The following is a 144179-nucleotide window of genomic DNA, read 5'->3' as shown; positions in this document are numbered from 1 at the left end:
CTGGTGCGAAAGCATGGCCAAGGACGTGAACAAAACCCCCGTCCTTGATGACGAGGAAATGAAGTTGTTAGTCGAGTGTGCTAACGCACAGCTTGTGCACCGGTCTTATGGGAACATTATGCTGCGGTTGAGAAGGATATCCGTGCACTGGCTATGGGAGAACATGCGTCCAGCCATAATCGCGCCGAATGGCAAGGGTAGGAATAGTATAAATGCATATGAATATTTAACCACTAGCGTATACATACATGGTTTAATATTGCGCAAATGCTTGCAGAGATGAAGATGAAGAAAGTGCTTACCGCAGAGGAGATTGCGGCCATCTCCTTCCGCAAGCAAAATGTTAACGAGCCGCTTGAGCAGGAGAAGACTGGCGAGAACGAGTTGGAAGCACCTGCCACCTCGGGCAACAAGCGCAAGGCTTCCGAAGCCACCCAGACCAAGCAGAAGAAGAAGAAGCTAACTCCTAAACAAAAGGAGGACATGCGGAATGACAATTTTATCCCCGTCGATCCACCATCCGCAGATCTTCCTCCTCCTATCACCGGTAAGCATCTCTTTTCTCTCGTAAACACCATACGATTAACTTCACGTGCTAACAAGTTACTGATATGCAGAGCATATTGAGGAGACGCAGCAGGTGCCGCCGCATGCAAATCTGGAACTGGAGGCTACCGCCACGTCCAGGGACAGGGCGATACACCTTGACTCTGATTCTACGCCAGTCCCACCGCCCAATAGCTTCCGATTGGCAAACCTGGCGCAGTTCACCCAGTCCTCCACCGAGAATGCCGCAGAGCTGTCTGCGTTAACAAATCTTTCCTGCTGAGTTCCGCAATCAGCTAGCCGCGCTGCCCTTTCACCAAGCGCTCAATGCCTTCGTCCAGAAATGCCTTGTGTTCTTTGGTATGTTTGCGGATCAGGCCCGCCGCTCCACTAATTTGTATCAGGTGGCCGTGCGGAAAGAAACAGAGTTGGGACTACTGCAATCGGGCATTGACCAGGTCAAGAAAGACAGGGATGCCGCGAAAGAAGCGCGCAAGGCGGTGGAGGTGACTGCGGCGGAGACCAAGGCCACGCTGATTGAGGAAAGGAAAAAGAACTGTGAGCTGGTGGGGGCGGTTGACCAGGCTAAGGGGGAGACGGAGCGCCTGCGGATGGAACTGGAAAGGGTGCGCAGGGAGATGGATGATGCGGTGACTGGCTGCGAGCTAGTGGAGGCAAACTTGTCAAAGCTTCGTACCTCCCTTCCCGTAATCGCGCAGAAGGTAATGGACTCGGGACCCGTCACCGAAAAGTTCAACGCCTATGTCGATGCGGTGAAAGAGCATGAAAATAGCAAGGTCATGCTTGAGGTGATCAAAGGCTGCGACCTTACGCTACCGTACTCTGAGGTTGTGCGAAAACATTTGAAAGAGGGTACAGCTGAGGCGCTCCTAGAAGCAGAGCAGGCCATCCAGTCCATCCCGATCCCCCTAATAGACGCGTTCGATGCGGATCCCAATATGCCCATTGATGGGTTTCTCAAGGAGAATTTTTAGATTTTGCTTGTAATCATTTGCGCCGTAAGTCCTATGCTTAGGCAGGCAATTGTAAATACATTATTTGCGCCCTAAGTCCCGTGTTGGGCAGGCATGTTAAACAATGACTGTAATAACCTTAGTTGTACTATATGATATTATTTTGTGCATGCGTTGTGTATTAATTGTTTATATATCGCGAATCAAAACAAATGGTGGACCGCATGCCTATGCGCATAGTTAACCAAAACTCATGAGCATACGCAGGTTCTGCGTAAAAATAAACCAATATTTTAGCAATTTTACCTTTAACAATTTAGACTCAAAAGCTACTGTGTTATTGCTTTGTCATGTGCTAGAGGTGCACTTTAGCTGTATGGTAAGTAACGCAACTAAAAACAAACCAATGCTTTTATACTTGAGAGTTCCTCAAGCAAACCAATGCGAGAGTAATTACGCACAAGTAAACCAATGCTTGTAGTTTTAAGTCAACTTGGCAGCCATCTAGTCTGCGTGGCGCTTGGCTAGGGGAAAGCCAATTCCTTTCGCCTGCTGTTAATATCTAGCCTTGTAACCAAACAGGCTTCTGCCGCACGGGGGCTAGAGGACACCCCTTAAGTAGGCAGGAAACGCATACAAAAAAGAGAGGAATACACATCAAAAGTATGCGCGAGTAAATATTTAATTGGCATTAATAATGCTTACAACCGCGACACATCCAAACGGACGAAAAATACAAAGAAAAAATAATGTGCTAAAATAAATAGGAGTGATCAGGTCCATCCAGCTACATATAACATTTTTTCAACAATGTCGCATGCCAAGTGCGTTTCACGGATTTTCCATCTAATGTCTCGAGATGGTATGCCCTGGTGTTGCTTGCTTTTGCTACCCTATATGGACCTTCCCAACGGGGGCCCAATTTCCCAGTATCCTCCGCATGACTTGCGTCGTTCTGACGCCAAACTAAGTCCCCGCACTTATAAGAGCGCGAACGCACACGCTGATTGTAGTACTTTGCAATTTTCTGCTTATTATTGGCTTCGTTTACCACCGCAGAGAATCTGCGTTCTTCAAGCAAATTAAGATTTTCCCGCAAAGCTTCTGAGTTATTTTCCTAGCCAAAATTCTGTATACGGAACGTTGGTACCCCAATTTCTACGGGTACAACAGCTTCTGACCCATAGACCAAACTGAAAGGAGTCTCACCAGTGCTCGCTTTGGGTGTTGTTCTATGCGCCCACAAAAATTTTGGCAGTTCATCCACCCAACCAATGCGACCATGACCCAATCTAACTTTGATTCCGGCCACTATATCCCGATTAGTGACTTCGCACTGGCCATTCGCCTGCGGATGCGCAACGGAAGTAAAATTTTGCTTAATATTAAGCTCCACGCACCAACTACAAAAAGGATCCCCCGCAAACTGTGTACCGTTATCACTAACGATTTCGTTTGGTATGCCGAATCGACAAACAATGTCTTCCCATACAAAATTTCGCACCATCTTTCCTGAAATTGCTGCCAGCGATCGCGCTTCAACCCACTTAGTGAAATAGTCAATTGCAACAATCAAGAATTTGATGTTTCCTGCGTGTGCAGAGTATGCGTAAGATACTGACGTAAATAGCATATGGTACAAAATAAATGATAATATTACCTCGGCCTTTTGGAAATGGTCCGACTATGTCAATTGCCCATTTGCAGAATGGCCATGGTGAGGAGACTGGTATCATAGGATGCGCAGGTGCCCTGCTGATAGGTGCATGTATTTGGCAAGATTCGCATTGCTTAACTATTCGCGCGGTATCTGCGTACATAGTGGGACAATAATAACCTAGCCACATAATTTTTGACACAATAGACCTGTGCCCCGAATGAAGAGCGCATGCACCCTTATGCACCTCGCGTATAACCTCCTCTGCCTCTTTCGGACCAATACACCTTAAGTGCGGTTCTAAATAATTTTTTCGATATAGGACGTCGCCCTCAAGGGCATACAGTGGTGCCTTGGTGCAGACCTTCTTTGCATCAACGAAATCCGCAGGTGATGTGCCGTCCCGCAGGAAAGCAATAATAGGTGTCATCCATGTTGAGCTGGACTCCTCAACAGGTGCTACCAAAGGCATCATAACAATTGATTTCGCATGCAGTTCTTCTATAAGAACTTTCTTTCCCAGATGATCAAAGGCCAAAGCCGCCAATTTGCTAAGCGCATCCGCCTTCTTATTTTGCCCCTGCATGACGTGAAGATTTGAAAAGCCTCAAACTGGTCAGCGAGGTTATGAACAAACGATAAATACTGCTGCATGGCTATTCATGCGCTTCTAAGTCTCCGCTGATTTGACTGCATACCAGCTTTGAATCCACATAAGCGTGCAGAATTTTGACATTTAATTTATGCGCGATACGCATACCTGCTAACAAAACCTCATATTCTGCTTCGTTATTCATAACAGCAAAATTAAACCGCAGCGCATATGTATGCTCTTCACCATCTGATCCAGTTAAAATTACGCCTGCACCCGCGCCAGCTGCACTGCAGGCACCATCGGTGTATAATTCCCATGGTGACAAAGATGGCACAGGCGTGTCCTGATGCGCTGCCGATGCTTCAACATCCACAGGTAACTCCGCTAGGTAATCCGCAAGTATTTGACCCTTAACCGCACTGCGCGAAGAAAAATTTATTTCATGTTCTCCGAACTCAACTGCCCATTTAGCCATTCGGCCAGAAATCTCAGGCTTGTATAACACCTGAAAGAAAAATGATTGCGTTAGTCAATCCGGTAACCCCGGACATTGCCGCAAATTAGGCATGTACCAACCTGCTTGATCGGTTGATCAGTTAGAACCATGATTGGATGTGCTTGAAAGTACCGGTGCAAACGCCGCACCGTGTGAACTAGCGCATATATTAGCTTTTCAATTGGTGAATAGTTTACTTCGCTTGATGTCAGCGTCTTGCTTACGAAGTAGACCGGCATTTGCGTCTGAGAAAACCTCAGCGTTATATTTCTGCGAAATAAATAATGCATGTAAACAAGTGGATTACCTTTCCGCGATCTACGATAAGAACCGAGCTGATAGCCTCTTTCGATGCCGCAAGGTACAGCGTAAGCGTTTCTCCTAATACTGGCGCGGTGAGTGTTGGTAATTCAGCGAGCACCTTCTTCATCTCCTGAAAGGCTGATTCTACTTCCTGAGTCCATACGAAGTCTTTTTTCTTTAAACAATTCTTCAAAGTATTGAAGAATGGCAATTGGCGCTCTGTGGCCTTCGACAAAAACTGCATGATCGCCGCAAGCTTCCCGGTTAGACTCTGCACGTCTTTCTTTGTCTTCGGAGATGGCAAACTATCAATGGCTTCAATCTTTTTGGGATTTGCCTTAATTCCACGCGCTGTCACCACATGACCTAGAAACTTGCCTTCCTCTTCCCCAAAACTACATTTGAGCGGGTTAAGCTTCATGTTGATCCTGCGCAGAGACGCAAATGTTTCTAGGATGTCTGCGAGCCTTTCTTCTTCGGTGTTACTTTTAATCACCAAGTCATCGACATATGCTTCAAGGTTTCTGCCAATTTGGTGCTTGAAGGCTGCGTCAATTACGCGCTGATAGGTTGCGCCTGCGTTTTTTAATCCGAAGGGCATCTTCGTATAACAATAGATACCCTGCGGTGTATGAAAAGCAGTTTTGTCTTCATCTTCCGTAGCCATTAAGATTTGGTGATAACCCTTGTATGCATCTAGAAAACACTTGTACCGAAAACCTGATAATGATTCCACTTTCCAGTCTATCTCCGGGAGAGGGTAGTTGTCCTTAGGACATGCTTTATTAATGTCTTTAAAATCAACGCACATCCGCCAATTACCGTCAGCCTTTTTGACTAACACAGGATTAGCAACCCATGTCTGATACCGCACTTCACGCAGAATGTTTGCTTTGACAAGGTTATCTACTTCTGCGCACAACCAATCACTGCGCTCAAGAGCCATATGCTGCTTCTTTTGTCTAACGGGCGTGAGTGACGGATTAACATTCAATTTATGTTCCGCAATATCTCGCGGAACCACAGTCATGTTTGATTCATGCCACGCGAAAACATCTGTGTTAGCGGATAATATTCCATGCAATTTGGCCTTTGTTTCGGCTGACAAGCCTGCGCCGATTTTAATTCGCTTATCCGGATATAAATGGTTTGCTATGACCGTACTGCTTGCGAGTTGTTCTACCATGCTGGGAATGTTTACAGGCACAACTGAACCACACAACTCGGTTATTTGATGTGACGCAATTGTGGCAACCCCTCCATTCGTAGGAAACTTAATCAAACCATGCACCACCGATGGTATAATGTTAAAACGTCGTATGAAATTTCTCCCAATCAGCGCGTTGTACCGCGAGGTTGAACGTACCACATAAAAGTCAACCAACTCATGTCTGACCAACTGCGGATTCTTATCATCTACGAGCTCTATTATTAGCTCTATCCGGCCTTGCGGCCATGAGCTTTCTCCGAAGAACCCAGATAACGTAATATCAGACTGGCGTAGATGCGTTTTAACTTCTGCAGGGAGGAAACGATAGCAATGCTCGTACATAATGTCAACGCCACTCCCGGTGTCAACATGCATGCGTTTAATTTGTACTCCTCAAGTAGGGATGCGACACTTGATGATAATGGGCTCGTTAACTGTGTCGATTGACATTACAGGAGGAAACGTGATTGGGAGAAGTTCCCAGTCATGATGATCATTGTACTTTCTCCGCTGGCTAACTTTCTCTGCGTCAACCATATTATTGGTTAAGTCGGCGTTTTTTGTTTTATCAACTTTTTGCCATGCGAAAGTTTTAGCCTTCGACCCTTCCTCTGCAGATTTTCCCTTGTCCTTCTTAGGTGGTTTTAGGTGATCCAATTTACCTGCGCGTAGTGCCTCGAGCACTCGTTCCATCAAGTTTTTACACCGATTAGTGTCATGACCATAATCATCATGGAATTCACAATACTTTGTTTTATCCCGCTTACCAAATTCTGTAAGCGGAGTTGGAACCGCAAAGGTCGCGCACACTGGTTCGGTTGCCAAAATTTCCTTTGGTGTTTTAGACAAACTTTTTAGCAGCGCATAGTTCTGATTATTGATGCAGCGCTGGTTATGTAGTGACCCGAACTTTTCCATGTTTATATATATATTAAATGAAATTGTTATTTACATGATTAAGTGTTTCCAACATGTTAAGCAATCAAACTTGTTAAGACTTGATTAATTGAAATAGGTTTCATATAGACAATTGACCACCCAAGTTGACCGGTGATTCACGAACGTTAAAACTTGTAAAAACTATACGATGACATATATATGGTTATATATATAGTTAACATGATTTTATTATAAGTATGTATCTCATTAGGTATTTTAACAATGAGTTATATACATAAAAATGAGACTATTAATTTAAGAAACTCGAAAACGATATATATAACGATTATCGTTATAACAACGTCTTACTAGGTACATATGAATCATATTAAGATATTGATACACTTGGTTAATTATGTTAAATGATAAGTAAATATATTATTAAGTGTATTAACAATGAAATACATATGTAAAAATAAGACTACTAACTTAATGATTTCGAAACAAGACATATATGTAACGATTATCGTTGTACCGATATTTAACTGTATATATATCATACTAAGATATATTATATATCATAATATCATGATAATATAACAATTTAACATCTCATTTGTTATAATAAACAATGGGTTAACAACATTAAACAAGATCGTTAACCTAAAGGTTTCAAAACAACGTTTACATGTAACGACTAACGATGACTTAGCGACTCAGTTAAAATGTATATACATGTAGTGTTTTAATATGTATTCATACACTTTTGAAAGACTTCAAGACACTTATCAAAATACTTCTACTTAACAAAAATGCTTACAATTACATCCTCGTTCAGTTTCATCAACAATTCTACTCGTATGCACCCGTATTCGTACTCGTACAATACACAGCTTTTAGATGTATGTACTATTGGTATATACACTCCAATGATCAGCTCTTAGCAGCCCATATGAGTCACCTAACACATGTGGGAACCATCATTTGGCAACTAGCATGAAATATCTCATAAAATTACAAAAATATGAGTAATCATTCATGACTTATTTACATGAAAACAAAATTACATATCCTTTATATCTAATCCATACACCAACCACCAAAAACACCTACAAACACTTTCATTCTTCAATTTTCTTCATCTAATTGATCTCTCTCAAGTTCTATCTTCAAGTTCTAAGTGTTCTTCATAAATTCCAAAAGTTCTAGTTTCATAAAATCAAGAATACTTCCAAGATTGCAAGTTTACTTCCAAGTTTTCTAAATCCATTCCAAGTAATCATCGAAGATCAAGAAACCTTTGTTACTTACAGTAGGTTATCTTTCTAATACAAGGTAATAATCATATTCAAACTTTAATTCAATTTCTATAACTATAACAATCTTATTTCGAGTGGAAATCTTACTTGAAATTGTTTTCGTGTCATGATTCTGCTTCAAGAACTTTCAAGCCATCCAAGGATCCTTTGAAGCTAGATCTATTTTTCTCATTTTCAGTAGGTTTATCCAAGGAACTTGAGGTAGTAATGATGTTCATAACATCATTCGATTCATACATATAAAGCTATCTTATTCGAAGGTTTAAACTTATAATCACTAGAACATAGTTTAGTTAATTCTAAACTTGTTCGCAAATAAAAGTTAATCCTTCTAACTTGACTTTTAAAATCAACTAAACACATGTTCTATATCTATATTATATGCTAACTTAATGATTTAAAACCTGGAAACACGAAAAACACCGTAAAACCGGATTTACGCCGTCGTAGTAACACCGCGGGCTGTTTTGGGTTAGTTAATTAAAAACTATGATAAACTTTGATTTAAAAGTTGTTATTCTGGGAAAATGATTTTTATTATGAACATGAAACTATATCCAAAAATTATGGTAAAACTCAAAGTGAAAGTATGTTTTCTAAAATGGTCATCTAGACGTCGTTCTTTCGACTGAAATGACTACCTTTACAAAAACGACTTGTAACTTATTTTTTCCGACTATAAATCTATACTTTTTCTGTTTAGATTCATAAAATAGAGTTCAATATGAAACCATAGCAATTTGATTCACTCAAAACGGATTTAAAATGAAGAAGTTATGGGTAAAACAAGATTGGATAATTTTTCTCATTTTAGCTACGTGAAAATTGGTAACAAATCTATTCCAACCACAACTTAATCAACTTGTATTGTATATTATGTAATCTTGAGATACCATAGACACGTATACAATGTTTCGACCTATCATGTCGACACATCTATATATATTTTGGAACAACCATAGACACTCTATATGTGAATGTTGGAGTTAGCTATACAGGGTTGAGGTTGATTCCAAAATATATATAGTTTGAGTTGTGATCAATACTAAGATACGTATACACTGGGTTGTGGATTGATTCAAGATAATATTTATCGATTTATTTCTGTACATCTAACTGTGGACAACTAGTTGTAGGTTACTAACGAGGACAGCTGACTTAATAAACTTAAAACATCAAAATATATTAAAAGTGTTGTAAATATATTTTGAACATACTTTGATATATATGTATATATTGTTATAGGTTCGTGAATCAACCAATGGCCAAGTCTTACTTCCCGACGAAGTAAAAATCTGTGAAAGTGAGTTATAGTCCCACTTTTAAAATCTAATATTTTTGGGATGAGAATACATACAGGTTTTATAAATGATTTACAAAATAGACACAAGTACGTGAAACTACATTCTATGGTTGAATTATCGAAATCGAATATGCCCCTTTTTATTAAGTCTGGTAATCTAAGAATTAGGGAACAGACACCCTAATTGACGCGAATCCTAAAGATAGATCTATTGGGCCTAACAAACCCCATCCAAAGTACCGGATGCTTTAGTACTTCAAAATTTATATCATATCTGAAGGGTGTCCCGGAATGATGGAGATATTCTTATATATGCATCTTGTTAATGTCGGTTACCAGGTGTTCACCATATGAATGATTTGTATCTCTATGTATGGGATGTGTATTGAAATATGAAATCTTGTGGTCTATTGTTACGATTTGATATATATAGGTTAAACCTATAACTCACCAACATTTTTGTTGACGTTTAAAGCATGTTTATTCTCAGGTGAATACTAAGAGCTTCCGCTGTTGCATACTAAAATAAGGACAAGATTTGGAGTCCATGTTTATATGATATTGTGTAAAAACTGCATTCAAGAAACTGATTTCGATGTAACATATTTGTATTGTAAACCATTATGTAATGGTCGTGTGCAAACAGGATATTTTAGATTATCATTATTTGATAATCTACGTAAAGCTTTTTAAACCTTTATTTATGAAATAAAGGTTATGGTTCATTTTAAAAATGAATGCAGTCTTTGAAAAACGTCTCATATAGAGGTCAAAACCTCGCAACGAAATCAATTAATATGGAACGTTTTTAATCAATAAGAACGGGACATTTCAGTTGGTATCCGAGCGTTGGTCTTAGAGAACCAGAAAATTTGCATTAGTGTGTCTTATCGAGTTTGTTAGGATGCATTAGTGAGTCTGGACTTCGACCGTGTTTTCTTTAAAAATGATTGCTTAACATTTTTGTTGGAAACTATATATTATTAACATGTATATATTATGTGATATATTAATCTCTTAACATGTTTGATATTGTGTGATAGATGTCTAACTCTAGCACAAATCCCATTGACTCACCTAATAATAACGAAGAGTCGAATATATATTGGACTGATTCACAAGTTCCCGAAGAAGAACCGGAAGAAGAATCAGAACCGGAAGAAGAATCAGAACCGGAAGAGGAGGAACCGGAGGAGGAAATAGAACCGGTGGGGGAAATAATAAAACGGTTAAGTAAAATAAAATCCTCAACCAACCGACCAAGGTTAATTATGGTCAATGGTGTTTCCGTCAAGGAAGCAAAATATTGGGAGGATTACCAATTCTCCGATGAATCGGATTCCGACGAGAATTCCGATGATGTTATAGAAATTACACCAACTGAATTTAAAAAGGCAAAAGAAAATAATAAGGGAAAGGGCATAAAAATAGAGAAATCTAATTCCAACCCCGATGAACTTTATATGTATCGTCAACCCCCGAAGCCCTTAAGTTGTAACAATGACCTGGGAACCTCTAAACCACCAGGTTTTTCTAAACCGTTGTGGAAAACGACAGCTCGTATTAGGGGAACATCATATATCCCTAGAAACTTGGCAAAACGAACCAAAACCGAAGAAGAAGAAACGAGCGAGTCAGAATAAGATAGTTGTATTCGTGTGGTGTAATATATGTAATATAGTGTGCTTATGCTTTATGATATATGTAAAAATTGCTTGTATTAATAAGTATTTTTTTATGAATCTAACTCTTGTCTATTTTACAGTATAAAAACACAAAATGGATAGACAACCCAATATTTTAAGAGACCTACCCGGAGACATGATTGATGAAATCTTGTCTAGAGTCGGTCAAAATTCTTCGGCACAACTATTTACGGCGAAATCAGTTTGTAAGACATTCGAAGAAAGTTCCAAGAATGTCTTGGTTTATAAGAGACTTTCGTTTGAAAGATGGGGGATATCACATTGGGAAACCCATAAGTTACGATGTGTTTACATTGACGCATATATTGCGGGGAACCCAAATGCTATTTTACGCAACGGGTTAAGAAATTATTTTGACTCAATGTATCCGAATATAGGACTTCATGATTTAGAAAAAGCGGCTAACATGCAACATAAAGAAGCATGCTATGCTTACGGGTTAGTAATGTTCACTTCTCACCAAAGTGAGAAAAAGAACATCGGGCTACAACTATTAAACAAAACGTTCCCACAAGTGACGGAGTCGGTAATTGGGGTAAGAAATGAGGTTTTTAGGTTATTACGAGACTGTTGGTCATTACGTAACCCTCGTCCCTTTGACGACATTACAACACGCTGTCTTATCAACGGCCATAACGGTTATGTTCCACAAGACCAAGGATGGGAAGTAGTCCTAGTAAAACCAGAATGCATGACTTGTTTCTGGACGTATGAATTACGTGTCTTTATTGCCTTTGCTGAGCGACTTGTGTACTAGCTAGAATTATCTTCACAACTATCTTGTATCAAAGTTATTGTGTGCTATATTTCATGCTTTATGTAAAATAAGCGGTATTGTAAGTTTGTAAAATATTGTATAAAAGTTTGAACGCGAAATATTATTATAATCAGTTTTTCATATAGAATTGTAGTAGTTGAATTGTATATTAGCTACTAAGTATGAACTTAATGGGTAGGTACTACCCGAATTTAAATTTATAAAACGCTAATATGAAGAAAAAGCTTTTATAAATGAGTTCATATTATGCTACGAAATACTATTAACTACTCTTAATATTCTGTATGATTAACTTGTTCCATTTGACTATTTTGAAGGAAATGGCACCGACTACTCGACACACCGTGAATATGAATGAAGAGGAATTCCATAATTTTCTAGCTTCAAACATAGCCGCAGTACAGGCTGCGTTACATACCAACAATAACCTTGGATCTAGCAGTACAGGAAATCGTGTAGGATGCACCTACAAAGAATTCACTGCCTGCAAACCTTTGGAATTTGATGGAACCGAAGGACCGATCGGATTGAAACGGTGGACCGAGAAGGTCGAATCGGTGTTTGCCATAAGTAAGTGTACTGAAGAGGACAAAGTGAAGTACGCTACGCATACCTACACAGGTTCTGCGTTAACATGGTGGAATACCTATCTAGAGGAAGTGAGACAAGATGATGCGTACGCACTACCGTGGTCAGCATTCAAGCACTTGATGAACGAGAAGTACCGTCCCAGAACCGAGGTCAATAAGCTCAAGACAGAACTTAGAGGGTTACGAACCCAAGGATTTGATATTACCACGTACGAAAGACGATTCACAGAATTGTGCCTACTGTGTCCGGGAGCGTTCGAAGATGAGGAAGAGAAGATCGACGCGTTTGTGAAAGGATTACCGGAAAGAATCCAAGAAGATATAAGTTCACACGAGCCCGCCTCCATACAACAGGCATGTAGAATGGCTCATAAACTAGTGAACCAGATTGAGGAAAGAATTAAAGAACAGACGGCTGAAGAGGCCAATGTGAAGCAAGTCAAAAGAAAGTGGGAGGAAAACGGCGATAAGAATCACCAGTACAACAACAACAGCAATTACAATAATAATCGCAACAATTATCCCAACAATCGCAACATCAATCGCAACTACAACAAACGGCCCAACAACAACAACAACAACAACAACAACAACAACAACAGCAACTACAACAATCATCCCAACAACAATAACAACCGCAACAACAACAACAATCAGAAGCAGCTATGCCAAAGGTGTGAAAAGTATCACTCGGGGTTCTGCACCAAATTTTGCAACAAGTGTAAAAGAAATGGTCATAGCGCGGTGAAGTGTGAGGTCTACGGACCAGGGGTTAACAGAACAAAAGGAACAAATGGTGTCGGAACGAGTAATGGCGGAGCAAGTAGTGTCGGAGCAAGTTATGCCAATGTAGTTTGTTATAAATGTGGAAAACCGGGCCACATTATTAGAAATTGCCCGAACCAGGAGAACACGAATGGACAAGGCCGCGGAAGAGTTTTCAATATTAATGCGGCAGAGGCACAGGAAGACCTGGAGCTTGTTACGGGTACGTTTCTTATTGACAATAAATCTGCTTACGTTTTATTTGATTCGGGTGCGGATAGAAGCTATATGAGTAGAGATTTTTGTGCTAAATTAAGTTGTCCATTGACGCCGTTGGATAGTAAATTTTTACTCGAATTAGCAAACGGTAAATTAATTTCAGCATATAATATATGCCGGAATCGAGAAATTAAACTGGGTAGCGAAATATTTAAGATTGATTTGATACCAGTAGAGTTAGGGAGTTTTGATGTAATAGTTGGCATGGACTGGCTGAAGAAGGTGAAAGCAGAGATCGTATGTTATAAAAATGCAATTCGCATTATACGAGAAGGAGAACCCTTAATGGTGTATAGAGAAAAGGGCAACATGAAGCTACATCTTATTAGTAATTTGAAGTCACAAAAACTAATAAGAAAAGGTTGCTATGCTGTTCTAGCACACGTCGAGAAAGTACAAACTGAAGAAAAGAGCATCAATGATGTTCCCGTCGCAAAAGAATTTCCCGATGTATTTTCGAAAGAATTACCGGGACTACCTCCACATCGATCTGTTGAATTTCAAATAGATCTTGTACCAGGAGCTGCACCAATAGCTCGTGCTCCATATAGACTCGCACCCAGCGAGATGAAAGAACTACAAAGCCAACTGCAAGAACTATTAGAACGTGGTTTCATTCGACCAAGCACATCACCATGGGGAGCTCCTATTTTGTTTGTCAAGAAGAAGGATGGTACATTTAGGTTGTGTATTGACTACAGAGAGTTGAACAAACTTACCATCAAAAACCGTTATCCACTGCCGAGAATTGACGACTTATTTGATTAACTACAAGGCTCGTCGGTTTATTCAAAGATCGATTTACGTTCTGGATATCATCAAATGCGAGTAAAGGAGGATGATATTCCAAAAACTGCTTTTAGGACGCGTTATGGTCATTACGAGTTTATGGTTATGCCGTTTGGATTGACTAACGCACCAGCTGTGTTCATGGACCTTATGAACCGAGTGTGTGGGCCATATCTTGACAAGTTTGTCATTGTTTTCATCGATGACATACTTATTTACTCAAAGAATGATCAAGAGCACGAAGAACATTTGAAAAAAGTGCTAGAAGTATTGAGGAAAGAAAAACTGTACGCTAAGTTTTCAAAGTGTGCATTTTGGTTGGAAGAAGTTCAATTCCTCGGTCACATAGTGAACAAAGAAGGTATTAAGGTGGATCCGGCAAAGATAGAAACCGTTGAAAAGTGGGAAACCCCGAAAACTCCGAAACACATACGCCAGTTTTTAGGACTAGCTGGTTACTACAGAAGGTTCATCCAAGACTTTTCCAGAATAGCAAAACCCTTGACTGCATTAACGCATAAAGGGAAGAAATTTGAATGGAATGATGAACAAGAGAAAGCGTTTCAGTTATTGAAGAAAAAGCTAACTACGGCACCTATATTGTCATTGCCTGAAGGGAATGATGATTTTGTGATTTATTGTGACGCATCAAACAAGGTCTCGGTTGTGTATTAATGCAACGGACGAAGGTGATTGCTTATGCGTCTAGACAATTGAAGATTCAAGAGAAAAATTATATGACGCATGATTTGGAATTAGGCGCGGTTATTTTTGCATTAAAGACTTGGAGGCACTACTTATATGGGGTCAAAAGTATTATATATACCGACCACAAAAGTCTTCAACACATATTTAATCAGAAACAACTGAATATGAGGCAGCGTAGGTGGATTGAATTGTTGAATGATTACGACTTTGAGATTCGTTACCACCCGGGGAAGGCAAATGTGGTAGCCGACGCCTTGAGCAGAAAGGACAGAGAACCCATTCGAGTAAAATCTATGAATATAATGATTCACACTAACCTTACTACTCAAATAAAGGAGGCGCAACAAGGAGTTTTAAAAGAGGGAAATTTAAAGAATGAAATACCCAAAGGATCGGAGAAGCATCTTAATATTCGGGAAGACGGAACCCGGTATAGGGCTGAAAGAATTTGGGTACCAAAATTTGGAGATATGAGAGAAATGGTACTTAGAGAAGCTCATAAAACCAGATACTCAATACATCCTGGAACTGGGAAGATGTACAAGGATCTTAAGAAACATTTTTGGTGGCTAGGTATGAAAGCCGATATTGCTAAATATGTAGGAGAATGTTTGACGTGTTCTAAGGTCAAAGCTGAACATCAGAAACCATCAGGTCTACTACAACAACCTAAAATCCCGGAATGGAAATGGGAAAACATTACCATGGATTTCATTACTAAATTACCAAGGACTTCAAGTGGTTATGATACTATTTGGGTAATAGTTGATCGTCTCACCAAGTCAGCACACTTCCTGCCAATAAGAGAAGATGATAAGATGGAGAAGTTAGCACGACTGTATTTGAAGGAAGTCGTCTCCAGACATGGAATACCAATCTCTATTATCTCTGATAGGGATGGCAGATTTATTTCAAGATTTTGGCAGACATTACAGCAAGCATTGGGAACTCGTCTACACATGAGTACTGCCTATCATCCACAAACTGATGGGCAGAGCGAAAGGACGATACAAACGCTTGAAGACATGCTACGAGCTTGTGTTATTGATTTCGGAAACAGTTGGGATCGACATCTACCGTTAGCAGAATTTTCCTACAACAACAGCTACCATTCAAGCATTGAGATGGCGCCGTTTGAAGCACTTTATGGTAGAAAGTGCAGGTCTCCGATTTGTTGGAGTGAAGTGGGGGATAGACAGATTACGGGTCCGGAGATAATACAAGAAACTACCGAGAAAATCATCCAAATTCAACAAAGATTGAAAACCGCCCAGAGTCGACAAAAGAGCTACGCGGACAGTAAAAGAAAAGATATAGAGTTTGAAATTGGAGAAATGGTCATGCTTAAGGTTTCACCTTGGAAAGGCGTTGTTCGATTTGGTAAACAGGGGAAACTAAATCCAAGGTACATTGGACCATTCAAGATTATAGATCGTGTCGGACCAGTAGTTTACCAACTGGAGCTACCTCAACAACTCGCGGCTGTACATAACACTTTCCACATCTCAAATTTGAAGAAATGTTTTGCTAAAGAAGATCTCACTATTCCGTTGGACAAAATCCAAATCAATGAAAAACTTCAATTCATTGAAGAACCCGTCGAAATAATGGATCGTGAGGTTAAGAGACTTAAACAAAACAAGATACCGATTGTTAAGGTTCGATGGAATGCTCGTAGAGGACCCGAGTTCACCTGGGAGCGTGAAGATCAGATGAAGAAGAAATACCCACATTTATTTTCAGAAGATACGTCAACACCTCCAACTGCTTAAAATTTCAGGACGAAATTTATTTAACATCTCGATTGTAGTGACCCGAACTTTTCCATGTTTATATATATATTAAATGAAATTGTTATTTACATGATTAAGTGTTTCCAACATGTTAAGCAATCAAACTTGTTAAGACTTGATTAATTGAAATAGGTTTCATATAGACAATTGACCACCCAAGTTGACCGGTGATTCACGAACGTTAAAACTTGTAAAAACTATACGATGACATATATATGGTTATATATATAGTTAACATGATTTTATTATAAGTATGTATCTCATTAGGTATTTTAACAATGAGTTATTGATATTGCTCAATAACATCATATATATCTATCGCAATATCACTAAAAACGCTCTAGAATCGAAGATAATGAAGGTGTTCTACAAGCTATAGGCCAAGATGTACAAATTTGTATCGGAAGAATGATTTTCAAAGAATTTCGATGATTTATGACATTGGTTGATCCCGATACGAGTTAGAGTCAAGATAGCACTCTAAAATGATAAAACAAGGTTTCAGATATGTTAGACCTCGTCCAAATGAAAGGAAATTAAAAAGAAAACGAAACAGTCAAAATCAGCACAACAGGACGCCGTCCTGGAAGGTGGGACGCCGTCCTGTCTTTCGAATCGGGACGCCGTCTAGGGCATATGGGACGCCGTCTTGACCTTTGAAATGGGACGCCGTCCTGCCTTTTGGGACGACGTCCCGTAGTAGGTTTGGCCGACTTTTTGGCTTTTTACCTACTTTCTCCACTTTAAAACTTCAGTTTTTGAGGGACTGTTTCATCAGAATACGAACCAGAGAGTTTAGAGGCGATTTTCAGGAGCAAATTGGAGAACTCCAACCTCTTTGAAGAGGCTCAACATCAAGGCATCATCCATCAAAAACCTTTTTCATCCAAGAACTCTTGTTCTTGTAGGTTATTTACTTGTTCTCAGCAATGATTTCAGTTAATAATTTGATTGTATTATTGTCTGTTACCATGATTGTTGGCTAGTTTCTATAATGTTTGTCTAGATTAATAACCAAGGTATTGGATGTAATTTTATTGATTGAATGTATTATGCGTGATAGATTGAAGCTTGAATTAAGAACCATGCTTATTGTGGTTAAAATCATTTGTATCTAGTTAATTGATATGTTGTTGATAAAGAGAACTCTTGTTGATGTATCATATTGATTTACAATCAACTTGTCTTAGATTGATTGTTTGCTAAACCGGACCATGAAATGTCCCGTTCTTATTGATTAAAAACGTTCCATATTAATTGATTTCGTTGCGAGGTTTTGACCTCTATATGAGACGTTTTTCAAAGACTGCATTCATTTTTAAACAAACCATAACCTTTATTTCATCAATAAAGGTTTAAAAAGCTTTACGTAGATTATCAAATAATGATAATCTAAAATATCCTGTTTACACACGACCATTACATAATGGTTTACAATACAAATATGTTACAACAAAATAAGTTTCTTGAATGTAGTTTTTACACAATATCATACAAGCATGGACTCCAAATCTTGTCCTTATTTAAGTATGCGACAGCGGAAGCTCTTAATAATCACCTGAGAATAAACATGCTTAAAACGTCAACAAAAATGTTGGTGAGTTATAGGTTTAACCTATATATATCAAATCGTAACAATAGACCACAAGATTTCATATTTCAATACACATCCCATACATAGAGATAAAAATCATTCATATGGTGAACACCTGGTAACCGACAATAACAAGATGCATATATAAGAATATCCCCATCATTCCGGGACACCCTTCGGATATATGATATAAATTTCGAAGTACTAAAGCATTCGGTACTTTGGATGGGGTTTGTTAGGCCCAATAGATCTATCTTTAGGATTCGCGTCAATTAGGGTGTCTGTTCCCTAATTCTTAGATTACCAGACTTAATAAAAAGGGGCATATTCGATTTCGATAATTCAACCATAGAATGTAGTTTCACGTACTTGTGTCTATTTTGTAAATCATTTATAAAACCTGCATGTATTCTCATCCCAAAAATATTAGATTTTAAAAGTGGGACTATAACTCACTTTCACAGATTTTTACTTCGTCGGGAAGTAAGACTTGGCCACTGGTTGATTCACGAACCTATAACAATATATACATATATATCAAAGTATGTTCAAAATATATTTACAACACTTTTAATATATTTTGATGTTTTAAGTTTATTAAGTCAGCTGTCCTCGTTAGTAACCTACAACTAGTTGTCCACAGTTAGATGTACAGAAATAAATCGATAAATATTATCTTGAATCAATCCACGACCCAGTGTATACGTATCTCAGTATTGATCACAACTCAAACTATATATATTTTGGAATCAACCTCAACCCTGTATAGCTAACTCCAACATTCACATATAGAGTGTCTATGGTTGTTCCGAAATATATATAGATGTGTCGACATGATAGGTCGAAACATTGTATACGTGTCTATGGTATCTCAAGATTACATAATATATAATACAAGTTGATTAAGTTATGGTTGGAATAGATTTGTTACCAATTTTCACGTAGCTAAAATGAGAAAAATTATCCAATCTTGTTTTACCCATAACTTCTTCATTTTAAATCCGTTTTGAGTGAATCAAATTGCTATGGTTTCATATTGAACTCTATTTTATGAATCTAAACCAAAAAAGTATAGGTTTCTAGTCGGAAAAATAAGTTACAAGTCGTTTTTGTAAAGGTAGTCATTTCAGTCGAAAGAACGACGTCTAGATGACCATTTTAGAAAACATACTTCCACTTTGAGTTTAACCATAATTTTTGGATATAGTTTCATGTTCATAATAAAAATCATTTTCTCAGAATAACAACTTTTAAATCAAAGTTTATCATAGTTTTTAATTAACTAACCCAAAACAGCCCGCGGTGTTACTACGACGGCGTAAATCCGGTTTTACGGTGTTTTTCGTGTTTCCAGGTTTTAAATCATTAAGTTAGCATATCATATAGATATAGAACATGTGTTTAGTTGATTTTAAAAGTCAAGTTAGAAGGATTAACTTTTGTTTGCGAACAAGTTTAGAATTAACTAAACTATGTTCTAGTGATTACAAGTTTAAACCTTCGAATAAGATAGCTTTATATGTATGAATCGAATGATGTTATGAACATCATTACTACCTTAAGTTCCTTGGATGAACCTACTGGAAAAGAGAAAAATGGATCTAGCTTCAATGGATCCTTGGATGGCTCAAAGTTCTTGAAGCAAAATCATGACACGAAAACAAGTTCAAGTAAGATCATCACTTGAAATAAGATTGTTATAGTTATAGAAATTGAACCAAAGTTTGAATATGATTATTACCTTGTATTAGAATGATAACCTACTGTAAGAAACAAAGATTTCTTGAGGTTGGATGATCACCTTACAAGATTAGAAGTGAGCTAGCAAACTTGAAAGTATTCTTGATTTTATGAAACTAGAACTTTTGGAATTTATGAAGAACACTTAGAACTTGAAGATAGAACTTGAGAGAGTTCAATTAGATGAAGAAAATTGAAGAATGAAAGTGTTTGTAGGTGTTTTTGGTCGTTGGTGTATGGATTAGATATAAAGGATATGTAATTTTGTTTTCATGTAAATAAGTCATGAATGATTACTCATATTTTTGTAATCTTATGAGATATTTCATGCTAGTTGCCAAATGATGGTTCCCACATGTGTTAGGTGACTCACATGGGCTGCTAAGAGCTGATCATTGGAGTGTATATACCAATAGTACATACATCTAAAAGCTGTGTATTGTACGAGTACGAATACGGGTGCATACGAGTAGAATTGTTGATGAAACTGAACGAGAATGTAATTGTAAGCATTTTTGTTAAGTAGAAGTATTTTGATAAGTGTATTGAAGTCTTTCAAAAGTGTATAAATACATATTAAAACACTACATGTATATACATTTTAACTGAGTCGTTAAGTCATCGTTAGTCGTTACATGTAAGTGTTGTTTTGAAACCTTTAGGTTAACGATCTTGTTAAATGTTGTTAACCCAATGTTTATAATATCAAAAGAGATTTTAAATTATTATATTATCATGATATTATGATGTACGAATATCTCTTAATATGATATATATACATTAAATGTCGTTACAACGATAAACGTTACATATATGTCTCGTTTCAAAATCATTAAGTTAGTAGTCTTGTTTTTACATATGTAGTTCATTGTTAATATAATTAATGATATGTTTACTTATCATAATATCATGTTAACTATATATATAACCATATATATGTCATCATATAGTTTTTTTACAAGTTTTAACGTTCGTGAATTACCGGTCAACTTGGGTGGTCAATTGTCTATATGAAACCTATTTCAATTAATCAAGTCTTAACAAGTTTGATTGCTTAACATGTTGGAAACATTTAATCATGTAAACATCAATCTCAAATTAATATATATAAACATGGAAAAGTTCGGGTCACTACAGTACCTACCCGTTAAATAAATTTCATCCCGAAATTTTAAGCTGTTGAAGGTGTTGACGAATCTTCTGGAAATAGATGCGGGTATTTCTTCTTCATCTGATCTTCACGCTCCCAGGTGAACTCGGGTCCTCTACGAGCATTCCATCGAACCTTAACAATTGGTATCTTGTTTTGCTTAAGTCTTTTAACCTCACGATCCATTATTTCGACGGGTTCTTCGATGAATTGGAGTTTTTCGTTGATTTGGATTTCATCTAACGGAATAGTGAGATCTTCTTTAGCAAAACATTTCTTCAAATTCGAGACGTGGAAAGTGTTATGTACAGCCGCGAGTTGTTGAGGTAACTCAAGTCGGTAAGCTACTGGTCCGACACGATCAATAATCTTGAATGGTCCAATATACCTTGGATTTAATTTCCCTCGTTTACCAAATCGAACAACGCCTTTCCAAGGTGAAACTTTAAGCATGACCATCTCTCCAATTTCAAATTCTATATCTTTTCTTTTAATGTCAGCGTAGCTCTTTTGTCGACTTTGGGCGGTTTTCAACCGTTGTTGAATTTGGATGATCTTCTCGGTAGTTTCTTGTATAATCTCCGGACCCGTAATCTGTCTATCCCCCACCTCACTCCAACAAATCGGAGACCTGCACTTTCTACCATAAAGTGCTTCAAACGGCGCCATCTCAATGCTTGAATGGTAGCTGTTGTTGTAGGAAAATTCTGCTAACGGTAGATGTCGATCCCAACTGTTTCCGAAATCAATAACACATGCTCGTAGCATGTCTTCAAGCGTTTGTATCGTCCTTTCGCTCTGCCCATCAGTTTGTGGATGATAGGCAGTACTCATGTCTAGACGAGTTCCTAATGCTTGCTGTAATGTCTGCCAGAATCTTGAAATAAATCTGCCATCCCTATCAGAGATAATAGAGATTGGTATTCCATGTCTGGAGACGACTTCCTTCAAATACAGTCGTGCTAACTTCTCCATCTTGTCATCTTCTCTTATTGGTAGGAAGTGTGCTGATTTGGTGAGACGATCAACTATTACCCAAATAGTATCAAAACCACTTGCAGTCCTTGGCAATTTAGTGATGAAATCCATGGTAATGTTTTCCCATTTCCATTCCGGGATTTCGGGTTGTTGAAGTAGACCTGATGGTTTCTGATGCTCAGCTTTGACCTTAGAACACGTCAAACATTCTCCTACGTATTTAGCAACATCGGCTTTCATACCCGGCCACCAAAAATGTTTCTTGAGATCCTTGTACATCTTCCCCGTTCCAGGATGTATTGAGTATCTGGTTTTATGAGCTTCTCTAAGTACCATTTCTCTCATATCTCCAAATTTTGGTACCCAAATCCTTTCAGCCCTATACCGGGTTCCGTCTTCCCGAATATTAAGATGCTTCTCCGATCCTTTGGGTATTTCATCCTTTAAATTTCCCTCTTTTAAAACTCCTTGTTGCGCCTCCTTTATTTGAGTAGTAATGTTATTATGAATCATTATATTCATAGATTTTACTCGAATGGGTTCTCTATCCTTCCTGCTCAAGGCATCGGCTACCACATTTGCCTTCCCCGGGTGGTAACGAATCTCAAAATCGTAATCATTCAATAATTCAATCCACCTACGCTGTCTCATATTCAGTTGTTTCTGATTAAATATGTGTTGAAGACTTTTGTGGTCGGTATATATAATACTTTTGACCCCATATAAGTAGTGCCTCCAAGTCTTTAATGCAAAAACAACCGCGCCTAATTCCAAATCATGCGTCGTATAATTTTGTTCGTGAATCTTCAATTGTCTAGACGCATAAGCAATCACCTTCGTTCGTTGCATTAATACACAACCGAGACCTTGCTTTGATGCGTCACAATAAATCACAAAATCATCATTCCCTTCAGGCAATGACAATATAGGTGCCGTAGTTAGCTTTTTCTTCAATAACTGAAACGCTTTCTCTTGTTCATCATTCCATTCAAATTTCTTCCCTTTATGCGTTAATGCAGTCAAGGGTTTTGCTATTCTGGAAAAGTCTTGGATGAACCTTCTGTAGTAACCAGCTAGTCCTAAAAACTGGCGTATGTGTTTCGGAGTTTTCGGGGTTTCCCACTTTTCAACAGTTTCTATCTTTGCCGGATCCACCTTAATACCTTCTTTGTTCACTATGTGACCGAGGAATTGAACTTCTTCCAACCAAAATGCACACTTTGAAAACTTAGCGTACAATTCTTCTTTCCTCAATACTTCTAACACCTTTCTCAAATGTTCACCGTGTTCTTGGTCATTCTTTGAGTAAATAAGTATGTCATCAATGAAAACAATGACAAACTTGTCAAGGTATGGTCCACACACTCGGTTCATAAGGTCCATGAACACAGCTGGTGCATTAGTTAAACCAAACGGCATGACCATAAACTCGTAATGACCGTAACGTGTTCTGAAAGCAGTCTTTGGAATATCATCTTCTTTCACCCGCATTTGATGATACCCGGAACGTAAGTCAATCTTTGAATAAACAGACGAGCCTTGTAGTTGATCAAATAAGTCGTCGATTCTCGGTAGTGGGTAGCGGTTCTTGATGGTAAGTTTGTTCAACTCTCGGTAGTCGATACACAACCTGAATGTACCATCTTTCTTCTTGACAAACAAAACAGGAGCTCCCCACGGTGATGTGCTTGGTCGAATGAAACCACGCTCTAAAAGTTCTTGTAATTGGCTTTGCAGTTCTTTCATCTCGCTGGGTGCGAGTCTGTAAGGAGCACGAGCTATTGGTGCAGCTCCTGGTACAAGATCTATTTGAAATTCAACGGATCGATGTGGGGGTAATCCCGGTAATTCTTTCGGAAATACATCGGGAAATTCTTTTGCAATGGGAACATCATTGATGCTCTTTTCTTAAGTTTGTACTTTCTCGACGTGTGCTAGAACAGCATAGCAACCTTTTCTTATTAGTTTTTGTGCCTTCAAATTACTAATAAGATGTAGCTTCGTGTTGCCCTTTTCTCCGTACACCATTAAGGGTTTTCCTTTTTCTCGTATAATGCGAATTGCATTTTTGTAACAAACGATCTCCGCTTTCACTTCTTTCAACCAGTCCATACCAATTATCACATCAAAACTCCCTAACTCTACTGGTATCAAATCAATCTTAAATGTTTAGCTAACCAGTTTAATTTCTCGATTCCGACATATATTATCTGCTGAAATTAATTTACCATTTGCTAATTCGAGTAAAAATTTACTATCCAAAGGCGTCAATGGACAACTTAATTTAGCACAAAAATCTCTACTCATATAGCTTCTATCCGCACCCGAATCAAATAAAACGTAAGCAGATTTATTGTCAATAAGAAACGTACCCGTAACAAGCTCCGGGTCTTCCTGTGCCTCTACCGCATTAATATTGAAAACTCTTCCACGGCCTTGTCCATTCGTGTTCTCCTGGTTCGGGCAATTTCTAATAATGTGGCCTGGTTTTCCACATTTATAACAAACTACATTGGCATAACTTGCTCCGACACTACTTGCTCCGCCATTACTCGTTCCGACACCATTTGTTCCTTTCGTTCTATTAACCCCTGGTCCGTAGACCTCACACTTCGCCGCGCTATGACCATTTCTTTTACACTTGTTGCAAAATTTGGTACAGAACCCCGAGTGATTCTTTTCACACCTTTGGCATAGTTGCTTCTGATTGTTGTTGTTGTTGCGGTTATTATTGTTGTTGGGATGATTGTTGTAGTTGCTGTTATTGTTGTTGTTGTTGTTGTTGTTGTTGGGCCATTTGTTGTAGTTGCGATTGATGTTGCGATTGTTGGGATAATTGTTGCGATTATTGTTGTAATTGCTGTTGTTGTTGTATTGGTGATTCTTATCACCGTTTTCCTCCCACTTTCTTTTGACTTGCTTCACATTGGCCTCTTCAGCAGTCTGTTCTTTAATTCTTTCTTCAATCTGGTTCACTAGTTTGTGAGCCATTCTACATGCCTGTTGTATGGAGGCGGGCTCGTGTGAACTTATATCTTCTTGGATTCTTTCCGGTAATCCTTTCACAAACGCGTCGATCTTCTCTTCCTCATCTTCGAATGCTCCCGGACACAATAGGCACAATTCTGTGAATCGTCTTTCGTACGTGGTAATATCAAATCCTTGGGTTCGTAACCCTCTAAGTTCTATCTTGAGCTTATTGACCTCGGTTCTGGGACGGTACTTCTCGTTCATCAAGTGCTTGAATGCTGACCACGGTAGTGCGTACGCATCATCTTGTCCCACTTGCTCTAGATAGGTATTCCACCATGTTAACGCAGAACCTGTGAAGGTATGCGTAGCGTACTTCACTTTGTCCTCTTCAGTACACTTACTTATGGCAAACACCGATTCAACCTTCTCGGTCCACCGTTTCAATCCGATCGGTCCTTCGGTTCCATCAAATTCCAAAGGTTTGCAGGCAGTGAATTCTTTGTAGGTGCATCCTACACGATTTCCTATACTGCTAGATCCAAGGTTATTGTTGGTATGTAGCGCAGCCTGTACTGCGGCTATGTTTGAAGCTAGAAAAGTACGGAATTCCTCTTCATTCATATTCACGGTGTGTCGAGTAGTCGGTGCCATTTCCTTCAAAATAGTTAAATGGAACAAGTTAATCATACAGAATATTAAGAGTAGTTAATAGTATTTCGTAGCATAATATGAACTCATTTATAAAAGCTTTTTCTTCATATTAGCGTTTTATAAGTTTAAATTCGGGTAGTACCTACCCGTTAAGTTCATACTTAGTAGCTAATATACAATTCAACTACTACAATTCTATATGAAAAACTGATTATAATAATATTTCGCGTTCAAACTTTTATACAATATTTTACAAACTTACAATACCGCTTATTTTACATAAAGCATGAAATATAGCACACAATAACTTTGATACAAGATAGTTGTGAAGACAATTCTAGCTAGTACACAAGTCGTTCAGCAAAGGCAATAAAGACACGTAATTCATACGTCCAGAAACAAGTCATGCATTCTGGTTTTACTAGGACTACTTCCCATCCTTGGTCTTGTGCAACATAACCGTTATGGTCGTTGATAAGACAGCGTGTTGTAACGTCATCAAAGGGACGAGGGTTACGTAATGTCCAACAGTCCCGTAATAATCTAAAAACCTCATTTCTTACCCCAATTACCGACTCCGTCACTTGTGGAAACGTTTTGTTTAATAGTTGTAGCCCGATGTTCTTGTTCTCACTTTGGTGAGAAGCGAACATTACTAATCCGTAAGCATAACATGCTTCTTTATGTTGCATGTTAGCCGCTTTTTCTAAATCACGAAGTCCAATATTCGGATATATTGAGTCAAAATAATTTCTTAACCCGTTGCGTAAAATAGCATTTGGGTTCCCCGCAATATATGCGTCAAAGTAAACACATCGTAACTTATGGGTTTCCCAATGTGATATCCCCCATCTTTCAAACGAAAGTCTCTTATAAACCAAGACATTCTTGGAACGTTCTTCGAATGTCTTACAAACTGATCTCGCCTTAAATAGTTGTGCCGAAGAATTCTGGCCGACTCTAGACAAGATTTCATCAATCATGTCTCCGGGTAGGTCTCTAAAAATATTGGGTTGTCTATCCATTTTGTGTTTTTAAACTGTAAAATAGACAAGAGTTAGATTCATAAAAAAAAATACTTATTAATACAAGCAATTTTTACATATATCATAAAGCATAAGAACACTATATTCCATATATTACACCACACGAATACAACTATCTTATTCCGACTCGCTCGTTTCTTCTTCTTCGGTTTTGGTTCGTTTTGCCAAGTTTCTAGGGATATATGATGTTCCCCTAATACGAGCCGTCGTTGTCCACATTGGTTTAGAAAAACCTGGTGGTTTAGAGGTTCCCGGGTCATTGTTACAACTTAAGGACTTCGGGGGTTGACGATACATATAAAGTTCATCGGGGTTGGAATTAGATTTCTCTATTTTTATGCCCTTTCCCTTATTATTTTCTTTTGCCTTTTTAAATTCAGTTGGGGTAATTTCTATAACATCATCGGAATTCTCGTCGGAATCCGATTCATCGGAGAATTGGTAATCCTCCCAATATTTTGCTTCCTTGGCGGAAACACCATTGACCATAATTAACTTTGGTCGGTTGGTTGAGGATTTTCTTTTACTTAACCGTTTTATTATTTTCCCCACCGGTTCTATTTCTTCATCCGGTTCCGATTCTTCTTCCGGTTCCGATTCTTCTTCCGGTTCCGACTCTTCTTCCGGTTCCTCTTCGGGAACTTGTGAATCAGTCCACAAATCATTCCAATTTACATTTGACTCTTCATTATTATTAGGTGAGTCAATGGGACTTGTTCTAGAGGTAGACATCTATCACATAATATCAAACACGTTAAGAGATTAATATATCACATAATATTCATATGTTAAAAATATATAGTTTCCAACAAAAATGTTAAGCAATCATTTTTAAAGAAAACACGGTCGAAGTCCAGACTCACTAATGCATCCTAACAAACTCGATAAGACACACTAATGCAAATTTTCTGGTTCTCTAAGACCAACGCTCTGATACCAACTGAAATGTCCCGTTCTTATTGATTAAAAACGTTCCATATTAATTGATTTCGTTGCGAGGTTTTGACCTCTATATGAGACGTTTTTCAAAGACTGCATTCATTTTTAAACAAACCATAACCTTTATTTCATCAATAAAGGTTTAAAAAGCTTTACGTAGATTATCAAATAATGATAATCTAAAATATCCTGTTTACACACGACCATTACATAATGGTTTACAATACAAATATGTTACAACAAAATAAGTTTCTTGAATGCAGTTTTTACACAATATCATACAAGCATGGACTCCAAATCTTGTCCTTATTTAAGTATGCGATAGCGGAAGCTCTTAATAATCACCTGAGAATAAACATGCTTAAAACGTCAACAAAAATGTTGGTGAGTTATAGGTTTAACCTATATATATCAAATCGTAACAATAGACCACAAGATTTCATATTTCAATACACATCCCATACATAGAGATAAAAATCATTCATATGGTGAACACCTGGTAACCGACAATAACAAGATGCATATATAAGAATATCCCCATCATTCCGGGACACCCTTCGGATATGATATAAATTTCGAAGTACTAAAGCATCCGGTACTTTGGATGGGGTTTGTTAGGCCCAATAGATCTATCTTTAGGATTCGCGTCAATTAGGGTGTCTGTTCCCTAATTCTTAGATTACCAGACTTAATAAAAAGGGGCATATTCGATTTCAATAATTCAACCATAGAATGTAGTTTCACGTACTTGTGTCTATTTTGTAAATCATTTATAAAACCTGCATGTATTCTCATCCCAAAAATATTAGATTTTAAAAGTGGGACTATAACTCACTTTCACAGATTTTTACTTCGTCGGGAAGTAAGACTTGGCCACTTGTTGATTCACGAACCTATAACAATATATACATATATATCAAAGTATGTTCAAAATATATTTACAACACTTTTAATATATTTTGATGTTTTAAGTTTATTAAGTCAGCTGTCCTCGTTAGTAACCTACAACTAGTTGTCCACAGTTAGATGTACAGAAATAAATCGATAAATATTATCTTGAATCAATCCACGACCCAGTGTATACGTATCTCAGTATTGATCACAACTCAAACTATATATATTTTGGAATCAACCTCAACCCTGTATAGCTAACTCCAACATTCACATATAGAGTGTCTATGGTTGTTCCGAAATATATATAGATGTGTCGACATGATAGGTCGAAACATTGTATACGTGTCTATGGTATCTCAAGATTACATAATATATAATACAAGTTGATTAAGTTATGGTTGGAATAGATTTGTTACCAATTTTCACGTAGCTAAAATGAGAAAAATTATCCAATCTTGTTTTACCCATAACTTCTTCATTTTAAATCCGTTTTGAGTGAATCAAATTGCTATGGTTTCATATTGAACTCTATTTTATGAATCTAAACCAAAAAAGTATAGGTTTCTAGTCGGAAAAATAAGTTACAAGTCGTTTTTGTAAAGGTAGTCATTTCAGTCGAAAGAACGACGTCTAGATGACCATTTTAGAAAACATACTTCCACTTTGAGTTTAACCATAATTTTTGGATATAGTTTCATGTTCATAATAAAAATCATTTTCTCAGAATAACAACTTTTAAATCAAAGTTTATCATAGTTTTTAATTAACTAACCCAAAACAGCCCGCGGTGTTACTACGACGGCGTAAATCCGGTTTTACGGTGTTTTTCGTGTTTCCAGGTTTTAAATCATTAAGTTAGCATATCATATAGATATAGAACATGTGTTTAGTTGATTTTAAAAGTCAAGTTAGAAGGATTAACTTTTGTTTGCGAACAAGTTTAGAATTAACTAAACTATGTTCTAGTGATTACAAGTTTAAACCTTCGAATAAGATAGCTTTATATGTATGAATCGAATGATGTTATGAACATCATTACTACCTTAAGTTCCTTGGATGAACCTACTGGAAAAGAGAAAAATGGATCTAGCTTCAATGGATCCTTGGATGGCTCAAAGTTCTTGAAGCAAAATCATGACAAGAAAACAAGTTCAAGTAAGATCATCACTTGAAATAAGATTGTTATAGTTATAGAAATTGAACCAAAGTTTGAATATGATTATTACCTTGTATTAGAATGATAACCTACTGTAAGAAACAAAGATTTCTTGAGGTTGGATGATCACCTTACAAGATTAGAAGTGAGCTAGCAAACTTGAAAGTATTCTTGATTTTATGAAACTAGAACTTTTGGAATTTATGAAGAACACTTAGAACTTGAAGATAGAACTTGAGAGAGTTCAATTAGATGAAGAAAATTGAAGAATGAAAGTGTTTGTAGGTGTTTTTGGTCGTTGGTGTATGGATTAGATATAAAGGATATGTAATTTTGTTTTCATGTAAATAAGTCATGAATGATTACTCATATTTTTGTAATCTTATGAGATATTTCATGCTAGTTGCCAAATGATGGTTCCCACATGTGTTAGGTGACTCACATGGGCTGCTAAGAGCTGATCATTGGAGTGTATATACCAATAGTACATACATCTAAAAGCTGTGTATTGTACGAGTACGAATACGGGTGCATACGAGTAGAATTGTTGATGAAACTGAACGAGAATGTAATTGTAAGCATTTTTGTTAAGTAGAAGTATTTTGATAAGTGTATTGAAGTCTTTCAAAAGTGTATAAATACATATTAAAACACTACATGTATATACATTTTAACTGAGTCGTTAAGTCATCGTTAGTCGTTACATGTAAGTGTTGTTTTGAAACCTTTAGGTTAACGATCTTGTTAAATGTTGTTAACCCAATGTTTATAATATCAAAAGAGATTTTAAATTATTATATTATCATGATATTATGATGTACGAATATCTCTTAATATGATATATATACATTAAATGTCGTTACAACGATAAACGTTACATATATGTCTCGTTTCAAAATCATTAAGTTAGTAGTCTTGTTTTTACATATGTAGTTCATTGTTAATATAATTAATGATATGTTTACTTATCATAATATCATGTTAACTATATATATAACCATATATATGTCATCATATAGTTTTTTTTACAAGTTTTAACGTTCGTGAATCACCGGTCAACTTGGGTGGTCAATTGTCTATATGAAACCTATTTCAATTAATCAAGTCTTAACAAGTTTGATTGCTTAACATGTTGGAAACATTTAATCATGTAAACATCAATCTCAAATTAATATATATAAACATGGAAAAGTTCGGGTCACTACAGACCAAGGGGGCAAACTAGATTAAAACGGTTAAACAAAATAGGAATGAATTGTGTAGAGCGAACGCAAAGACAATTGTTATTCAAGTCTTTGATCTTGTTGATCAACTAGTCACAAACAAAAAGGTCTAAGTAATAGGGAACCCTCGCTTAGTAATTCTAGTTTGAGTACTTGCTAAAGAGAACTCTTGGCGAGTCGATTTAGGTGATTAGCATGCTTATAGTTATTTGATTACAAATACAAGAACCATAGTGAAAAGGGAACCCTTGATCTTGTTATTGTATTTGCGTGTTTATCCGAGAGAACTCTTAGTGAACCTATTAGATAACTACACACATAATTATTCAATCAGGACTTAATATCTAAAAATACATCCAATACCGAGGGTAAAATATCTAGATAAACATTTCATCTCTTTGATTTAATTCAAAACTATCTTACTTGCTTTATTTGCATTTATTATCATTTCATAAACTTAAAAGACAAAAATATTGTTTTTACATTTAACCTTCTTTGATTTGGCTAAATCGTTAAATAGCCACCAAAACATAAAACTTGTACTTTTAACTTTCATTCACTTAGTTAATCATAATATAGTTTCTAATTCTAGTTTGACTGATATAACTGTCTTTGGAACGATACACGGAACTAAACCAGTTACTATACTACTACACGATCGGGTACACTGCCCGTTAGTGTGTAGCAATCTCTAAAACCGGTATTTTCCATACGATAATTCATATACCACTTTTCGCACATCAGTTATATACATAAAAATAAGACTATTAATTTAAGAAACTCGAAAATGATATATATAACGATTATCGTTATAACAACGTCTTACTAGAGACATATGAATCATATTAAGATATTGATACACTTGGTTAATTATGTTAAATGATAAGTAAATATATTATTAAGTGTATTAACAATGAAATAGATATGTAAAAATAAGACTACTAACTTAATGATTTCGAAACAAGACATATATGTAACGATTATCGTTGTACCGACATTTAACTGTATATATATCATACTAAGATATATTATATATCATAATATCATGATAATATAACAATTTAACATCTCATTTGTTATAATAAAGAATGGTTTAACAACATTCAACAAGATCGTTAACCTAAAGGTTTCAAAACAACGTTTATATGTAACGACTAACGATGACTTAACGACTCAGTTAAAATGTATATACATGTAGTGTTTTAATATGTATTCATACACTTTTGAAAGACTTCAAGACACTTATCAAAATACTTCTACTTAACAAAAATGCTTACAATTACATCCTCGTTCAGTTTCATCAACAATTCTACTCGTATGCACCCGTATTCGTACTCGTACAATACACAGCTTTTAGATGTATGTACTATTGGTATATACACTCCAATGATTAGCTCTTAGCAGCCCATGTGAGTCACCTAACACATGTGGGAACCATCATTTGGCAACTAGCATGAAATATCTCATAAAATTACAAAAATATGAGTAATCATTCATGACTTATTTACATGAAAACAAAATTACATATCCTTTATATCTAATCCATACACCAACGAACAAAAACACCTACAAACACTTTCATTCTTCAATTTTATTCATCTAATTAATCTCTCTCAAGTTCTATCTTCAAGTTCTAAGTGTTCTTCATAAATTCCAAAAGTTCTAGTTTCATAAAATCAAGAATACTTCCAAGATTGCAAGTTTACTTCCAAGTTTTCTAAATCCATTCCAATTAATCATCTAAGATCAAGAAACCTTTGTTACTTATAGTAGGTTATCTTTCTAATACAAGGTAATAATCATATTCAAACTTTAATTCAATTTCTATAACTATAACAATCTTATTTCGAGTGGAAATCTTACTTGAAATTGTTTTGGTGTCATGATTCTGCTTCAAGAACTTTCAAGCCATCCAAGGATCCTTTGAAGCTAGATCTATTTTTCTAATTTCTAGTAGGTTTATCCAAGGAACTTGAGGTAGTAATGATGTTCATAACATCATTCGATTCATACATATAAAGCTATCTTATTCGAAGGTTTAAACTTGTAATCACTAGAACATAGTTTAGTTAATTCTAAACTTGTTCGCAAATAAAAGTTAATCCTTCTAACTTGACTTTTAAAATCAACTAAACACATGTTCTATATCTATATGATATGCTAACTTAATGATTTAAAACCTGGAAACACGAGAAACACCGTAAAACCGGATTTACGCCGTCGTAGTAACACCGCAGGCTGTTTTGGGTTAGTTAATTAAAAACTATGATAAACTTTGATTTAAAAGTTGTTATTCTGGGAAAATAATTTTTATTATGAACATGAAACTATATCCAATAATTATGGTTAAACTCAAAGTGAAAGTATGTTTTCTAAAATGGTCATCTAGACGTCGTTCTTTCGACCGAAATGACTACCTTTACAAAAATGACTTGTAACTTATTTTTTCTGACTATAAACCTATACTTTTTCTGTTTAGATTCATAAAATAGAGTTCAATATGAAACCATAGCAATTTGATTCACTCAAAACGGATTTAAAATGAAGAAGTTATGGGTAAAACAAGATTGGATAATTTTTCTCATTTTAGCTACGTGAAAATTGGTAACAAATCTATTCCAACCATAACTTAATCAACTTGTATTGTATATTATGTAATCTTGAGATACCATAGACACGTATACAATGTTTCGACCTATCATGTCGACACATCTATATATATATTTCGGAACAACCATAGACACTCTATATGTGAATGTTGGAGTTAGCTATACAGGGTTGAGGTTGATTCCAAAATATATATAGTTTGAGTTGTGATCAATACTGAGATACATATACACTGGGTCGTGGATTGATTCAAGATAATATTTATCGATTTATTTCTGTACATCTAACTGTGGACAACTAGTTGTAGGTTACTAACGAGGACAGCTGACTTAATAAACTTAAAACATCAAAATATATTAAAAGTGTTGTAAATATATTTTGAACATACTTTGATATATATGTATATATAGTTATAGGTTCGTGAATCAACCAGTGGCCAAGTCTTACTTCCCAACGAAGTAAAAATCTGTGAAAGTGAGTTATAGTCCCACTTTTAAAATCTAATATTTTTGGGATGAGAATACATGCAGGTTTTATAAATGATTTACAAAATAGACACAAGTACGTGAAACTACATTCTATGGTTGAATTATCGAAATCGAATATGCCCCTTTTTATTAAGTCTGGTAATCTAAGAATTAGGGAACAGACACCCTAATTGACGTGAATCCTAAAGATAGATCTATTGGGCCTAACAAACCCCATCCAAAGTACCGGATGCTTTAGTACTTCGAAATTTATATCATATCCGAAGGGTGTCCCGGAATGATGGGGATATTCTTACATATGCATTTTGTTAATGTCGGTTACCAGGTGTTCACCATATGAATGATTTTTATCTCTATGTATGGGATGTGTATTGAAATATGAAATCTTGTGGTCTATTGTTACGATTTGATATATATAGGTTAAACCTATAACTCACCAACATTTTTGTTGACGTTTAAAGCATGTTTATTCTCATGTGAATACTAAGAGCTTCCGCTGTTGCATACTAAAATAAGGACAATATTTGGAGTCCATGTTTGTATGATATTGTGTAAAAACTGCATTCAAGAAACTGATTTCGATGTAACATATTTGTATTGTAAACCATTATGTAATGGTCGTGTGTAAACAGGATATTTTAGATTATCATTATTTGATAATCTACGTAAAGCTTTTTAAACCTTTATTTATGAAATAAAGGTTATGGTTTGTTTTAAAAATGAATGCAGTCTTTGAAAAACGTCTCATATAGAGGTCAAAACCTCGCAACGAAATCAATTAATATGGAACGTTTTTAATCAATAAGAACGGGACATTTCAGGTTACTGTTTCGATAATTGCCACTTGACTTCCCTTTATCATTTCTGACATGACCACCGCTAGGATACCTTCTGCGAGAGTTGTTACCACGATTTTGATCGCGCGAACGATCATCATCGTCTTTCCTCTCGTTGCGTGAGCTGGCTGTTAGGATATCATTATCCTCGCCACTCCGCATATTGTCATGACATTCAATAAGCGCTTCAGCATAAGTTGTTGGGACTGTATGGCGCAGACGCCTTACCAGTGTTGGATGATGTTCTGAGTTTATATCATGTATGAGTCCGGAAATCTGTTGCTCTGGCTTAAGATCTGGTATGCGCAGACACTCATTAGTATATCTTGTGAGAAATTCATCCAAAGATTCCTTGGATTTCTGCACAATATCATGACATTCGATATGAGTGCGTTTGCGTAGCCTCTGATTCTGATATTGTAGCAAGAACTTTGTCCGCAGATCCATGAACCCGGATATGCTACCTGATGGGAGCTTATTAAACCATTCGCGAGCAATGCCCTGTAGCGTCATGGGAAATATCTGACATGCGACCAGATCCACCCAGCCTTGGGTGCGCATTGCGCCCTCGAAATGCTGCAGGAAGTCATCCAGATCAGTAAAACCATTAAGTAATGCCTGCGCATCCGCAGGAGTCAAAAACTGAAAAATTGGACGCGGTGGTTGCCAAGGTTGCAACGGTGTAAACGATGAATTCTGCTGAACACTCTGCGTCTGCAGAGGGATTGAAACCGTGGTACTGTAAATAGGTACCTGGCCGCAGCATACCACGTGCGGGCCTACTGTTTCATCGCTAGTGCCTACCAAGATGACCCTTGGATCCACCGCGGTAAAATCCAACCGCGTGGTGGTGACTGGTGAGTTTGCCCTTGGCGGTGTAATCACATCTGGATATATTGGCTTATACCTCTGAAAAGGCTCGCCGAATACAGGCGGAGGATATGGAGCGTATCCCGCCCCCGTAGCCATAGCTTGCATCTGCTGATTACCAGACGGCGTGTTTTGATTATCTGTTTGAGTACGTTCCGATGATTCCCCGGAAGTCATGATACTGTTAAAGAAAAAATTCAAAAAATTTTGTGAATAATAAGCCTTATAATTCAAAACTTTAAAAGAAAAAACAAATAAACATATCTTGAATTAGTTCGACTCTCAATGAAAGCACCTCTTGATCATGCATATTTTGACCATAGGGTTAATATGCCTGTTCAATGCGTAAAGTGGGGTTTAAGGATCTTAGAACAAGGCTCTCCAGTCCGGCTACCGTGAATAACCATGGCCGACATGATGATGTCGGCGGGGGTGGCAAAGTGATTAAGTCCACCTTCGATAACGATCGTCGATCAGAAGGCCCCAAGTAAGGTCGTAGGTGCCAGTTAACGAGAAACTAACCTGTTAACCTTGAAAAGATGCTAGATGATGCTAGTTACGTAGGACGTGTAGCAGATGATGGTTACGTAACGTGATTGTGTCCTTAGAATGGTAATAAGGGTTTGTATATATAGGCAAACCCTAATTCTAGAATCATCTAAGATAATGATAATCTAGTCCATAACTAACTCCCCCGAATCACGGATATAATTATGGAAAAGATATTGGCTTGATGACCAAGTAACTGCCGTACCGGGAACAAAGGCATTCGATACATAACCGCATGCCGCATACCGCATTCAAGGTATATGCATTCGCATGCTATCAAGGGCCCGCATACGGATGGAATGCACATGCGGGTTGCGATATCATTAGGCCCCTTAAAATTTTTGGGGCCCTGTGCGGCTGCACACTTCGCACATGCACCGAAGACACCCCTGACTCTCTCCCACTCATATTTATTATTCAGTTTTTTTATATATATTCTAAATTAATTATTCACTTCTACAATAAATAAATAAAATTAATTAATATTCTTAGATAAAAAGTAACGAGTAAAACAGTAAATTTTTTAATGTAATGATAATAATCCTAAAACTATGTATTTTTTGTCTAGAGACAATTAATATGGTAAAAAGTGCATTTAAAAAAGCGACACGTTGACTACAAGTTTTGTAAAACCAATATAACCGGTGTTACCAACACTAGGTTTGCCACTTATACATAAAACCGGACTTTACAACACTGGTTAAGTCTTACGTGGACAATTTTTATGATGCTTATTGAAACCCGGTTTTTGGGAAGAGTGGGTTTGATCATTTTTTATGACACATTCCGAAACCGATTTTGAAAGGCGTGGGTTCACTTTTTAAATTTTAAAATATTTGAAGTTCGAGTTTTCATGCAAATACTTACGTGGTCAATTAAATTGTTAAGTTTTGACAAATGCATCAGGTTTTACAAATGCATCGGATTGTATATACTCCAAGTTTATGTAAAGGCTAGATTGCTAGTACTAAAATCTATTCTATATATAATAACAAAACCAAAAATAGATCATTTTTAGATAACAAAATTAATCTTAGACATCCATTAAATTAATCATCAACGATCTAGACCCTTAATTTTCTCCTAAACTTGCATATGACCTCATAATTCTAGCCTTGAATTGTTTGATTACTAAAATACCCTTCTAAAAATTATTTTTAGGGATTTTATCATATATCTCCTTCTTAAATTCTATAATCACATATTTACTCATTTAAATTGAATAATATCACAAATACCCATGTTAAACAATTAAATGAATCATATATACCCACTTAAAATACATAACACGCACATATACCCATTTTAATCAATTCATCATGTATATCCACTAAAAGCATATATTTTCACATACACCCATTTTTCAATCAATTAAATGAACACGATAAGTGAAGCATGATAGTGGACAATTTATTTAATGAATCAAAATCACACTCAAAGGTCGTTCAAAAACAATTTTAGGGCTTAGGACTTAGGTTTAGAGTTTTTAGGGGTTAGGTTAGGGTTTAAGGTGTATGGTTTAGGGTTTAGGGTTTAGATTTAGGGTATATGGTTTATATTTTAGGGCTTAGGGTTTAGGGTTATGGTTTAGAGTTTTCGGGGTTTAGCTAGGTTACGGTATAGATTTAGGGTGTTGGGATTAGAGGTTAGGTTTAGGGTTTAGATTTACTGGTTAGGGTTTAGGTTTGGGTTTAGGGTTTAGAGTTTTCGGAATTTAGGTTAGGGTTCAGGCTTTAGGGTGTAGGGTTTAGAGGTTAGGTTTAGGGTTTAGATTTACATTTAGGATTTAAGTTAGGGTTTAGGGTTTAGATTTAGAGTTTTGGGTTTAGATTTTAGGGTTTAGAGTTTAGGTTTAGTTGTTTTGGGTTTAGATTTAGGGTTTAGGTTAGGGTGAACTGTCTAATATTTTTAAACTAAAGGAGATGGATTTGGCAGGTTATCATTTTACTATTTATGTTAATGCTATATTTCACTTGATCATGTAGCTCGCTCAAATCATAGGTGTCAACATGTGCGAGCTCGATAACATGTTAAAACGAATAATGTATTGGTAAAGATTGAAATGTGTTCTGTTGGACTACATCGGTGGGCTGGATAACATATTAAAAACAGGTAATGAGTTATCATCCCCTTTTTCAATTTTAATTAAAATTGTATGGTATAGGTAGTAATTTATTGGTATTAATGGTACATGTTTGTTTTACATTTATGTTTTAGTATGTGAATTGAGTCTGATCTGATCAATAAAGATGTGTGACTAAGAGCTTTCTTCAGAGGTGGTTAGTTTGATTATAACATGTGTGTGTTTGTCATGTTATATATGCAGTAGCTTTGTTAGTAGCTTTGTTAAGAATTAGCATATAGTCAGTGATAATCATGGTGTTTTGAATGTCACTCAGGCCTCCTTCATCTTACATATTATGCAGGTAGTGAACTCCCTGGTTTCAACATAATAAGGTTTTTAAGTAGATCATTAAAAAGTATGTGTGACGCCCCGTACAAAACCATCGTGTACGGATCATCAACAACATGATCATTACAAGGTTAAACACTATATGCTGTTTGAAAACCAGTTTTGCATTCATAAAAGAAGATAGCGTTTACAAAAGATAACGTGACACAAAGGTCGTTACAAGTCATTATTTGAAAATAACATAAATTACGAATGCAAAAGAAAAGTTTCATGATTGAGACATCTCTGAGTAATGCAGCGGAATTCTAGCACAGCAGGACCTTAACAGCAAGTTTAAACACCAAGACAGCGAGTCTAAATAGCGGAAGCAACAAACCTCTAAGCACCTGAGAAAACATGCTTAAAAACGTCAACAATAATGTTGGTGAGTTATAATTTAAGTGTAACAGTAATGTAAGGTAGGCCACGAGATTTCAGTGTTTCAAAATAGTATGAAAAGTATATGTTCAACCGTGGGCACTTGGTAACTAACTTAACGTTTATAACCCCCTAAAAGTACACTTGGCGAGTGCGTATGTTTACGAAGTATTAAACACCCGTTAAATGCTAGCACGACTAGCTCGAGTGGGGATGTCAAACCCTATGGATCCATATCTAAGATTCGCGTTCACCGGTTCAAAAACCAATGACTAAACGTTACCGAGCTAAGGGGAAAGTTTATGCCGTTGTATAACTGATTTGCAAAACATGGTATATAAATTATCGTATGAAATAGTATGGAAAAATTACCGATTAGAGATTTCTACACACTAATGGGCAGTGTACCCGATCGTGTAGTAGTATAGTAAATGGTAAAATCCGTGTATCATTCTAAGGACAGTATCTAAATCAAATTAGGATTACAGACTAAATTGTGATTAACTAAGAAAATTACAAGTACAAGATATATTTTGGTTTGCCCTTTTACGATAGGCGAATCAAGTGATGAATAAGATTAAAAAAAAATAATATTTTTGGTATTTTATGTTTATGAAAACAGAAAGATAATTTTGATATCAAATTAGAGAAATATGCTCATCTAGACTTTTTACCCTTAATGTTGAATGTTATTTAGGATTAAGATCGGATTGATTGATTATGCACGAGAACTAATTAATTGGTTCACCAAGAGTAGTCTTGCGCAAACACTCAAACGGGATTACACGACGCAAGTGATGTTCTTGTCATCTAAGACCTCCTATTTGTAATCAACTAATTCAACTAGTTTGAAGACTTGAAGAATGTTCAAGTTAATGGTGTGTTGTACATGATCCACTCCTATATCAACTAAAGGTTTAACTTAGTTCATTCCCTTAGTCCGGTTAAATGCTCAATTTACCCAACCCAAATAATTAACTAAGTGTTATAATAAGATCCCTATAAACGTCACTAGATAAGGCAAATCACTAACACATGTCAATTGATGGAACTAGGTAGTTGAAAGTGTGTATAACAGATTCTAAGGAATTGGTCATTCTCCTAGACAATTACACATACTAATTAAGCTATTCCAAAGTGTCTACAAGAGTCGTTCTTACATTCTTATGTAAATTAACCATTTGAACTCAACTTATCCCTTTTGGTAAAAGACGGATAAACACATGTCACTACGTGTAAATCAATATATTAACTTAACAAGATGATGTTTCTTAATTAAATGAACATATCAACTAGTTGAATCGAAAGGATTAAACTTAACAAGAATGGTTCTTGTATTCAAACATCAAACTATCGTACATAATAACAATCAATCAATAGTAAACATTCAACATCTCGATTATTTATCTAGATGAACATAAGATGGACTAGCCAACAATCATGCTTGAAAACTTAAACACAACAGTAACAAAGATAGAATTCATTGTAAATACAAGATTAACCTTTTAGGAGTAATCTTGGATGAAGCTCTTGAATGATCTTGGATTCTTCAATGATTTGAGTGCTTAGATGCACTTTGATAAGCCCAAGAACTGCTTTGAATCGTATGTTTTCATCTCTGAACAGAAAGGAAACTGGTACTCTTGAAATGAAACTGGAAATGAAATTAAATAAGCTGAAAAGTTGGTGAAAAGCACTGTGCGCGGCGCGCACAGTAAGGGTGCGCTGAGCGCACTCTCACCTACTTAACTTTTTTCCTTTACAGCTCGACAACACACGTTCAAATCTTCTTTTCTGTTAAAAGTGCACGTATGGGTGCGCTGAGCGCACCACTGTGCGCGGCGTGCACCATCAAAAAGTGCGCTTGGCGCACTTTGGTTTTGGCCAAGAAACCTTCTGATCAAATTTATGCAATGTGCACTGAGCGCACCCTTTGTGGTGCACTGATCGTACTCTTCTATCTTTGGGTTTCTGGTCTTGTTTTCAATCTCTGAGCTGTTATCATACATAATCTTCATATTTCTTCAAGTTTACAATGATTCTAGACTATATTACAATACTATGAAATACAAACAGAATTACTATGTTTACATATGAAATAAATAACAATAGGACGCGATATTACGACTAAAGATATGACTAATTTGAGTAATATCAAAATCCCCCATACTTAACTCTTGCTTGTCCTCAAGCAAGTCTTGTTCTAATCATTCATATACAAAACACAAACATCAATGAATCACACGCATTATTTGAGGTACAAATTACACAAATCACACGAATCACGCAAAACACACACAAACTCACGCTATATGAAACCCATAAAACACAAATGGAATACACACTCATTTAGATACACACACAATTTATGAAACACACGCACACATTTGGATTATTTGGGAGAGACGAACTTTGGTGAAAGTTCTTTTAAAAGTGTGGATCCTTAGGGAAAATTGGATCTTTGAGAAAATGTTTTAAGATTTTGAAAATGTCAATGCTAGTTTTTAAACTAAACATGTTTTTCGGTTTTAACCTCAAATTCCGGTCGAGGGTAACTGAAAACCGAAGTCTCTGTCGGCGATTAGCAAGCTATCCGCCCCCATGATTGTAGTATCATGGAACTCTTAACCGGGCACCCTAAAAATGGTTTTACACAATATAGTTCATAAAATAGCATAAGTTTTAGAAGAAACTTATATCGTGTCCAAATATCATCGGTGAACCATGAGTTTGCACACCTCAATTTGTTATGGCATATGTATGTTGACCGCGGTCAAACATAGATGCGGTTGATCTTTACGGAGATCATCCATCTGGGGATTAGATTCATTAGTCTTAAAAGCTAATTTACAATGTGCCCCCCCCCCCCATTGTACGAGACAGATCCATCTCATGGTTAGGATAAGTCTGACCACCAAAAACCCTGTTTGATGCTGAGGTGAGGTGGATTTCCAGCCGATGATAGAGATTACTTTTCAAGTTTTTTCGTCAACCTATAGCTGTTCTGGACTACATCTTCTAACATAAGTTAGCAAGTGTGTCATTTTGGAAGACTTTACTTCCTTAAGGGATGAACTTGATTCATCCTTTTCGTTCAGTGACTTTTATTTCTTTTATTTCCAAGCCAAAAGTACTTTAATCGTTTTAACTTTGCAAAAATTTGTGATAATAATTCGAAAAGATTAGTAACATCCCCCACACTTGGCTTTTTCGCTAATACTTTTAGTTCTAAAATTTAAAATTTTTCTTAAAATGCGACAATAAGCCAAGTTGTATTGCATATCCGAGAGAATTACCTCCTCCCCCACACTTAAGATTAAGTAAGGCCCTCATTACTTAAAATCAGAAATAATTTAAAAATTCACGAGGGCATTAGTGTGAAAAGAGTTCGAAAAACCTTGGCATAAAGCCGGAGATCGTGAAATGTAGGTGAGCGATGGCGCTAAACTTAATGCCAGCATAAGAACATCGTTCATTCCTTGATCTCTATCACAAATTCCCAATTGATTGTACTTCGCTGAACTTAATGCCAGTATCACTAAACCTTAACAATAAGAAATAAACAAACACACAAAATAGAATAGATAAAAGTGGTGTATGTAACACAACCACCACAAATATCAAGCGTACAACATAAATATTCTAATTATTACACACCATTGTCTTAAAAGAAACAATTCTGAAAAATTACCAAATATTACCAAATAGGGAACATGAGCCCTCTAATTATCACCAAAGAAGTTACCAAAAGGCCAGCCGGAGTAGGTTCCCGAACCATCATTCCTAGGTCTTCCCTGCGGGTATTGCTCCTCAAAGCGTCTTTGAGTATCTTGCATGGCCGCATGTTTCTCATATAACGGAGGACTCGGAATTCGGTTTGGGGTGTTGTAATAGGTCGGATGTTGGTAGGAAGTAGCATAATATTCTTGTGGGTTTTGCATATATAAACCAACATTATGGCGAAGCCAATCGCCCCTGTAATTCCCCCACCTTTGGTCATATCTTACCGCCCTATTATGCTGCGTTGTTCTTCATGATATTGGTTAAATTGTTGCCTTTGTTCCTCATATTGGTTATCCCTGTGTTGATAACCTACCCTCATATCATGAAAACCGGAAATCACTTCCTCCAACTCTTCTTCCCTTGACCTTTGTGTCCGCCTACGCCTTTGCCTTTGAGCTTGTGATAACTCTTCTTCAGTTTCAGGTTCTTCCATGCGAACCTCTCCCTCCACATCATCTCTTCCAACACCGCTCCCACCTGCTTCATGATCATGGGCACGTGGTGGTTCATTTACCCTCGGGACAAATGGAATAAGCCTTTGATGATTATTGTAGCTCAAAAATTCTGCATTCAGATAATAAGTCTTGCTTAAAGGCTTCATTGTTGTACTGTTTGGAATCAACCGAGAGAAATCGACACCAAAATGCCTGGCAATCTGGGTGATGTAATGCCCACCAACAATCTTATTCAACCCTCTATCTCCCCGCGAATTGTCAAGATAATCCGCCAAAGTAGATGGAATGTCGACACTACTTTGGTTGTAGATTTTGTCTACAAGAAAAACATCTTGACGTGTTACCTTATTTGTGCCATGTTTTCTTGTATTAAACGTGCATGCAACTAGTCGATGAAGCATTCTTTTGTCTTTATCATTTATATCGGTGAACTTGCTTCAGCTAGAGGAGAATTGAGTGTCGCTCATATCGTTCCAAAATGGGCGTGGATCATAAGAATCGTCATAATACTCGGCTGACCGTAAGTAAGCATTGAGTTGGGCATCATCTAGTTCAATATACAGATCAAATAGTCGGGCAAACTCAATTTGACTAAGTGCCCGATCGATTCCACCTAAACGAAATCTCATGAATTTTTGATTTGTCGGGTCCATAATGAGATCAAAACGTAAAGATGCTATGAATTCTTTGCATAATTCCGGGTATATGACATCATTGAATCCCATAATTCTTTCCCATGCCCTGATTGTTATTAGCCTGCCAGTTAAAAGCCGATATTTAACCTCCAACATCCTCGACACTCTATCATATTCCCTTGCTTCTACCAATGGAGCCGGGTCGAAATACCAAGTGGCATCACATGATTTGTTTGCTACCTAATTATATGCAGTTGCGTAATCCGGATGGTCCCGGACATAAGCTAACCAAACCCGTGGATCATTTTGATCCGGTGATCCTTCAAGTGAAGATTTTCGTTCATTTGGTGGAGAATTTTGTTCATCTGAAGAATCTTGTTCTTCTCGGTATCGGTGGGAAGGTTCTTCTTGTTGTTGATTTTCCCTTGATCTAAAGTTGTACTGCACACATAAAACATACACCAAAACAAAAGAGGCGCATAGACAACAGTATGCATTAGTGTAAGTTCATCATAAATCAAGTATATGTTCAAAAATACATATAGCACATAATCATGTTAATCATTCATGTAAACATTTTCTCAAAAGATCCAAGATCAACATAACTAGTCTAGCGTTCTAGAAACCAAATTTGAACATGAACCTCATATCATTCTCGTCCCTTTGACAAACTATCACATTAGATACAAAGTAATGGAAACTTAACAATTTTTTTCAAGTATTTATATCAATTAAGAACCAAAATATGTTAGATTTCCAAAACATTAACCATGTCATGCTCAAAATGTGATACATACTTATGAAGTACACAAATTATCTCAAACATTCACAAACACTTAGCTAGGAACCAAATTCAAAGCCAAAATTCGGATTTAAATTCTACATAAACCCTAGAATCATGAATATATCCTAAAAACACAATGTAATATGATTTCAAGGCATACAAGGCAATTATAACAACCTAAAGCATGTTAATGTATAGAACAATTATCAATTCAAGAAAACCCACATAAATTTCTTAAGCAATCCGAAAAATTAAGCATGAAATCGAAGTATTGGAAAGAAAATTAAGTGGAATCATATGAACATACCCTAGGCATCTTGATTTAGGCTTTGATTTGAGAAGACTTGGTTAGATTTGGAAGAATTTAAATTAGGGTTTTGAAGTGGTTTAGAATAAGAGAGAAAAAGATCTGCAATTGTAGGTGAGGAATGGATGAAAATCGAGTGTGTGGTGTAAAAGAGGAGATAAAATCGTGGACCCCACAAAAATTTGAAGCTGATCCGACCAAAATTTAAGAGTGCGCAAGCGCACACTTTGGAGTGCGCGGCGTGCACTTGTGCTCCGAGCTCAAAATTCTTCTGACCAAGTTTTTACAAAGTGCGCTGAGCGCACATCTGAGGGGTATGCGGCGCGCACAGTTGTTTTTCAACTGTTTTTCGCGTTTGGTCAGTACAGGGAGGTTGGTAACAGATTGGTGAACGTAATGGCATTCAACAAAATTTAAAATCACTCAAAATCATGTAATTCACACAAAAACCTATTTTTAACATTTGTGAAAGTTTTAAAAACGAGTCGATTCACCCGACTCTCCCCCCAAACTTAGGTAGTTTTGGGGTTGAAAATGAGTTTTACCTCATCTTCAATGTTCATGGGTCCATCAACATATAGTTTGACCATGTGTCCGTTTACCTTAAACGTGTCACCCTTCGCATTCCGTAATTCCACCGTTCCATACGAAAAAACCTTGTTGACAACAAATGGTCCCATCCATTGGGACTTGAGTTTTCCAGGGAAAAGTTTAAATCGTGAGTTGAATAACAAAACGCGATCACCCTCTTTAAAATCTTTCGGATTCTTAAGACGGTTATCGTGCCAAACTTTGGTCTTTTCCTTGTATATGAGCGAGTTTTCATAGGCGTTATATCTCAACTCATCCAACTCATTTAGTTGGTTTAACCGAAGGTTTCCCGCGTCTTCAAGATCGAGATTACAAGTCTTAAGAGCCCAATGTGATTTGTGCTCTATCTCCAAAGGGAGATGACATGCCTTCCCATAGACTAGGCGGTAAGGTGTGGTTCCAATAGGAGTTTTGTAGGCGGTTCTAAATGCCCACAAAGCATCGTCAAGCCTCGTTGACCACACCTTAGGATTGGACCCAACCATTTTCTCAAGGATCCTTTTAAGTGCCCGATTCGTATTTTCAACTTGCCCACTTGTTTGTGGGTGATAAGATGTAGAAATTTTATGGGTTATCCCATATCGTTTTAACACCTTTTCTAATTGAGTGTTGCAAAAATAGGTACCACGATCACTAATTAAAGCCTTCTGGGTACCGAACCGGGCAAAAAGCTCTTTAAAAAAAGTTACAACAACTCGTGCATCATTTGTGGGGAGAGCCTTTGCCTCAGCCCATTTTGATACGTAGTCAACGGCAACGAGTATGTATTGGTTGGAATGAGATTTTGGGAATGGTCCCATGAAATCAATGCCCCAAATATCAAAAACCTCACAAACTTGGATTATGTTTTGAGGCATTTTGTCTCTTTGACTAATCTTTCCTGCCCTTTGGCAAGAATCGCATGATTTACATATACGGTGGGCATCTTTAAAGATGGTAGGCCAATAAAAACCGGCCTCATAGACTTTTCTCCTCGTGATTTGGGATCCGAAATGTCCACCAGTGGGACCAAGATGACATTGGAGAAGAATTTGATTGCATTCTTCCCCGTAGACACAGCGACGGATTATCCCATCGGGACACAGTTTGAAAAGATACGGGTTTTCCCAAAAATAGTATTTTAAGTCACTGAAAAATTTCTTTCATTTTCGATGTGACATACCGGTTTCTAGGAATCCACCCGCAAGATAGTTGGCTATGTCAACAAACCAAGGATCATCAATTTTCTCAATTTTCATGAGATTTTCGTCCGGAAAGTTATCTTGGATAACAGTCTCATGGAGAACTTCAAGATTCGGGTTCTCAAGGCGAGAAAGGTGATCGGCAGCTAGGTTTTCGGCCCCCTTTTTGTCTTTAATATCAATGTCGAATTCTTGCAAGTAAGACCCAACGTATTAATCGAGGTTTAGCATCTTGCTTAGCAAGAAAGTAATTTAATGCTGAATGGTCTGTATAGACAACCGTCTTTGCTAGTACCAAATAGGATCAGAATTTATCAAACGAAAAGACAATTGCTAGGAGTTCCTTCTCGGTGGTAGTGTAATTAAGTTGGGCTCCTTGCAATGTCTTACTAGCATAATAAATGGGCTGAAATGTTTTTCAATTCTTTGCCCCAAGACGGCACCAATAGCAAAGTCACTAGCATCACACATAAGTTCGAATGGAATTGACCAATTCGGCGATATGAGAATGGGTGATTGTGTGAGCTTTGCTTTAAGGAGGTTAAAGGCGTTAAGACACTCGTCCGTAAAGACAAATGGAGCGTCTTTCTCAAGAAGTTTGTTCATCGGGGTTGCAATTTTAGAAAAATCTTTAATGAACCGTCGATAAAAACCGGCGTGCCCCAGAAAAATTCTTACACCTTTCACATTTGTCGGTGGTGGTAATTTGGCTATGACTTCTACTTTAACTCTATCCACCTCCAATCCCGCACAAGAAATTTTATGACCTAATACAATGCCCTCTCTTACCATGAAATGACATTTTTCCCAGTTAAGCACAAGATTAGATTCTTCACACCTTATCAACATACGCTCAAGATTATTAAGATATGAGTCAAAAGAATCACCGAAGACTGAAAAGTCATCCATGAATACTTCCATAAAGTCTTTAATCATATCATGAAAAATAGCTACCATACACCTTTGAAAGGTAGCAGGAGCATTGCATAAGCCAAAGGGCATACGTCGATAGGAGAAAGTACCATAAGGGCATGTAAAGGTGGTTTTCTCTTGGTCCTCGGGTGCTATAGGGATATGAAAATATCCCGAGAAACCATCAAGAAAACAATAAAAGTTCTTTCCTGCCAACCTTTCCAACATTTGATCAATGTAAGGAAGGGGAAAATGGTCTTTTCGGGTAGCATCATTTAATTTTCTGTAATCAATAGATACCCTCCAACCCGTGACAGTCCTAGTGGAAATTAATTGATCTTTTTCGTTGGTTATAACGGTCATGCCACCCTTTTTGGGTACACATTGGACCGGACTCACCCAAGGACTATCCGAAATTGGGTAAATAAGACCCGCATCAAGGAGTTTGACAATCTCCTTTTTAACGACTTCTTGCATATTAGGGTTCAGTCGCCTTTATCTTTGTACACATGGCTTATAGTTATCTTCCATTAAAATCTTATGTGTACAATAAGAGGGACTTATACCCTTGATGTCATGAATTTTCCATGCTAGAGCCGGTTTATAGGCTTTTAACATGGAAACAAGTTTAGACTTCTCACTTACAGAGAGTTCGGATGAAATGATAACCGGGAGAGTAGAATCCTCTTGAAGGTAAGCATATTCCAAGTGACTTGGAAGTGGCTTCAGTTCCAAAACGGGAGGTTCTTCAATCGATGTTTTACATCGGTACTCATTTTTTAAATCCAACTTTCTGTATTCTTCATCATTTGGCTCATAACCGTTAGCCATCAAAGTGGTCAACATCTCCACTTCTTCCACTATGTTCTCTTCATCACCTTCTGCCAAAATGCATTCTCCCAAACCTTTCAATTCTGGAAATTCCTGCAACAACTCTGAATACGTGTCTACGGTTTGCAAATAATAACATTTATCATCAGTAGACTCGGGGTATTGCAAGGCATGGTCAACGGAAAAGGTAACCTTAATATCCTCAATGCTAAGGGTCAATTTTTTCCCGTGAACATCTATCATAGCTCTAGCGGTATTGAGGAAAGGTCGACCCAATATAAGAGGCACACGTATGTCCTCTTCCATGTCCAAAATTACAAAATCGGCCGGAAATACTAGGGTACCCACTTTTACTAACATATTCTCTAAAATTCCACGAGGGAATTTAACAGAGCGGTCTGCTAGTTGAATTGCCATTCGAATTGGTTTTAGTACCCCGGGGTCTAGCTTAACATATAATGAATAAGGCATCAAATTAATGCTAGCCCCTAAATCCGTTAATGCTTTAATGCATTCCAAATCTCCTAGGAGACATGGTGTGGTAAAACTCCCAGGATCTGCTAACTTCTTTGGTATTTTGTTCATCAAAATTGCAGAACAATTAGCATTCATGGTGACGGATGAAAGTTCCTCCATTTTCTTCCGATTAGTAAGTAAGTCTTTTAAGAACTTAGCATACTTGGGCATACCTGAAATCACATCAATGAAAGGCATATTTATGTTAATTTGTTTAAACATATCTGAAAATTTTGACCTTTTGGCTTTGAGCCTTTCTTGTTGTTGTTTCCTTGGGTATGGGAGCGGTGGTTAATATGGCTTCACTACGGGTTTCTCACGTTCTTCCTTCTCAACCACTTGTTCTGGCTCCTTAACCGGTTCATCATTTTTGTTCAACGGAACACTGAAATCAGAATCTTTGGGCATTCTTGGAGCTTCGTATGCTAGACCACTCCGTGTGGTGATAACATTGGCGTGCTCATTTCGGGGGTTCTTATTAGTATCGCCCGGTAAACTTCCTGGTTTTCTCTCACTAAGTAAACTAGCTAAACCATTCATTTGCTTCTCCAAATTCTGAATTGAGGCTTGTTGGTTCCTAAACTGGTGTTCGTTTTTCTCGTTCGTTTGATTTATGTTTGTAACAAGCTGGGTTTGTGATGCAATCAACTTTTCTAACATACTCTCCAAATTTGACTTTTTTTCTTCCTGTTGGGGTTTTTGATAAAAACCCGGAGTTTGTTGTTGGAACCCACTGCTTGACCCTTTTTGGTAATTGGAATTTTGACCTTGAGGGTTGTATGGGTTGTTGAAGTGTCGGTTAAACTGGGCTCTTCCTTGAAATTGATTATTATTTCTTTGGCTTATGAAAGCCACTTCTTCTTTTTGAGCCATTGTTAGACCGGCATCACAATCTTTTCCTAAATGGAGACCACCACAGTATTCACAACCTACCTTCATACTATGAATTTCCTTGGTGATTTTGTCCATGTTTCGAGCAACACCGTCTATTTTCACACTTAGGGAACTAAGGTCATCATAAGCACCGGCGCTTTGGACTTGAGCATTACGAGTAATTGGTCGTTCTTGATGCCACTCATGAGAATAATCGGCTAGCTTCTCAATTATCTCATAAGCTTCTTGCTTGGTATTGTCCATAAGTGAACCTCCGGTCGCTTGATCAATGGAAATTCGGGTTGCAACATCACAACCCTTGTAAAAGATTTGGACTTTTTGGAAGGTATCTAAACCATGGTTCGGACAACCTCTTAGCATTTTGGAAAATCGATTCCATGCTTCGTACAAGGTTTCCATCGGCTTTTGACAAAATTGGGTAATTTCTTGTTGGAGTCTCGCGGACTTAGAAGCTGGAAAATATTTCTTAAGAAATTTTTCCAACATACCATCCCAAGTTTCTATCGTAGCCTCGGCCAATGAATCTAACCAAATTCGTGCTTCCCCGTGGAGTGTCCATGGGAAAAGTCTTAAAAATATGGCCTGGTCAATGTCTGGTTTAAGTTTGAAAAGAAGACATATCTCTTGAAAAAGACGAATATGTTCGTTTGCATCTTCATTCGGACCACCACCAAATTGACATCTGTTGTTAATCATTTGGAGAATAGGTCCTTTTATTTCAAATTTTTCTTCACCTGTGGGTGGAGTAATGGCACTACCTTGTCCGGTTCTGGTTGCCTTCATCTTGGCCGCCATTGATTGTCTTGGTACCACTTGTCTTGCCTCTCCTTCCATTTCAAAATTCGGAGGATGAACTGGTTCAAATTCAGAATATCTTGGCTTGGTTGTACTTGATTCTGAATCAAAAGTTTCTTGCTTTGATGAAGATTCAAAAAGTTCAAGTACTTCTTTTGGGATTCTACCAAGCTTCTTATCAGGTTCTGTGAGCGGTGTAAGTAATGGAGAATCTAAACTTCAGGTATGTGGTATATGCAACCTAAATTCTGTCAATCACACAACTAACAAAACTATTAAATGCACCGATTCTACAAAATTATAATCAAAGACTATTAATAATTTAAAATAATTAAGAAACTACTTAATCACAAATTAGTTAACAATTCTATTTTGACACAAAACTGTCCCCGGCAGCGGCGCCAAAAACTTGATGTGCAAAACGTGGTATATAAATTATCGTATGAAATAGTATGGAAAAATTACCGATTAGAGATTGCTACACACTAACGGGCAGTGTACCTGATCGTGTAGTAGTATAGTAAATGGTAAAATCTGTGTATCGTTCCAAGGACAGTATCTAAATCAAATTAGGATTACAGACTAAATTGTGATTAACTAAGAAAATTACAAGTACAAGATATATTTTGGTTGCCTTTTTACGATAAGTGAATCAAGTGATGAATAAGATTAAAAAAAATAATATTTTTGGTATTTTATGTTTATGAAAACAGAAAGATAATTTTGATATCAAATTAGAGAAATATGCTCATCTAGACTTTTTACCCTTAATGTTGAATGTTATTTAGGATTAAGATCGGATTGATTGATTATGCACGAGAACTAATTAATTGGTTCACCAAGAGTAGTCTTGCGCAAACACTCAAACGGTATTACACGACGTAAGTGATGTTCTTGTCATCTAAGACCTCCTATTTGTAATCAACTAATTCAACTAATTTGAAGACTTGAAGAATGATCAAGTCAATGGTGTGTTGTACAAGATCCACTCCTATATCAACTAAAGGTTTAACTTAGTTCATTCCCTTGGTCCGGTTAAATGCTCAATTTACCCAACCCAAATAATTAACTAAGTGTTATAATAAGATCCCTATAAATGTCACTAGATAAGGCAAATCACTAACACATGTCAATTGATGGAACTAGGTAGTTGAAAGTGTGTATAACAGATTCTAAGGAATTGGTCATTCTCCTAGATAATTACACATACTAATTAAGCTATTCTAAAGTATCTACAAGAGTCGTTCTTACATTCTTATGTAAATTAACCATTTGAACTCAACTTATCCCTTTTGGTAAAAGACGGATAAACACATGTCACTAGGTGTAAATCAATATATTAACTTAACAAGATGATGTTTCTTAATCAAATGAACATATCAACTAGTTGAATCGAAAGGATTAAACTTAAACAGAATGGTTCTTGTATTCAAACATCAAACTATTGTACATAATAACAATCAATCAATAGTAAACATTCAACATCTCGGTTATTTATCTAGATGAACATAAGATGGACTAGCCAACAATCATGCTTGAAAACTTAAACACAACAGTAACAAAGATAGAATTCATTGTAAATACAAGATTAACCTTTTAGGAGTAATCTTGGATGAAGCTCTTGAATGATCTTGGATTCTTCAATGATTTGAGTGCTTAGATGCACTTTGATAAGCCCAAGAACTGCTTTGAATCGTATGTTTTCGTCTCTGAACAGAAAGGAAACTGGTACTCTTGAAATGAAACTGGAAATGGAATTAAATAAGCTGAAAAGTTGGTGAAAAGCACTGTGCGCGACGCGCACAGTAAGGGTGCGCTGAGCGCACTCTCACCTACTTCACTTTTTCCTTTACAGCTCGACAACGCACGTTCAAATCTTTTTTTCTGTTAAAAGTGCGTGTATGGGTGCGCTGAGCGCACCACTGTGTGCGGCGCTTACCATCAAAAAGTGCGCTTGGCGCACTTTGGTTTTGGCCAAGAAATCTTCTGATCAAATTTATGCAATGTGCGCTGAGCGCACCCTTTGTGGTGCGCTGAGCGCACTCTTCTGTCTTTGGGTTTCTGGTCTTGTTTTCGATCTCTGAGCTGTTATCATACATAATCTTCATATTTCTTCAAGTTTACAATGATTCTAGACTATATTACAATACTATGAAATACAAACGGAATTACTATGTTTACATATGAAATAAATAACAATAGGACGCGATATTACGACTAAAGATATGACTAATTTGAGTAATATCAATAACCCACACATATATAAAGTTTAAGTACTCGTGCCTAGTATGTAAAACGTAAAAAGCGCATGTATTCTCAGTCCCAAAAATAGTTAAAGTAAAAAGGGATGCTATAACTCACAGTGATAAGAGTGGTAAAGTCGATAATGAAAGTATGCAAGTAGTAAGTCGGTCCGAAAGGTCGTCAACCTAAGTCAAAGGTCACTAGGTCAGTATGTTGGCCCAAAAAGGCTTAAAAGTGAATAAATTAAGTTTAAGTGTCATCATCATCATCATTCATCATCATAAAAGCTAAGTAAGTTTGACAAGAATAGAGATCGAAACAATAGGCTGACTTCGGTCAGCTGCTACGACCTCTATACAAAGTTAAAAGACGCGTAGTCAGTGGCTATGGCTCCGTATATGAGTCTCCTAACCGCTGACCAATTTTCAGAACCAAACTCGTCTTCGTTTGACCGTGGTGAAGGTTTAAGTGCGAGTAGGTCAGAAATTTCAGCACAACGTTAATAGGGTGTAGTGACTTTCGGAAGGCCATAAATCCTAAACCGTAACTCGGATTAAGACGAGGTCTAAACAGAAAATCATCTACTCGAACCGAACTAACTTCAAATTAACTTTTCGGTAGCCCAGGTGGTCTGATCAGATTCCGAAAACAGTAAGCAAGGTGCTCCGGTGGGGTTCTTAGTGCTTGATGCTCATCACGGTTCTCATCCTTGATGCTTGTAGCTTCAAGTGTACAACTCGTTAATAGGTTAGCATCACCTTGACCAATATTCTACCATCAACACACAATATGTTAAGACCATGTAAGAACACAACTCATTTAAGAATCTTAGATGGATGATGAACCAAGGTTACATCATATCCTTAGTCTTAACACAATTATAAGTTACATTTTCAACTAGAGCTACAAACTTTACTTTAATTAAACAAGTATGAACATAATCTAAGTCAAATAAAGTGATGGAACCCTAAGCTAGAGAGCTTGGATCCTTTTCACACAAGTTATAAGGTCACAAAGCTAGAAAGCTTGAACCTTTAGTGTTCTTGAAGAACTTGAAGCATAAAGCTTAGATCTTTAAGTTATATGAAGACCATAAATACAAGTTTTGATCTTTATAACAAAATAATGAGATCATAAGTTAGGAAACTTAGATCCAACAAAATATATGAAGATTCAAGCTAGAAAGCTTGCATCTTGGTTGTTCTTGAAGATCTTGAAGCATAAAGCTTGGATCTTTAAGTTACATGAAGATTACAAACACAAGTTTGAATCTTTATAACAAAATAACAAGATTAAAGTTAAAAGATATAGATCTACAAAGTAGGTGAAGATTCAAAGCTAGAAAGCTTGAATCTTCCATGTTCTTGAAGGATTCAAATCCAAATTTGAATCTACAAGATGTAATCAAGATCAAACCTAAAAAGCTAGACCCATGATGATGATGATGAATTCGTGAGAGAGAGAGGAAGAAGAAGAAGAAAAATCAATACTTACACTTTTTAGAGAGAGAAAGAACTAGAGAAAGAATTAGAGAGTGAGTGTGTGTGAATTACAAATGAAAGCAAGTGTAAAATGGATGGAATAAGGCTTGTATCTATAGGTGAATGAGGTGAGGGGAGGGGGGTTTGGCCGTGATTTTCATGGGGGGACAAGGGAGACCAACTTTTACTTTTTAGTTAATGGTTGTCTAAAGTTGGTGCTTATGTTAGGATCTCATGCAACATTAAGGATAATACTTGACATAAATGCTAGTATGTTCCCTCTAATAAATGGGCATTTGTCTTATATATTAATGGGTCACTAGCTATTAATAATTAGGCTAATTAAATAGTCCACTAACTAGTGTAGGGTGGGCTAAGGCCCAACAAGGTAGAAAGTCCAACAAGACTAACTAGTAAGCGTAAGTAAATTACTATGCTTAATTAAGCATTCAAAAACCCAAGTAATTATTATTATAAAATAATAATTAAGATTTCGTAGTCATAATATTCCGATTACGACAAAAGTTAAACGTGTACGCAGTACGCAGTTTGTTTGTAACGTCAAGTGACACTAACGGTCATAAGGGTTTCCGGTGATCAAGTTAAGTATCCTACGTACTTAAAGGCACGTTTTAACACATAAATGAAAGTAAGCCATGTGTATACAGATTCCAGAGTATAAAGTAGCACAGTACGCACAAATACGCAGTTTCTCAAAAATTACAAGGCACAAAAACAAGTCGAGAAAGTCAGGTCGTTACATTACCCACCTGTTAATGGAAATTTCGTCCCGAAATTTAAGCTGAGGCAGGTGTTGGAGTCGGGAAAAGGTGATGATACTTCTGCATCATTTGATCCTCTCGTTCCCAGGTAAACTCGGGTCCACGTTTGGCATTCCATCGGACTCGGACAATTGAAATCTTGTTGCGTTTCAAGGTTTTGACCTCAGGATCCATAATTTCGACAGGTTCTTCCACAAAATGAAGTTTTGTCATCAATCGTAAGCTCCTCAAGTGGTATGACGAGTTCTGGTTCTGCAAGACACTTCTTCATATTCGATACATGGAAGGTAGGATGAACAGAGCTCAATTGAGTCGGAAGATCCAAACGGTAAGCAACGGGTCTAACACGTTCTAAAACTTCAAATGGACCAATATATCGCGAATTCAACTTCCCACACTTTTCGAAACGGATTACACCTTTCCAAGGTGAGACTTTCAACATAACGCAGTCGCCGATTTGAAACTCACGATCTCCACATTTAAGGTCGGCATAGCGCTTCTGACGATCACGGGCCGTCTTGAGCCTCGCTTGAATTTGGACAATCTTCTCGGTTGTTTCATGGACTACCTCGGGTCCGGTGATTTGCTTTTCGCCTACTTCGGCCCAAAAAATAGGAGATCGGCACTTACGGCCATACAACGCTTCAAAAGGTGCGGTATTAATACTCGAATGGTAACTGTTGTTGTAAGAGAATTCGGCTAGAGGCAAATGCCTTTCCCAAGCTTTTCCGAAATCAATAACACAGGCACGCAACATGTCCTCCAAAGACTGAATCGTGCGTTCGCTTTGTCCATCGGTCTGCGGGTGATACGCGGTGCTCATGTCGAGACGAGTTCCCAAGGCTTCTTGCAAAGAACGTCAAAATCTGGAAGCAAAACGGGTATCACGATCTGAGATAATCGATAAGGGCACACCATGACGGGATACAACCTCTTTGATGTATAGTTGAGCGAGTCTCTCCATCGTATCCGTTTCCTTCATGGCTAAGAAGTGTGCAGATTTAGTAGGTCGGTCACCGATAACCCAGATGGTATCATAACCGCCTACCGTATTCGGTAACTTTGTGATGAAGTCCATCATTATCCTTTCCCACTTCCATTGTGGGATTTCCGATTGTTGAAGTAATCCAGATGGCCTTTCATGTTCGGCCTTAACTTTCGAGCAAGTCAAACACTTACTAACATAAGTTGCAACATCCTTCTTAAGATTAGGCCACCAATACTGTTCCTTGAGATCGTGGTACATTTTACCGGCTCCTGGATGAATCGAATATCTCGACTTGTAGGCCTCATCTAGTATAAGGCTCCGTAGATCTCCATAACTAGGTACCCAAATCCTTCCGGTAAAGCATCGGAGTCCAGTCTCCTTAATCTCGAATCGTGAAACAAGAATGTTCAAGTGTTCTTGAGAAATATTCTCCTCTTTGAGAGCCTCATCTTGGGCTACTCGGATCTGGCTATTGAGATTTGAATGAATGGTGATGTTCAAGACGCAGACACGAAGAGGTACCATCCTCTCCTTTTCAGCTCAGGGCATCGGCTACAACATTTGCCTTTCCAAGATGGTAACGAAGTTCACAATCATAGTCGTTCAGCATCTCGATCCATTGTCGCTGCCTCATGTTCAGTTGTTTCTAATCGAATATGTGCTGGAGGCTTTTGTGGTCGGTGAAGATGGTACTCTTAGTTCCATAAAGATAGTGTCTCCACAATTTGAGCGCAAAGACAACGGCTCCATGCTCGAGGTCGTGAGTAGTGTAGTTTCGCTCGTGAATCTTTAGTTGACGAGAAGCATAAGCAATAACCTTCGATCTTTGCATCAATACGAAACCAAAACCATTTTTCAAGGCATCATAATATACGACGAAATCATCATTGCCTTCAGGAAGAGATAAGATAGGTGCGGTGGTCAATTTCTGCTTCAAGTTTTGAAATGCTGATTCGTGTTCTTTTTCCCAAACGAACTTCTTCCCTTTGTGAGTCAGCGCGGTCAAAGGACGCGAAATCAGAGAGGAACCTTCAATAAATCTTCGGTAGTAACCGACAAGACCTAGAAATTGTCGGATGTGAGTCGGAGTAGTGGGGGTTTACCACTTATTGATAGATTCGATCTTTGCGGGATCAAATTTGATACCTTGATCACTCACAATATGACCCAGAAATTGGACTTCCTTCAACCAAAATTCACATTTGGAGAATTTGGCATAAAGTTGCTCTTGTCTCAAGAGTTCCAACACTAGTCGAAGATGTTGTTAATGTTCTTCTTCACTTCGGGAATAGATGTGGATATCATCTATGAAGACGATAACAAACTTATCCAGGTATGGCTTGCATACTCGATTCATGAGATCCATAAACACGGCAGGTGCGTTGGTTAAACCGAATGACATCACTAGAAACTCATAGTGACCATAACGGGTTCTGAACGCAGTCTTCATCACATCACTCTCCTTCACCCTCAACTGGTGATAACCTGATCGTAAATCGATCTTGGAATAAACGCTGGATCCTTACAGCTGATCGAAAAGATCGTCAATTCTGGGAAGGGGATACCGATTCTTAATCGTCAACTTGTTCAGCTCACGATAATCGATACACATGCAGAAAGATTCGTCCTTCTTCTTCACGAATAAAACAGGTGCACCCCAAGGCGATGAACTCGGTTGGATAAATCCACGGTCTAGCAATTCCTGCAGTTGACTCTGCAACTCTTGCAGTTTGGAAGGTGCTAGTCGATAAGGTGCACGAGCTACGGGTGCAGCTCCCGGCACTAGATCGATCTGGAACTCCACTGCTCTCGGTGGCGGTAATCCAGGCAATTCTTTCGGAAAGACATCGGGAAATTCGTTCACAATTCGTACATCATTCACACTCTTCACCTCGGCTTCTAACATTTTCACATGTGCTAAAACAGCAAGACGACCCGGTCTTAACTAGCATATTCTCTATAATGCCACGAGGGAATTTAATGGATCGGTCAGCTAGCTGAATAGCCATACGCGTGGGTTTCAACTCCCCGGGGTCTAGCTTTAAGTAAATAGAATAGGGCATTAAATTTATGCTTGCCCCCAAATCTGCCAATGCCCTCATACAATCCAAATTACCCAGTAAACAAGGAATGGTGAAACTCCCAGGCTCCTCAAGCTTCTCGGGAAGTTTGTTTGCAACTACCGCTGAGCATGCGGCATTCAACCTGACTGAAGACACGTTCTCCAGCTTCTTCCTGTTAGTTAGCAAGTCCTTAAGAAACCTTGCTTACTTGGGCATACCTGTAATCACATCAATAAAAGGCAAATTTATGTTAACTTTTTTAGTCAAGTCCATGAACTTGAACTTTTTCGCCTCAAGCTTCTCCAATCTCTGCTTCCTTAGGAATGGGAGCGGTGGTTGATACTCTTTAACTACCGGTTTAGCAGCAACAGTTTCCGGTACCCTCACAACTTTCTCAATCACCTGTTCCGGCTCCTTTTCCCCCTCCGATTCACTAGCAACTACCGGCTCACTATCCTTAACCAACGGCACTCGCAAATCAAACTCATCTGGCTTCCGCGGTGAATCATATGCTAAACCACTTCGGGTGGTGATAGCATTAACGTGCCCATTCTTCGGGTTATTATATGTCTTACTCGGTAACTCCCCCGGTTTCCTCTCATTATTCTGATTAGCAAGTTGACCAATTTGTTTCTCCAGATTCTGAGTTTGTGACTTAGTAATTAACTAATTATAAGATTAAGATTCGATTGGTTACGCGTTCGCTCCACACAATTCACCTCTGTTTTGTTCAATCTATGTTACTCGGTTTACCCCCTTGGTCCAGTAAGCACCCAATTGGTTAAGACAAATCAATTGAAAACTAGTATACTAAATTGAAACAGGGTTCCCTTTATTCAAACAAGATCACTAATCAACCTAGTAACAATATTCAACACCCACAAGAATGGTTCTTAATCAAAACTCATAATTATCATACATTAATCAAATCAAACATTAAAGTATCATCCTAACACATACGAATATTCAATCTTGACAAACATTTAAGTGCTTAGCCAACCATGGCTAAAACCAAAATCACAAATAAACAATTAAGAGTATTCACAATGATGATAAGAATTAAACCTAATGAAAATTGTGTTCTTGAATGATGAACGAATCGAGACGCGTTTCCGAAATGATTGATGTGTTAGAATGATCTTGGGGTTCCCCAAAAATCACCCTTTTTTTGTCAAAAAGCTGCTAGAATTCGTCTGGATGCAATAATGATTAATTAGGGTAAAAATTCGGCCTTTAAATAGGTAAAATCTGAAACCGACTGAAGGTGGAGCGGCGCTCCATATGCTGTATTCTTGATTCCTGGCCTTTTGAAAGCTCTCGACATGAAAATCCTGCCTACTGGAGCGGCGCTCAAGGTTTTGGAGCGGCGCTCCAGGCCTCTTTTGCTGATTCCAAGCCAAAAACTCACTAATATTCGTCCAATCTTGAATCGAACCAACCTCTTTCACTCGTTTCCATAGAAAATCATTAAACGCATCAAATATCTTCAAAATTCATCTCCTTGGTCTTAGAACTCGAACTTTCACAACACTTGTCGAAATAACACCAAATCGTATCCAAAAGGACCAAAATGTGCCCGATATCGCTAAGAAAAACGCGTATGAAATATGCGTTATCAACCGGTCAAAATGGTTTTGGGTTAAATTGAGTCATAGGTCAAACGGGTCAATTTCTGAAACGGGTCAGGTTGGGTAGGTTTAGGTAACGGGTCGAAATGGGTCACATGTCAATTGGGTCAAATGGGTCAAATGTATTTATATTTATAAGTTATACATTTTGGTGAGTTTAGTGATGATATACATCTGTTTAAACTAATAACATATCGAAGTAATTTTTTGACCTTTTATTATAAGAAACTCATTTTGACACAAGCTGGTTTTTAGAGTCACAGGCCATGGAGATGAAGATTGAAAGCTTCCAATGCATAATAATGTATCATGTACATGTAATTCAAGCTTAAATGATGGAAAGTCACACAAATCAGATGTTGTTTTTAGATATTAGCCTGTTGGAGAGCTCTAGCTATATCTTATGAATTGGTAGTTTTGGAATGTCTTTTAACTCTAATGGGTCAAATGTCATTTATAATGAACTTAACTAAAAGTGTAATGGGTCAAGTGGGTTGTACCTCAACTTCATACAGTGCCTGCTATTGACAGATATCGATATCCCAAACATAGTTTGCTCATACCGGGATTCTCTATTTGGACTTTTTAACATGGCGGAGTGACCAAAAATGTAGTAATTATTATAGGGTGATAGCTTTGTACCATAAGTAAATGTATGGTTTTTATATTTTTGTTACTATGTCGTAGGTTTTATTTCGCATGCACATAGATTCAGAGGAATCATTAGAAAATAGTTGTTATGAGGAGAAAAAACTTCAGATAACTACATGGTAATGTACTAACAATTTTTTGAAAATGCTATTGTATTTTAAGTTGTATGAATTAAATCCAAAGATTTTGAGAGAATTTGTTATTGGAGCCTAAAGTGTGCCTAATTAAATGGATTTCATGCTTAGTCGCATCATTGGCCAATAGGTGGTGAAGGCATGATTCGGAAAGGAACCCTACCACTTCTTCAGATTAGTTCACACTTTATTGTTCTCTATTTAATAATTACAATTGTTGTAAGCATCCTTGTGTCTGCTTATTTATCCATGTGTAAAAACTTAGATTTCTTTATCAATATGTCTTTGTGTATAAAGCTACTGATGTATAAAGCTACTTAAATCATCACACTTTCTATAACACTCATAGAATAGTGCCCGCGAAATCGTGGGCCTTAATATATAATTTATAAAGCATGTTTAGACTTGCATTTACGGATTTTTTTTTATCATTTGCTCAACAACTATATAACAATATTCTATGATTGTGTCCGTTACTAAAAACCACGCAAATAATATAATATTTCACATTAAGTATTTTCTAAATAATACTTGTTTGGTCCCATAAAATAGCCCCGCGAATTCGCGGGCATTAATCTAGTTGTATTAATATAAAAGGGTCAATTGGACCTCACATTAATTTATAAAACCTATATAGTTTTTCTTTTAGTCAGGTTGTTTTACACTTTTATCCTTACCTTTAAATGAGATATTCTCGGTTTATATAATTTTATTAATCACTTTGCCAATGTGGCAGTATTACAAAACGAATAAGGATCTATTATTTTGTTTAATACAATATGAGAAAGAAATTCTATTACTAAACACTACAACACTACACTTGCCATGAAAAATACAAATAAAGATCCGAATCTGAATCGGATAACTTGCTAGACTTTAAAGTAAGGCTTAGCATAGTAAGAAAGTTTTTATAAGTAAAAAACAAATAAATTTGGGTATGGAAACTCAAACTTCATATATTATAAAATAAAAAATTGAAACTCACCCTTTTTAAAGTCAGGTTTCAGAATGCGGCAGAAAAAATGGTCAAACCTATTCTTCCAAAAATAGGGTTTCAAAAAAGTTGTCCACGGTAGCTAAAACTTGCTTTACCATGTTCAATTTAGCATGACATGTCATAAACTGACATTCTCAAGGGCGGTTATACTGATTTTGCGGAGGGTAGTGGGGAGGGGTTTTTTTATCGCCCATGCCCTCGGATGGAGCCGAGTTTCTTTCTGAACAGCAGTTAGGAGCGGGTTATGCAACTTCAGGGAGATGAACGCGTATGTAGTTAAGTCTTCATGGGTAATCTCGTAATGCTGTTTAAAAAAAAAAAAAGAGAAGCATCTCTCAACTTTTTGAGAAAGTAAACGGATAATGTCTTCCTGTTCAATTTAGATATCGAGATAATTACATTTGACACAATATTAGAATACTATAACATTAAATTGAGCAATTGTGTACTATAAGTTTGCGTTTTGGTTGCATCATAAGTTCATGTGCTATTACCTTTATACATGGGCGATTGTAGTGAGGATCAAGTGAGGTCCAAACATCAATACTTTAATTTTTTTTTTTTTTTTTTTTTAACAAAATACTACTTTAATTTAATCAATACTTTATAGTTGTTTGGATTTGTTTTAAAAGTTGTAAATGTAGCAAAGAATAATAAATTATAAAAAAGTAAATGTCATTTTCATTGATAATATTCTCATTAGTCATAGGTAGGGATGACAATGGATTGAATATGAATCGGGTGATGCCGTATCCATATTCATATCCATATCCATTTAGTTTTTGTTCATTCATATTCATATCCATATCCATTTAGTTTCAGGAGATCCATCCATATCCATATCCAATGGATTAAACGGGTTAATGGATATCCATTGGATATTCAAATAATGTTATATTATTTTCTAATATGTTATGAAAACAAAAACGTAGTATACCAAAAATAAATATAACATGACATAATTAAAATCTATCCACGAAAAAGTGTGTTGAATTTAAATATTAAACATAGATTATGAAAAATTGAATATGTAATTTATATGATTATTTTGTTCGATATATGTGTTTTATTGTAATTTATCATAGTTATTTCATTATAAGGTTGAAAGCAAATGTAAATTTAACGGTAAATGAATTTGTAATACTAAATATGTAAGTATATATCTATAATTATGTATTTGTATATGTATTTCGGGTGTAAATGGATATATTCATGGATGAAATTTTTCATCCATATCCATATCCATTTAGATTCATCCATATCCGTATCTATATCCATTAAATTCATCCATATTCATCACGAAACGGGTGGATCGGATTGATATCCACTGGATCAGGTGACCATTGTCATCTCATAACTAGTAGGTAATAGAAAAGATCACCAAAATCATCATGATACCGAAAAAACAAAGTTTGCCCAAGTGAAGAAGACTGGTGGCCCATGCCACCAGTCATTTGGGCGGGAGACTCATCTATTGTGTGGGCTTTTTCTAAATGCAAGCATATACTCCGTAATTACTAGTGCGCTACTGAAACGACCACAAACCAAAACTCGGAAAACGAACTTTTTTTTTTTACCGTCAGTAGCACGTAGTGCCAAATTGTCACTCCAAAACACTAAGTACTCACAACCCAAAATTTAACAAAAGATAGTCTTTTGACCCAAATGTACACAACGACTATCGACAAATGTACTAGAGCGTGTGTTTCGGGATTTTCTACCCAATACCATCATATATACAAGTAAGCACAAAAGCTTCAAGTCTATCCAAAGGCACTAGCAATCATCATTCTTGATCATTCAATGGTTTCCACATTCTTACCCTTACCAGAGCTCGTTCCTACAAAACGTTAAACCACAACGGAGTAAGCAAAACGCTTAGTGAATACAATATACATATATAAAAGATAAAATTAACGATAAGTACACAAACTACATTCACAATTTAACAAGCATACAAGTCATCTCCCCGATGCAAGGTACATCTCCCCGATGTAAAAGTGTACATCTCCCCGATGTGGACATCTCCCCGATGTCAAGTACATCTCCCCGATGTAAAAGTGGACATCTCCCCGATGTCAAGTACATCTCCCTGATGTCAAAGTGGACATATCCCCGATGTCAAGGTGGACATCTCCCCGATGTCAAGTACATCTCCCCGATGTCAAAGTGGACATCTCCCCGATATCAAGTAAGGTTTCAACCGTTAACAACAATGTCACACAATCCGCATACAAACAATTAAATTTACCAATTTATATATATGCATTGTACTCACCTCGAATCCAAGCTAGCAACTCATAAGCAATTCCAAGTAATCAATTCAACCAAGTACTTCCAAGCAAGAATCGACACATAAACGTTTTCAAGCACAATCACCTAAACAATTAGGCATACACACACATATTCATCACAAATTAATCATATTCGGTCAAACAAGACCAACTACACTTAATGTTCATCATTTAATTATCAATCACATCTCTAAACATCCCATGACTAGTTTCAAGACTTGTAACCACAAGTTTTCCCAATTCTCAAAACTCTATTCTTGACAAGTCTAACTACTAAAACCCAATTGACCCACAAAAACCCATTTTGACACTTTTTATACCAAATTCAAGACTTACATACATAAGCCTTCAAATCAAATCCAACCACTTATACATACAAGTTTCATAGGCAACAAAACAAAAAATCAAATTTTGACTTAAACCAAACATGTCTTTAATTACTAGTATTAAATTAGAATAGCTCATCTTCTTCACAAAACCCAATTTCATAAACCATAAACCTAATTTCGAATTAGGGTTTCTATGTACCCAAAACGCATGATTACTAACAAATACAACATCATTAAAAAATAAAACACTAAATCAAAGCATAAAAATGCATACCTTAAGCTAACCCCCAAATTTTCACAAAGGAGATGAAGAAAAGATGATGAACAAGGAAGAATCTTGAACTCCAATGATCCTAGATAGTGTTAGGTTGATTGATTATACTCAAAAATCCAATTAATTGAAGATTAAAGTTTCCTTGCTTTATCACTCCCAACCGTCACCATCCCACACCCTCGTTCTTTCTTTTATTTTTCTGGAACAAATTGGAAGAATGTAGAATAAGCTAGATACCTCAATTATTTATCTCTATAAAATATCTCATATTTACATTTTCTACCCTTTAAAAATATAGGGTGTTACAGCTACCAAGAAGTATAAGAGTATATCCAAATTTATATTTAGCCCATCTTTTAAACAATATTCCAATTTAGGTCAACTTTGTGGCTAACATACTTGTAAAAGCCTCGGTAGGAAGTTATTTAACTTATTACTAGTTAAACTACCCGTAAAATTACGGGTTTACTTAAATGAAACAGTTTAATGATATATTTTAGCTATTAAGTGAACGTACATGCTAAAGTCATTTTGTTTAATGACCCGTGGAATCACAGAGACTAAGAAACTTATCGTTGTGTTTACAAACATATTGATATACTTAACTTGGTCAGAATAAATGAACTACATTTATTCTTTCACCACTTTTTCCAATTTTCATCACAATTATTATTTTTCTTGTCATAAAAGCTACATTACAACATGGGAAATTCGCCCAAATACACTTTTTTTAAAGTTTTATTCCAAAATACACTTTTTGAAAAAAAATTGTCTATTTACACCATTAGGTCGACCACCCTTTGGGTCGACTACCCCTTTACCTGGTCGACCAGTATAGTTTTCAAGGTGGTCGACCAACAGTCTTTGTAGTTTATGGTCGACTACTTCAACAAACTCGGTCGACCACGAGGTCGACCATAGTTGCATTATAGTCGACCAACATGTAGGTCGACTAAGCATAAAAGCACACTTTTATTGGATAAGATATATCAGATAACATACCTAACTTATTATTAAACCACAAAGACTTAAACACACGAAATAGAAAATATACAAACACACATACCTATCATCCATGACAGTTAAACACATTTAAAACTTAAAAAAATAAGCTAATCATCACTCAAATTGTAAGTCGAGTTAAATTGTGTTGAGCATGAGTCTTCATGTTTTCCCTTCCCCTTCCCCTTTACCATCCCCTTCGGCTTTGCCTTCGTTTTTGACTTACACTTGGACTTTTGTGTACCTTCAGATAGATCATAATGAATCAGGGTTGATGGTTCGTATCTAGGGTTTGTGGAGTTTATCTGCAATTGATTGAATCTATAATGAATCAGGGTTGATGGTTCGTATCTAGGGCTTGTGGAGCGAAATTTTGTTAAAGTTCTAATTTGAATTGTGTGAACTCGCTATTTCATTGTCTTTTTGTATACTCGACCAACATTAAGGTCGCCCGTTTTTTTTTGGGTCGAATATAGTGGTCGACCTATAACACCTGGTAGTCGACCTTTCCAGTTATAAACGAAGGTCGACCACATTGAAATTTGTGGTGGTCGACCCGGTAAAGGGGTAGTCAACCCCTATGGTGGTCGACCTAATGGTGTAAATAGACATTTTTTTTTTGCAAAAAGTGTATTTTGGAATAAAACTTTATAAAAAGTGTATTTTGGGGAATTTCCCTTACAACATTTTATTGAGACGTGTATTTCGATTACATATGTAACGTAATTAATCTCGTAAAGAGAACTCATATTTAAATAATAATAATAATAATGTTTGTTGTAAATTTGAGTATTTATATTTTTAATAATAATTATTAGTAATAACAAATGTCTCTTTAATTTAAAAAAAAAAACTAAAATACAATTATTATATGAAGGTTGTACAATATGATTCAAAGTATATACATGTGTTCATAGGGTGTTTTGTAAAAGATTATACAATTTGTTTTAAAGTTTGTACATATGGTCATGAGAGTGTTTTATCATAAGGTTGTACATAATGTTTAAAATATTGTACATATAGTCATGTGGGTGTTTTACCATAAGGTTGTAATGCTTCAAATATTGTACATATGGTCATGGAGGTATTTTATATTAAGATTGTACATAGTGCTTCATATATTATACAATTAACATGTTGATATTTTTATTAAAATAAATAATTATTTTAATGACATCATCATGAGGGGCTTAGAAATTTTTTCTTTATTTTTATTTTTTTTAAATTTGGATAATCTTTATTTATGACATCATAATTTTAGAGATTTATATTATATTTAAATTGAAATTGAAATTGAAATGGAGTAGATAAATAGATAGATAAATTGAAGCGTACAAATACATAAAATAATACAAAAAGTAAGAATATAGAAGTTGAAAATAACAAGTCTAAAGTTAGATATGGTTTTGAGCAGCTTAAACAATTTTGTAAATTTTTACGATTACGATAAATTTGTGTGTTAAATGATTACATTTTTTTGGCTTCACCTGTGGCTATAAATATAACAATATTGGGGTGCAATTTAATTATAAGTTGCTTAATTATATTTGTTGATGAAACTTTTTTTTTTTTTTTTTTTAGAATAACAATTTTGAACATCGAAGCCTCTCATTTGTCACACATACACCTGTTAGAAAGAAATTCCTGGCATTCATCGCGAAAAGCATACTCGGAATGATTTAGGTTAAATGCTTAGCCCGCACAGAGTGAAGGATACCAGAAGCACAACCTTAGAGAAAACTCCCCACATGATTTGAACTTGCACCTATTTTTTCAAAGATATGGGCCCAAAACTAACTGAAGCTTTTTACCACTCAACCAATAGTTTGGTGGTATCTGTCGATGAAGTGTATTATATGGGTGATGATATATCCACTCACTAAATTGATAGATCCATACGAAATACCTAATATACCTTTATATGATGGGTTACAGAATTTTTATGTTTGAATTTATTTAAGGATATTATTGGAAAATAGTGTGAAATAAGTGTGGATCTACTAAAAGTGAATTTAGAAATATCATACCCTTAAAAAAAAAAAAAAAAAAAAAAAAAAAAAAAAAAAAAAAAAAGCATGTGATGACAAGTTAAATGCCAAAACCACAATTATTTGTCAATCAAGACAACAAATAGGTTAAAAACTTCGACTTGGCACCTTGTCTTTTAAATTATGAATGACCTTTGTCAATTTCTGTTATAAAAATTACCAATAAATATCTGACAGATATACTTTGATTTTTTAATTACATATACTCTGTAATAATATGTATATAACCTATATACTGAATAATGCATTATACACGATGAGATAGCTTCTTTCACAAATGTCTTATGAAATATCTTGATAATTCATTTATTTTGTTATCAAGATAACATTTGGATACAATTTCCTTTCTTGTCTTTCCTTGTGAATTAGCTCCTATATAATTGTTATGCCAACTAGGTGCTAAAATAATCATCAACAAAGGCTCAGTCACTCAACCGAGTTAGAGTTTCGTGACTCGGACACTGAGTTACTTTAACAATTTTCATTTGACTCGGTCATTATGCATTATGAGCAAATGTGGCCCCTCATCACCAATAAAAGTGAACCCTAAATATGTCAATTATCCCACTTAGAGTTCATCAAATTCACCTTTGTTTGTTGACTAGTACTATACTATATTTCTACACTAACAACTCTCCTACCCTCTTTGGCCTTTTCTTCTGCCCATTTTTATTTATCTATACTTCATATACCACACTCTCATTTCTCCATTTATCATTTCAAAGTAATGGGCTCAAAAATCTACCAAATTCTCTCGACCTTTTTCTTCTTCTACACAACCCTAAATTCACCGATTCTAGTAGTCAGTCAAGAGTGTCCGTATCCATGTTACCCACCACCAATTGGCGGCGGTACTACTGGTGGTAGTGGTGGCGGAAGTACTGCAAACACACCACCCACAACTATATTCCCGCCACCTTCCCAAAGTGGAAATTTCCCTCCACCTTCTTCTATATTCCCATATAACCCTCCCGGCCCTAACTACTATGGCGGTGGACCCCCACCGCCAGATCCTATAGTTCCGTGGTTCCCTTATTACTACAAAAAACCGCCTCATAAAACTGATCAAACTACATCAACAGGCAGCCGAATACAATCAACAATCGGGATCTTCTTGATCCATCTTCTCGTTTGCTTGTTCTTGTAACTTGCTTAATCATTAAGTTTGTGACGTATCACCCCCCCATGCATAAAATTCTTGAATATTTCCGTTTCTTTTTCTGCAAAGTTGCATGATATGATTTGAATTATGAATTATGATGATTAGATTATTGAACAAGGGGGTAAATTGATGAATTGGTGATTGAAGTAAATTAGGGACAAAGATATGAAGATTTGATCATAGATGAAGGGCCAAAATGTTAGTAATGTCTGTGTAGTGCTAAAAGAACGTGGACAACTTTTTCTTTATATTAGTCATGATGATCATAATGTTATCCGACAAAGTGTTACTTTTATTTTTGTTGTTTATAATCATTGATGCACACTAGTAGCTTCTTAGAATCTAAAGTCTCTACGTATGCTAGCTTTATCCTTTAATTATTTTACAATTTTTAAGAATAATATTTTGGATTTTCCATAGAGCAAGTCAACAATATATATCGTTATGAATAAAAAAAAGGTCAAGGTACTGCACTTTTTGGAATGGTGTTATGGTGCGCTTTTAGGTGATCTTTTTTTTTTCTCGATGGTTGATACCAAACATATACTCCGTATAAAGTGATTTTCTTATAGTCATAAGTTGATCAAGTACAAATTGTTAAGGTTAAACTAAAAGGCCGTGTTTTACTGTTTCTTTTGTACACGGGTAATCCTTGATGTTCAAAATGAACCCTGTTTTCGTTATAATTGTATAGCTAAAGAAAGTTTATTGCTAACATCAATATATACTTTGTATTTAATCAAAGTATAACGGAGTACTAAACTGCAAGACTTGATGCAACTAGAATTCTTCAAGATAAGAGTTTAAAAATAAAAAAAGTCTCAACTTTTGATCGGTAACATCGTTGAATTTATGGATGTGTACTTGTATCTGAAGTAGCCCATTATTAAAGTTGTATACTTTGTCATTATGATTCATGATTGCCGCGGGTCGTGATTGCACAGCTACACACATGTTTACCATAAGTTGACAAACGGGCCAGAGGTTAGAGATTGGGCTTGGACCCAACCAAAGACTGGCTAGAGGAAAGCCGGGTCCAGGCACCATGCCTAATTAGAGCCTAAAAGTTAGCCCAGTTTGCTTTAGGGTTTGCAATGTCAATTCTTCTTAGCCTAATATAAATTTTTTTTTTTTACTTTACAGTTTTATTCTTTATTTTTCATCGATATTTTTGTATTATATCCAACAGTTGGAAGTTAGGATCATAGGTCCTTTTTTTCAAACGAAGATCGATAGTTTTTCGACGGTGAATTCTTCACCTTTCACCCGGAATACATGACAATCTAGTACGCCCTCGTAGAAACTTTTGAACATTTTTATACATCATGGAACTAAATACTATAATTAGAATCCGTACATGTATACTACTAACTAATGTTGTTCGCGAGTGATCTTAGTCCTTAGAGTAATATATTCCCATATAAAGAGGTATTTTAGTTATTTACACTACCATGAGAGATTTGTAGGTACAACTTACTTGGTACATGCTCACATATTAATTCCTTTAACAATGAACCACTATAATCAACATCACCACAACCTGACAAAACACGGTCAGGTGTAATCGCTGATGGCTATGTAACCCAGCCTCGGACCAGTTCTCCTTCAAGCTCGTGGTCCTTCTGTTGGTTCGGCCTCTTTTTGTTTATGTAAACTCGGGTCCTTTTTCTTCACTTGTACTCTTCTAGAAGGTTCTGCAAGACGGTTTTTGGGCGTTATTGAAGTCGAACAGCTAGGCCTAGGGGTTGATGAGGTGGCAGGATTTGATGAATATCTGTCGGTGTGTGGGGTCGTAGTAGCGGTTCGTGGTCTGTTTGGCATCTTGCTGGTTGATATAACCTGAAATTTGTCAATCATATAAGTTACACCACAAATTCTCTACTGATTGGTATATTAGAAAATTGTAATCAGTATGCCTTGTTTTGATCTGAGTAGCAAGAAGATTGTAAAAAGAAGGCATTGGTGTTGCTTTAGAGTTGAGACTCTTTCGGTATTGCGTGATGTCAGCACTCTGGTTGACGTTTGGTTTACGTGGAGTAATTGTTGAAACATTCATGCAATACACTAAATATATTAAACAAAATATAAAGAGTATGAACACCAAAAACACCTTAGGACTACATTGTGACGAGTCTCTGCATTAATAATATCTGTTTACATCTACTTAAATACTAGAAATAAAGTGACTACTCTCCGCATTAATAATATATGTTTACATCTACTTAAATACTAGAAACTAGTGAAATGACCCGTGAAACCACGGGTTTGTTTAAACGAAATATTTTAATGATAGGTATTAAGTGAACGTAAATGCTAAAGTTATTTAGTTTAATGAACCGGGGAACCACATAGTCCGACTAAAAAACTTGTCAGCTGAACATTTCATCAAACACCTAAAATGAATATTTAACAATTCACATCCAACCATAAGAGATAATATTGGTTGTCATTTTATTTTAAAAGTGTAAATTAAAATATAAATGTAGAATTTGTTCCTTTTGCTAACTTTTGTACCTTCTCGTACTAAATTCAAAATAATTAATTAAAATAATTTAAAATTATTTAATTTTAATAATTAAAATAATTATTAATAAGATTTAATAATAATAATTAATTAGTAAGATTTAATTTTAATTCAAAATTATTTAGATTAATGACATCACCCACCATACTTAGATTTTTTTCTTTTTCTTTTTAATTTTTTCTTAATAAAGAAATTAGCCTAATAATGACATCATCATTTTAGCAATATAATAGAAACTATAGATAAAGAAACCCGCATCTACTAGAAAATAGGGACTAAACACCAACTAATTAAAATGTAGAGAAATTCTAGACTTACATAAATTATATATAAACTTTCTTAAATGCTGACATGTCAAGTTGACTTAGCATTACACCTCATCCCATTAACATAACCAATCCACTAACCTAACCAACCCACTAACTAATCATAAATTAGATATTCCGTGATATATTCTTAATTAGTTAAACCATCTCTCTCTTCTTAAAAATCTACATTATCTTAATAAATCAAATCTCTTCTTAATGTTTGTATTATTCGTCTCTCATCGTTCCAAAAATATAGACGTACATATCAAATCACTTTGTCAATATCGCGTAAGAATTCTCTATAATCATCTTCGTCAATATCGTAACCGCCAGTCTTCTATTTTATAAAATTATGGATCGATCTTCATCATCGTCTTCTTCATTAAGCATATCGTGTGAATCATCGTATACCTCTTCTCCTGTAGAATGTGACGACGTATCAACAGGTACTCAAGAATCTCAGAATGAAGAAATTAGTTGTGAGAAAAACATAAATGAAGATACATGTGAATTAGATGTCCATACTCCAGAAAACCACCGGGATAGTGATTATTGTGATCAAAATATTGAAACTGTAAGTCATGATAATGTACATGTTCAAGATAATTGTTCTAAAAGTATGCATTGTGATGATAATATTGAAGAACCAACTATTGGCATGGTATTTGAAACGATTCAAGAACTCGTTAGTTTTTATGCTAACTATCGGAAAAAACGGGATTTGGAGTGTGTACACGGTCTTCCCAAAAGTCTCTTATGGATGAAGAGACAAGATATGCTATCGTTTCTTGTCATCGGGCTGGAAAGTCACAATCGAAAACACAAAATACTTTGAATCCCCGCCCTGTTACAAAAACAAATTGTGGTGCTAGAGTTAATGCAAAACGCGGTGCTGAAAATAAGTGGTATGTTTCAAAAGTTCAACTCAAACATAATCACTCATTTAGTCCGAGCAAAGGACGATTTTATCGATGTAATAGAGTCGTAAATTCCCGTGTACGAAGACAACTTGAAATATTTCAAAGAGCAGGTGTACGAATGAATAAAGGTTTTAATTCGTTGGTCGTGGAGAATGGAGGTTATGAAAATATTCCATTTACAGAAAAAGATTGTCGCAATTATATTGATAAAGTTAAACGGTTAAAGTTTGGGGAAGGGGATGCCGAAGCAATTCAAAGTTATTTCATGAAAGTTCAATCTACATATCATAATTTTTTTTACGCATGGGAATTGGATGATGAAAATCGATTAAAGAGTTTGTTTTGGGCAGATGGAAGGAGTAGGACAGCTTATGAAGAATTTGGGGACGTTGTTGATGGTTTCCAGTGGTTTCCAGTCGTCATCTAGATGGCTCTGTTCCAGCCGTCATCTAGATGTTCAAAGCTGCCGACGTTGACAACGCGTATGGAAGTGGCAAACTTGAACACGATGACGGCCGCCAACTTCCCCAACCTTCCTCGTTCACACCATTCACCGCCATATAATTTTTACTATAAATAGAGATGCAAACTTTCATTGTAAATCATCCCAAATCACTCGGAGAGGTGTAATCACAACCTAGAGAGTGTGTGTGAGTTTGAGAGTTTTTTTTAGAGTTTTGTAAATACTCGTGTAATCTATTCTTGTGAGTAATAGAGTTATTTTTCTCTCAAATTTGTATCTCCCAATGTCCAGGCGATCCTCTCTTCCTAACAAGTGGTATCAAGAGCTTGGTTAGAGACGTTGGTTGAGTTTTTGGGTCTTCTGAAGTTTCCTCAAAATCCAATTTTGAGTGTACCATTGGATTCGTCTCGTCGAACCGAGTCCAACGCAAAAAACGGTGACTTAAACGGAGTTATAACGAGCCCAGAAAACACGGTCAAAGTTTGGTCAACTCGCCGGAATCTCGCCGGAGAAGACGACCGGTGCCGGAATTTTCGTCGGAGAAGAAAATCATGTAGCAATTCACGGTAGCAGCTGGCGGCACTGTAGCAAATTCCTGTAGCAGTAATGTAGCAAGTTCCTGTAGCAGTACTGTAGCAGTACTGTAGCAATTCTGAAATTTTCAATTTGGTCCCTGAAACTTTTAGAATTTCATTTTTTGGTCCCTGAAGTTTATAAAAAATTATAATTTTGCCCCGTAAGTGGAATTTAAGCCGCGAAGTGTCTATTCCACTATTTTCAACCGTTCCGGACGTAACAGTGATCTCTGTTTTTCTACAATTCAACCCCGTTTGTGTTGAAAAATTATTTGTAAGATGATAATGTCCATAGAAGAGTCAACATCATCTTCGGGAGCTATGATTATGCTCACAGCCACAAACTACACGCTGTGGAAACCTCGGATGGAAGATCTCCTCAGCTGTAAGGATTTGTTCGATCCTATTGAATTGAAGGGTATAAACCCTGATTCTGCCAAAGAGAAAGAGTGGAAGAAATCAAACCGAAAAACTATTGGTCAGATCCGTCAATGGATTGATCATAGTGTCTTCCACCATGTTGCACAAGAGACAGACGCATATGCCCTCTGGAAAAAGTTGGAGGACATGTACCAGGCCAAGACTGCTCAAAATAAAGCCTTGTTGATGAGGCGTTTAGTCAACATGAAGCTCAAAAGTGGAACTTCAGTTTCCGAGCATACTAGTAAGTTTCAGAGCTTGGTCAACCAGTTATCATCTGTAGAGATGCCTCTTGGCGATGAAGTTCAGGCGCTATTGCTACTTAGTTCTCTTCCCGATAGCTGGGAAACGCTGGTCGTAACACTCAGCAACTCAGCTCCAAATGGCAAACTTACCATGTCAATGGTCAAGGATGCCCTATTCAGTGAAGAGGCAAGGAGAAAAGACATGGGCACAGATCAGACCCATGTATTTGTCACAGAGAATCGGGGGAGACAGCGAATGAGTAGCAAAAATAAATGGAGAGGCAGAAGCAAGAGCAGGGGCAGGTCAGCTGATGGCAGAAAACCAACATATAAATGCCATCATTGTGGATTAGAGGGACATATAAAAAAGAACTGCTATAGATTGAAAGAGGAACAATGTCAAAGCAGTTCACAGTCGAAGAACAAGGGTGGAGAAACATTAGTTACTATCACTGGTGATGTAGCTTATTGTTCAACCCATGATGAGACATGCCTTCACGCCTCACGAGAAGACACAGAATGGGTGGTAGATACTGCAGCTTCCTACCACGTGACTCCATACAAGGAATACTTCACAACATAAAAAGCTAGTGACTTTGGAGCTGTGAAGATGGAAAATTCCAGTTCCGCTGAGATTGTCGGAATTGGTGATGTCAAGATAAAGACAAGTTCTGGGAGCACAATCACTCTAAAGGATGTCTGCCATGTGCCAGATCTTCGGCTGAATTTACTTTCTGGGGTAGCTCTTGACAAATAGGGCTATGATAGTCATTTCAGTAGAGGCACATGGAAATTGTCAAGAGGCGCTATGATAGTCGCTCGAGGATACATTTGTGGCACACTATACAAAAATCATGTGAAGATCTGCACAGACAGCCTTAATGTTGCAGAAAAGGAGACTTCACAAAATTTATGGCACCAGAGACTCGGTCACATGAGTGAGAAAAGGTTGTCTACCCTAATAAAGAAGAAGCTTATCAATGTAGACATGGACGCTGCACTAGATCCTTGCAATCATTGTCTGTTTAGTAAGCAGCATAGAGTCTCGTTTAATTCCTCTTCAATGAGAAGATCAGAGTTACTCAGTCTGGTGCACTCTGATGTTTGCGGTCCCTTGGAGGTTGAATCAATTGGCGGCAACCGATACTTTCTGACGTTTATCGATGATACTTCTCGAAAGGTGTGGGTATATTTCTTGCAGACGAAGGACCAGGTGTTCGATTACTTCAAACAGTTCCATGTCATGGTAGAACGTGAGACAGGAAAGAAGTTAAAGTGTCTTCGATCCGACAACGGTGGTGAATACTCTTCCAGGCAGTTCGATGCCTATTGCAGATCATATGGCATCTGACATGAGAAGACAGTTCCACGTACCCCTCAACACAATGATATAGCAGAAAGAATGAACCGAACAATCATGGAACGTGTTCGGAGCATGCTCAGTATGGCTAAGCTGCCAAAGCCATTCTGGGGAGAAGCAGTCAGAGCCGCATGTTACTTGATCAACCGATCTCCATAAGTACCACTGAATTTTGAAGTTCCGGAGAAACTTTGGTCTGGAAAGGATCCATCATACTCTCACTTACGAGTATTTGGATGTTTGGCGTACGCACATGTATCCAAAGAGCTCAGACATAAGCTGGATGCAAGGACCACTCCATGCATATTCATAGGCTATGGAGATGAAGAATTTGGATACAGATTATGGGATTCAAAGGAGAAAAAGATGATCAGAAGTAGGGACGTGGTGTTCCATGAAAGCCAGACAATAGATGATATTGAAAAGCCCACAATATCTCAGAAGACAAATGTTGCTGCTCAGGTGCCAGAGGCAACAACGGAATCATTCATGAGAAATGAATTTTCAGTGCAAGATGAAATACCGAAAGTAGAAGATAATGAGGAAAATGACGGTGCTGAGCAGGGGGAGCCACAACCCCATCTACCAGACGTTCTAGGACCATCATAAGGTGAAGATGATGGTGGATCTCCTTAGTATATTCCAGAAGTTCGTAGATCTGAACGAGGTCGGATTCCATTGAGTAGATATCCTGAATCCGAGTACCTTCTACTTACTGAAGATGGAGAACCAGAGAGTTTTCATGAAGCAGTAATTCATAAGGATAAAGAAAAATGGTTGCTCGCAATGTAGGATGAGATGGATTCTCTGCAGAAAAATCAAACTTATGAGATTGTAGAACTTCCATGGGTGTTCAAGCTGAAAAAGGATGGTAGTGGAAAAGTGGTGAATTACAAAGCACGGCTTGTAGTCAAAGGATTCCAACAGAAGAAAGGGATTGATTTTGACGAGATATTTTCACCAGTAGTCAAGATGACTTCAATTAGAGTCATACTTGGATTGGTCGCAAGTATGAACTTGGTGTAAGACCCTAATCAGTTTGTACAACAGTGTAATTATGTTACATAGAGTGTGGGTGATGTTGTGCAGTTAAACAGAAGTCACTGAGTGAGCTGAGCCTAGTGCGCGCCGCGCACACTAAAGGGAGCGCGCCGCGCACCCCTTACTGTAGCCGGGTTCCAGCTTTTTAAATCAGATATTTTGATGGGCATTTTGGTAAATTCACTTATGGACGGGTTAAAGACAGATAGGTTAGTTTGGGGAGCACCATTACTCCATTATCAACAACCTTATCACTTTAACTTTAATTCTAGAGAGAGATTGTGATTTTTAAGAGAGAAGGCTTAAATCCAAGAGGAAGGAGCTTGTTTTGGGTTAAAGTTCAAGCATTAAAGTCGTTCATCTTATCTCTAGCTTCGTTGTGGTAGTTGTGGTATGTTCTAATTTTATTTTCCTTACTTTGATTTAGTGTAAGGGTTAGGGTTTGAGTAAATGATGAACACAAAACACATTATTGGTGATTTTGGGTGTTCTTGGGTAAAATTGAGTCTTGAATACTAATTGGTGACTAGTCTAGGGTTTCAAAGTATTAAATGATGTTTATGAACCCTAATTAGTGAGTTAATTGCTAACACACCTAGTTATTTAGTAAATGGGTGTTGGTTAGTTAGTGGATGACCCGAAATGGGTGTGTTGTCTTAAAATGGTTATTTGGGTAATAAATTGACCTAGTTTGGAAAGATGGGTATGAATTACCCTAATTATGTATTAGTTGGTGTTGTTGGACCTTAATCACTAGCTTTTAAGTGATTAGTGGTGGTCTTGACTTTAATTGGGAGGTTTTGGTATAAATGGGCGATTTAATACATTAAGTCATTAAATGCTCATGTGTAAGTGTTAGTATTGAGTCCACTTAGCTTGTGTGTTGATCAAGTACTTATTATATTAGGTACTTTGCTTTGAAGCTTGTGGAGGTTGAAATCGTCATCTAATTGTTAAGGTGAGTGGAATAATTATATGCGTATGTATATAATGTATCTATTTGTTGTAGCGTGAAAGGTGTAGTGTCGAGGTGTTAAGACACCACGTTTCACGTGAAGGGTGTAGCATCGAGGTGTTAAGATGCCACCTAGGAGTGTAGTGTCGAGGTGTTAAGACACCACTCCGTAAAAAAATGAGTGTTGCATCGAGGTGTTAAGATGCCACTCGGGGTGATGTGCCGAGGTGTTAAGGTGCCACCCTAGGGGTTAGTGGTGCGAGGTGTTAAGTGCCCTAATGGATGTTATGAACACCGATGGCGTTTTCGCGAGCGCCGTTCCCTTGTACTATTGGTCGACCATGGTTACTTGTGTTGTAAGCATATTATATCATTTCAAGTTATATTATTATGCGGTTGTTGCTAGCTTGTGGTATTGGAGATTATAGCTTGTTAATGTGACGATAAGCTAATTGTGCTAGCATGTTTGCGGTTTGTGTAAGTGTATGCAAGTAGGTATAATTATATATGTATTCGTATAATTATTGCATTCACTAAGCTTTGCTTACCCTCTCGTTGTTTACCATTTTATAGGTTCGGTTTTGGACAAGGGTAAGGGCATCGTATTGGACTAGAGATCCCGCTTGATACTAGGGGACGCTTTTGGCTTTAGTAGCTCTTGGAGTTTGACCGGTAGTTGGGTAGTTTAATCCCAAACGCCATGCTCATTGTGTAGTTTGGAACTTAAACTTTTTTGGTGGTCGAAACTCTAAACTTGTATTAAACTTGTATTTTGGGTCGTGTGGGACCCGCTTGTAAAACATCATTTTTATGCTTGATTCGTGTTGGTTTTACATATATAAGTTTGTTGTGAAAAGCGTTCGGTCTAAAAGTGTCAGGAAGTCGAAGATCTTTTCGCGAAAAATGGACATTTTGATCAGAACTGTCTCAGGCCTTGTGCGCGCCGTGCACAGGCAGTGGTGCGCGCCGCGCACCCTCCAGATCAGTTTTAAATTTTTTTTATTCCGCCTTTTTGGTTGGTTAACGGGTTGGGTTGTTACAAGTGGTATCAGAGCATGTGAAATGTCCCGTTCTTATTGATTAAAAACGTTTCATATTAATTGATTTCGTTGCGAGATTTTGACCTCTATATGAGACGTTTTTCAAAGACTGCATTCATTTTAAAACAAACCATAACCTTTATTTCATAAATAAAGGTTTAAAAAGCTTTATGTAGATTATCAAATAATGATAATCTAAAATATCCTGTTTACACACGACCATTACATAATGGTTTACAATACAAATATGTTACATCGAAATCAGTTTCTTGAATGCAGTTTTTACACAATATCATACAAACATGGACTCCAAATCTTGTCCTTATTTTAGTATGCAACAGCAGAAGCTCTTAGTATTCACCTGAGAATAAACATGCTTTAAACGTCAACAAAAGTGTTGGTGAGTTATAGGTTTAACCTATATATATCAAATCGTAACAATAGACCACAAGATTTCATATTTCAATACACATCCCATACATAGAGATAAAAATAATTCATATGGTGAACACCTGGTAACCGACATTAACAAGATGCATATATAAGAATATCCCCATCATTCCGGGACACCCTTCAGATATGATATAAATTTCGAAGTACTAAAGCATCCGGTACTTTGGATGGGGTTTGTTAGGCCCAATAGATCTATCTTTAGGATTCGCGTCAATTAGGGTGTCTGTTCCCTAATTCTTAGATTACCAGACTTAATAAAAAGGGGCATATTCGATTTCGATAATTCAACCATAGAATGTAGTTTCACGTACTTGTGTCTATTTTGTAAATCATTTATAAAACCTGCATGTATTCTCATCCCAAAAATATTAGATTTTAAAAGTGGGACTATAACTCACTTTCACAGATTTTTACTTCGTCGTGAAGTAAGACTTGGCCACTGGTTGATTCACGAACCTATAACAATATATACATATATATCAAAGTATGTTCAAAATATATTTACAACACTTTTAATATATTTTGATGTTTTAAGTTTATTAAGTCAGCTGTCCTCGTTAGTAACCTACAACTAGTTGTCCACAGTTAGATGTACAGAAATAAATCGATAAATATTATCTTGAATCAATCCACGACCCAGTGTATACGTATCTCAGTATTGATCACAACTCAAACTATATATATTTTGGAATCAACCTCAACCCTGTATAGCTAACTCCAACATTCACATATAGAGTGTCTATGGTTGTTCCGAAATATATATAGATGTGTCGACATGATAGGTCAAAACATTGTATACGTGTCTATGGTATCTCAAGATTACATAATATACAATACAAGTTGATTAAGTTATGGTTGGAATAGATTTGTTACCAATTTTCACGTAGCTAAAATGAGAAAAATTATCCAATCTTGTTTTACCCATAACTTCTTCATTTTAAATCCGTTTTGAGTGAATCAAATTGTTATGGTTTCATATTGAACTCTATTTTATGAATATAAACAGAAAAAGTATAGGTTTATAGTCGGAAAAATAAGTTACAAGTCGTTTTTGTAAAGGTAGTCATTTCAGTCGAAAGAACGACGTCTAGATGACCATTTTAGAAAACATACTTCCACTTTGAGTTTAACCATAATTTTTGGATATAGTTTCATGTTCATAATAAAAATCATTTTTTTCAGAATAACAACTTTTAAATCAAAGTTTATCATAGTTTTTAATTAACTAACCCAAAACAGCCCGCGGTGTTACTACGACGGCGTAAATCCGGTTTTACGGTGTTTTTCGTGTTTCCAGGTTTTAAATCATTAAGTTAGCATATCATATAGATATAGAACATGTGTTTAGTTGATTTTAAAAGTCAAGTTAGAAGGATTAACTTTTGTTTGCGAACAAGATTAGAATTAACTAAACTATGTTCTAGTGATTACAAGTTTAAACCTCCGAATAAGATAGCTTTATATGTATGAATCGAATGATGTTATGAACATCATTACTACCTTAAGTTCCTTGGATAAACCTACTGGAAAAGAGAAAAATGGATCTAGCTTCAACGGATCCTTGGATGGCTCGAAGTTCTTGAAGCAGAATCATGACACGAAAACAAGTTCAAGTAAGATCATCACTTGAAATAAGATTGTTATAGTTATAGAAATTGAACCAAAGTTTGAATATGATTATTACCTTGTATTAGAATGATAACCTACTGTAAGAAACAAAGATTTCTTGAGGTTGGATGATCACCTTACAAGATTGGAAGTGAGCTAGCAAACTTGAAAGTATTCTTGATTTTATGTAACTAGAACTTGTAGAATTTATGAAGAACACTTAGAACTTGAAGATAGAACTTGAGAGAGATCAATTAGATGAAGAAAATTGAAGAATGAAAGTGTTTGTAGGTGTTTTTGGTCGTTGGTGTATGGATTAGATATAAAGGATATGTAATTTTGTTTTCATGTAAATAAGTCATGAATAATTACTCATATTTTTGTAATTTTATGAGATATTTCATGCTAGTTGCCAAATGATGGTTCCCACATGTGTTAGGTGACTCACATGGGCTACTAAGAGCTGATCATTGGTGAAATGTCCCGTTCTTATTGATTAAAAACGTTCCATATTAATTGATTTCGTTGCGAGGTTTTGACCTCTATATGAGACGTTTTTCAAAGACTGCATTCATTTTTAAAACAAACCATAACCTTTATTTCATAGATAAAGGTTTTAAAAAGCTTTACGTAGATTATCAAATAATGATAATCTAAAATATCCTGTTTACACACGACCATTACATAATGGTTTACAATACAAATATGTTACAACAAAATAAGTTTCTTGAATGCAGTTTTTACACAATATCATACAAGCATGGACTCCAAATCTCGTCCTTATTTAAGTATGCAACAGCGGAAGCTCTTAATATTCACCTGAGAATAAACATGCTTTAAACGTCAACAAAAATGTTGGTGAGTTATAGGTTTAACCTATATATATCAAATCGTAACAATAGACCACAAGATTTCATATTTCAATACACATCCCATACATAGAGATAAAAATCATTCATATGTTGAACACCTGGTAACCGACATTAACAAGATGCATATATAAGAATATCCCCATCATTTCGGAACACCCTTCGGATATGATATAAATTTCGAAGTACTAAAGCATCCGGTACTTTGGATGGGGTTTGTTAGGCCCAATAGATCTATCTTTAGGATTCGCGTCAATTAGGGTGTCTGTTCCCTAATTCTTAGATTACCAGACTTAATAAAAAGGGGCATATTCGATTTCGATAATTCAACCATAGAATGCAGTTTCACGTACTTGTGTCTATTTTGTAAATCATTTATAAAACCTGCATGTATTCTCATCCCAAAAATATTAGATTTTAAAAGTGGGACTATAACTCACTTTCACAGATTTTTACTTCGTCGGGAAGTAAGACTTGGCCACTGGTTGATTCACGAACCTATAACAATATATACATATATATCAAAGTATGTTCAAAATATATTTACAACACTTTTAATATATTTTGATGTTTTAAGTTTATTAAGTCAGCTGTCCTCGTTAGTAACCTACAACTAGTTGTCCACAGTTAGATGTACAGAAATAAATCGATAAATATTATCTTGAATCAATCCACGACCCAGTGTATACGTATCTCAGTATTGATCACAACTCAAACTAAATATATTTTGGAATCAACCTCAACCCTGTATAGCTAACTCCAACATTCACATATAGAGTGTCTATGGTTCGTCCGAAATATATATAGATGTGTCGACATGATAGGTCGAAACATTGTATACGTGTCTATGGTATCTAAAGATTACATAATATACAATACAAGTTGATTAAGTTATGGTTGGAATAGATTTGTTACCAATTTTCACGTAGCTAAAATGAGAAAAATTATCCAATCTTGTTTTACCCATAACTTCTTCATTTTAAATCCGTTTTGAGTGAATCAAATTGCTATGGTTTCATATTGAACTCTATTTTATGAATCTAAACAGAAAAAGTATAGGTTTATAGTCGGAAAAATAAGTTACAAGTCGTTTTTGTAAAGGTAGTCATTTCAGTCGAAAGAACGACGTCTAGATGACCATTTTAGAAAACATACTTCCACTTTGAGTTTAACCATAATTTTTGGATATAGTTTCATGTTCATAATAAAAATAATTTTCTCAGAATAACAACTTTTAAATCAAAGTTTATCATAGTTTTTAATTAACTAACCCAAAACAGCCCGCGGTGTTACTACGACGGCGTAAATCCGGTTTTACGGTGTTTTTCGTGTTTCCAGGTTTTAAATCATTAAGTTAGCATATCATATAGATATAGAACATGTGTTTAGTTGATTTTAAAAGTCAAGTTAGAAGGATTAATTTTTGTTTGCGAACAAGTTTAGAATTAACTAAACTATGTTCTAGTGATTACAAGTTTAAACCTTCGAATAAGATAGCTTTATATGTATGAATTGAATGATGTTATGAACATCATTACTACCTTAAGTTCCTTGGATAAACCTACTAGAAAAGAGAAAAATGGATCTAGCTTCAATGGATCCTTGGATGGCTCGAAGTTCTTGAAGCAGAATCATGACACGAAAACAAGTTCAAGTAAGATCATCACTTGAAATAAGATTGTTATAGTTATAGAAATTGAACCAAAGTTTGAATATGATTATTACCTTGTATTAGAATGATAACCTACTGTAAGAAACAAAGATTTCTTGAGGTTGGATGATCACCTTACAAGATTGGAAGTGAGCTAGCAAACTTGAAAGTATTCTTGATTTTATGAAACTAGAACTTTTGAAATTTATGAAGAACACTTAGAACTTGAAGATAGAACTTGAGAGAGATCAATTAGATGAAGAAAATTGAAGAATTAAAGTGTTTGTAGGTGTTTTTGGTCGTTGGTGTATGGATTAGATATAAAGGATATGTAATTTTGTTTTCATGTAAATAAGTCATGAATGATTACTCATATTTTTGTAATTTTATGAGATATTTCATGCTAGTTGCCAAATGATGGTTCCCACATGTGTTAGGTGACTCACATGGGCTGCTAAGAGCTGATCATTGGAGTGTATATACCAATAGTACATACATCTAAAAGCTGTGTATTGTACGAGTACGAATACGGGTGCATACGAGTAGAATTGTTGATGAAACTGAACGAGGATGTAATTGTAAGCATTTTTGTTAAGTAGAAGTATTTTGATAAGTGTCTTGAAGTCTTTCAAAAGTGTATGAATACATATTAAAACACTACATGTATATACATTTTAACTGAGTCGTTAAGTCATCGTTAGTCGTTACATGTAAATGTTGTTTTGAAACCTTTAGGTTAACGATCTTGTTAAATGTTGTTAACCCAATGTTTATAATATCAAAAGAGATTTTAAATTATTATATTATCATGATATTATGATGTACGAATATCTCTTAATATGATATATATACATTAAATGTCGTTACAACGATAATCGTTACATATATGTCTCGTTTCAAAATCATTAAGTTAGTAGTCTTGTTTTTACATATGTAGTTCATTGTTAATATAATTAATGATATGTTTACTTATCATAATATCATGTTAACTATATATATAACCATATATATGTCATCATATAGTTTTTACAAGTTTTAACGTTCGTGAATCACCGGTCAACTTGGGTGGTCAATTGTCTATATGAAACCTATTTCAATTAATCAAGTCTTAACAAGTTTGATTGCTTAACATGTTGGAAACATTTAATCATGTAAATATCAATCTCAGTTAATATATATAAACATGGAAAAGTTCGGGTCACTACAGTACCTACCCGTTAAATAAATTTCGTCCCGAAATTTTAAGCTGTTGAAGGTGTTGATGAATCTTCTGGAAATAGATGCGGGTATTTCTTCTTCATCTGATCTTCACGCTCCCAGGTGAACTCGAGTCCTCTACGAGCATTCCATCGAACCTTAACAATTGGTATCTTGTTTTGCTTAAGTCTTTTAACCTCACGATCCATTATTTCGACGGGTTCTTCGATGAATTGAAGTTTTTCGTTGATTTGGATTTCATCTAACGGAATAGTGAGAGCTTCTTTAGCAAAACATTTCTTCAAATTCGAGACGTGGAAAGTGTTATGTACAGCCGCGAGTTGTTGAGGTAACTCAAGTCGGTAAGCTACTGGTCCGACACGATCAATAATCTTGAATGGTCCAATATACTGATAATGCTAAAAACGAACATATATTTCATAGCATTATTCCTCAAGAAAGACAAGCTTTTAGTTGCAATTGTTCTATTTACAAGTGATATTCGTTTAAATAATAAAAGGTGAAGACAAAAGACAGATTCGACGATTTGAAGACGCAAACGACCAAAAAGCTCAAAAGAACAAAAGACAATCAAAGAGGTTCCAATTATTGATAAGAAACGTCTCGAAATCACAAGAGTACAAAATTCAAAACGCAAAGTACAAGATATTAAATTGTACGCGAGGACGTTCGAAAATCCGGAACCGGGACCAGAGTCAACTCTTAACGCTCGACGCAACGGACTAAAAATTACAAGTTAACTATGTATATAAATATAATATAATATATAATTAATTATATTAATTATATATATATTATATATATATATTAAAAACCGTCGGCAGCAAGAAACTCCAAGGGTGTGAGCTGTAAATACATCTCCGCGACTCGCGGAGTTTTAAGGGCATTTTGCCGCGAGTCGCGGAGCCCCAATTTTCAACTCTGGCTATAAAGCCAACCGAATTCTGATCAAATTTCATCATCTTTTTCTTCCTCTTCATACGTAAAATTTATATTTATATTTATAATTTATATTTTAATTTTAATTATAATTCTAATAATAAGGGTATGTTAGCGAATGTTGTAAGGGTGTAAGTCGAAATTCTGTCCGTGTAACGCTACGCTATTTTTAATCATTGTAAGTTATGTTCAACCTTTTTATATTAATGTCTCATAGCTAAGTTATTATTATGCTTATTTAAAACGAAGTAATCATGATGTTGGGCTAATTACTAAAATTGGGTAATTGGGCTTTGTACCATAATTGGGGTTTGGATAAAAGAACGACACTTGTGGAAACTAGACTATGGGCTATTAATGGGCTTTATATTTGTTTAACTAAATGAAAGTTTGTTAATGTTAATATAAAGAATTACAATTGGGCGTCCCTATAAATTACCATATACACTCGATCGGACACGATGGGCGGGGTATTTATATGTACGAATAATCGTTCATTTAACCGGACACGGGAATGGATTAATAGCCACTAGAATAATTAAAACAGGGGTGAAATTACATTCAAGGGTAATTGGTGTAATTGTTAACAAAGTAGTAAAACCTTGGTTTACACGCAGTCGATAACCTGGTGTATTCATTAAACAAAGTATTAAAACCTTGTTACAATTCAAATCCCCAATTAGTTGGAATATTTAACTTCGGGTATAATAATAATTTGACAAGGACACTTGCAATTTATATTTATGACTGATGGACTTTTATGGACAAAAACCAGACGGACATATTGAATAATCCAGGACAAAGGACAATTAACCCATGGGCATAAAACTAAAATCAACACGTCAAACATCATGATTACGGAAGTTTAAATAAGCATAATTCTTTTATTTCATATTTAATTTCCTTTATTTTATATTTAATTGCACTTCTAATTATCGCACTTTTATTTATTGTTATTTAATCGCACTTTTAATTATCGTACTTTTTAATTATCGCAATTTTATTTTATCGCATTTTTATTATTCGCAATTTCATTATCGTTATTTACTTTATGCTTTAATTTAAGTCTTGTATTTATTTTATATTTTACATTAGGTTTTAACTGCGACTAAAGTCTTAAAATCGACAAACCGGTCATTAAACGGTAAAAACCCCCCTTTATAATAATAATATTACTTATATATATATTTGTATTTTTATAAAAGTAAACTAATATAGCGTTGAGCTTTGTTTAAAGATTTCCCTGTGGAACGAACCGGACTTACTAAAAACTACACTACTGTACGATTAGGTACACTGCCTATAAGTGTTGTAGCAAGGTTTAAGTATATCCATTCTATAAATAAATAAATATCTTGTGTAAAATTGTATCGTATTTAATAGTTTTTCCTAGTAAAATATAAACTATTTTATATACACCTCGCATAACATCATATACCTTGGATTTAATTTCCCTCGTTTACCAAATCGAACAACGCCTTTCCAAGGTGCAACTTTAAGCATGACCATCTCTCCAATTTCAAATTCTATATCTTTTCTTTTAATGTCAGCATAGCTCTTTTGTCGACTTTGGGCAGTTTTCAACCGTTGTTGAATTTGGATGATCTTCTCGGTAGTTTCTTGTATAATCTCCGGACCCGTAATCTGTCTATCCCCCACTTCACTCCAACAAATCGGAGACCTGCACTTTCTACCATAAAGTGCTTCAAACGGCGCCATCTCAATGCTTGAATGGTAGCTGTTATTGTAGGAAAATTCTGCTAACGGTAGATGTCGATCCCAACTGTTTCCGAAATCAATAACACATGCTCGTAGCATGTCTTCAAGCATTTGTACCGTCCTTTCGCTCTGCCCATCAGTTTGTGGAAGATAGGCAGTACTCATGTCTAGACGAGTTCCTAATGCTTGCTGTAATGTCTGCCAGAATCTTGAAATAAATCTGCCATCCCTATCAGAGATAATAGAGATTGGTATTCCATGTCTGGAGACGACTTCCTTCAAATACAGTCGTGCTAACTTCTCCATCTTGTCATCTTCTCTTATTGGCAGGAAATGTGCTGATTTGGTGAGACGATCAACTATTACCCAAATAGTATCAAAACCACTTGCAATCCTTGGCAATTTAGTGATGAAATCCATGGTAATGTTTTCCCATTTCCATTCCGGGATTTCGGGTTGTTGAAGTAGACCTGATGGTTTCTGATGCTCAGCTTTGACCTTAGAACACGTCAAACATTCTCCTACGTATTTAGCAACATCGGCTTTCATACCCGGCCACCAAAAATGTTTCTTGAGATCCTTGTACATCTTCCCCGTTCCAGGATGTATTGAGTATCTAGTTTTATGAGCTTCTCTAAGTACCATTTCTCTCATATCTCCAAATTTTGGTACCCAAATCCTTTCAGCCCTATATCGGTTTCCGTCTTCCTGAATATTAAGATGCTTCTCCGATCCTTTGGGTATTTCATCCTTTAAATTTCCCTTTTTTAAAACTCCTTGTTGTGCCTCCTTTATTTGAGTAGTAAGGTTATTATGAATCATTATATTCATAGATTTTACTCGAATGGGTTCTCTGTCCTTCCTGCTCAAGGCATCGGCTACCACATTTGCCTTCCCCGGGTGGTAACGAATCTCAAAGTCGTAATCATTCAATAATTCAATCCACCTACGCTGCCTCATATTCAGTTGTTTCTGATTAAATATGTGTTGAAGACTTTTGTGGTCGGTATATATAATACTTTTGACCCCATATAAGTAGTGCCTCCAAGTCTTTAATGCAAAAACAACCGCGCCTAATTCCAAATCATGCATCGTATAAAAAACAGAAAACATAAAATAAAAAAAATAAAATAAAGAAAAACGCGTAAAAATTATCAGCTGTCAACTGAATTCCTGAACCCCGCGACTCGCGGGGTTTTCCTCATTAATCACCGCGACTCGCGGAGGCCATCTGACACACGGACAAAAACCCTAATCAAGCATTGATTACGGGTTATTTTTAATTATTATTATTATTAAAACCTAATTATTATTATTATTATTATTAGTTTTAATTTTACTTTTACTTTTTATTTATATATTTTAGTTTAATTAGTTTTATTAAATTGTAAAATTAGTAGTTTTATTAAATAATAATATAAAAATAATATTTTTATAAAAATTGTACTTTTTACAACTTTTTGTATATTTTTATATTTTGTCCCTTTTTAATCGTTGTAGCGTAATATTTGTATTTTTAGCTCATATTTAATTTTAAACTTAGTTTTTGCTATAGTTATTTTTACTCCTAGATTTTTAGGCTTTGCCGTAGAATTCCTTAAGTGCTTTTTCTTTAGACTAAGATTTAGGTGCTTTAGAATTTTGCGACGCCTTTTTAAGTTTTAGTTTCTTTTTAAGTTATTTCCATTTGGGATTTAGTTTTTCCTGTAAGCTTTAATATTTTTAGACCTTTTACTATGTATCAATTATCATTCCAATTAGTAATTTCAATTTACGATTATAATTTTAAGTTAGTTGTAGTAATAAGGTTAGGTTAGTCAAGTATTTTTAAGTTTTTATAAGTTTCTTTTATTTTTCCGTCACCTTTTATTTTTCAATCATTTTTTTCTTTTTCGACCTTTTTCGACGAACTCTCTTTTTCTCTCTTATTTCTCGCCATTCTAGTTTTTAGGACTTAGATTTTTTTCTACTTCTTATCTAAATTTCTTAAAATTACGAAAATTTATTTTGAGTGGTTAAATTAATAGACATCAAAATTTTCTGGTTCGTAGTAATAGTTGGATTTGTACGTGGACCGGGTTATTGGAGCCAAACAGTCCTCAATTATATTGAGACCAAACGAATCCTGCCCCTCTGCTGCATCTTTTGGCTATTCGAAACGTGGGCAAAATCAGAAAAGTCTATTAATTGGATAACTTATTATAATTTTTCTTTCCTTTTTTAAAACTAATAGGATATTCAGTGAATGCACCGAGCAAGACGTTCACCACCTTTTGTACGTTCACCACCTGTAACTCGATCAAGACATCGTTTAACAAATATAACCGCCGTTGATTTTTCCTTAGAATCGTCATCCAGTCGACCAAGTACTTCTGTTCAAATTTCCGATAATCCATTTTTTGAACCCGACCTCACAATTGAGAATCCGGAAAATATTCAGGAACGGTTCATAGATCCTGAACCATTAAACTTTCCTCCGGAACCACCAATCATTCAAACAGAGATTGTTGAGGAACGAACCATTAAATCTGAAGCATCTAGTGATACCGATTCAACAAATTCAATTATGGAGAATCTGGAACCTTTAAGTATGGAAGACCGAATGAGAGCTAAACGCACTGGCCAAGGTCACGCAATTACTCATCCAGACATTAATGCGCCAGATTATGAAATCAAAGGACAAATTCTACACATGGTGACTAATCAATGCCAATTTAGTGGTGCGCCGAAAGAAGATCCAAATGAACATCTACGTACCTTTAATAGGATCTGCACACTATTTAAAATACGAGAAGTGGAGGATGAACAGATATATCTCATGTTATTTCCCTGGACTTTAAAGGGAGAAGCCAAAGATTGGTTGGAATCGTTACCTGAAGGGGCAATCGATACATGGGACGTTTTAATTGACAAATTTCTTAAACAATTCTTTCCTGCATCTAAAGCCGTAAGACTTCAAGCAGAAATTGTTACGTTCACACAGAAGCCAAATGAAACTCTATATGAGGCGTGGACAAGATATGGAAAGTTGTTAAGAGGATGTCCGCAACATGGTTTAGACACCTGTCAAATAGTACAAATATTCTACCAAGGATGCGACATCACTACAAGGAAAGATATAGATATAGCAGCTGGTGGTTCTATTATGAAGAAAACCGAAACTGATGCTTACAAAATTATTGATAACACTGCTTCCCACTCACATGAGTGGCACCAAGAAAAAGATATCATTAGATCATCTAAAGCAGCTAGAGCCGATTCTAGCCATGACTTAGATTCCATTTCCGCAAAGATAGATGCTTTCGAGAGACGAATGGAAAAGATGACTAAGGATATTCACTCAATACGAATTAGTTGTGAGCAGTGTGGAGGACCACATTTGACAAAAGATTGTCTCAGTATTGAATTAACAATGGAACAAAGAGAGAATATTTCATACATAAACCAAAGGCCTGGAAATAATTATCAGAATAATTATCAACCGCCAAGACCTATTTACAATCAAAATCAGAACTATAACCGAAATGTTCCATACAATAACCAACAAGGTCCTAGCAATCAACAAGTATCCAATAATACTTACAATCAGCAAAGACCAAATTTTCAAAACAAACCACCACAACAAACCGATGATAAAAAGCCAAATTTAGAAGATATGATGACGAAGCTAGTTGAAACTCAAACGCAGTTTTTCACATCTCAAAAACAAACCAATGAACAAAATGCTCAAGCATTTAGAAATCAACAAGCTTCTATTCAAAATCTAGAACAAGAAGTAAGTAACCTAGCAAGGTTAATAGGTGAAAGAAAACCGGGAAGTCTACCTAGTGATACAAATGCTAACCCCCGGAATGAAACAGCTAAAGCTATTACCACAAGAAGTGGTACAACACTTAAACCACCTGAAATACCTGTAACTTCTGATGAAACTATTCCTACTCCACAAGAACCACAACCTGATCAAGATAAGGAAAAAGAACCGGTAGTTGAAAAGGTTAATGAAGATAACACAGTTAAGGATAAACCTTATGTTAAACCATACCAACCACCACTTCCTTATCCAAGTAAAATGAAGAAAGAAAAACTTGAAGCCGAGCAATCCAAATTCTTGGATATGTTTAAACAGATAAATGTAAATCTTCCTTTCATTGATGTGATTTCAGGAATGCCAAGATATGCTAAATTCTTGAAAGATCTAATCACGAATAGAAAGAAAATGGAAGAACTCTCGGCTGTTACTATGAATGCTAATTGTTCAGCAGTGCTGTTGAATAAGATACCAGAAAAACTATCTGATCCAGGAAGTTTCACAATTCCATGTTTTCTGGGTAGTCTTAGTTCAATAGAAGCATTGGCAGACTTAGGTGCTAGTATAAATCTAATGCCGTATTCACTATACGCTAAACTAGACCTTGGAGAATTGAAACCAACCAGAATAAGCATACAACTAGCCGATAGATCAATAAAATATCCTAGAGGGATAATGGAGAACATGCTAGTTAAAGTTGGTACTTTAGTATTTCCAGTAGATTTTGTTGTTTTGGACATGGAAGAAGATTCTCAAGTTCCTCTCATATTAGGAAGACCATTCTTAAACACGGCTAAAGCAATGATAGACGTGTTCGGTAAGAAACTGACCCTAAGTATAGAGGATGAGAGTGTTACCTTTTCAGTTGATAGAGCAATGCAACAACCACAATCTGCAGATGATACATGTTATTATATTCAAACTATAGATGCACATGCAGAATTGTTAGAAGAATTTCCAGAATTACAAGGAACAGGAGAATGTTCTTTAGGAGAAGGTAATGAACCAATTGATGAAGCTGAAATGTTAGCTACACTTATAGCTAATGGATATGAACCAACAACAGAAGAAATTCAAATGCTAAAAGAAGAAGACAGATATCGATATAAATCATCGATAGAAGAACCTCCGAAATTAGAATTAAAGCCACTTCCAAACCATTTGGAATACGCTTATTTACATGGTGAATCTGAATTACCTGTAATAATATCATCTTCTCTTACTGAAAATGAGAAATCACAACTCATTTCTGTGTTGAAAGCTCATAAACCAGCCATTGCATGGAAGATTCATGATATTAAAGGAATAAGTCCTTCGTATTGCACACATAAAATCCTTATGGAAGAAGGTCATAAAACGTATGTGCAACGCCAACGAAGACTAAATCCTAATATGCAAGATGTAGTTAAGAAAGAGATTATTAAACTGCTAGATGCAGGTTTGATATATCCAATTTCTGATAGTCCATGGGTAAGCCCAGTTCAATGCGTCCCTAAGAAGGGTGGTATGACTGTCATTATAAATGAGAAAAATGAGCTTATTCCTACTAGGACTGTAACAGGATGGCGTGTGTGTATTGATTATAGAAAATTAAATGACGCCACCAGAAAAGATCACTTTCCCTTACCTTTCATAGATCAAATGTTGGAAAGATTAGCCGGAAATAGTTACTATTGTTTTCTAGATGGATTTTCCGGATATTTTCAAATTCCAATAGCACCCGAAGATCAAGAGAAAACCACATTCACGTGCCCTTATGGTACTTTTGCTTACAAACGCATGCCATTTGGACTTTGTAACGCCCCTGCAACCTTTCAAAGGTGTATGATGGCGATTTTTCATGACATGATAGAAGAATGCATGGAAGTATTCATGGATGACTTTTCAGTCTTCGGTGATACATTTAAATCATGTCTAGTTAATCTGGAACGAATGCTAATTAGATGCGAAAAATCAAATCTAGTACTTAATTGGGAGAAATGCCATTTCATGGTTAAAGAAGGCATCGTTCTTGGACATAAAATTTCAAAAGAAGGAATTGAAGTGGATAGAGCTAAAGTAGATGTAATTGCTAAACTTCCACATCCCACCAATGTTAGAGGAGTTAGGAGTTTTCTAGGGCATGCCGGTTTTTACCGACGTTTCATAAAAGATTTTTCTAAAATTGCCACTCCTATGAATAAACTCCTAGAAAAGGATGCGCCATTCATCTTTTCAGATGAATGTATCAAATCTTTTAATATTCTTAAAGAGAAACTCACTAATGCACCGATCATGATAACACCAAATTGGAATCTACCATTTGAACTAATGTGCGATGCAAGTGATTTTGCAATGGGAGCCGTTTTAGGACAAAGGATTGAAAAACGATTTCAACCTATATATTATGCTAGTAAGACATTACAAGGAGCACAAACAAACTATACAACTACTGAAAAAGAACTCCTTGCTATTGTCTTTGCTTTTGACAAATTTCGATCATATCTCGTTCTAGCAAAAACGGTGGTCTATACCGACCATTCTGCTCTTAGATACCTATTTTCAAAACAAGATGCTAAACCAAGATTAATCCGTTGGATCTTACTCTTACAAGAGTTTGATATTGAAATTCGAGATAAAAAAGGAGCAGAAAATCTCGCCGCTGATCATCTTTCTCGTCTTGAAAATCCCGAATTAGAAGTTCTAAATGAATCAGCCATACAAGACAACTTTCCTGATGAATATCTATTGAAGATAGATTATAAAGAAATGCCATGGTTTGCAGACTATGCAAACTACTTAGTTTGTGGATTCCTTGAAAAAGGATTATCGTACCAAAGACGAAAGAAATTCTTCAGTGATATAAAACACTATTTCTGGGAAGATCCACATCTGTTTAAAAGTTGTCCCGATGGAATAATACGCCGATGTGTATTTGGAGATGAAGCTAGTAAAATTTTAAACCATTGTCACACAGGACCAACAGGAGGGCATTATGGGCCTCAACTAACAGCAAGAAAAGTTTATGAAGCTGGATTCTATTGGCCTACAATTTACAAAGACGCACACCTTCTTTGCAAATCCTGTGATGCATGTCAAAGGGCCGGAAAAATAAGTCAACGTGATGAAATGCCACAAAATGTCATCCAAGTATGTGAAGTATTTGACATTTGGGGTATTGACTTTATGGGTCCATTTCCAAAATCTCATAATAATCTATATATACTCGTAGCCATTGATTATGTATCTAAATGGGCGGAAGCACAAGCTCTCCCAACTAACGATGCACGAGTTGTAGTCAACTTTTTAAAACGTCTTTTTGCAAGGTTTGGAACACCGAAAGCTTTAATAAGTGATCGGGGTACTCATTTCTGTAATAATCAACTTGAGAAAGTTCTTAAAAGATATGGAGTAACTCATAAAATCTCCACCGCATATCATCCACAAACAAGTGGACAAGTTGAAAATACAAACCGAGCTTTAAAACGTATTCTAGAGAAAACCGTAGGATCAAATCCGAAGGAATGGTCCATTAAATTGGAGGATGCACTCTGGGCTTTTAGAACAGCCTACAAAACTCCAATTGGAACCACACCTTTTAGACTTGTTTATGGAAAAGCATGTCATCTTCCAGTAGAAATTGAACACAAAGCATTTTGGGCTTTGAAGACATGTAATCTTTATTTACATGAAGCCGGACGTCTACGATTAAGTCAACTAAACGAATTAGAAGAATTAAGACATGAAGCATACGAGAATTCGTTAATCTATAAAGAAAGAACGAAAAAATGGCATGATAAAAGAATCAGAAGTTCAAAAGAATTTAAAGAAGGAGACAGAGTTCTTCTTTTCAATTCACGATTCAAGCTATTTCCTGGAAAATTGAAATCAAGATGGTCTGGACCATTCATAGTCAAAAGAATTTTCCCATACGGAACGATAGAATTAATAAATTCAAATGGGATTGAATTTAAAGTTAATGGTCACAGAGTTAAACATTACATACATGGTCCGATGGAAGTCGACAACGAAGTTAATCACAATTTCGACACCACAGCTAACTAAGTGTGGGGAGAATCAAGTCTTTAAAGGATAATATGTATTTCTGTTAGAGTTAGATTGTCTGTTTTCGTGTAGTTCTTGAAAATGGAACACGTATGGTCTTTCCCTAGCAGACCCTAAAGAACTAGTCTTCTCCCCCCATTCTGAATTTTTATTTTTTTTAGGTTTTTACGAAATGAAGACTGCCTGTGAACTAAACCATGGTCTAATGCTACACGCTTTGATCACTAAACGTAATAATGACATACTACCGAGTGAAATAGTATCAGTAATCAGAGAAAGAATGGACGGAGTTAGAAAAGAATCCAGATGCGAAGATAATAAGTTACAATTTGGTAAAGGAAAATCAAAATCCGCAGCGAAAAGAAGAGCACGACACCTAGAACGATGTCACAAATGCGGAAAATGGTCACATGGAGGTAAATGTTCAAATAATCAAACCTATTCAAATACCGAATTTGTTACTTTATGCAGAGACGGACCGTTCATATGTTTAGAAGAAAAGACAATGAATGCTCGAGGTTACGCCTATGCAGCCATGGAAAATCAATTAAACCGACTATCTTATGAATATAATAGATTATATAACTAAGAAATCTATTTCACAGGTATGTCTGTACAGTTTTTATTTTTATTTTTATTTTTATTTTTAACCTTTTGATAATAAACGCTAATTTGTTCGCTAAAAAGTATTAAATTGGTATTAAATAAAATTAGGTTTGGCGACCAAAATTATTGATATCATTCAAAAATTTATTACATCACTGCGAAATTTAACGTTTATTCTTAAGGTATAAATATCTTTAAACAATCAACCCAAAATATTTCAAAAATTCGTCATGAGTTAAATTAGGTCTTGGAACCGAAATTACTTTACCGAAAAGAGGGGCGCATATTTTTGATAATATTTGATTGATTAAAGTGGGATAAAAAGACAAAAAGATTTTTAATTTTATTTTTACCATGTTTTTAAAATTAATATTTAAATCTTAAATTAATATTGTAAACTTTGTAAAAACAATATATTTAAAATTGTAAATATTTGAAAAATTAATATAAGTTTGGTATGAATTTATGAATTTTTAAATTAAGTTTGGTGTGAATTTTTAATTTTTAAAATATGAAATTTTAATTTTATGCATTTCAAATTTTAAGTTTGGTGTGAATTTTTAATTTTTAATTTTTAATTTTGAATTTTATATTTATGTTGTGTGAATTTAAAAACAAAAATTTACTTTATCTCATTAAGTTAAGAATATGATTTTTAAAATTCGTCGTAAGTTGAAGACTAGGTCTTTGAACCGAAATTGCTTTACCCGAGGAAGGGACGAGAACTTTTATTATCATTATTTTTAATCTTATTGATTTAAAGTATGCCAAAAACATTGAAAAAACCCATAAATCTTAGCTTTTAAAAACAATCGCTACAAAAAGACAAATTTTAAAATTTTGTCGAAGGACGGACTAGGACATCGATCCGAAACGACCTCGTCCTAAATAACAAGGGAAACAAAATTTTAAAATTAATTACTAAATTGTTTTAATAAGTTAAAGATTATAAAAATAATAAAAAAAAAAAAGAGTAAACTCCGCGACTCTCGGAGTTTGCAGTGCAAAATCTCCGCGACTCGCGGAGGGACCAAAACCCAGAAAAAAATAAAAACAGCTGAAACGATCAGTACACTCAACAACACAAAAACAACCCGAAAAATACTGCGATATACTGCCGAAAAAACCCGAAAATCACCCCCAAAAATCTCAATTTTTAACCGTTAATCACCAAATTTTTTGCTAAAATCATGTTGAGAAGGATGATATCTAAGAATTACTCAAGAAAAACGGTAAATTTCTACACCTAAACACCATTAATTCGAAATTAGGTGTTCTTGAGCTATTTTTTCCCAATTTGATTTTGATGCTTTTTAGTGTAATTAGACTTAAATTGTTTATGTATTATGCTTGTATAACCTAGATTGATGTTGTTTAACATGATTAGAAGCCTTAAACTTCAAATTTTGAGTAATCTAGGGTTTGTGTTCTTGAGCAAATTTGAGGCTTTTTGATATAAACAGGTTATGGCCGATTTTTGTCATGAATTGTTGCTAAATTGAGTAGTGTAACATGTCTAGGTAGTTAAATGATCCAAACTTTGAGCCTAAACATGATTTTGAGAATTAAAGTGGACTTTTTCAAGTCTAAAATTCATGAACTTGATTTTTGAAAGATAATGCCATTTGAGACTTGTTTATTTGCTAGTAATGATTATTTTGACATGTTATTTGAGTTGAATGCTTATGAACTTGGCGAAAATTTTCGTATATGCTTATTTGAAAAAGTGTAGATTTGATAAATATGTGAAAATAAGCTTAAGTTTGATATAAATTGATAATGTCATTGTAATTATTTTGATTGATGATTTTGCTGACACTAATGCATATTTGGATGCACAAAATTTGTGTTTGATGTGTTTTGCAGAATGAAAGGGGTGAATCTTCATCCCAAGCCCGCAATGCTCCTGCCGAGAATTTCGAACAACAGGAGGTAGATAACTACTACAAGCAGGATGTACCTCATCCAGTCATGACCTTTTCCGATATGCATTTGGAAGAATTGCACCCGAACCTGAGATTTGACAGACTTTGGATAGATTATCCAAAATATCAACGGGGTTTGCATACTCTTCATTCCAAGGTTGTTGAGGTACCGAGGGTCATAGAATGGGGACCCTTAGAAGCTGTAGAATTGGCCGGGCCAATTAGGGAATTACTGGTACAGAGGTATGGTAATTCTTCTTTTAATGACTGGATATGTTTATTCACCATACGCAGACCTGTATATAAAGTATGGTGTGAAGAGTTGTTATGTAGTATAGAGTTGAATGATCGGGTAGCTAGTTTAACCGATCGTTCTTTTATTAGATTTTTGTTAGGCGGTTCGATGCGCCACATGTCTTTACTGGACATGGCTCAGGCTTTACGTATATATACGCCTGAGGAATTAGCGTCTGCCGATTGTAGAGGATTGATACTAAACGGTAGAAAGATAGATGAGAATTTTGATACACACAGTGTGTGGAGTCAAATGACAAGCCATCACCGTTTCAAAGGGGGAAACTACTCTTATTTGGATATAGATAGAGCCGAATTAAGAGTGATACATAGGTTTTTAGCCAATTCGATTACACAAAGGGGTAAGAACAAAGAAAAGGTAAATGAACAAGATTTGTTTTACCATATGTGTATTCGAGACCCACACAGCGCTGTAAGTATACCATATTGTGTGGGTTATTATTTATCAGCTATGGTTCGGGGGATGCGTCCACATAGCATAATAGGAGGTGGTATTTTTATTACTTTGATTGGTGAATATCTCGGTGTGGATATAAGTCGGGGGGGATTATTAGTAGAAGAGCCGGAACCCCGCGACACTATAGGTTTAATTGTATACCATGGTGCGAAAGTTTTGAAGCGGCGAAATAACGCCGCAGTACGATACAATGGTAGACATCCACAGGTAGAGAGAAACCAGCAGCAAGGTAATGTAGGAGGGGGGAATGAGATGCAAGAAATGCATAGGTTTATAGCTTCTCAGGAATACGAAAATGCTAGACAGAGAGCATTTGAAGATTGGCAAGTTCATCAGAACCAGATCATAGCGCATTGCCAACATATAGGTAGAAACTATATTCCTACACCGAAACCCGTCTTCCCTCCTTGGTCGATAGAGATGCAGCCACCATATCCTACGTATGACCCTGCCGAAGCATTCTATAGCACTTATGGTTATGCGTGGAACCCCTATTGGTACCAATATCATCCTTAGTATACTTATTTTTTTTTATTATTTTGTAATTTGTAATTATTGATACATTTAATATTTTTTTTTTTAATATTGTAATCATTTTTATAATTTCTAACTTTTATTCTTAGATTTTAATAATTTTTGAATGTGGGGTAATATACCAAACTTCAAAAATATGTATATATGTTTGCAGTTTGTCTTATGTATACAACAGGGTAAAACAACGCATTTTCAAAGACTGGCATTAAGTTCAGCAAAAGCAACTAATTTTGACGACAAGATGCAAAATATATGTGAAATAACAACAAGACGGAATGAACAAATGATGTGCACCATTTATCATTCAGCAAACAAACGCCAATATATTTGGAAACTTTGGTAAAAATTTAATCATTTTCACACAAATCACCCTCAATAATTTAAATTGTTACTGATTTCTTGCAAATGAGGGCATTGCAAGATCTTAAGTGTGGGAAGGGGTTAAATTCTTTCGGATTTTAAAAATTTTTACTTTATACACTTGGTTACCATTAAAAATACTAGTAAAGCAGTAGTTGTATTAGAATCTAGTGCTCTCTGATAAAAAAGAACAGCCCTAGTCTTATATACTGACTACCCAATTCTAGTAAAATTTTTCAAAATTTTCAATTAAATGAATTAAAATCATGTTTATACATATTTATGAACGATAAAACTAGGTTTTAACACCGAAATTATTGTTACCTCGAAAAGGACATAAATTGAGAAACAAACTAAAATGTTAAAATTCATTTAAAATGGAATAGAGGACGATAAAAAGAAAAATAAAAGCCAAGTGTGGGAAAATTTACCAAGTTATTTTAAACATATGTCACATATATCTGTAACAAATAACTGAAAATACTTTTGCTTTGAACTGAACTAAACTGTTTTACCCGATGAAAGAAAAGAAGAGATGGATCTACACGATGAATCAATTCCATCATTAAAAGGAAGTAAAGTCTTCCGAAAAAGAAACGCGCTTCTTGATTTAGGTCAAGAAGTTGTCGTCCAGACCAGCTGTAGGTTGACGAAAAATCTAGAAAAGTCATCACTAAAATCAGCAGGAAATCCACGGACCTCAGCATTAAACAGGGTCGCCAAGTGGTCAGATTTATCCTAACCATGAGAAGGATTTATCTCGTACAATGGGGGGGCACCATGCAAATTGGCTGGATAAGACTAATGAATCAGATCCCCAGAAAGGATAATCTCCTTAAAGATTAAAAATCAGCTTTTAAGACTGATATTACTCAATCCTAGAGATTGACCTTAAAGATTGAGAATTCAAAACTCATGGAATTCAATGATATCTAAACTCGAGCTTGAACGAGAAAATATTTTGATCAAAAATTACAAACCGATTTGTTTTCTGAAAACCCTATTTTCAATGCGTTCATTACCATTGAACGTAAAATCCTAGGAATTCACCTGGAATTCATTAGGTCACCTGAACTAAATCGGGTGTCAACCGTAAGAACGGTGGTTGCATAGCATGGTCAAAGACAGGACCTTGTGCCAAACCGACAAATTATAAGGGTGAGCTTTACTATTGCTCCTACCAAGGATAGTAATTGCGTCCGACACGTTATAGACCATAATCAAAAGCATGTCACGGGACATTGCCTTAACAGTTGCTTGTTCAACGCTTTCCTTTACAACCGGACGGTAGTTTGCCGAAAGGTAATATACGGAACAAGTAAACTGGACGTGTTGCTTTCCTAATACAAGGTTAGCAAGTGGGTGACACAAAACCGCAAGTTTTGAGCTAAAATTTTCAAATCTGAAACCCACCAAACCCACAAAAATATTTTGCAAACACCGGTAAAGGGTTATTCTGGAAAACTTATCTAGGGTATAAACTAGATTTAATTTTCAAAAGATCAAATGTTTTCATAAAGATCCAATTTCCTTAATGGATCTAAATTTTTATAGTCATGTGGGACTGTAAACCATATCGTTACTACCATTATTTATACCGCCGTATAGAAATCACTGATGTACAAAGTGTGAAGAATAAAGGAGTGATTCTAGTATTTCAAGACGATATTGCTTGAGGACAAGCAACGCTCAAGTGTGGGAATATTTGATAATGCTAAAAAGGAACATATATTTCATAGCATTATTCCTCAAGAAAGACAAGCTTTTAGTTGCAATTGTTCTATTTACAAGTGATATTCGTTTAAATAATAAAAGGTGAAGACAAAAGACAGATTCGACGATTTGAAGACGCAAACGACCAAAAAGCTCAAAAGAACAAAAGACAATCAAAGAGGTTCCAATTATTGATAAGAAACGTCTCGAAATCACAAGAGTACAAAATTCAAAACGCAAAGTACAAGATATTAAATTGTACGCGAGGACGTTCGAAAATCCGGAACCGGGACCAGAGTCAACTCTTAACGCTCGACGCAACGGACTAAAAATTACAAGTTAACTATGTATATAAATATAATATAATATATAATTAATTATATTAATTATATATATATTATATATATATATATTAAAAACCGTCGGCAGCAAGAAACTCCAAGGGTGTGAGCTGTAAATACATCTCCGCGACTCGCGGAGTTTTAAGGGCATTTTGCCGCGAGTCGCGGAGCCCCAATTTTCAACTCTGGCTATAAAGCCAACCGAATTCTGATCAAATTTCATCATCTTTTTCTTCCTCTTCATACGTAAAATTTATATTTATATTTATAATTTATATTTTAATTTTAATTATAATTCTAATAATAAGGGTATGTTAGCGAATGTTGTAAGGGTGTAAGTCGAAATTCTGTCCGTGTAACGCTACGCTATTTTTAATCATTGTAAGTTATGTTCAACCTTTTTATATTAATGTCTCATAGCTAAGTTATTATTATGCTTATTTAAAACGAAGTAATCATGATGTTGGGCTAATTACTAAAATTGGGTAATTGGGCTTTGTACCATAATTGGGGTTTGGATAAAAGAACGACACTTGTGGAAACTAGACTATGGGCTATTAATGGGCTTTATATTTGTTTAACTAAATGAAAGTTTGTTAATGTTAATATAAAGAATTACAATTGGGCGTCCCTATAAATTACCATATACACTCGATCGGACACGATGGGCGGGGTATTTATATGTACGAATAATCGTTCATTTAACCGGACACGGGAATGGATTAATAGCCACTAGAATAATTAAAACAGGGGTGAAATTACATTCAAGGGTAATTGGTGTAATTGTTAACAAAGTAGTAAAACCTTGGTTTACACGCAGTCGATAACCTGGTGTATTCATTAAACAAAGTATTAAAACCTTGTTACAATTCGAATCCCCAATTAGTTGGAATATTTAACTTCGGGTATAATAATAATTTGACAAGGACACTTGCAATTTATATTTATGACTGATGGACTTTTATGGACAAAAACCAGACGGACATATTGAATAATCCAGGACAAAGGACAATTAACCCATGGGCATAAAACTAAAATCAACACGTCAAACATCATGATTACGGAAGTTTAAATAAGCATAATTCTTTTATTTCATATTTAATTTCCTTTATTTTATATTTAATTGCACTTCTAATTATCGCACTTTTATTTATTGTTATTTAATCGCACTTTTAATTATCGTACTTTTTAATTATCGCAATTTTATTTTATCGCATTTTTATTATTCGCAATTTCATTATCGTTATTTACTTTATGCTTTAATTTAAGTCTTGTATTTATTTTATATTTTACATTAGGTTTTAACTGCGACTAAAGTCTTAAAATCGACAAACCGGTCATTAAACGGTAAAAACCCCCCTTTATAATAATAATATTACTTATATATATATTTGTATTTTTATAAAAGTAAACTAATATAGCGTTGAGCTTTGTTTAAAGATTTCCCTGTGGAACGAACCGGACTTACTAAAAACTACACTACTGTACGATTAGGTACACTGCCTATAAGTGTTGTAGCAAGGTTTAAGTATATCCATTCTATAAATAAATAAATATCTTGTATAAAATTGTATCGTATTTAATAGTTTTTCCTAGTAAAATATAAACTATTTTATATACACCTCGCATAACATCATATACCTTGGATTTAATTTCCCTCGTTTACCAAATCGAACAACGCCTTTCCAAGGTGCAACTTTAAGCATGACCATCTCTCCAATTTCAAATTCTATATCTTTTCTTTTAATGTCAGCATAGCTCTTTTGTCGACTTTGGGCAGTTTTCAACCGTTGTTGAATTTGGATGATCTTCTCGGTAGTTTCTTGTATAATCTCCGGACCCGTAATCTGTCTATCCCCCACTTCACTCCAACAAATCGGAGACCTGCACTTTCTACCATAAAGTGCTTCAAACGGCGCCATCTCAATGCTTGAATGGTAGCTGTTATTGTAGGAAAATTCTGCTAACGGTAGATGTCGATCCCAACTGTTTCCGAAATCAATAACACATGCTCGTAGCATGTCTTCAAGCATTTGTACCGTCCTTTCGCTCTGCCCATCAGTTTGTGGAAGATAGGCAGTACTCATGTCTAGACGAGTTCCTAATGCTTGCTGTAATGTCTGCCAGAATCTTGAAATAAATCTGCCATCCCTATCAGAGATAATAGAGATTGGTATTCCATGTCTGGAGACGACTTCCTTCAAATACAGTCGTGCTAACTTCTCCATCTTGTCATCTTCTCTTATTGGCAGGAAATGTGCTGATTTGGTGAGACGATCAACTATTACCCAAATAGTATCAAAACCACTTGCAGTCCTTGGTAATTTAGTGATGAAATCCATGGTAATGTTTTCCCATTTCCATTCCGGGATTTCGGGTTGTTGAAGTAGACCTGATGGTTTCTGATGCTCAGCTTTGACCTTAGAACACGTCAAACATTCTCCTACGTATTTAGCAACATCGGCTTTCATACCCGGCCACCAAAAATGTTTCTTGAGATCCTTGTACATCTTCCCCGTTCCAGGATGTATTGAGTATCTAGTTTTATGAGCTTCTCTAAGTACCATTTCTCTCATATCTCCAAATTTTGGTACCCAAATCCTTTCAGCCCTATATCGGTTTCCGTCTTCCTGAATATTAAGATGCTTCTCCGATCCTTTGGGTATTTCATCCTTTAAATTTCCCTTTTTTAAAACTCCTTGTTGTGCCTCCTTTATTTGAGTAGTAAGGTTATTATGAATCATTATATTCATAGATTTTACTCGAATGGGTTCTCTGTCCTTCCTGCTCAAGGCATCGGCTACCACATTTGCCTTCCCCGGGTGGTAACGAATCTCAAAGTCGTAATCATTCAATAATTCAATCCACCTACGCTGCCTCATATTCAGTTGTTTCTGATTAAATATGTGTTGAAGACTTTTGTGGTCGGTATATATAATACTTTTGACCCCATATAAGTAGTGCCTCCAAGTCTTTAATGCAAAAACAACCGCGCCTAATTCCAAATCATGCATCGTATAATTTTGTTCGTGAATCTTCAATTGTCTAGACGCATAAGCAATCACCTTCGTTCGTTGCATTAATACACAACCGAGACCTTGCTTTGATGCGTCACAATAAATCACAAAATCATCATTCCCTTCAGGCAATGACAATATAGGTGCCGTAGTTAGCTTTTTCTTCAATAACTGAAACGCTTTCTCTTGTTCATCATTCCATTCAAATTTCTTCCCTTTATGCGTTAATGCAGTCAAGGGTTTTGCTATTCTGGAAAAGTTTTGGATGAACCTTCTGTAGTAACCAGCTAGTCCTAAAAACTGGCGTATGTGTTTCGGAGTTTTCGGGGTTTCCCACTTTTCAACAGTTTCTATCTTTGCCGGATCCACCTTAATACCTTCTTTGTTCACTATGTGACCGAGGAATTGAACTTCTTCCAACCAAAATGCACACTTTGAAAAGTTAGCGTACAATTCTTCCTTCCTCAATACTTCTAACACCTTTCTCAAATGTTCACCGTGTTCTTGGTCATTCTTTGAGTAAATAAGTATGTCATCAATGAAAACAATGACAAACTTGTCAAGGTATGGTCCACACACTCGGTTCATAAGGTCCATGAACACAGCTGGTGCATTAGTTAAACCAAACGGCATGACCATAAACTCGTAATGACCGTAACGTGTTCTGAAAGCAGTCTTTGGAAAATCATCTTCTTTCACCCGCATTTGATGATACCCAGAACGTAAGTCAATCTTTGAATAAACAGACGAGCCTTGTAGTTGATCAAATAAGTCGTCGATTCTCGGTAGTGGGTAGCGGTTCTTGATGGTAAGTTTGTTCAACTCTCGGTAGTCGATACACAACCTGAATGTACCATCTTTCTTCTTGACAAACAAAACAGGAGCTCCCCACGGTGACGTGCTTGGTCGAATGAAACCATGCTCTAAAAGTTCTTGTAATTGGCTTTGCAGTTCTTTCATCTCGCTGGGTGCGAGTCTGTAAGGAGCACGAGCTATTGGTGCAGCTCCTGGTACAAGATCTATTTGAAATTCAACGGATCGATGTGGGGGTAATCCCGGTAATTCTTTCAGAAATACATCGGGAAATTCTTTTGCAATGGGAACATCATTGATGCTCTTTTCTTCAGTTTGTACTTTCTCTACGTGTGCTAGAACAGCATAGCAACCTTTTCTTATTAGTTTTTGTGCCTTCAAATTACTAATAAGATGTAGCTTCGTGTTGCCCTTTTCTCCGTACACCATTAAGGGTTTTCCTTTTTCTCGTATAATGCGAATTGCATTTTTGTAACAAACGATCTCTGCTTTCACTTCTTTCAACCAGTCCATACCGATTATCACATCAAAACTCCCTAACTCTACTGGTATCAAGTCAATCTTAAATGTTTCGCTAACCAGTTTAATTTCTCGATTCCGACATATATTATCTGCTGAAATTAATTTACCATTTGCTAATTCGAGTAAAAATTTACTATCCAAAGGCGTCAATGGACAACTTAATTTAGCACAAAAATCTCTACTCATATAGCTTCTATCCGCACCCGAATCAAATAAAACGTAAGCAGATTTATTGTCAATAAGAAACGTACCCGTAACAAGCTCCGGGTCTTCCTGTGCCTCTGCCGCATTAATATTGAAAACTCTTCCACGGCCTTTTCCATTCGTGTTCTCCTGGTTCGGGCAATTTCTAATAATGTGGCCCGGTTTTCCACATTTATAACAAACTACATTGGCATAACTTGCTCCGACACTACTTGCTCTGCCATTACTCGTTCCGACACCATTTGTTCCTTTCGTTCTGTTTACCCCTGGTCCGTAGACCTCACACTTCGCCGCGCTATGACCATTTCTTTTACACTTGTTGCAAAATTTGGTGCAGAACCCCGAGTGATACTTTTCACACCTTTGGCATAGCTGCTTCTGATTGTTGTTGTTGTTGTTGCGGTTATTATTGTTGTTGGGATGATTGTTGTAGTTGCTGCTGTTGTTGTTGTTGTTGTTGTTGTTGTTGTTGTTGTTGAGCCGTTTGTTGTAGTTGCGATTGTTGTTGTTGTTGTATTGGTGATTCTTATCACCATTTTCCTCCCACTTTCTTTTGACTTGCTTCACATTAGCCTCTTCAGCAGTCTGTTCTTTAATTCTTTCTTCAATCTGGTTCACTAGTTTGTGAGCCATTCTACATGCCTGTTGTATGGAGGCGGGCTCGTGTGAACTTATATCTTCTTGGATTCTTTCCGGTAATCCTTTCACAAACGCGTCGATCTTCTCTTCCTCATCTTCGAATGCTCCCGGACACAATAGGCACAATTCTGTGAATCGTCTTTCATATGTGGTAATATCAAATCCTTGGGTTCGTAACCCTCTAAGTTCTGTCTTGAGCTTATTGACCTCGGTTCTGGGACGGTACTTCTCGTTCATCAAGTGCTTGAATGCTGACCACGGTAGTGCGTACGCATCGTCTTGTCCCACTTGCTCTAGATAGGTATTCCACCATGTTAACGCAGAACCTGTGAAGGTATGCGCAGCGTACTTCACTTTGTCCTCTTCAGTACACTTACTTATGGCAAACACCGATTCGACCTTCTCGGTCCACCGTTTCAATCCTATCGGTCCTTCAGTTCCATCAAATTCCAAAGGTTTGCAGGCAGTGAATTCTTTGTAGGTGCATCATACACGATTTCCTGTACTGCTAGATCCAAGGTTATTGTTGGTATGTAGCGCAGCCTGTACTCCGGCTATGTTTGAAGCTAGAAAAGTACGGAATTCCTCTTCATTCATATTCACGGTGTGTCGAGTAGTCGGTGCCATTTCCTTCAAAATAGTTAAATGGAACAAGTTAATCATACAGAATATTAAGAGTAGTTAATAGTATTTCGTAGCATAATATGAACTCATTTATAAAAGCTTTTTCTTCATATTAGCGTTTTATAAGTTTAAATTTGGGTAGTACCTACCCGTTAAGTTCATACTTAGTAGCTAATATACAATTCAACTACTACAATTCTCTATGAAAACTGATTATAATAATATTTCGCGTTCAAACTTTTACACAATATTTTACAAACTTACAATACCGCTTATTTTACATATAGCATGAAATATAGCACACAATAAATTTGATACAAGATGGTTGTGAAGATAATTCTAGCTAGTACACAAGTCGTTCAGCAAAGGCAATAAAGACACGTAATTCATACGTCCAGAAACAAGTCATGCATTCTGGTTTTACTAGGATTACTTCCCATCCTTGGTCTTGTGGAACATAACCGTTATGGCCGTTGATAAGACAGCGTGTTGTAATGTCGTCAAAGGGACGAGGGTTACGTAATGTCCAACAGTCCCGTAATAATCTAAAAACCTCATTTCTTACCCCAATTACCGACTCCGTCACTTGTGGAAATGTTTTGTTTAATTGTTGTAGCCCGATGTTCTTGTTCTCACTTTGGTGAGAAGCGAACATTACTAATCCGTAAGCATAACATGCTTCTTTATGTTGCATGTTAGCCGCTTTTTCTAAATCACGAAGTCCAATATTCGGATATATTGAGTCAAAATAATTTCTTAACCCATTGCGTAAAATAGCATTTGGGTTCCCCGCAATATATGCGTCAAAGTAAACACATCGTAACTTATGGATTTCCCAATGTGATATCCCCCATCTTTCGAACGAAAGCCTTTTATAAACCAAGGTATTCTTGGAACGTTCTTCGAATGTCTTACAAACTGATCTCGCCTTAAATAGTTGTGCCGAAGAATTCTGGCCGACTCTAGACAAGATTTCATCAATCATGTCTCCGGGTAGGTCTCTTAAAATATTGGGTTGTCTATCCATTTTGTGTTTTTATACTGTAAAATAGACAAGAGTTAGCTTCATAAAAAAAAAATACTTATTTAATACAAGCAATTTTTACATATATCATAAAGCATAAGCACACTATATTACATATATTACACCACACGAATACAACTATCTTATTCCGACTCGCTTGTTTCTTCTTCTTCGGTTTTGGTTCGTTTTGCTAAGTTTCTAGGGATATATGATGTTCCCCTAATACGAGCCGTAATTTTCCACATTGGTTTAGAAAAACCTGGTGGTTTAGAGGTTCCCGGGTCATTGTTACAACTTAAGGACTTCGGGGGTTGACGATACATATAAAGTTCATCGGGGTTGGAATTAGATTTCTCTATTTTTATGCCCTTTCCCTTATTATTTTCTTTTGCCTTTTTAAATTCAGTTGGGGTAATTTCTATAACATCATCGGAATTCTCGTCGGAATCCGATTCATCGGAGAATTGGTAATACTCCCAATATTTTGCTTCCCTGGCGGAAACACCATTGACCATAATTAACCTTGGTCGGTTGGTTGAGGATTTTCTTTTACTTAACCGTTTTATTATTTCCCCCACCGGTTCTATTTCTTCATCCGGTTCCGATTCTTCTTCCGGTTCCGACTCTTCTTCCGGTTCCGACTCTTCTTCCGGTTCCTCTTCGGGAACTTGTGAATCAGTCCACGAATCATTCCAATTTACATTTGACTCTTCACTATTATTAGGTGAGTCAATGGGACTTGTTCTAGAGGTAGACATCTATCACATAATATCAAACGCGTTAAGAGATTAATATATCACATAATATTCACATGTTAAAAATATATAGTTTCCAACAAAATTTGTTAAGCAATCATTTTTCAAGTAAACACGGTCGAAGTCCAGACTCACTAATGCATCCTAACAAACTCGATAAGACACACTAATGCAAAATTCTGGTTCTCTAAGACCAACGCTCGGATACCAACTGAAATGTCCCGTTCTTATTGATTAAAAACGTTCCATATTAATTGATTTCGTTGCGAGGTTTTGACCTCTATATGAGACGTTTTTCAAAGACTGCATTCATTTTTAAAACAAACCATAACCTTTATTTCATAGATAAAGGTTTTAAAAAGCTTTACGTAGATTATCAAATAATGATAATCTAAAATATCCTGTTTACACACGACCATTACATAATGGTTTACAATACAAATATGTTACAACAAAATAAGTTTCTTGAATGCAGTTTTTACACAATATCATACAAGCATGGACTCCAAATCTCGTCCTTATTTAAGTATGCAACAGCGGAAGCTCTTAATATTCACCTGAGAATAAACATGCTTTAAACGTCAACAAAAATGTTGGTGAGTTATAGGTTTAACCTATATATATCAAATCGTAACAATAGACCACAAGATTTCATATTTCAATACACATCCCATACATAGAGATAAAAATCATTCATATGGTGAACACCTGGTAACCGACATTAACAAGATGCATATATAAGAATATCCCCATCATTCCGGAACACCCTTCGGATATGATATAAATTTCGAAGTACTAAAGCATCCGGTACTTTGGATGGGGTTTGTTAGGCCCAATAGATCTATCTTTAGGATTCGCGTCAATTAGGGTGTCTGTTCCCTAATTCTTAGATTACCAGACTTAATAAAAAGGGGCATATTCGATTTCGATAATTCAACCATAGAATGCAGTTTCACGTACTTGTGTCTATTTTGTAAATCATTTATAAAACCTGCATGTATTCTCATCCCAAAAATATTAGATTTTAAAAGTGGGACTATAATTCACTTTCACAGATTTTTACTTCGTCGGGAAGTAAGACTTGGCCACTGGTTGATTCACGAACCTATAACAATATATACATATATATCAAAGTATGTTCAAAATATATTTACAACACTTTTAATATATTTTGATGTTTTAAGTTTATTAAGTCAGCTGTCCTCGTTAGTAACCTACAACTAGTTGTCCACAGTTAGATGTACAGAAATAAATCGATAAATATTATCTTGAATCAATCCACGACCCAGTGTATACGTATCTCAGTATTGATCACAACTCAAACTAAATATATTTTGGAATCAACCTCAACCCTGTATAGCTAACTCCAACATTCACATATAGAGTGTCTATGGTTGTTCCGAAATATATATAGATGTGTCGACATGATAGGTCGAAATATTGTATACGTGTCTATGGTATCTCAAGATTACATAATATACAATACAAGTTGATTAAGTTATGGTTGGAATAGATTTGTTACCAATTTTCACGTAGCTAAAATGAGAAAAATTATCCAATCTTGTTTTACCCATAACTTCTTCATTTTAAATCCGTTTTGAGTGAATCAAATTGCTATGGTTTCATATTGAACTCTATTTTATGAATCTAAACAGAAAAAGTATAGGTTTATAGTCGGAAAAATAAGTTACAAGTCGTTTTTGTAAAGGTAGTCATTTCAGTCGAAAGAACGACGTCTAGATGACCATTTTAGAAAACATACTTCCACTTTGAGTTTAACCATAATTTTTGGATATAGTTTCATGTTCATAATAAAAATAATTTTCTCAGAATAACAACTTTTAAATCAAAGTTTATCATAGTTTTTAATTAACTAACCCAAAACAGCCCGCGGTGTTACTAGGCGTAAATCCGGTTTTACGGTGTTTTTCGTGTTTCCAGGTTTTAAATCATTAAGTTAGCATATCATATAGATATAGAACATGTGTTTAGTTGATTTTAAAAGTCAAGTTAGAAGGATTAATTTTTGTTTGCGAACAAGTTTAGAATTAACTAAACTATGTTCTAGTGATTACAAGTTTAAACCTTCGAATAAGATAGCTTTATATGTATGAATTGAATGATGTTATGAACATCATTACTACCTTAAGTTCCTTGGATAAACCTACTGGAAAAGAGAAAAATGGATCTAGCTTCAATGGATCCTTGGATGGCTCGAAGTTCTTGAAGGAGAATCATGACACGAAAACAAGTTCAAGTAAGATCATCACTTGAAATAAGATTGTTATAGTTATAGAAATTGAACCAAAGTTTGAATATGATTATTACCTTGTATTAGAATGATAACCTACTGTAAGAAACAAAGATTTCTTGAGGTTGGATGATCACCTTACAAGATTGGAAGTGAGCTAGCAAACTTGAAAGTATTCTTGATTTTATGAAACTAGAACTTTTGGAATTTATGAAGAACACTTAGAACTTGAAGATAGAACTTGAGAGAGATCAATTAGATGAAGAAAATTGAAGAATGAAAGTGTTTGTAGTTGTTTTTGGTCGTTGGTGTATGGATTAGATATAAAGGATATGTAATTTTGTTTTCATGTAAATAAGTCATGAATGATTACTCATATTTTTGTAATTTTATGAGATATTTCATGCTAGTTGCCAAATGATGGTTCCCACATGTGTTAGGTGACTCACATGGGCTGCTAAGAGCTGATCATTGGAGTGTATATACCAATAGTACATACATCTAAAAGCTGTGTATTGTACGAGTACGAATACGGGTGCATACGAGTAGAATTGTTGATGAAACTGAACGAGGATGTAATTGTAAGAATTTTTGTTAAGTAGAAGTATTTTGATAAGTGTCTTGAAGTCTTTCAAAAGTGTATGAATACATATTAAAACACTACATGTATATACATTTTAACTGAGTCGTTAAGTCATCGTTAGTCGTTACATGTAAATGTTGTTTTGAAACCTTTAGGTTAACGATCTTGTTAAATGTTGTTAACCCAATGTTTATAATATCAAAAGAGATTTTAAATTATTATATTATCATGATATTATGATGTACGAATATCTCTTAATATGATATATATACATTAAATGTCCTTACAACGATAATCGTTACATATATGTCTCGTTTCAAAATCATTAAGTTAGTAGTCTTGTTTTTACATATGTAGTTCATTGTTAATATAATTAATGATATGTTTACTTATCATAATATCATGTTAACTATATATATAACCATATATATGTCATCATATAGTTTTTACAAGTTTTAACGTTCGTGAATCACCGGTCAACTTGGGTGGTCAATTGTCTATATGAAACCTATTTCAATTAATCAAGTCTTAACAAGTTTGATTGCTTAACATGTTGGAAACATTTAATCATGTAAATATCAATCTCAGTTAATATATATAAACATGGAAAAGTTCGGGTCACTACAATTGGAGTGTATATACCAATAGTACATACGTCTAAAAGCTGTGTATTGTACGAGTACGAATACGGGTGCATACGAGTAGAATTGTTGATGAAACTGAACGAGGATGTAATTGTAAGCATTTTTATTAAGTAGAAGTATTTTGATAAGTGTATTGAAGTCTTTCAAAAGTGTATAAATACATATTAAAACACTACATGTATATACATTTTAACTGAGTCGTTAAGTCATCGTTAGTCGTTACATGTAAGTGTTGTTTTGAAACCTTTAGGTTAACGATCTTGTTAAATGTTGTTAACCCAATGTTTATAATATAAAATGAGATTTTAAATTATTATATTATCATGATATTATCATGTATGAAAATCTCTTAATATGATATATATACATTAAATGTCTTTACAACGATAATCGTTACATATATGTCTCGTTTAAAAATCATTAAGTTAGTAGTCTTGTTTTTACATATGTAGTTCATTGTTAATATACTTAATGATATGTTTACTTATCATAGTATCATGTTAACTATATATATATATCCATATATATGTCATCATATAGTTTTTACAAGTTTTAACGTTTGTGAATCACCGGTCAACTTGGGTGGTCAATTGTCTATATGAAACATATTTCAATTAATCAAGTCTTAACAAGTTTGATTGCTTAACATGTTGGAAACATTTAATCATGTAAATATCAATCTCAATTAATATATATAAACATGGAAAAGTTCGGGTCACTACAGTACCTACCCGTTAAATAAATTTCGTCCCGAAATTTTAAGCTGTTGAAGGTGTTGACGAATCTTCTGGAAATAGATGCGGGTATTTCTTCTTCATCTGATCTTCACGCTCCCAGGTGAACTCGGGTCCTCTACGAGCATTCCATCGAACCTTAACAATTGGTATCTTGTTTTGCTTAAGTCTTTTAACCTCACGATCCATTATTTCGACGGGTTCTTCGATGAATTGGAGTTTTTCGTTGATTTGGATTTCATCTAATGGAATAGTGAGATCTTCTTTAGCAAAACATTTCTTCAAATTCGAGACGTGGAAAGTGTTATGTATAGCCGCGAGTTGTTGAGGTAACTCAAGTCGGTAAGCTACTGGTCCGACACGATCAATAATCTTGAATGGTCCAATATACCTTGGATTTAATTTCCCTCGTTTACCAAATCGAACAACGCCTTTCCAAGGTGCAACTTTAAGCATTACCATCTCTCCAATTTCAAATTCTATATCTTTTCTTTTAATGTCAGCGTAGCTCTTTTGTCGACTTTGGGCGGTTTTCAACCGTTGTTGAATTTGGATGATCTTCTCAGTAGTTTCTTGTATAATCTCCGGACCCGTAATCTGTCTATCCCCTACTTCACTCCAACAAATCGGAGACCTGCACTTTCTACCATAAAGTGCTTCAAACGGCGCCATCTCAATGCATGAATGGTAGCTGTTGTTGTAGGAAAATTCTGCTAACGATAGATGTCGATCCTAACTGTTTCCGAAATCAATAACACATGCTCGTAGCATGTCTTCAAGTGTTTGTATCGTCCTTTCACTCTGCCCATCAGTTTGTGGATGATAGGCAGTACTCATGTCTAGACGAGTTCCTAATGCTTGCTGTAATGTCTGCCAGAATCTTGAAATAAATCTGCCATCCCTATCAGAGATAATAGAGATTGGTATTCCATGTCTGGAGACGACTTCCTTCAAATACAGTCGTGCTAACTTCTCCATCTTGTCATCTTCTCTTATTGGCAGGAAGTGTGCTGATTTGGTGAGACGATCAACTATTACCCAAATAGTATCAAAACCACTTGCAGTCCTTGACAATTTAGTGATGAAATCCATGGTAATGTTTTCCCATTTCCATTCCGGGATTTCGGGTTGTTGAAGTAGACCTGATGGTTTCTGATGCTCAGCTTTGACCTTAGAACACGTCAAACATTCTCCTACGTATTTAGCAACATCGGCTTTTATACCCGGCCACCAAAAATGTTTCTTGAGATCCTTGCACATCTTCCCCGTTCCAGGATGTATTGAGTATCTGGTTTTATGAGCTTCTCTAAGTACCATTTCTCTCATATCTCCAAATTTTGGTACCCAAATCCTTTCAGCCCTATACCGGGTTCCGTCTTCCCGAATATTAAGATGCTTCTCCGATCCTTTGGGTATTTCATCCTTTAAATTTCCCTCTTTTAAAACTCCTTGTTGCGCCTCCTTTATTTGAGTAGTAAGGTTATTATGAATCATTATATTCATAGATTTTACTCGAATGGGTTCTCTGTCCTTCCTGCTCAAGGCATCGGCTACCACATTTGCCTTCCCCGGGTGGTAACAAATCTCAAAGTCGTAATCATTCAACAATTCAATCCACCTACGCTGCCTCATATTCAGTTGTTTCTGATTAAATATGTGTTGAAGACTTCTGTGGTCGGTATATATAATACTTTTGACCCCATATAAGTAGTGCCTCCAAGTCTTTAATGCAAAAACAACTGCGCCTAATTCCAAATCATGCGTCGTATAATTTTGTTCGTGAATCTTCAATTGTCTAGACGCATAAGCAATCACCTTCGTTCGTTGCATTAATACACAACTGAGACCTTGCTTTGATGCGTCACAATAAATCACAAAATCATCATTCCCTTCAGGCAATGACAATATAGGTGTCGTAGTTAGCTTTTTCTTCAATAACTGAAACGCTTTCTCTTGTTCATCATTCCATTCAAATTTCTTCCCTTTACGCGTTAATGCAGTCAAGGGTTTTGCTATTCTGGAAAAGTCTTGGATGAACCTTCTGTAGTAACCAGCTAGTCCTAAAAACTGGCGTATGTGTTTCAGAGTTTTCGGGGTTTCCCACTTTTCAACAGTTTCTATCTTTGCCGGATCCACCTTAATACCTTCTTTATTCACTATGTGACCGAGGAATTGAACTTCTTCCAACTAAAATGCACACTTTGAAAACTTAGCATACAATTCTTCCTTCCTCAATACTTCTAACACCTTTCTCAAATGTTCACCGTGTTCTTGGTCATTCTTTGAGTAAATAAGTATGTCATCAATGAAAACAATGACAAACTTGTCAAGGTATGGTCCACACACTAAGTTCATAAGGTTCATGAACACAGCTGGTGCATTAGTTAAACCAAACGGCATGACCATAAACTCGTAATGACCGTAACGTGTTCTGAAAGCAGTCTTTGCAATATCATCTTCTTTCACCCGCATTTGATGATACCCGGAACGTAAGTCAATCTTTGAATAAACAGACGAGCCTTGTACTTGATCAAATAAGTCGTCGATTCTCGGTAGTGGGTAGCGGTTCTTGATGGTAAGTTTGTTCAACTCTCGGTAGTCGATACACAACCTGAATGTACCATCTTTCTTCTTGACAAACAAAACAGGAGCTCCCCACGGTGATGTGCTTGGTCGAATGAAACCACGCTATAAAAGTTCTTGTAATTGGCTTTGCAGTTCTTTCATCTCGCTGGGTGCGAGTCTGTAAGGAGCACGAGCTATTGGTGCAGCTCCTGGTACAAGATCTATTTGAAATTCAACGGATCGATGTGGGGGTAATCCCGGTAATTCTTTCGGAAATACATCGGGAAATTCTTTTGCAATGGGAACATCATTGATGCTCTTTTCTTCAGTTTGTACTTTCTCGACGTGTGCTAGAACAGCATAGCAACCTTTTCTTATTAGTTTTTGTGCCTTCAAATTACTAATAAGATGTAGCTTCGTGTTGCCCTTTTCTCCGTACACCATTAAGGGTTTTCCTTTTTCTCGTATAATGCGAATTGCATTTTTGTAACAAACGATCTCTGCTTTCACTTCTTTCAACCAGTCTATACCGATTATCACATCAAAACTCCCTAACTCTACTGGTATCAAATCAATCTTAAATGTTTCGCTAACCAGTTTAATTTCTCGATTCCGACATATATTATTTGCTGAAATTAATTTACCATTTGCTAATTCGAGTAAAAATTTACTATCCAAAGGCGTCAATGGACAACTTAATTTAGCACAAAAATCTCTACTCATATAGCTTCTATCCGCACCCGAATCAAATAAAACGTAAGCAGATTTATTGTCAATAAGAAACGTACCCGTAACAAGCTCCGGGTCTTCCTGTACCTCTGCCGCATTAATATTGAAAACTCTTCCGCGGCCTTGTCCATTCGTGTTCTCCTGGTTCGGGCAATTTCTAATAATGTGGCCTGATTTTCCACATTTATAACAAACTACATTGGCATAACTTGCTCCGACACTACTTGCTCCGCCATTACTCGTTCCGACACCATTTGTTCCTTTTGTTCTGTTAACCCCTGGTCCGTAGACCTCACACTTCGCCGCGCTATGACAATTTCTTTTACACTTGTTGCAAAATTTGGTGCAGAACCCCGAGTGATACTTTTCACACCTTTGGCATAGCTGCTTCTGATTGTTGTTGTTGTTGTGGTTGTTATTGTTGTTGGGACGATTGTTGTAGTTGCTGTTGTTGTTGTTGTTGTTGTTGTTGTTGTTGTTGTTGTTGTTGTTGTTGTTGTTGGTGGTGGGCCGTTTGTTGTAGTTGCGATTGATGTTGCGATTGTTGGGATAATTGTTGCGATTATTGTTGTAATTGCTGTTGTTGTTGTATTGGTGATTCTTATCACCGTTTTCCTCCCACTTTCTTTTGACTTGCTTTACATTGGCCTCTTCAGCAGTCTGTTCTTTAATTCTTTCTTCAATCTGGTTCACTAGTTTGTGAGCCATTCTACATGCCTGTTGTACGGAGGCGGGCTCGTGTGAACTTATATCTTCTTGGATTCTTTCCGGTAATCCTTTCACAAACGCGTCGATCTTCTCTTCCTCATCTTCGAACGCTCCCGGACACAATAGGCATAATTCTGTGAATCGTCTTTCGTACGTGGTAATATCAAATCCTTGGGTTCGCAACCCTCTAAGTTCTGTCTTGAGCTTATTGACCTCGGTTCTGGGACGGTACTTCTCGTTCATCAAGTGCTTGAATGCTGACCACGGTACTTCTCGTTCATCTTGTCCCACTTGCTCTAGATAGGTATTCCACCATGTTAACGCAGAACCTGTGAAGGTATGCGTAGCGTACTTCACTTTGTCCTCTTCAGTACACTTACTTATGGCAAACACCGATTCGACCTTCTCGGTCCACTGTTTCAATCCGATCGGTCCTTCGGTTCCATCAAATTCCAAAGGTTTGCAGGCAGTGAATTCTTTGTAGGTGCATCCTACACGATTTCCTGTACTGCTAGATCCAAGGTTATTGTTGGTATGTAGTGCAGCCTGTACTGCGGCTATGTTTGAAGCTAGAAAAGTACGGAATTCCTCTTCATTCATATTCACGGTGTGTCGAGTAGTCGGTGCCATTTCCTTCAAAATAGTCAAATGGAACAAGTTAATCATACAGAATATTAAGAGTAGTTAATAGTATTTCGTAGCATAATATGAACTCATTTATAAAAGCTTTTTCTTCATATTAGCGTTTTATAAGTTTAAATTCGGGTAGTACCTACCCGTTAAGTTCATACTTAGTAGCTAATATACAATTCAACTACTACAATTCTATATGAAAAACTGATTATAATAATATTTTCAAACTTTTACACAATATTTTACAAACTTACAATACCGCTTATTTTACATATAGCATGAAATATAGCACACAATAAATTTGATACAAGATGGTTGTGAAGATAATTCTAGCTAGTACACAAGTCATTCAGCAAAGGCAATAAAGACACGTAATTCATACGTCCAGAAACAAGTCATGCATTCTGGTTTTACTAGGATTACTTCCCATCCTTGGTCTTGTGGAACATAACCGCTATGGCCGTTGATAAGACAGTGTGTTGTAACGTCGTCAAAGGGACGAGGGTTATGTAATGTCCAACAGTCCCGTAACAATCTAAAAACCTCATTTCTTACCCCAATTACCGACTCCGTCACTTGTGGGAACGTTTTGTTTAATAGTTGTAGCCCGATGTTCTTGTTCTCACTTTGGTGAGAAGCGAACATTACTAATCCGTAAGCATAACATGCTTCTTTATGTTGCATGTTAGCCGCTTTTTCTAAATCACGAAGTCCAATATTCGGATATATTGAGTCAAAATAATTTCTTAACCCATTGCGTAAAATAGCATTTGGGTTCCCCGCAATATATGCGTCAAAGTAAACACATCGTAACTTATGGATTTCCCAATGTGATATCCCCCATCTTTAGAACGAAAGCCTTTTATAAACCAAGGCATTCTTGGAACGTTCTTCGAATGTCTTACAAACTAATCTCGCCTTAAATAGTTGTGCCGAAGAATTCTGACCGACTCTAGACAAGATTTCATCAATCATGTCTCCGGGTAGGTCTCTTAAAATATTGGGTTGTCTATCCATTTTGTGTTTTTATACTGTAAAATAGACAAGAGTTAGATTCATAAAAAAAAAATACTTATTAATACAAGCAATTTTTATATATATCATAAAGCATAAGCACACTATATTACATATATTACACCACACGAATACAACTATCTTATTCCGACTCGCTTGTTTCTTCTTCTTTGGTTTTGGTTCGTTTTGCCAAGTTTCTAGGGATATATGATGTTACCCTAATACGAGCCGTCGTTTTCCACATTGGTTTAGAAAAACCTGGTGGTTTAGAGGTTCCCGGGTCATTGTTACAACTTAAGGACTTCGGGGGTTGACGATACATATAAAGTTCATCGGGGTTGGAATTAGATTTCTCTATTTTTATGCCCTTTCCCTTATTATTTCCTTTTTCTTTTTTAAATTCAGTTGGGGTAATTTCTATAACATCATTGGAATTCTCGTCGGAATCCGATTCATCGGAGAATTGGTAATCCTCCCAATATTTTGCTTCCTTGGCGGAAACACCATTGACCATAATTAACCTTGGTCGGTTGGTTGAGGATTTTCTTTTACTTAACCGTTTTATTATTTCCCCCACCGGTTCTATTTCTTCATCCGGTTCCGATTCTTCTTCCGGTTCCGATTCTTCTTCCGGTTCCGACTCTTCTTCCGGTTCCTCTTCGGGAATTTGTGAATCAGTCCACGAATCATTCCAATTTACATTTGACTCTTCATTATTATTAGGTGAGTCAATGAGACTTGTTCTAGAGGTAGACATCTATCACATAATATCAAACGCGTTAAGAGATTAATATATCACACAATATTCACATGTTAAAAATATATAGTTTCCAACAAAATTTGTTAAGCAATCATTTTTCAAGTAAACACGGTCGAAGTCCAGACTCACTAATGCATCCTAACAAACTCGATAAGACACACTAATGCAAAATTCTGGTTCTCTAAGACCAACGCTCGGATACCAACTGAAATGTCCCGTTCTTATTGATTAAAAACGTTCCATATTAATTGATTTCGTTGCGAGGTTTTGACCTCTATATGAGACGTTTTTCAAAGACTGCATTCATTTTAAAACAAACCATAACCTTTATTTCATAAATAAAGGTTTAAAAAGCTTTATGTAGATTATCAAATAATGATAATCTAAAATATCCTGTTTACACACGACCATTACATAATGGTTTACAATACAAATATGTTACATCGAAATCAGTTTCTTGAATGCAGTTTTTACACAATATCATACAAACATGGACTCCAAATCTTGTCCTTATTTTAGTATGCAACAGCGGAAGCTCTTAGTATTCACCTAAGAATAAACATGCTTTAAACGTCAACAAAAGTGTTGGTGAGTTATAGGTTTAACCTATATATATCAAATCGTAACAATAGACCACAAGATTTCATATTTCAATACACATCCCATACATAGAGATAAAAATAATTCATATGGTGAACACCTGGTAACCGACTTTAACAAGATGCATATATAAGAATATCCCCATCATTCCGGGACACCCTTCGGATATGATATAAATTTCGAAGTACTAAAGCATCCGGTACTTTGGATGGGGTTTGTTAGGCCCAATAGATCTATCTTTAGGATTCGCGTCAATTAGGGTGTCTGTTCCCTAATTCTTAGATTACCAGACTTAATAAAAAAGGGCATATTCGATTTCTATAATTCAACCATAGAATTTAGTTTCACGTACTTGTGTCTATTTTGTAAATCATTTATAAAACCTGCATGTATTCTCACCCCAAAAATATTAGATTTTAAAAGTGGGACTATAACTCACTTTCACAGATTTTTACTTCGTCGTGAAGTAAGACTTGGCCACTGGTTGATTCACGAACCTATAACAATATATACATATATATCAAAGTATGTTCAAAATATATTTACAACACTTTTAATATATTTTGATGTTTTAAGTTTATTAAGTCAGCTGTCCTCGTTAGTAACCTACAACTAGTTGTCCACAGTTAGATGTACAGAAATAAATCGATAAATATTATCTTGAATCAATCCACGACCCAGTGTATACGTATCTCAGTATTGATCACAACTCAAACTATATATATTTTGGAATCAACCTCAACCCTGTATAGCTAACTCCAACATTCACATATAGAGTGTCTATGGTTGTTCCGAAATATATATAGATGTGTCGACATGATAGGTCGAAACATTGTATACGTGTCTATGGTATCTCAAGATTACATAATATACAATACAAGTTGATTAAGTTATGGTTGGAATAGATTTGTTACCAATTTTCACGTAGCTAAAATGAGAAAAATTATCCAATCTTGTTTTACCCATAACTTCTTCATTTTAAATCCGTTTTGAGTGAATCAAATTGCTATGGTTTCATATTGAACTCTATTTTATGAATCTAAACAGAAAAAGTATAGGTTTATAGTCGGAAAAATAAGTTACAAGTCGTTTTTGTAAAGGTAGTCATTTCAGTCGAAAGAACGACGTCTAGATGACCATTTTAGAAAACATACTTCCACTTTGAGTTTAACCATAATTTTTGGATATAGTTTCATGTTCATAATAAAAATCATTTTTTTCAGAATAACAACTTTTAAATCAAAGTTTATCATAGTTTTTAATTAACTAACCCAAAACAGCCCGCGGTGTTACTACGACGGCGTAAATCCGGTTTTACGGTGTTTTTCGTGTTTCCAGGTTTTAAATCATTAAGTTAGCATATCATATAGATATAGAACATGTGTTTAGTTGATTTTAAAAGTCAAGTTAGAAGGATTAACTTTTGTTTGCGAACAAGTTTAGAATTAACTAAACTATGTTCTAGTGATTACAAGTTTAAACCTTCGAATAAGATAGCTTTATATGTATGAATCGAATGATGTTATGAACATCATTACTACCTTAAGTTCCTTGGATAAACCTACTGGAAAAGAGAAAAATGGATCTAGCTTCAACGGATCCTTGGATGGCTCGAAGTTCTTGAATTAGAATCATGACACGAAAACAAGTTCAAGTAAGATCATCACTTGAAATAAGATTGTTATAGTTATAGAAATTGAACCAAAGTTTGAATATGATTATTACCTTGTATTAGAATGATAACCTACTGTAAGAAACAAATATTTCTTGAGGTTGGATGATCACCTTACAAGATTGGAAGTGAACTAGCAAACTTGAAAGTATTCTTGATTTTATGTAACTAGAAATTGTAGAATTTATGAAGAACACTTAGAACTTGAAGATAGAACTTGAGAGAGATCAATTAGATGAAGAAAATTGAAGAATTAAAGTGTTTGTAGGTGTTTTTGGTCATTGGTGTATGGATTAGATATAAAGGATATGTAATTTTGTTTTCATGTAAATAAGTCATGAATGATTACTCATATTTTTGTAATTTTATGAGATATTTCATGCTAGTTGCCAAATGATGGTTCCCACATGTGTTAGGTGACTCACATGGTCTGCTAAGAGCTGATCATTGGAGTGTATATACCAATAGTACATACGTCTAAAAGCTGTGTATTGTACGAGTACGAATACGGGTGCATACGAGTAGAATTGTTGATGAAACTGAACGAGGATGTAATTGTAAGCATTTTTGTTAAGTAGAAGTATTTTGATAAGTGTATTGAAGTCTTTCAAAAGTGTATAAATACATATTAAAACACTACATGTATATACATTTTAACTGAGTCGTTAAGTCATCGTTAGTCGTTACATGTAAGTGTTGTTTTGAAACCTTTAGGTTAACGATCTTGTTAAATGTTGTTAACCCAATGTTTATAATATCAAATGAGATTTTAAATTATTATATTATCATGATATTATCATGTATGAATATCTCTTAATATGATATATATACATTAAATGTCTTTACAACGATAATCGTTACATATATGTCTCGTTTAAAAATCATTAAGTTAGTAGTCTTGTTTTTACATATGTAGTTCATTGTTAATATACTTAATGATATGTTTACTTATCATAGTATCATGTTAACTATATATATATATCCATATATATGTCATCATATAGTTTTTACAAGTTTTAACGTTCGTGAATCACCGGTCAACTTGGGTGGTCAATTGTCTATATGAAACATATTTCAATTAATCAAGTCTTAACAAGTTTGATTGCTTAACATGTTGAAAAAATTTAATCATGTAAATATCAATCTCAATTAATATATATAAACATGGAAAAGTTTGGGTCACTACAGCATGGTCTAAGGGATTTAGGTGACTTGAGACAGGCGCCTAGACTTAGACTTTTTGTGTGTGCGTTATGCGGGACTTGTAGGACTTTGGGTCGGATCGGGATTGGTTTGTGCATAGGTTTATGTAAACTAATCATGCGCTATTTGTTATGTATGTTTAGCGGGCATCGAGCGAGATGGACGTTGTACTAGCAAGTTAATGCGACGTGCTCGCGTAACAATGATTAGCTACCATTGTTACGGGCGCAAATCATGTTAAACAAGCAATGTACGACGATTGTTGAGCGAGATGGAGTAGTGTGGCATATATGTATATACACATGTAATTGTCCTTTCGTTTTTGTGGTTTAACCTATTTCGTTTTATAGAATGAAGACGAGAAACGGTCCCGATCATGATAACGGAAGTACAAGCGAGGACGCCGAGTTTTCGGCCAAGGTTGAGGCCGTCTTTAAAAAGTTAAAAGCGGATTTTCTTACGGACGTCCGAAAGGTCTTTCAAGATTCGGTCGATGGGCAGGTGACCGATTTGATAAATTAACGAATGAAGGCCACTATCGAAGAGGCCCTTGACGCTAGGAATATCTATCCTCGCGGTGAAGGAGGCGAAGGAAGGCGGGACTTCCACTACAAGAACTTCAAGGATGCTCAACCCCCGATGTTTAATGGGGTGCGGGATCCTTTAAAAAGTACATGTTGGATCTCCGATATTGAGGGAGCTTTCCGTACCGCGGAATGTCCTCCCGAAAAGAAGACGAGGTATGGTTCTAGCATGTTACGCGAAGAAGCTAAGTTGTGGTGGGACGATAAAATCAACTTGTATGGTGAAGAACAATGTATGGGTTTGACTTGGGAAGACTTCAAGAAAGAGTTTTTCAAAGAATACCGAACTTCTTCCGACCTCGATAGAATCCAGGACGAGTTGCACCATTTGCAACAAGGTTCCATGGATTTGGTTACCCTCAAGTCTACATTCTTGGCAAAGACTCGTTTTTGCTCGGAATATGTTGGTGATGATCATAAGCTCATGAAGGATTTCTACCGTACTTTGAATGATGAGTACAAGGGGAAGATTATTCGGGGTATGGCTAAGACTTTTGATGAATTGTTTGAGTTGGCTCGGGGTTTTGAGCCGGAGGTTCCAAGAAAGAGTGATTTCATGTTTTCCAAAAGAAAGTTTGAAGGTTTTAGTTACTCTAACGCCTCAAGCAAGAAGAGCAAGAGCAAGAGGGGGGCCGAAAGTGTCAATAGTGCACAGAAGGGCACTACCGGTGGGTTTTCTTATACGTGCTACAATTGTGGGCAACTGGGTCATATGGCTTGTGAGTGTCCAAAACCATCTTCCGGAAACAAAGTCACTTGTTTTAATTGCGGCAAAGAAGGGCATAAGAAGCCGGAGTGTCCCGACTTGCGAAACGACAATGTGAAGCGGTTAGAGAAGGCGGCGGGTACGGCTAGGGGTCGCAACTACTTGATGACTAATGATGAAGCCAAACAATCGAACGAAGTTGTCTCAGGTACTTTCATGGTTAATTCTAATCCGGCGTGGATTCTTTTCGATAGCGGTGCAAATTTGTCGTTTGTGTCTCCTAAATTTGTGCCTAAACTTAATAGACCGTTAGCTAAGTTAAGTCGTCCGATAGAAGTCGAAATAGCGGACGGCAAGACGGTGCTAGTGGTTGATGTGAGTGAAAATTGTGATGTTGTTTTTGGTGCCGAAACCTTTAAAATTGATCTTATTCCAATGACCTTGGGCGACTTTGATATTGTCGTTGGTATGGATTGGCTCGATCGTTATAGAGCCGATATTTCATGCCATGATAAGTTTATTCGTGTGAAGACCCTAAGTGGGGGAGAGTTAATTATTCATGGTGATAAACGAAGGAGACCGGTGCCGATATGCACTTTTGCACGGGCACGTCGTTTTGTTGTTACCGGTGGCATGGTTTTCCTTTCTCATGTTGTTGATACTCGCAATGAGCCACCACCTATTCGTGAAATTCCGGTTGTTAGTGAATTCGAAGACATTTTTTCGGACGAATTACCGGGTGTTCCGGCGGAAAGACAAGTTAAGTTTCGTATTGAGTTGGTTCCGGGAGCTACTCCCATTGCTAAAACTCCTTATCGTTTAGCACCAACGGAAATGCAAGAGTTGTTAAATCAAACCCAAGAGTTGCTCGAGAAGGGTTTTATTCGACCGAGTGCTTCGCCATGGGGCGCTCCGGTGTTATTTGTGAAGAAGAAAGATGGTAGTATGCGTATGTGCATTGATTATCGTGAGTTGAATAAAGTGACGATCAAGAATCGTTATCCATTACCTAGGATTGACGATTTATTTGATCAACTTCAAGGTACAACGTATTTCTCTAAGATCGACCTACGGTCCGGCTATCACCAAATGCGGGTCCGTGAGGAAGACATAGAGAAAACGGCTTTTCGAACGCGTTACGGGCATTATGAGTTTGTAGTTATGCCTTTTGGTCTTACGAATGCACCGGCGGCATTCATGGATCTTATGAACCGAGTGTGCCAACCTATGTTGGACAAGTCGGTAATAGTGTTCATTGACGACATACTAGTCTACTCGAAAAGTATGAACGAACATGAACATCATTTGCGTGAAGTATTGAAGACGCTACGAAAGGAGAAGTTGTATGCAAAGTTCTCCAAATGTGAATTTTGGCTAAGGGAAGTTCAATTCCTTGGTCATATTGTGAACGAAAATGGTATTCAAGTAGATCCGGGGAAGATCGAGACGGTGAAGAGTTGGGGACGATCGACTACGCCTACGGAAATCTGAAGTTTTCTCGGATTGGCCGGTTATTATCGTCGGTTTATCCACGATTTTTCTAAGATCGCTTCTTCATTGACGAAATTGACAAGGAAAAATGCGAGGTTTGTTTGGGAGAACGAGCAAGAAATTGCTTTTCAATTGTTAAAAGAGAAGTTGTGTCAAGCTCCGGTGTTAGTGTTACCAGAAGGTGTTGAAGACATGGTGGTTTATTGTGATGCTTCCTTAAATGGTCTCGGGTGTGTTCTAATGCAAAGAGGTAAAGTCATCGCTTATGCCTCTCGACAATTAAAGGAACATGAAACGAGGTATCCGACTCATAATCTTGAGTTGGCGGCGGTTGTACATGCGTTGAAAATTTGGCGCCATTACTTGTATGGTGTCAAGTGTACGATTTATTCGGATCATAAGAGTTTGAAACATCTCTTTAATCAACGAGATTTGAATTATCGCCAACGTAGGTGGATGGATGTGGTGAAAGACTACGATTGTGAAATACTTTATCATCCGGGTAAGGCGAATGTGGTCGCGGATGCGTTGAGTCAAAAGAGTCAACATCCGGCGATACGAGTTGGATCGTTAAATTTGATTATTACCAACGATTTTCTTGAAAAGCTTGGTGAGATTCAAATAGAGGCTTATGTTCACAACAAGCATACGGAGCGAATCGTGGGCCAATCGGAGTTTATTACTATGGGTCCGCGTGGTTTGTTGTCTTTCCAAGGAAGGGTGTGGGTGCCTAAGATGGGTGATTACCGACGAGTGCTACTTGATGAAGCACATAAGTCAAAATATTCCATTCATCCGGGCGCGACGAAAATGTATCTTGACTAGAAGAAAGATTATTGGTGGCCGGGCTTGAAGCGTGATATTGTGAAGTATGTTGAGCAATGCGTCACGTGTTTGCAAGTAAAAGCCGAACACCAAAAGCCGTATGGTAAATTGCAACCGTTAGAAATTCCGAAATGGAAATGGGAGCACATTACCATGGATTTCATAACAAAGTTACCTAAGACGGCGATAACCCAATTTGATGCGATTTGGGTGATAGTTGACCGGTTGACAAAAAGTGCTTTGTTTCTTCCCATTAAAGAAGCGATATCGTCGGAGACCTTGGCTAAGTTGTTTATCAAGGAAGTGGTCGCTCGACATGGGGTTCCTATATCTATTATTTCGGATCGAGATACCCGTTTTACATCTCGATTTGGGAAAAGTTTCATGAGGATATGGGTACACAATTGAAGTTGAGCACGGCGTATCATCCTCAAACGGACGGTCAAACCGAACGTACGAACCAAACTTTGAAAGATATGTTACGGGCGTGCATTATTGATTTCGGTGGTAGTTGGGATGAGCATTTGCCTTTGGTGGAATTCTCGTACAATAATAGTTATCATACTAGTATCGGGATGCCACCTTATGAGATGCTTTACGGGCGGAGGTGTCAAACTCCCATTTGTTGGGGAGAAGTGGGTCAAAGAGAAATCGGGAGTACCGATTTGGTTTTAGAGACGAATAACAAGATTGATATTATTCGGGAACATTTGAGAAAGGCTCAAGATAGACGAAAGTCGTATGCCGACAAACGTAGATGAACGATCGAATTTCAAGAAGGCGATATGGTGATGCTTAAGGTTTCGCCATGGAAGGGTATTATTCGATTTTGAAAACGGGGAAAGTTAGCTCCTCGGTTTATTGGTCCCTTTAAAGTTTTAGCTCGTGTTGGTGAAGCTGCGTATCGTTTGGAATCACCCGAAGAGCTTGCGGGGATTCATAATACATTTCATGTTTCCCATCTCCGTAAGTGTCTTGCGGATGATTCATCATGGGTGCCGTTAGACGAAATTGAGCTAAATAACAAGTTGGAGTATGTTGAGGAGCCGGTTGCTATACTCGATGAAAAGGTTAAGAAATTGAGAAATAAAGAGGTGAGGACTTTTAAAGTCCAATTGCGTCGAAGTATAGGTTCCGAGTTTACTTGGGAGCCCGAAGAGTTCGTGTTGGTATATCTTCCCTCTTGTCATGCGGCTTGGATTGCGAGGACGCAATCCGAATAAGTGGGGGAGAGTTGTAAGACCCTAATCAGTTTGTACAGCAGTGTAATTATGTTACATAGAGTGTGGGTGATGTTGTGCAGTTAAACAGAAGTCACTGAGTGAGCTGAGCCTAGTGCGCGCCGCGCACACTAAAGGGAGCGCGCCGCGCACCCCTTACTGTAGCCGGGTTCCAGCTTTTTAAATCAGATATTTTGATGGGCATTTTGGTAAATTCACTTATGGACGGGTTAAAGACAGATAGGTCAGTTTGGGGAGCACCATTACTCCATTATCAACAACCTTATCACTTTAACTTTAATTCTAGAGAGAGATTGTGATTTTTGAGAGAGAAGGCTTAAATCTAAGAGGAAGGAGCTTGTTTTGGGTTAAAGTTCAAGCATTAAAGTCGTTCATCTTATCTCTAGCTTCGTTGTGGTAGTTGTGGTATGTTCTAATTTTATTTTCCTTACTTTGATTTAGTGTAAGGGTTAGGGTTTGAGTAAATGATGAACACAAAACCCATTATTGGTGATTTTGGGTGTTCTTGGGTAAAATTGAGTCTTGAATACTAATTGGTGACTAGTCTAGGGTTTCAAAGTATTAAATGATGTTTATGAACCCTAATTGGTGAGTTAATTGCTAACACACCTAGTTATTTAGTAAATGGGTGTTGGTTAGTTAGTGGATGACCCGAAATGGGTGTGTTGTCTTAAAATGGTTATTTGGGTAATAAATTGACCTAGTTTGGAAAGATGGGTATGAATTACCCTAATTATGTATTAGTTGGTGTTGTTGGACCTTAATCACTAGCTTTTAAGTGATTGGTGGCGGTCTTGACTTTAATTGGGAGGTTTTGGTATAAATGGGCGATTTAATACATTAAGTCATTAAATGCTCATGTGTAAGTGTTAGTATTGAGTCCACTTAGCTTGTGTGTTGATCAAGTACTTATTATATTAGGTACTTTGCTTTGAAGCTTGTGGAGGTTGAAATCGTCATCTAATTGTTAAGGTGAGTGGAATAATTATATGCGTATGTATATAATGTATCTATTTGTTGTAGCGTGAAAGGTGTAGTGTCGAGGTGTTAAGACACCACGTTTCACGTGAAGGGTGTAGCATCGAGGTGTTAAGATGCCACCTAGGAGTGTAGTGTCGAGGTGTTAAGATACCACTCCGTAAAAAAATGAGTGTTGCATCGAGGTGTTAAGATGCCACTCGGGGTGATGTGCCGAGGTGTTAAGGTGCCACCCTAGGGGTTAGTGGTGCGAGGTGTTAAGTGCCCTAATGGATGTTATGAACACCGATGGCGTTTTCGCGAGCGCCGTTCCCTTGTACTATTGGTCGACCATGGTTACTTGTGTTGTAAGTATATTATATCATTTCGAGTTATATTATTATGCGGTTGTTGCTAGCTTGTGGTATTGGAGATTATAGCTTGTTAATGTGACGATAAGCTAATTGTGCTAGCATGTTTGCGGTTTGTGTAAGTGTATGCAAGTAGGTATAATTATATATGTATTCGTATAATTATTGCATTCACTAAGCTTTGCTTACCCTCTCGTTGTTTACCATTTTATAGGTTCGGTTTTGGACAAGGGTAAGGGCATCGTATTGGACTAGAGATCCCGCTTGATACTAGGGGACGCTTTTGGCTTTAGTAGCTCTTGGAGTTTGACCGGTAGTTGGGTAGTTTAATCCCAAACGCCATGCTCATTGTGTAGTTTGGAACTTAAACTTTTTTGGTGGTCGAAACTCTAAACTTGTATTAAACTTGTATTTTGGGTCATGTGGGACCCGCTTGTAAAACATCATTTTTATGCTTGATTCGTGTTGGTTTTACATATATAAGTTTGTTGTGAAAAGCGTTCGGTCTAAAAGTGTCGGGAAGTCGAAGATCTTTTCGCGAAAAATGGACATTTTGATCAGAACTGTCTCAGGCCTTGTGCGCGCCGCGCACAGGCAGTGGTGCGCGCCGCGCACCCTCCAGATCAGTTTTAAAATTTTTTTATTCCGCCTTTTTGGTTGGTTAACGGGTTGGGTTGTTACACTTGGAGCTTGAACAGTTGGATGTAAAGACAGCTTTTCTTCATGGAGATTTATAAGAAGAAATTTACATGGAGCAGCCGGAAGGTTTTGAGGTTTCAGGAGATAACCTCGTATGCAAGCTGAAGAAAAGTTTATATGGTTTAAAGCAGGCACCTAGGCAGTGGTACAAGAAGTTTGACTCATGCATGGTAAGTCAAGGGTATAAGAAAACTGCAGCAGATGAGTGTGTCTACATTCAGAAGTTTTCTGAAGGAGATTTCGTTGCTCTTCTACTATATGTAGACGATATTTTGATCGTAGGGAAAGACACAACGAAGATCAACCAGCTGAAGAAGGAACTCTCGAAGTCTTTTGACATGAAAGACTTAGGACAGGCTCAACAGATTTTGGGAATGCAGATAACCCGAGACAGGAAGAATAAAAGGTTATGGCTATCTCAGGAGAAGTATATTGAACGAGTGCTTTCACGTTTCAATATGAACAATGCCAAACCTGTTAGCATTCCATTAGCCAACCATTTCAAGTTAAGCAAGAGTTCTTGTCCCTCATCCAAGGAAGAGATCGGGGAGATGTCTTCAGTACCATATTCTTCAGCAGTTGGAAGTTTGATGTATGCAATGGTGTGTACAAGGCCCGATATTGCTCATGCAGTGGGAACGGTGAGTTGTTTTCTCTCCAACCCTGGGAAAGAGCATTGGAATGCAGTAAAATGGATTCTCAGATATCTTAAAGGTACAATGAATCTATGTCTTTGTTACGGAGGAGCTGATCCAATCTTGAAAGGCTATACAGATGCGGATATGGCCGGAGATCCTGATAGTAGGAAATCTACTTCAGGATTCATTTATACTTTTGCAGGAGGAGCTGTTTCATAGCAGTCAAGACTACAGAAGTGTGTTGCATTATCCACAACTAAAGCAGAGTATATTGCTGCCGCAGAAGATGGAAAAGAAATGTTGTGGTTAAAGCGTTATCTTCAAGAATTTGGAATCAAGCAAAAGGAGTACAAGGTATATTGTGACAGTCAGAGTGCTCTAGATTTGAGCAAGAACTCCATGTACCATTCCCGTACAAAACATTTTGATATTCGCTATCATTGGATACGCGAGGTAATTGATCGACAACTGTTGAGACTAGTGAAGATCCATACAAAGGAGAATCCTGCGGATATGTTAACAAAGGTGGTGACTCGAGAGAAGTTGGAGTTATGCAGATACATAACTGGAATGTTAGTTGATTCGGCTGGAGGGGGAGAATTGATGGTTTCCAGTGGTTTCCATCCGTCATCTAGATGGATCTGTTCCAGCCGTTATCTAGATGTTCAAAGCTGCCGACGTTGACAACGCGTATGGAAGTGGCAAACTTGAACACGATGACGGCCGCCAACTTCCGCCAACCTTCCTCGTTCACACCATTCACCGCCATAGAATTTTTGCTATAAATAGAGATGCAAACTTTCATTGTAAATCATCCCAAATCACTCAGAGAAGTGTAATCACAATCTAGAGAGTGTGTGTGAGTTTGAGAGTTTTTTTTAGAGTTTTGTAAATACTCGTGTAATCTATTCTTGTGAGTAATAGAGTTATTTTTCTCTCAAATTTGTATCTCCCAACGTCCATGCGATCCTCTCTTCCCAACAGTTGTCACATTCGATACAACTTATCTAACTAATAAGTATGAGATGCCAATGGCTCCTTTTGTAGGTGTAAACCATCATGGTCAATCAATCTTGCTTGGTTGTGGCTTGATTTCCAATGAAAATCGTTAAGGGACAGGGCTGAAAAAGAAAACATAGAAGATTTCAATTCTTACAATTCGTGGTATCCACCAGTCACCCGTTATGCCATGGAAGAACAAACGAAACGCTTTTTTACAAATGCTAAGTTTAAAGAGTTTCGGAGTGAGCTAACGGGAAAAATGTATTGCAAGATTAGTTCATCAGAAGTCAAAGAAGATTATTTAGAGTATGAAGTCATCGAGGATATTAATGTTGAAGGAACTATAATAAAGAAGCCATTTATCGTGTGGCTCAATAAGAAAGATTCTGATGAAAAATGTGAAGTTAAATGTGTTTGTCGTTTGTTTGAGTCTCGGGGAATGTTGTGTAGGCATGCAATTACGGTACTCATCGATAATAACGTATATTCCTTGCCTAATCGGTACATCCTAAATAGATGGAGGAAAGATGTTAAACGAAGGCATACTAAAGTTAAAGTAAGTTATAGTGATTGGGATGGTTCGGAAGTTGGGACTCGATATAATAAAATGTGTACTGCTTTCTCTGAAGTGGCGGATTTAGCATCCGAGTTTGAAGAAAAGTGTAGTCTTGTACTTAACAAAGTAAACGAATTAAAGAGAGAAGTTATAGATGGAAAAAGTAGTTGTAGTACCTTCGTGTGTACACAAGAATCTAGTCCTTCTAACAAGGATAACGTTAAGATTCGTGATCCTTTGCCGGTACGGGGAAAAGGTCGTCCTCCAAATAATAGGCTCAAGTTCACGTCTGAGAAAATCATTACCAAAATGCAGAAAAAGAATAAGGTATATTGATCAACTTATGCACTTCACTTAAAATGTGAGTATATATATGCTTTACATTTTCATCATATGTTTGATTGCAATCTTAGAATATGCAAGATTCTGATCATAGAGAAGGTGTTTGTGGCGCTAATGATAAAGTGAGGAAACGTTCAAAGAATGATAAAGAGAAGGTGTTTGTGGAGCTAATCTTAGAATATCCAAACATATCTCAATTTTTCTCTCCATAACCGTTGTTTTGTGATTTACGAATAAATGATAGGACACGTTTTTGTGCAAGAGATTTATGTCCTTTCTTATTAAATTGAATTGCTTTTGTTTGGGTATCATTTTTTTGTGTTCAGTGCAGATCATTATACTTAAGAACTATATATATCTTTAATCTCTATTATGGTAATTATGTCATTTGTTAAGTTTGCATACAGTTGATGTTCTTGCACACACATTCCCTTTTGATTCAGTTATCTGTAAAGGCACAAGTTAGCTAAACAAATGATGAAATAAATAAAAAACCTACTGATGCAATTGATGATAAAATGTACAATTTGGCTTTTTGTGTGTGTGAAATTTGATTAAGATGTGTTAAGGATGACGGGTAAGTAGGTTAGTAAATCGAAATGGATTTATGTTGAATTTGTGTTGGGTAAAGGTAAAAATGGGAGGTGTTTTTCTGGATGCAGGTCTCTAAATTATTCATATATTTTGATGATTTTCTATTGAGGAAGGTTTGGGATGATGAACAAGAAAGAGTTGAGAGTATGATTTTAGTGGTGTCTATTTGTTTTTGATATGGAAAAGAGAAACTGGTACTAATTAAGAAAATATTAAGGTTAATAATTAAGAATATATTAAGGAATATTTAATTTAGGTTAGTGGGTTGGTTAGTTAGTGGGATGAGGTGTAATGCCAAGTCAACTTGACATTTCAGCATGTAAGAAAGTTTATGTATAACTTAATTTATGAGCCCGTGCGTTGCACGGGTACTCATCCGAAAACATTATATAGTATTTTACAAATGTATATGAAATAATGTTATTATACAGTCATTTTCGTAAGTACTATTGTGTGTTTAATTTGTAAAGTATAAAGAATATACATTATCAAAATGTTGAAAATATTTTTTCATACAGTTCTTCATAACACAAGTTATTGATTCTTGTAAACATGAAATAGTAAAAAAAAAAACACGTTCTTTATAGTGGTAATTGAATAAACATTTTATGTCAGGCTTTAGCCGATTTTCCTTTCCTAAATATTAAGTTTTAAATAAAAATAAATTAATAGCAACAATAATAATAAGGCCTATTATAGTAATTACATGACATAAGGTGCTACATACCATATCATATTCATCCAAATCTGAATACAATTAATACAAAATGGGAAATCCAAATTGAGAAATTAATACGAAACGTGTAAATAGAACTCAAATATGTATTATAAAATGGGAAGTTAAATGTATTTATATATATTCTTAGAAGCAGACGAATCTCGAATGTATCAAGCAAAAGTGAAATGATAAAAAAGGCCATAGAGAAACTTGCAGTCCAGGTGGAGTAGTTATCACAGGATCCCAACTTCCAAAATTTCATAAACAACACTGTTGAGCCTGAGGAACGTGAAGTATATTTCATCCTACACCCAACGTTTGAAAAAGTTAGACAAATAGCTCGGACAAATGTAGTGGGGAACCTCTCTTAATCGCGGTGATACCGTCTTTAAAACCTCCAACAATGCATGAACTTTGGGGGTAACAAACACAAGACGAAATATGATCAAGCTACACACCTGTTTGTCACCTAGATAAAGCAATCCCCTCTCCATCATTTCTCTATAGAAATCATTATCATCCCATCACGGGTCAGAAAACACCTGCAAAGAAAGACAACCCTCATATGAGAAGAAATAGAAAAATAAAAGGAATTATTAATAAACTCCGTAATAAGCACAAGTTCTCATACATGTTTAGACTTGACATACATTTAACACCTTTTAACGCAGACTCGTTAAACAACCCATCGGTATATAAAGTTGATTGATTACACTCACCTTTGTTAACCATAAACATAAAGTTTAGCTAAAATAATAGCAAGGGTCAAATAACATGGTTTCATGAGAGTCGTCGAGTCATATCTGTTGCACAGTGAGTCAAAAGAACTATTGACAAAACACATAACAAATGAACAAAAAAATAAATAAATAACTAACTAAAAGGGTCTAATTTTTGTTTTCAACACTAACCTTTTAAAAAGAACCGAGGTTTCTAGTTGTAGATGAGGAATAACACCAGATAGCAACACCATCATTTCAAACGACCCTATCTCCAAACTGCTGAAATACAATGTAAATGAACATCATTTCAAACGCAGGGGCTCTTAAACCCTATCATTGAGTATTAACGTAAATGAATACCAAAGCTTTTGTTATAGAGCTTTGCTGCAAACCCCAGCTAAGTTGCAATTGAAATTGAAAATTTAATTCATATAAAATGCCTAATCTTAGTAGCAAATGCATAAGTTGACAACACATAAAATATGCAGGATAACCATACTACTATCATCACCTTCGTCTAATATAAAGTCACCTGATGATTAAAATGAGCTCATTAACCTCTAAGATTTGGATTATGTTACTATGCTTAAAACAATATGTTGCACCCGTTGCAAGAGTTCCAATGACACCAGGTACAACCCATGTATATAATGAACCTATATAACGTACCTAATACAAAATGCCTGAACTTAATGCAAATGAGCCCATTGACCTCCCATATATGGATTTGGTTTCTATGCTTAAAACTGTATGTGAATCACAAAATGAAAGATGTGAATAAAGACACTAAAATTAGGATATTAATTATCGTTAAAGAGTAACTTTACTCTAGAATTTGAAAACCTTGCTAATCAGGTTCATTAAACTTATCTAAGTATATGACTAATTTTCAATAATTTTCTATTATAATCCCTGAGTTGGCGATTACTCCCTCCAAAGTCCCAACCAAGTGCTCCCCGAGTTGCGGGTTTTGCAACCTTGAGTATTTGTATGAAGTAGTGCTTCAGCTTCACAAACCGTAACTTAGAAACTTCACCACATGAATCATTATTTTGTTTGGGTCAGCCCAACCAGACCATTTTGACCCCCCATGAACCCTGCGTACCTGGCCATTTTACTACATTAATCTTTGTATGTTAACTAATCAGACTTAAACATGATGAGCGAAATGGAGGAAGACATTATACCTCAATCAGATGTAATGAGTGCTTCAACGTCACAATTTGGTCCTGCAAGAACTGCCCATGATGGTGAAATAATGACACCGTCACCAGCACATACAACAGATTCGAGTGTAAGATCATCGTCTGTCCATTAAAAACATATTTTGGGGGAGCAGAATCGTTACGTCTATAAAACTGGTTTGGTGATAAAACTAAGCATCCACCCTCCAATGCAATATGGGTCATTGATGCTTACCAAACTTCCCTCGAATCAGCTGTTAGTGCACGATATATTTCAATTCCTGTTCAACAATAAGCACAAAATTCAATTTTATTAGTCCATATAGGCCATTATACCCGTTTGAGTTATATAATGAACCAAAGTTGACCCATTTATATACAAACGGGTAGATATTGCAACTTCGAATTAAGAACATGGAGTGTACCTTTAGCATACATTGTTGTCCTTAGTAGAGACATTTTATTCTCCCAACAAATTGCACTCATAAAAACACTCAGAGAACACATCAACAAAACAAATTATTTAAATTCCTTGTCGATACGTTCTTTATAACTAAAATGCAAAATTTTATATTACTAGGTACATTAATGTCTGCAGCATGGTACTTGCGGAAATCTTCTTTACCCTTAAGTGAACGGCTACCGATTGTCACACCAAAATCTGACTCACGAGGATATCCACCCACAAACGCTTCCACCCACAAACGCTTCTGTAAAGACAGCTAATTGGGATCCATACGAAGCTGCTTCAGCTAATGACCTCTCAGCCTTATCTGATGGAGATAATCAGTCGCCCTCCAATCATCTCACCAGCTTCTAAGTCCAAAAAATGAGAATTCCTATTAACGCACCATAAGTATCATCAAACCCAAACTATTTACAACGTTTACAACGGTATCGTCACGTTGGGAAATCTCATCTCGTCGCTTTCTCAACACGGACTCATAACTTTGTCGTGCAAATGCTGTAGCGTTTTCTTACAAGGAGCTTAATAATTCGCACCATACTGCAACAATACCAACACATAGCATGAACACTAAAAATTAAGTAAACAATTAGACATCTCTATTCACACTGTTACCTGAATCAGAATCACAATTGTTGAGAAATATTCAAGTTTGGGTGGTGCAAATAATATAGTAATTTTAGGTAGGAGATGCTTAAGAAATTCTTAAAAATATATTACCATGTCCATAGGTTATCAATATATCTATACATTTATACATCCATATGATAGCAAAAAAAAATTATTTTACGATGATTAAATGAACATACCTTGCACTATGGTCACCACAAAGAGTTTTGTATTTCTCCTGGACATTGTTATGAGATCCCCCGAGAATGACATCGACTTCTCAAAGTACAACCTAACGATACCAGAGATTTAACAGGGCAACCGATTAGAAATTATAAACCTTTTGATTCGCATAGCTGTCATCTTTATTCAATCGACTGCGAAATCGATTAATATTTTGAATAACACCTCGATTGAATCTATAGAAAAAGAAATCACATCTTTATTCAATCGCCGATCGTTCATTGTGATCTTAAGATCAATTAGGTGCCTGTAGCATGAAATGTCCCGTTCTTATTGATTAAAAACGTTCCATATTAATTGATTTCGTTGCGAGGTTTTGATCTCTATATGAGACGTTTTTCAAAGACTGCATTCATTTTAAAACAAACCATAACCTTTATTTCATCAATAAAGGTTTAAAAAACTTTACGTAGATTATCAAATAATGATAATCTAAAATATCCTGTTTACACACGACCATTACATAATGGTTTACAATACAAATATGTTACAACAAAATAAGTTTCTTGAATGCAGTTTTTACACAATATCATACAAGCATGGACTCCAAATCTCATCCTTATTTAAGTATGCGACAGCGGAAGCTCTTAATAATCACCTGAGAATAAACATGCTTAAAACGTCAACAAAAATGTTGGTGAGTTATAGGTTTAACCTATATATATCAAATCATAATAATAGACCACACGATTTCATATTTCAATACACATCCCATACATAGAGATAAAAATCATTCATATGGTGAACACCTGGTAACCGACATTAACAAGATGCATATATAAGAATATCGCCATCATTCCGGGACACCCTTCGGATATGATATAAATTTCGAAGTACTAAAGCATCCGGTACTTTGGATGGGGTTTGTTAGGCCCAATAGATCTATCTTTAGGATTCGCGTCAATTAGGGTGTCTGGTCCCTAATTCTTAGATTACCAGACTTAATAAAAAGGGACATATTCGATTTTGATAATTCAACCATAGAATGTAGTTTCACGCACTTGTGTCTATTTTGTAAATCATTTATAAAACCTGCATGTATTCTCATCCCAAAAATATTAGATTTTAAAAGTGGGACTATAACTCACTTTCACAGATTTTTACTTCGTCGAGAAGTAAGACTTGGCCACTGTTGATTCACGAACCTATAACAATATATACATATATATTAAAGTATGTTCAAAATATATTTACAACACTTTTAATATATTTTGATGTTTTAAGTTTATTAAGTCAGCTGTCCTCGTTAGTAACCTACAACTAGTTGTCCACAGTTGGATGTACAGAAATAAATCGATAAATATTATCTTGAATCAATCCACGACCCAGTGTATACGTATCTCAGTATTGATCACAACTCAAACTATATATATTTTGGAATCAACCTCAACCCTGTATAGCTAACTCCAACATTCACATATAGAGTGTCTATGGTTGTTCCGAAATATATATAGATGTGTTGACATGATAGGTCGAAACATTGTATACGTGTCTATGGTATCTCAAGATTACATAATATACAATACAAGTTGATTAAGTTATGGTTGGAATAGATTTGTTACCAATTTTCACGTAGCTAAAATGAGAAAAATTATCCAATCTTGTTTTACCCATAACTTCTTCATTTTAAATCCGTTTTGAGTGAATCAAATTGCTATGGTTTCATATTGAACTCTATTTTATGAATCTAAACAGAAAAAGTATAAGTTTATAGTCGGAAAAATAAGTTACAAGTCGTTTTTGTAAAGGTAGTCATTTCAGTCGAAAGAACGACGTCTAGATGACCATTTTAGAAAACATACTTCCACTTTGAGTTTAACCATAATTTTTGGATATAGTTTCATGTTCATAATAAAAATCATTTTCTCAGAATAACAACTTTTAAATCAAAGTTTATCATAGTTTTTAATTAACTAACCCAAAACAGCCCGCGGTGTTACTACGACGGCGTAAATCCGGTTTTACGGTGTTTTTCGTGTTTCCAGGTTTTAAATCATTAAGTTAGCATATCATATAGATATAGAACATGTGTTTAGTTAATTTTAAAAGTCAAGTTAGAAGGATTAACTTTTGTTTGCGAACAAGTTTAGAATTAACTAAACTATGTTCTAGTGATTACGAGTTTAAACCTTCGAATAAGATAGTTTTATATATATGAATCGAATGATGTTATGAACATCATTACTACCTCAAGTTTAGTAGGTAAACCTACTGGAAGTGACAAGAAATGATCTAGCTTCAAAGGATCTTGGATGGCTTGAAAGTTCTTGACGTAGGATCATGACACAAAAACAAGTTCAAGTAAGATTTTTACTCGAATTAAGATAGTTTATAGTTATAGAAATTGAATCAAAGTTTGAATATGAATATTACCTTGAATAAGAAAGATAACCTACTGTATATAACAAAGGTTTCTTGATCTTAGATGATTACTTGGAATGGATTAGAAAGCTTGGAAGTAAATTAGTAAACTTGAAGGGATTTTTGAAGTGTTCTTGAAGTGTTCTTCCTATGATGATTATAGCTTGATTCTTGAAGTGATTTTTGATGAAGATGATGATTAAATACTGGAAAAATACGTTCATAATAGTGTGTGTGTGTTGAGAGAGAATTAGAAAGAGAATTGAAAGTGAAATGGAGTGAATGATGAGTGGTAATTCGTGAGTGGTGAGTGGGGTTAAAAGGAGTTCTAGTTAGTTGACTAGCTCATGGTAGAAGTTAAAATTGATTAGTCATACATGACATAATCAAGAGTGGAATCCCATGCTAGTTCCTATTGGTATATACCCATAGTAAGTATGTTTTGAAGCTGTGTATAATACGGGTAAGAATACGACTAGAATTCTTGATGAAAGAAAGAATGGGAAAGTAACTGTAACCATTTTCGTTAAGTATGAGTGTTTTGATATATGTCTTGAAGTCTTCCAAAAGTATTTTAATACATCTAAATACACTACATGTATATACATTTTAACTCAGTCGTTAAGTCATCGTTAGTCGTTACATGTAAGTGTTGTTTTGAAACCTTTAAGTTAACGATCTCAATTAATGTTGTTAACCAATTGTTTATTATATCTAATGAGATGTTAAATTATTATATTATCATGATATTATGATATATTAATATATCTTAATATGATATATATACATTTAAATGTCGTTACAACGATAATCGTTACATATATGTCTCGTTTCGAAATCCTTAAGTTAGTAGTCTTGTTTATATGTATATAACTCATTGTTAATATACTTATGGAGATACTTACTTATCATAATCTCATTTTAACCATATGTATATCCATATATATATCGTCATGTCATTTTTACAAGTTTTAACGTTCGTGAATCGCCGGTCAACTTGGGTGGTCAATTGTCTATATGAAACATATTTCAATTAATCAAGTCTTAACAAGTTTGATTGCTTAACATGTTGGAAACATTTAATCATGTAAATATAAATCTCAATTAATATATATAAACATGGAAAAGTTCGGGTCACTACAGTACCTACCCGTTAAATAAATTTCGTCCCGAAATTTTAAGCTGTTGAAGGTGTTGACGAATCTTCTGGAAATAGATGCGGGTATTTCTTCTTCATCTGATCTTCACGCTCCCAGGTGAACTCGGGTCCTCTACGAGCATTCCATCGAACCTTAACAATTGGTATCTTGTTTTTCTTAAGTCTTTTAACCTCACGATCCATTATTTCGACGGGTTCTTCGATGAATTGGAGTTTTTCGTTGATTTGGATTTCATCTAACGGAATAGTGAGATCTTCTTTAGCAAAAAATTTCTTCAAATTCGAGACGTGGAAAGTGTTATGTACAGCTGTGAGTTGTTGAGGTAACTCAAGTCGGTAAGCTACTGGTCCGACACGATCAATAATCTTGAATGGTCCAATATACCTTGGATTTAATTTCCCTCGTTTACCAAATCGAACAACGCCTTTCCAAGGTGCAACTTTAAGCATGACCATCTCTCCAATTTCAAATTCTATATCTTTTCTTTTAATGTCAGCGTAGCTCTTTTATCGACTTTGGGCGGTTTTCAACCGTTGTTGAATTTGGATGATCTTCTCAGTAGTTTCTTGTATAATCTCCGGACCCGTAATCTGTCTATCCCCCACTTCACTCCAACAAATCGGAGACCTGCACTTTCTACCATAAAGTGCTTCAAACGGCGCCATCTCAATGCTTGAATGGTAGCTGTTGTTGTAGGAAAATTCTGCTAACGGTAGATGTCGATCCCAACTGTTTCCGAAATCAATAACACATGCTCGTAGCATGTCTTCAAGCGTTTGTATCGTCCTTTCGCTCTGCCCATCAGTTTGTGGATGATAGGCAGTACTCATGTCTAGACGAGTTCCTAATGCTTGCTGTAATGTCTGCCAGAATCTTGAAATAAATCTTCCATCCCTATCAGAGATAATAGAGATTGGTATTCCATGTCTGGAGATGACTTCCTTCAAATACAGTCGTGCTAACTTCTCCATCTTGTCATCTTCTCTTATTGGCAGGAAGTGTGCTGATTTGGTGAGACGATCAACTATTACCCAAATAGTATCAAAACCACTTGCAGTCCTTGGCAATTTAGTGATGAAATCCATGGTAATGTTTTCCCATTTCCATTCTGGGATTTCGGGTTGTTGAAGTAGACCTGATGGTGTCTGATGCTCAGCTTTGACCTTAGAACACGTCAAACATTCTCCTACGTATTAAGCAACATCGGCTTTCATACTCGGCCACCAAAAATGTTTCTTGAGATCCTTGTACATCTTCCCCATTCCAGGATGTATTGAGTATCTGGTTTTATGAGCTTCTCTAAGTACCATTTCTCTCATATCTCCAAATTTTGGTACCCAAATCCTTTCAGCCCTATACCGGGTTCCGTCTTCCCGAATATTAAGATGCTGCTCCGATCCTTTGGGTATTTCATCCTTTAAATTTCCCTCTTTTAAAACTCCTTGTTGCGCCTCCTTTATTTGAGTAGTGAGGTTATTATGAATCATTATATTCATAGATTTTACTCGAATGGGTTCTCTGTCCTTCCTGCTCAAGGCATCGGCTACCACATTTGCCTTCCCTGGGTGGTAACGAATCTCAAAGTCGTAATCATTCAATAATTCAATCCACCTACGCTGCCTCATATTCAGTTGTTTCTGATTAAATATGTGTTGAAGACTTTTGTGGTCGATATATATAATACTTTTGACCCCATATAAGTAGTGCCTCCAAGTCTTTAATGCAAAAACAACCGCGCCTAATTCCAAATCATGCGTCGTATAATTTTGTTCGTGAATCTTCAATTGTCTAGACGCATAAGCAATCACCTTCGTTCGTTGCATTAATACACAACTGAGACCTTGCTTTGATGCGTCACAATAAATAACAAAATCATCATTCCCTTCAGGCAATGACAATATAGGTGCCGTAGTTAGCTTTTTCTTCAATAACTGAAATGCTTTCTCTTGTTCATCATTCCATTCAAATTTCTTCCCTTTATGCGTTAATGCAGTCAAGGGTTTTGCTATTCTGGAAAAGTCTTGGATGAACCTTCTGTAGTAACCAGCTAGTCCTAAAAACTGGCGTATGTGTTTCGGAGTTTTCGGGGTTTCCCACTTTTCAACAGTTTCTATCTTTGCCGGATCCACCTTAATACCTTCTTTGTTCACTATGTGACCGAGGAATTGAACTTCTTCCAACCAAAATGCACACTTTGAAAACTTAGCGTACAATTCTTCCTTCCTCAATACTTCTAACACCTTTCTCAAATGTTCACCGTGTTCTTGGTCATTCTTTGAGTAAATAAGTATGTCATCAATGAAAACAATGACAAACTTGTCAAGGTATGATCCACACACTCGGTTCATAAGGTCCATGAACACAGCTGGTGCATTAGTTAAACCAAATGGCATGACCATAAACTCGTAATGACCGTAACATGTTCTGAAAGCAGTCTTTGGAATATCATCTTCTTTCATCCGCATTTGATGATACCCGGAACGTAAGTCAATCTTTGAATAAACAGACGAGCCTTGTAGTTGATCAAATAATTCGTCGATTCTCGGTAGTGGGTAGCGGTTCTTGATGGTAAGTTTGTTCAACTCTCGGTAGTCGATACACAACCTGAATGTACCATCTTTCTTCTTGACAAACAAAACAGGAGCTCCCCACGGTGATGTGCTTGGTCGAATGAAACCACGCTCTAAACGTTCTTGTAATTGGCTTTGCAGTTCTTTTATCTCGCTGGGTGCGAGTCTGTAAGGAGCACGAGCTATTGGTGCAGCTCCTGGTACAAGATCTATTTGAAATTCAACGGATCGATGTGGGGGTAATCCCGGTAATTCTTTCGGAAATACATCGGGAAATTCTTTTGCGACGGGAACATCATTGATGCTCTTTTCTTCAGTTTGTACTTTCTCGACGTGTGCTAGAACAGCATAGCAACCTTTTCTTATTAGTTTTTGTGCCTTCAAATTACTAATAAGATGTAGCTTCGTGTTGCCCTTTTCTCCGTACACCATTAAGGGTTTTCCTTTTTCTCGTATAATGCGAATTGCATTTTTGTAACAAACGATCTCTGCTTTCACTTCTTTCAACCAGTCCATACCGATTATCACATCAAAACTCCCTAACTCTACTGGTATCAAGTCAATCTTAAATGTTTCGCTAACCAGTTTAATTTCTCGATTCCGACATACATTATCTGCTGAAATTAATTTACCATTTGCTAATTCGAGTAAAAATTTACTATCCAAAGGCGTCAATGGACAACTTAATTTAGCACAAAAATCTCTACTCATATAGCTTCTATCCGCACCCGAATCAAATAAAACGTAAGCAGATTTATTGTCAATAAGAAACGTACCCGTAACAAGCTCCGGGTCTTCCTGTGCCTCTGCCGCATTAATATTGAAAACTCTTCCGCGGCCTTGTCCATTCGTGTTCTCCTGGTTCGGGCAATTTCTAATAATGTGGCCCGGTTTTCCACATTTATAACAAACTACATTGGCATAACTTGCTCCGACACTACTTGCTCCGCCATTACTCGTTCCAACACCATTTGTTCCTTTCGTTCTATTAACCCCTGGTCCGTAGACCTCACACTTCGCCGCGCTATGACCATTTCTTTTACACTTGTTGCAAAATTTG

The 144179-nt window shown here is 36.2% G+C and overlaps 1 protein-coding gene and 2 long non-coding RNA genes across 3 annotated transcripts; 1 reads left to right on the top strand and 2 right to left on the bottom strand.

Moving 5' to 3' along the window:
* Positions 1–63406: 63406 nt before the first annotated feature.
* Positions 63407–64963, bottom strand: LOC139844582 (uncharacterized). The gene is made up of 3 exons (XR_011758019.1): positions 64764–64963; positions 64145–64245; positions 63407–63706 (listed from the first exon to the last, which is right to left on the bottom strand). It is a non-coding gene; the product is annotated as an uncharacterized lncRNA (long non-coding RNA).
* A 7196-nt stretch (positions 64964–72159) lies between these two features.
* Positions 72160–132704, top strand: LOC139840874 (uncharacterized). Its single transcript, XM_071831117.1, has 4 exons — positions 72160–72468; positions 72558–73135; positions 131706–132477; positions 132564–132704. The coding sequence occupies exons 1-4, from the start codon at positions 72160–72162 to the stop codon at positions 132702–132704; spliced, it is 1800 nt and encodes a 599-aa protein (XP_071687218.1).
* Positions 132705–134813: 2109 nt separating this feature from the next.
* Positions 134814–137277, bottom strand: LOC139840007 (uncharacterized). Its single transcript, XR_011757182.1, has 4 exons — positions 136986–137277; positions 136136–136716; positions 135714–135991; positions 134814–135631 (listed from the first exon to the last, which is right to left on the bottom strand). It is a non-coding gene; the product is annotated as an uncharacterized lncRNA (long non-coding RNA).
* Between the last annotated feature and the right edge of the window lie 6902 nt (positions 137278–144179).

The sequence above is a fragment of the Rutidosis leptorrhynchoides genome, chromosome 4 (genome assembly GCF_046630445.1).
Source record: "Rutidosis leptorrhynchoides isolate AG116_Rl617_1_P2 chromosome 4, CSIRO_AGI_Rlap_v1, whole genome shotgun sequence".
In the NCBI taxonomy this organism is placed as follows: Eukaryota; Viridiplantae; Streptophyta; class Magnoliopsida; order Asterales; family Asteraceae; genus Rutidosis; species Rutidosis leptorrhynchoides.
This window is presented reverse-complemented; position numbering and strand designations above follow the sequence as displayed.

Coding starts and splice junctions, on each gene's coding strand:
- LOC139840874 (XM_071831117.1), top strand. CDS start 72,160: ATGGATCGATCTTCATCATCGTCTTCTTCATTAAGCATATCGTGTGAA. Junction 73,136..131,705: donor GTTGTTGATGGTTTCCAGTG/GTTTCCAGTCGT, acceptor AAAATCGTTAAG/GGACAGGGCTGAAAAAGAAA. Junction 132,478..132,563: donor AAATGCAGAAAAAGAATAAG/GTATATTGATCA, acceptor TTGCAATCTTAG/AATATGCAAGATTCTGATCA.